This window comes from Apodemus sylvaticus, chromosome 3 (genome assembly GCF_947179515.1).
Source record: "Apodemus sylvaticus chromosome 3, mApoSyl1.1, whole genome shotgun sequence".
NCBI lineage: Eukaryota > Metazoa > Chordata > Mammalia > Rodentia > Muridae > Apodemus > Apodemus sylvaticus.
Genome location: NC_067474.1, coordinates 75,503,760 through 75,647,938, shown reverse-complemented (window position 1 = coordinate 75,647,938; position 144,179 = coordinate 75,503,760). Strand labels below are relative to the sequence as shown.

At 42.2% G+C, this 144,179-nt stretch overlaps 1 protein-coding gene and 1 pseudogene across 1 annotated transcript; both read left to right on the top strand.

Annotated features, from left to right (window-relative positions):
• Nucleotides 1-3,531, top strand: part of LOC127680259 (elongation factor 1-gamma-like) — a 4,766-nt pseudogene extending 1,235 nt beyond the window's left edge.
• A 41,995-nt stretch (nt 3,532-45,526) lies between these two features.
• Tnc (tenascin C) lies at nt 45,527-132,645 on the top strand. Its single transcript, XM_052176641.1, is given in 28 exon segments — nt 45,527-45,829; nt 72,149-72,730; nt 74,662-76,071; nt 77,762-78,025; nt 78,875-78,990; nt 79,690-79,846; nt 83,839-84,108; nt 84,863-85,048; nt 85,315-85,404; nt 86,183-86,446; nt 92,923-93,195; nt 93,705-93,977; nt 94,563-94,829; nt 98,018-98,290; nt 100,513-100,785; nt 108,817-109,089; nt 110,641-110,913; nt 115,873-115,995; nt 117,082-117,225; nt 119,462-119,581; nt 121,495-121,638; nt 122,361-122,491; nt 125,265-125,397; nt 125,928-126,079; nt 126,898-126,994; nt 127,811-127,972; nt 130,484-130,647; nt 131,911-132,645. Coding segments are annotated over 27 exon segments (6,600 nt in total). The 5' UTR covers nt 45,527-45,829; nt 72,149-72,273; the 3' UTR covers nt 132,022-132,645.
• The last annotated feature ends 11,534 nt before the right edge of the window (nt 132,646-144,179 follow it).

Sequence of the window (144,179 nt, the reverse complement as noted above, 5' to 3'; positions counted from 1 at the left end):
CACTACTGCATTCTTAGGATTATCCAGCTATGCTGTCCCCTGTTATGGGTCATAGACATCATAGCTGGGCAAGACAGTTGATTGCTTCCCTCTTTTAGAAGTTTCCATGACTCCTTTTGGTACCATGAAAGCTAGTCCTCAAGGAGGAGCCTTAATAAATCTTCACTAGTGGAGTGAAAGATCCAGCACTATATTATCAAGGAGCTCAGAATTAGCCAAGGCCCAGTGACAGAGCACTGAGCTTAGAAAAGAAGATGCAGGAAATACCACCTGGAAACCAGGGAAAGTCTTCTAGGGGACTTCAAGGGCTATACAACCAAGGATTGATAAACCATACTCAGTGCATAGCTACTTTCTTCAATCTCCCAGAATCTCCAACAAGCACAATCAGTCATAATCAGTATTCTTGGAGAACATTTTAACCAGGAATTTCTGATCCTCCAAGTACCCATGCAGTACAAAATTCTCCCAACTCTTTTACATTCTAAAGTAAACAATTGCAGCCAAGAACTAACAAGTCCATTTTTATGGCACTGTATACATGCTTAGGTACAACTGTCTAGGTACAACTGTCTAGGTAGTTAAAGATTAGAATTGATCAGTTCCAGTTAGCTAGTCAGTGACAGGGGGAAGCAATGTCTCATCTATTCAATATCTTTCAATATCAAAGACAGTCAGTCAGTAGCCCTCAGTATCAAAAAGGAGGAAAAACAAAAGCTATATCTCTTTGGTTTTTCACATTCAATATTGGAATGGTATATCCTCAGTCTGCAATGATACCCAAATTTGAAAATTAATACAGTAAATTGTCAATGCATGCTTGCTTCTACTAGCAACAGTAGCAGGAGTAGGTGGATCTCTTACTATGTGTTAGCCAATGGGCTAAAGAACTGTATGTGAATCATCTTTTGTAATCCATACATCCATTGGCTCTTTGCACTTGAATCAACCATCATTCCAATTTACTAGAAGAGAATGCAGGATCTTAGAAAACTCAGGTAATGTACACAATGTACATATCAGTCTGCATTAGAACTATACCCTCATCTCACCTCCCCTAGACATCAGAGCCTAAGCTCTAACATAGCCCCAAATTCTTACATGTGGTCTCCAGATTTCCCCAAAGTGAGAGAAGTCAGGACCATGAAAAGTTATTGGTGTTATGCAACATCACTAGTCACCACATCAGGCTGAGACACTTATTCTGGAAACAAAGCCTTCCCATCACAGTTAAGCAACAAGACCCTCAAATCCTCTGCTGTTTTCTAACTGGAAATGATGTGTAATGAGAATATATGAAAACATTCACAATGTCTGATACCATTATATTTCTTTGCCAATGACTTAACTTTTCCATTCACATGTGGCAAAAAGAACAACAACATCCTAGCATGTCATACCACCCACCTTGGACTATCCTCCTTCAGGGAGGGTAACAAATATCAGAAAACACACTTGAACTCTGAAGAAAGCATGTGACTGAAGTGTTGTGTGGTCTGTCACCAGTCCTTACCATGTTCTATAAATATACAGTTTGCATATCATGACCATGGGTGTCTGTCTAGATGATGTTTCTTGCATCTTCCTAGGGTCTACAATACTCTGGACAAGTGGTTAAGAGTTAGAGAAGCTCAGAATTAAACTGAAGTTTAACTGACCAAACTAATGAGGAGGAAGATAGACAATATATTATTGTCACTAAAATTTAGAGAAGTTTTACTGTGTTTGGAGATCTTACTTGTCCCACAGGAAAAAAAAAACATCAATTTTATATATGAAAGTCATGGTCTTTAATACTTTTAATGATAATATAAAAAACTTTTCTTTATGCAATGAGCCTAAATCTATCACTTCTTTTTGGTATAATATCCACACAGTGTATAAAATCTCCCTTCCTCTTCTTTAGAATATTACCCTGATGGGATGGGTATAAAAGAATGGAGATTTGGGAAACTTCATTCTTTGCCAATAAATGTATTGGCAATAACTAATTTCACTTCTTTTCAAGCATCCTCACAAGACCAGACATCGCCATCATCACCATCTCCTTCAGCAGATAAGAACTATGAAGTACATTGAAGGTAGGCAGCCCACACAACAAACACATCCTGGATATGTGAATGCTCAGGATTTTGAATTCAATGATCCTGAATTTTCCAACGGATATAATATGAGGTTGGAAAACACCAAATAATAAGCTAGGTCAAGAGTTTGGATGTTTCACAATTTGAATGATATATCTTATAAAAATATGGCAGCCTATTGTCAATACAGTAGAGGTTTTTATAAGGTATTGATAAGACTTTTGAGGTGAAGCTTCTCTAAAATCAAATGGCTACTGAAGCAAGACCTGAACAGAGACAACAAAAATAAACATGCTAATATATAAGGAGGAAATTTCCTGCCGGCAAGGTTCCAGCATTTGAGGGTGATGATGGATTCTGTGTGTTTGAGAGCAATGCTATGTCCTATCATGTAAGCAACCAGGAGCTGCAGGGAAGTACACCAGAGGCAGCAGCTCAGGTGGAGCAGTGGGTGGGCTTTGCCAACAGTGGCATAGGTCCTCCAGCTAGCACCTGGATGTTCCCACCTTGGGCATTATGCACCACAACAAACATGCCACTAAAAATGCAGAAGAGGAGGTGAAGTGAATCCTGGGGTGGGTGGACACTCACGTGAAGACACAGACTTTTCTGGTGGGTGAGCGAATGACACTGGCTGATATCACAGTTGTCTGCTTCCTGTAGCAGCTCTATAAACAGGTCTTAGAGCCTTCTTTTCTCCGGGCCTTCCCCAATGCCAACGGATGTTTCCTTACCTGCCTTAACCAGCCCCAGTTCAGGGCCATCTTAGGGGAGGTGAAGTTGTGTGAGAAGATGGCTCAGTCAGATACTAATAAGTTTGCAGAGAGCCAGCCTAAAAGGGATACTCCAAGGAAAGAAAGGGGTTCACAGAAGCCCCGGGCTGAGTGGAAAGAAAAAAAAGGCAGCTGCCCCAGCTCCTGAGGAAGAAATGGATGAGTGCAAGCAGGCATAGGCTGCAGAGCCCAAGGCCAAGGACCCTTTCTCTCACCTACCCAAGGGTACCTTGGTGTTGGATGAGTTTAAGTGTAAGTACTCCCATGAGGACACCCTCTGTGGCGCTGTCATATTTTTGGGAACACTTTGATAAAGACAGCTGATCCCTGAGATCGCTGAGCACCGCTTCCCTGAAGACCTTCATGAGTTGCAACCTCATCACTGGAATGTCTCAATGATTAGACAAACAGAGAAAGAATGCCTTTGCTAGTGTTATCCTTTTTGGAACCAACAACAGCAGCTCTATTTCTGGCGTTTGGGTTTTCCGGGGGCAAGAGCTTGCCTTTCCACCGAGTCCAGATTGGCAGATGGACTATGAGATGTATACATGGCAGAAGCTGGATCCTGGTAGGGAGGAGACCCAGACCCTGGCTCGAGAGTACTTTCCTGGGAGGGGGTCTTCCAGCAGGTGGGCAAAGCCTTCAATCAAGGCAAGATCTTTCCAGTCGCCTAGCTGCCTGCATCTACCCTTCAAGGGAAATGGGGGGCATTAAAGGAAACTGAACATTGAAAAACAAAAGAAAAACAATGAATAGTAGCAATAATACAAAAGAGCAGCTGCTATATTTGGTACAGGTTTAAAATATCAGCAACTTGGAAAAGGGACAATTTAATTTCATGATCCAAAAATCATTAAGAACCGTTAAAATCATGATCCAGAAATCATTAAGAACAGTTCAAAGTTGTAAACATAAATATTGATAGCAAAAATTACTGTGACCCCCATCCATAATACATTTTGGACTCAGTTTTAGCTTTCACAAACATAATATGCATAATAATAATAAGTCATTCACTGACTTAAAGCTCATAAATCATGTGCTCCCAATTTAACAAAAATGTCCTATCTGGCGGGTATTTAATAAAAGAAAACTCTCTTGTGATTTTCTACCAAATCCTTAACATCTATGAGAGAGCATTGTATTTTATAACAGACAGAATGGGGGTTAATGTTCAAATGAGTTGAGTATCTGAGGATCTAAGAAAACATGGGGACCAGAAATGAAGCTAAATGTCATTTGCTCTTAGTCAGGCAATCTTTTTCTACCTGCCTCGACTGAAAACCAGGGAGCAATTCTTAGTGTCTACAGACAAAAATTTAACTGTGTATTTTAAAAAGAGTATATCTCAAAGTAGAATGTTAAAGTGAATGTTAAAGGAACATTTGAATATGAGTGCACAGACATATCTCCCAGGCAGCAGAAAGAGTGGGCTTGAAGTATCTGAAGAATTAAAGATGAATTTTATGACAGCTTTTTACTCAATGCTCCAAATATCCAAGTCACACTGATTCTTTGTGTGCTAAATGCACATCTGTGCTTGTTTATTACCATTGACAAGTGAGGTCTCTTGTTATTGTCCCTGTCTTTAGTCCATCCTGCCACTGGCCCATGAATAAATGATGTCCTACATCTGTCAAGAACCTCACAGCTGGCATGTGCTGAGCCAATGTTGAATGACAGCAAGACTTTCATAGAAGCCTGGCCACCCACTTCCATATCTGGTATAACTCTTCTCCAAAAAAGACTTAGGAAAGATACAAATGGTGAAATCTATCTTTTTACCTCCTGAGAAGCCACATCCTGCCAAGATGTTCTTGGCTATGAATCCAAGCCCTTCCCTCAGTCTCCTCTCCTGGACCAGGTGGAGATGAAGTCAGACTCTGGCTCCCGCAATGCATCCCTTACAACTCAGCCCAGCCACAGTTCTCCCACATCAAGAGATGTGGGAGTCTGGTCACTGGAAGAAGGGGGGAGGAAGAATAGACTAGAAAGAGCAGAAAGGAGCTAGCACAGCCAGTCAAACCCTCCCTAGCTCTTTGTAAATGACTGTACTGTATGCCCATCTCTGGACTCGCACATGGAGGAGTGCACTCGGGAAGATCCATCAATTCACTTGGAAAGAGACATGTGACCTATTCTGACCAAGGATGGAGCAGAAGTGATATGTATCACTGAGACAAAGTCGCCTCTAGCATTCAATGTGTGATTGCCTGTTCTCTGGTGCATCTGCCCAGGATCCAGTCTGAGACTTTTCACTCACTCTGGGTCCCAGGCTGAGACAGTCACAACCTAACCACAGAGCTAAATTGCACAGTGGAGAAATAAACCTGTGGTCAGCCATTGACAGTGAAGTGACATTTGTCTCCCAAGTTTAAGTTTAAATTGTCCCAATTACCTCCCTGAGATAGATTCGCCCCTCCACCCCTCTCTTGTGTGTATACCTGTGTTTCCTTCCCTGTTTTCATCTCTCTCTGGATTTCTTCTGTTTTTTGTTTTTTGTTTTTGTTTTTGTTTTTAAGAAAAACATCTATATCTATATGTAACATGCACCATAGCATATTGGACACATATCTACTGACTGTCAGACCTCAGGCTTGATCTCTGCCTCCACTTTCTCCACCAGGGAGGCCATGCTTAACAGATAAATGCCTGCTGAGGTGAAACTGGATTTGTTTATTCTTTCAGTGGATGTTTTATGTTATTCCTCCCTGAACATGACATGACAAACTTGGAAAGAATAAAGAAAGAAAGCAAATACCAATCCTGACTTCATGCTTCTCCCAGAGCATAATTCTTTCACTCATATGGAAGGTGTTCGCTGACAAGGCTAACACTAACACACGTAATTTGTGCCATTCTCCCTTCCATACTCTCTGTGTAGAAGCTCAAGAGGAAACCAAGAAAACTCACATGATTTGATCCAGGGAATAAACAGAAGCACATATATCTTTAGTAGTCCCATAGGGAAATTCCTGGTATTCTGGTAAGATGGACGACAGATACAGCCTAATTCTTCCTTCAGTATCTGACCATGATTGCAAATGAGATGTGCAGAACCACAACTGTTGACATGAGATGATTCTACTTATTAACAAATAAAAAAGAATAGACAATCAATAAACAAAGAAAAAGAAATCAAGATGGCAGCCTTGGCATTGGGGCCAGATTTGGCAAATGAATCTGGTGTCCTTTATATTTCCCACCATTAGTCAGATTTTTCTCACAATGATAACCAAAAAATAAAATAAAATAAAATAAAATAAAGGGATTCGGAACATCAACTCTTACCATCTTCTTTATTATCTAACTCCTTGTCCTTTAAGAGGCAGGCCATTCCCTACATTCATCCTCAAAACTCACTTTGAGCATAGAAGTGAAATTCCTTCAGCCCACATTGATAAAGCAAACCACATTTATTTTCAATAAATGGCTCATTACATTGTGCCTATTCTTCCTAAGTTCTGGCATACACTGTTCAGATCTTTGATTTTCAAAGGTATGTGGTAGCTATTCAATTATATCTGTATTTGTGTACATTTTAATCTTAAAAATGGGCATGAATGTGAACATCTGTCATGTAGAATTTCAGGCCAGTCACAGATCTTCAGGATCTAGAATACATGTCACATTGTTAGATATCTTCAAACACAACACACTCCATAAGAATAATTTGTAGTTGAATAATACTATCAATCTTCTAAAACAATTTTACCAAAAATCACCTGCTGTCTCCCATTCTTCACCTTGGCATTGAATTTGAACTAAATATTTGCCTTGCACAGCTTCTGTGAAGGCCTTCTGCATATCTGAACTGTCCTTATCCCAGTAAGCCCTCTCCTACTCAGGAGCTAGACTTCAGGAAGCCAATGCATATTTCATTGTATAAAATGATCTAATAGAACCAGACTTGGGCTTAAAGCCCTACCATAATAGATAGATACTGAATGAAGAAAGAAGGAGCACATAGTCTCTGAAGAATGGAAACTGAAATAGCACCTACTTGATAGGACAATGAAGATTGGTCAAACCAACACATACAATGCACATAGCACATTAGCTTCCATGTACACAAAGAAAAAGAAACAAAAAAAAAAAAACCAAACATATAAACAAACAAAACAGTGAACTGGCACTATAAAGCTAATCAAGAAAGAAGCAAATTGGTTGATGCCTGCCATCAACGCCAGTACTTCTGTGAAATTTCACAAAGTAAAAACCAGTGGTTCGGAAACCCAGAATAGAAATAAGGGATTATAAAAGGCATACTGTAGATGAAAATTAGGTAAATCAAAATTCAATTCTGAAAGTTAGTTTGTTACCTCATAGGAAATATCTCTGGCAGATAATCAAGTAACTCCGTTTGGAGAAATGACTGTCCCACAGACTGGAACCAAAAGTGACTCACTCAAAGGAAATAGGGGCGAACTCTACACTGCCGTCAAGGGCACTTCCTGGTCATACAACTAGGTTTTCCCTGGGATGAGCTCACAGAAGGATTAAGAATTTGCTGCCTGCTACAGACATGTTGAACAGCTGCAGTTCATTTTCAATTCCCGTCAAGGAAGTTGGATGAAAAAACGGGCAGGAATTCAGGATGTGACATTGAGAGATGCCATGTTCACTAGGGGCCATGGAAACCAGGGCAGTACAGATTCATTATTGATTCCCAGGATGAAATACGAGGTAGGAATTTGCTATCAGATATATCAGCAATATTTGCTATTGCTGTGAGGATAGAGATAAACCAATCCAAATAAGCATTCCCTCTCTTTCAATTTGGAGCTGGTGACGAGACACCTTGGCTGTGTCCAAGACCATGACTGGGAGCTTACTATTTCCATCTAACTTTCTGGATAAGTTTTAGTGTCTTTGCCTTCCCTGGGCTTTAGTTGACACCAATTCTAACAAGAATAAGTTGGGCCACTCTCAGGCTCACAATGGGACTTAAATGCATGGTTTATTTTTCATAAAGAAAAATAAGTAACTACTTGTCTTAGTCAGGGTTTCTATTCCTGCACAAACAACATAACCGAAAAGCACAGTGAGGAAGAAAGGGTTTATTCGGCTTACACTTCCACATTGCTGTTCATCATCAAAGGAAGTCAGGGCTGGAACTTAAGCTGGTCAGGAAATAGGAGCTGATGCAGAAGCCATGGGGGATGTTACTTAACTGGCTTGCTTCCCCTGGCTTGCTCAGACTGCTCTCTTATAGAACCCAGGACTACCAGCCCAGACATGGTACCACCCACAAGGGGCTAGGCCCTCCCCCCTTGATCACTAATTGAGAAAATTCCCCACAGCTGGATCTCATGGGAGCACTTCCCCAACTGAAGCTCCTTTCTCTGTGATAATAACTTCAGCCTGTGTCAAGTTAACACAAATCCAACCAGTACACTACTAGTATGGCTTTAAGGGATCCAATGAATGATACTCCTTTCTCCTTCTACCCTCAAAATTAGAATATACTACAAAAATTGAAATTAGAGTTAAATTTAAACAAAAGTAAAGTGTCAATTTCACTAGAAAAAAAATTTTTTTGTAAAATCATGACTTTATAGTACTGCACCTGAAATCAGTATATAAAAACACCTTGCAACAGAGTATCCTTCCCTACCTATATCTCTATTTCAATCACATGGAAGGAAGCAGATCAGAACCTAGCTTTTCCTATAAGCTGAATCAAAGAAGGTAGGTGGGCCAGCTAGCCAGGCTTCTACAGCTTAAGTAACATCAGAACCAGCTTGTTAATGCTCAGATGGCTGGGCCTGTCCAGAGTGTCCTATTCAGTAAGCCTGGGTTGGGTCTGAAAGTCTGCATTTCTAACACATAACCTGAGTATAGCAACTCTAATGACCCTGGAAACTTGAAAAACTTCTTCACAGCTAAGTCACTCCTTCCATGTTGTGGGCTAGGGTGGGGATAGGAGCACAGGAAAAGATCAAAAAGATCCAGAACCTGGAGGGACTCAGAATGGACATCTAGCCCACATTTCTTCAAGAAGAGTGAGAGATGGGTGTGCACACCCACCATCAACAGCTATTACATTTTTCATGGGACTTGGTTGGTCATAAAGTACTTACTAATTTATTGGAGAAAATATTTTTCAAAAGTATTATAACTGTGCTTTGCTGTCTAACTGTAGCAATACAAGCAATGGTTTCCAAAATAGGAATTTAGTTCTTCCAATTAAAACAACGCTTGCTCATTTTCAATATTTCTGCCCATGATAAAAAGAATAAGGGAACCATGGGGATCAGTCTTAGCTTTATGATATGAGCAATGTTGAAACAGATATTACCATGGGACTTATTCATGTGATCCTGTGATGTGTTGAGTGAATCTCTGCAGTTACTGAAGAATACCAATGGGATTATGGATTCAGCTCAGTTAGTAGAGTGTGTTCCTAAGCTCCGGTTCAGTCCACAGTACTTCATAAAACAAACCACTCCCAGTATGGTGGCTCAATCCTTTAATGCTAGCACTCTGAAGGTAGAGACAAGAAGTTCAGCGTTCATTATCCTCATCAGTATAGTAGGTAATGAGAATAGCCTGTGCTACAAGAGACCCTGTATCAAAAAATAAGGAAATAGGGGAAGGAAGGAAGGAAGGAAGGAAGGAAGGAAGGAAGGAAGGAAGGAAGGAAGGAAGGAAGGAAGGAGGGAGGGAGGGAGGGAGGGAGGGAGGGAGGGAGGGAGGGAGGGAGGGAAGGAAGGAAGGAGGGAAGAAGGAAAGGAAGGAGGGAAGGAGGGAGGGAGGAAGGGAAGAAGGGATGGAGAAAGGGAAGAAGGGAGGGAGAAAGGGAAGAAGGGAGGGAAGGAGGGAGGGAGGAAGAGAAGGAGGGAAGAAAGGAGGGAGGGAAGATATTCTTACTTTCTGGTACCTTTACTGTTTCTTCTTAGTAATGAGCACAATAGATGCTACATTTTAGGATTATAATCCATCTGTTTTTGTTTTTCTTTTTCTTAAGTAGCCTTAGGCATGCCACATTGTCTCTCTGAATCTCTTACTTCACCTCTAACTCACAGATGATATAATATCCGTAAACAGTTTAAAGGCCTGTGTCCTTTCATCTTTCTCTGAACAGCCTTGCACACTTCCTATTTCTGCAGGCCCCTGAATGTTCTTGGAGCCTTTTGATTGAGAGCCCTTAGAATCAAGCAATGTGTCTTCCTTATCTGGTAGAAGGAAGAGGGAAATTGTGGATGCCTAGAGACAGAACACTAGTGAAATGATGAGAGTCCACTTGGTCTTCTTTCAAGCTTCTACTGATTTGATTAAAGGAGAAGTTAAGAATCCCTCTCACCCTCAGGACTGGAGTTGAAATCTTAATGCTATGCAGGCAGATGGGAAGAATTTAACATTTTCTCCAGCTGAGGAATTCTCTCAAGGTTGAAAAAAACTAGTCAAACTGTGTCACCAACAAATATTAAAAAAAAAAAGTAACTCCCATAATATAACTAGTAAGAGAGCACTGTTTCACGGCCTTCTTAAGGAAATATCTAAAAGGAGGAATGAGGTCAAGAGAAAACAACAGACATAACTGGAATGGAAAGAAGATATATCAGGGATCATTTTAAAACTCATTATTCAGCCAGGAGTGGGAGTTCATGGAGACTTTACATTTGATATCCATAGGCAGGAGCTAGGTATTGAATCTACTCAGAACAACAAATATCAGCAGTTATGAAAACTCAGGTCCAAGTGTGGATGAGAATACAGTGGTGATCTCGAGACAAGTGTAAATATGCAGATTGCAAAACATTACCTATGTAAGGAACAGAGAATGAAGGCCCAGAGTGGTTCAAGCAGGAAGATGGTTCAAACAGATGCAGAGTTTCTGTCAGGACTAATGAACATAGCCCATTTCGGTGAGGATAACTGGTAAAGGAAGAACCAGAAGCATGGGCTCTAGCTTAACCTCAGAGAGCATAAGCAAAGAGAGGGGTGGGGTAGGAAGAAACCTGATGATAAAGAAGTGACAAGTGAACGAGGGGAGATGAGATGGTAATTATAGACTTTGGGGTAAGTTTAACAGAGCCTGGAGCTGGATATGTGATCAGAAACAGCGAAATGAAAAAGAAAAATTCAGAGAAACTAGAGAAACATAGATACAGGGGTGAGAAGAAATTGTCATGCAGGGTGTAGCGGAGCGTAGAGAAGCCCAGGTTTCTGGGTGGGGGTCTTTTAGGTGAACAAATAGTTATGTCTCATTCCAGGATGCATATGCATGAATTCAGACACAAGCCTGAAGGCAACAGCTCACAGGAAGGTCTCCTTTCCTTCCAGACATAGTCTTTGTATCTTTGGCACATTTTCTATTCAGTCTAAATATTTATGGAGACAGCTTTGCTTGGAGTTGGATGTGCCCCCGCCTTGACAGGATATTAGCAACAATGATGAAGGATTGGAGAGATGATGATAACTGTGGGATATGTGGTAGAGAGGGGAGGAATGCTGAGGCCAGGGGTGAAGGGGACTCCATGGTCTGCAGAGGTGACAATGGAGTGGAATTGGACAGATCTTGTTTGAGACAAGGAATAGACACATTGTAACTCATCATAGCATCTCCAGCTGTGTAATGAGATTAGTTTTAAACCAGCTTGGTTTTCCTCTGGGCTTTGGTATCACCGGATTGCTGATGATGATGACCAAGAAGAAAATAGGACAGCCTTCCTCCATTTCACAGCAAATGCTCAGAAACAGTGTGTAATCTAGTCTCTTTTACATGTCTTTCTTCATTGGTTTACCTTAGAAGCCCTTGATTACTCTATCCAGATATACTTCAATAAATTTGTAGTTGTCTCTGTAGGTGTTTTTCCTCTGTTTGTCTATACACCATGTGCTTTATATGGACATAGAAGCCAGAAGAGGGCACTAAATACTCTAGAACTAGAGTTACAGATGGTTGTGAGCCACTAAATCGGTGCTACGAATCAAACATGGCTCTTCTAGAAGAGCATCAAGTGCTCCTAACAGTTGAGCCATGTCCCCAGCCTCGATGCTGCAATCATTTATATTATACACACTGGTTCCCGATTTAAGACATTGGTTCATTCTTTCTCTCCACCAAGGGAACGGTATCAGAAAAGTTCTTTGCCATGTTCTCGAGTTTTCTGATCAGAAGCTTTTCCCTAAAGTAGGCTTCCTTGGACAATCTGTAAATAAATCCTCAGGCAAATATGGCGCATATCTGAAATCCTAGCATTTAGGAGGCTGAGGTAGGATTGTGTGTTCCAGGCAGAACAAAATAAATATAGCAAGAACTTCTACCCCTCCTTCTCCCTTTTCTTCTCCCTCTTCTTCTATCTCTCCTTCTTCTACCCCATCTCTGTCACACACCCATACACAACAAAATAAATCCCCAGTTTCATACCACGTTCTTGAAATCTTCCTCAGTACCCACTTTGTCATTATTACTACTTTCAATAGATTCTGTTTAGTTATGAATATTCATAACTTAAATACAATGAGAAATGCATTTGATTTCCAAATGCTACATATCTTAATACCTAAAAAAGTATCTGACAAAAGGAAGGTTCTACTAATTGGCTAGATTAATTATTTTCCCCAGATGTATATATCAGTCCTCTGGCTTTAATAGATACCTTAGTCTCTGCTTCTATAAATCCTGAAAGTCTGTGACATGTGACTTTATACTAAACTAAAATAAATCAAGTTCCATGTCTCACTCTCTAGCTTGTAGATGAGTTCCTAACGTCCACTACCTGGGACTGAGTTGTTCTTGCAGCCCTCATACCCCATATGTTCTATGAACTAGCTGTAGAGGTCAAATTCTGATAGATACAAGTCGGGAAATCAAGAGTGGACTGAAAGTGGATTCCTAGGAAATAGGAATGATTCTTCTAGAGAACAAGAGAGAAAGTATTATAATATACAACCTTTTTTAAAAACAATTTCATTTGTTTTGAAAATTTATATATCAGAACTGTGCTTGAATCATTTTCTTCCTGGCACACCCCAACTTCTCTTATGTCATCCCTACTTCTCAAATTCATAATTTCTTCTATGTTAAATATGCCCACAGGCACATACATTATTGAGTCCATGTAGTGTTACTCAGATTCACATGTATTTAGTGCTGACTACTTAGTCTTGGCTAACCCATCTAGGAGCTTGTTCCTACAGAAAACCCATTCCTCCTCTCTCAGTGGCTATTGGTTGCCTGTAGCTCTTCAAGTAGAGGCACAGCTTTGCTTTTGATCAACCAATAAAATGGACTTGGTATCCAGGCAGAGTGACAGATCTAATTAGAAATACTGTAAACTCATTTCAGCCAAGTTCTATTCTAGGATTAGCCTTGTATGTGCTTTCTCTTGGTCCATTCTAAATAGTACAGACAAAAGTTCTGACTACACTGGGATGCTTAAAGTTTCTTCCAAGCTTCATGTGCTAGGATTCTACACATCTAGATATAGATAATGTAATGGAGTAGGAAAGGTCATACACAGAAAATTCCTGTTCTTCAAAGAGGCAACTGTGTGTGGGTTGGGGTCACATACAGTTTAATTTCCACCCAGGCTATAACTTAAATTTAAATAGCTTGGAAAAATCTCACCATATATGAAAGACCCCATAAAATATTAATAATAAGTCCTGGCCATATACTTAGAATTCTTTGCTTATGTATCTTATGGCTGGTCATTTCAGTGAAGCCAACTCAAGCTTCAGAAAATTATCTTACAAACACCATCATAGCAATTTGGTCATCTCAAATGCTGCTGCTGCTTCAGCTGCCATCAACACAGGAGTGGACAGCCTCTCTCTCTGGGCTGAAGTTTTCCAGGACTCTGCTTTGGTGCCTCTGAGCAAGGATGTGTGTCATCCAGGAAGTCTCTCAAGCCTTTTCTTTTGCTAGAATTCCACAGTAAACATTCTTAGAGATGACTTACTGCCTGTCACAACTTTCTTTTGCTGCCTTTCCAGAAAGAATTCCTACAGAATGAGGTCAGTCACTTACTAACCATGACTTCCATTTTTTTTCACCCCATTTGGTCTTTCTGATCAGATGCTAAACAACTGTTGCCAACTGCATCAACGGGTCACTTCCAACAGCTGTGAGAGCAACATCTTCCAGCAGTCTGAGACAAAACTCAGAAGAGCACAGGATGAAGCATGAACTCCAAATCTAGTCAGAAGGCCAATGGGGAAATTTCAGGCTGTTACATCCTGTAACCGTGTGGTATAGTAATTGAAATTTTAGATGTGATTCTAAAAGATTTTCAAGTAGATAGTATGCAAAGGTCAACGAACTCCCACTGTCTTGGGGTTTTACTGCCAACAGACATAATGACCAAGGCAACCCTTATAAGGAAAAAATTTAATTGGAGCTGACTTACAGGTTCAGAGGTTTAGTCCATTATCATCCAGGTAGGAGCATGGCAGCATCCAGGCAGGCATGGTATAGGAGATTCTGAGAGTTTTACATCTTGTTCCAAAAGCAAACAGAAGATTGCCTCCTGTGTGATTAGAGGGGAGTGTCTTAAAGCCCACACCCACAGTGACATACTTCCTCCAACAAAGTCACACCTACTCCAACAAGGCTACACCCCCGCATAGGGCCACTTCCTGGACCAAGCATAATCAAACTACCAAACCCACCAACTTCTCCATTAATCCATGGTCTGGCAATGCTAGGATGCTACTGCTTCTCATTATGCATTCAAAATATTGGAGACCCCTAAGAGAATTGAGATAAACTTACTGTTGAGTGCATGGACCTCCTGATAGAGTGGTGATAATTCCCTCTCCCTGTCCATAATGGAGTATACGCTGAGAGTCCACGTAAATAGCCTCATTCTTACAACTAGGCAGGTCTAAAAGGACTTTGCAGTGAGCACTCGGGCATTTGCTCACCTCCATGGCAGCCTCAAATTACTGATCTATAAAACATTCACTAAACTATTTTATCTTTACTCTTTCATAGCTAAAACTGGGTACTTTCATAGCTAATAATGGTTAAGAAAGTAAGGGTTTCTAAATAGATAGAACTAGACTCTTGAATAACTCTGATTTATATTACCACACTTATTTCCATCTTCAGTATTCACCTCCCTATGATTTTCTACCAAAATGACATTTCAAAAAGAATGACATTTTATTCAGTCAACCAATCTTCTATTTATTTGTTTCATACAAGGGCCCTAAGAGAAATATAAAACTTCTTGAGTTACAGCATCAGAATTTCAGTCTCAGTCATTTAAGCAGGTCACATAGGCTCTCTAATGCTTATGTTGCCTAAAACATAAAATGGCAAAAATAATAGAATATAATATATAGAATATATATTAGTGGAAAAGGTGATTAAGGGTCTACATTCATAAAGTTTTATCTGGAATCAAAATCTCAATGGGTGTTAGATATTATCTCTGGTAGCAGGTAGTATAAATGAAAAATGTTCAAGTAATAACAGAACTAATGGAGTAATTGTAGAGATATAATACTAGTAATACTGTGGTAATGAACTCCAAATCTAGTCAGAGGGCAAATGGGTCATACAACCTTACTAATAGTACAGTCTTTCAGTTGTAATAGTGGAAAGAAAATAAAAGCACAATAGTAGCAATTATGCAGTGTTTACTGTGGTGAGGATAACAGAAGCTGAGTATCTGTGCTAGTACAAGTATCATGCTAGTATGGATACAAAATGCATAGTAGAGAATTAGAATTCTTTAGAGTTCTATAGAATTCTAATTAGAGAGATAGAATTAGAGTAATATTCAAATAAAACTAGAATAATCAGAACAGATGCTGTAGCATGATAATCATGGTAGGAATTGCCAGGCACCAGGCACAAGCTGCTCTTGAACTCACAACACTCCTAGACCCACACTTCAGATTTCTTGACTATCCCAGGTAGAAGGAGGCTTCAGAGTTCAGAGAATATGTGATTTATCTCATACAGGTGACTAATATTAAGAAAAGTGACCAACATTACCCACAGACCTATCCTGATATTCTCTCTTTCAATCACGTAAGATAGTAAAATTTCCCCAAACCTGCTATGTCCTCTTAACCTGACTACTTTTGCTTATTTATTCTTTCTACTCTTATCTTGACTTTACTCATTTTTCAAGACTGGTCTTCTTTTTAAATATCTTTTAAGAATTTGGAGAGGTGACACACTGGTTAATAATGTGGTAAGGTTTTTGCAGAGAACCCATTTGATTCCTAGTACCCATGTTCAAAAAATTCGCAAGCACCCATAACTCTATCTCCAGATAATCCAATACTTCAATCACCCAAGGGCACCTGCAGTCATATGTCCCCAACACACACACACACACACACTTTATTCTGCATCTCAAATTTATAGACTCTTTCCTTTTCACTGTTAATTGTTTGTAATGGAGTTTATCCTAATATAATAGTATACTATATTTTAAGACACAGATATTATTCTAAATACTTAACACATATTTAGAACTTGGAACTGGATATAATATTATAGGCCAATAAACAGCACTGGGGAAGTGGAGGCAGGAGAATTGGTAGTTAAATGGCATGGTCAGCAAGTTCAATGCCACCCTAAGCTATGTAAGAAATTGTTGCAAAAATACATAGGATGAAGAGTCCCTGAGATATTAAATTCATTTTACTTGTCTGTTGGACAGACCATTTTTATGTTCCAAGAATAGCTAATAAACAGCCAACATTATCCATACATTCAGTACATATCTGTAAACATGAATATTTCACCCTTGTCCTTCAGAAGCTGACAGAAGAAAAATTAGATAAAGATACAGTTGGTTACAGCAGTACATGATAAATGTCATGAAACAAAGAGTCATCCATGAACACATAAGGGTACTAACCTTGTGTGGGAGGGAGATGTCCTGGAGATTGGATGTCCTGTTTGGACTGGGAGCATGGGTAAGTTGGATAGAAAAAGTTGGAAGTTGTATAAGGTGGAAGTATAAAGAAGACCGTAGTTAAGCCTGGGAGAAGAGCGCAGGCAGGAGCATAGGAGATCACAGAATAAGGTGAACACTGGTAACTCGGAGGAAGAACAGCAATGATGGAGCCCAAGTGAGAAGCACAGTCAGCTGACAGAGAAGTTTGCAAGACACATGCCTCAGCCAACCAGTGCAGTGACCCATGAGATCTTTGAGTCTGGGGTTTCATGTGACCTGCCAGTACCTTCTTCACATCCATCTGCATATCTACCACAGAGAAAATATTTAGCAATCATCTGCCAAATGAGGGCATGCGTAATGTTCATCCAATAAAGAGCAACTCTTTTGGCGAAACCCTTTCCCCTTACTTTCTCACTTTTTCATTTTTGAAGAGTCAGGTTGGAGGGAGTAGCTGCAGTTACTGAGGGATACGTTCATCCCCAAATACCACAAATACCACCTCTTTGGGGCTTCTTATGCCCAAATGGCAGTCTTTAGGGGATCTTTCTAGAACAAATTGTTCCAAATTTTTAGTTTTCTGATTTCCGATTCAAGACATGTGTTTGGTGATAGGGGAACAACCCAGATTCCAGAAAGGCACCAAGCTGAGTCCAAGTGATAAGAGAAATGCCTAGGGATGGAATAGCAATGAAACAGTTTAAAGTTCGCAAAGTATATAAATCATCCTGTAACCATACTGTCCTGATTAAAAACCCAAAATAGAAAAAGAAAGCTCTTCTGTGTTAATATTTCAGCAGCAGCAGCAGCAGCAGCAGCTCAATGCCCAGGGGAGCCCATGTTTGCAAATCTTTGAGTTGGGACCTGGAAGGACTGACTCAGAACATTATGATGCAGCCAGTTCTCAGGCAAAAAAAAAAAAAAAAAAAAAAAAAAAAAAAAAAAAAATTCTCAGCACAGAGTGTGGGCTTCAAGAATCCTTGTGGTAACTTCTCATTTCAATTGAATTGCAAAGAAGAAACAAGCCTTCCTGGGGGGTTGGCCAACAATAGAAAGAAACAACCAAAGGATAGACTCATACCAGGCATGATGCCAAACCCCAGGCAATTCTTGAGGTCACTGCCAAAGGTCTAGGCTGTCGGGGAGACTGTCTCTCAGCTATGGTGCAGCACACTCTATGTCTGTGATGGCATGAGATCACTGAAACCACAGTCCTGACCGACATATGTGCTAGGGTAGGAAAAAGAGAAGTTCTTCAGCATTATTGCCATAGATTCAAACATAGGTCCAATCTACCAGGTGGATTAACCAAGGTGAGCTTGAACATTCCTACTTTAAATTAAAAAGGGCAAGAAAAAAACTGCTGTCATAAGAACTGCTGTCATGTAAAATAATCTGTAGACACAACGTAACCATATTAAATTTCAGTATCCAGTCCAACTTTCTGTTGATGTAAAATTAAAATTCTTTTAGATTTTTCCTCATTATTCTGTTCAAAGAGCTACAAATGTGGACAAATGTATAAATCTTAGCTATAATGACTCTAACCAGATAGATAAAAAATTATACATACTAGTCATTTGGAGGCCTGTTTATTTGTACCAGGGACAGAATGTATACATCTGTTTTTTGTATCATAGACATGTCAATAATCAGTCTTCATGCATGAAAAATGTTCCAATGTTTTAGATTTGGAGTAATCAAAAATCCTAGGAGGTGAGTTTGAAATCCACCAGGCCAAAATGAAAATCCCAGATCAACCCATTATCAGATGAATGGGTCTAGATGTATGTATTGCTTGCTCTGTGACTCTCAATGTCATTAGCCATAAATGAACATAATGTTTGCTTATTTCAGATTATGCATCACGTACACATCCTTGAAATTGTCTAACACAGGATTTGCTCATTAACTTCATTCTACAATGCACAGCAACCTCATCCAAGGTACGAGGAAATATTCTTTTTTTCTATATTCTTTGTTTAGAAATTGGGACCTCTTAAATGGGACCTCATAAAATTACAAGTTTCTGTAAGGCAAAGGACATTGTCAAAAGGACAAAACGGCAACCAAAAAATTGGGAAAAGTTCTTCACCAACCCTACATCTGACAGAGTTCTAATATCCAATATATATATATATATATATATATATATATATCCAAATGATTTTCCTTTTCCCCGGTTCCCCCCTCCCCCTAAGTCCCATAATTCATCTCCCCTCCACCAGTTCCACAATCAACCCCCCCCCCACTTCTCTGTCCTGGCAATCCCCTACAATGCTGCATCAAGCCTTTCCAGGACCCAGGCCCTCTCCTTCTTTCTTCTTAGGAGTGATTTGATATGTGGGTTGTGTTTTGAGTATTCTGAGCTTCTGGGCTAATATCCACTTATCAGTGACTGCATTTCATGTGTGTTCTTTTGTAAATGAGCTACCTCACTTAGGATGATATTTCCCAGTTCCAACCATTTGCCTATGAATTTAATGAATTCATTGTTTTTAATTGCTGAGCAGTATTCCATTATGTAAATGTACCACATTTTCTGTATCCATTCCTCCATTGAGGGACATCTGGGTTCTTTCCAGCTTCTGGCTATTATAAATAAGCCTGCTATGAACATAGTGGAGCACGTGTCCTTATTGCATGCTGGGGAATCCTCTGGGTATATGCCCAGGAGTGGTATTGCAGGGTCCTCCGGAAGTGTGGTACCCAGTTTTCTGAGGAACTGCCAGACTGATTTCCAGAGTGGTTGTACCATCTTGCAATCCCATCAGCAGTGGAGGAGTGTCGCTCTTTCTCCATATCCTCGCCAACACCTGCTGTCTCCTGAGTTTTTAATCTTAGCCATTCTGACTGGTGTGAGGTGAAATCTCAGGGTTGTTTTGATTTGCATTTCCCTATTGACTAATGATGTTGAACATTTCTTAAGGTGCTTCACAGCCATCCAAAAGAGCCTTGAGTTCATGGGCACAGGGGGAAAGTTCCTGAACAGAACACCAATAGCTTATGCCCTAAGATCAAGAATTGACAAATGGGACCTCATAAAATTACAAGTTTCTGTAAGGCAAAGGAGACTGTCAAAAGGACAAAATGGCAACCAACAAATTGGGAAAAGATCTTCACCAACCCTACATCTGACAGAGGTCTAATATCCAATATATATAAAGAAGTCAAGAAGTTAGACCCCAGAAAACCAAACCTAATAACTATTAAAAATGGGGTACAGAGCTAAACCAGGAGATATTCTAAAGACAAATGATACATCATGAATCAAATAATATCACAATATTGTGGAGCCTTTGTCTTTTAGAAGATACAAGCAACTGATCAATAAGCAAACATAACTGTCTCTTTGGTGAAACAAGTGTTGTAAAGAAAATGAATTGAGCAATGAGATAAACAGTAATTATACACATGATAGACAGTTGCACAAGCGTCTTTCCTGTTTTACACATTTTACCTGGCATTGGAGCACCAGATCTCCTACCCCCTGAGCATAGGCCTCCAGTACAGATGAATAAGGAGTTATGCTCTGTTCAACTGAGTCATCTGACAAACTTTAAATGACATTGTGGATAGCCTAACAACAGTACATGTTTATCAAATGGGATGGACAAAAAAATGGGTGTTGCTTTGGAGACCCTTGGAAAAGAATAGCTAGAATGTCTCCAAGCTTGTCACAGTTGATACTACAGAGGAGATTCTTGGGGAATAAGATGTCTTCCCCAGAGAGGGCAATCCTCAACAATGCAATCTTTGTCGCAGAAGTTCATTGCTGACCTTGTTCTGAGCTTGGTCCAAGCTGAGGAAGAGAGAAGAATGGCCAGCTGTGAAAAGATCAATTTGCTTCCAATCTACTATTCTTGTAGTCAGAGAGGCTGGCTCCCTACAGTGGCTGTGTCTATCAGGGATATATGCCAAGTAGGGCACAGACTGAAGTTCCCTGTTCCCACCGTACTGAGAGCATTCAGCCTTGAGTGGAGTCTGTTCCCCAGATATAATGCTTTGTGGAGACTCATATTGAGATAGCCAAGATGGAGACTTCAAGTCTAAGTCTAATTCAAAGCTATAACTCTCCAAACTCTTCATTCATTCATATCTGAAAGTACCCAGTGTTGACCAGATGTGGGAAAGCAGGCATTCCCATATATCACAGTTGGGAGTGTAAATTGGTCTGACCTCTTCAAAGACCCAGTTGGCAGAATCTGTGGAAACTGAATGTGCATAGTTCTTTTGTTGTAACTAGCCCTCTTCTAGGAATTTATCCACCAGAAAAGTTCTCAGAAATGCACAAAGATGAAAGTTCAGGGAATATGTTTACTACAGTGTCATTTATGATAGTGTAGGTCTAGAATGGCTGAATAGTATATGTTGTAAACTAAATTATGAAGTACATGCAGATGTATATAAAAAGACAAAAGAAAAGGGAGATAAATAGTATTATTTCCTATGCATGGGGAAAATCCACTTATATAGAAAAAGTTTGTCATTCTATTTGTATACATGGCCTACTGGCCTCCGCTTATACCTGTGTGTTCTCATGCCAATCTCAAGGTTTGCTGATACTGAAATGGCAAGAGTATAACCTAGGACCTCAGGGATATGCAAGATTCTAGGACTGAATGGACACCACAGATTTATATGAAAGGATGGGGCCCACAAGCTCCTGTCTGTTCTTCTCTCTAAATCTTCCTAAACTAAAGTGAGGTAGAAGCAATAGATAGGTGTATGTAGGCAAAGTTGCTTATATGTCTTGTGGCCTTTTTCTAGCCTTTATCTGATGGGTAGTTAAGACCGTGTTTAGCATTAACCATTTTACACTAGTTTCATAAAATAGATGACCCATTTCCTCCGCTCATCAAAATAGCACAGAGAGCAAATGCAAAGAAAGTTGATAGTCCCCAAAAGAAATAACAGTTCATATTTTCACAAAAAAATAAATTAAAAAATATTTTGCTCCTTCTTAACTCTAAAACATCCCCAAGTTTTCCATTTTCAAATATTACCAGCAAGTTCAAAATGAATACCAAATGTTGAAGGACAAAAGAAAAGTAATTCTATCCATGCTGCCATTAGTTAGCTATAGAATTGTGGTCAAGCATTCAGCTCACACTGGGAATGTTTTCCCAGCAGTCCAGATGATAAGGACTACATGTCTTTCAGCCAGTTTAGGAATAACAAATGCAGATCACTGAGACACATTCCTTTCAGCTTCCCATTATAGGCATAACTAATTGATGCCCTATTTCCAAACAGTCTAAGATGAGTCCTCTGAATCCTTCTTGACATAGAACTCTAAGCAGCCGCTAACAACTCAAGTTGACATAAGAAAAGAAAAAAAGCCTTAATTTCATTCCCCAGATTAGGTGAGATCTGAAGTTCATTTCTTGGTATTCCAAGAATTCAACTCAATTGAATTGTAGCTTTTTTATGACTATCTAGATTATTAAAATACAAAGTGTAGTATCCTTCTGTGAAGTTAAGACACTGGTCTATGTAAGTCCATTTGAGCATAGCTTCTAGCTACTCACAGATATATCTGCATATTGTCTATCTGGGAGAAGTAATTTTTTTCTTTTATTGAATATTTTCTTTATTTACATTGCAAATACTAGCCCTTCTCCAGGTCTCCCCTCCAGAAACCCCCGATTCCATCCTCCCTATCCTGCCTCTATGATGGTGCTCCCCTCCCCTACTCCTGCCTTCCTCTATACTGGGGAATTGATATCCTCTGGGAGAAGTAATTTAATCATAGAAAATTTCAAAGTATGGTTCTATACTGAATGTACTCTCAAATATGGGCCCAGTTGAAAGAATTTTATAAAAATTTTTTTCATTTACATTTACATTTACATTTTCCTAAGAACACATTTTCATAAATGCTTTTCTCTTCTGACAAAATAAAGCCAACTCTCTCATTTATCTTAAGTTGCCTTGGGGTGAAAGAAAAAACAAAGATAGAAGTTAAACTTCTGATAAAATTTTGAGAAAGAGAATGAATGATATATGACCTGAAACAGATTATTTTGCAAGTCAGATGACTGCCAAGCTCTTGTTACTATGAAAATGATCTGAAAACTAATTAAAATATCAGTAGAGAAATCATTAGGATGTCTTTTGAAATATATAACAATTGTCGTAGAGTATAACAAGCTTGCTGTACTTCCTATGTGACTGCAGTTGGGTAGCCATTAAGTCCCTGAAGGTTCACAATACAGAGAAATGATAACTATTTGAAATAGAATACCAGGTAACCATAATTCAATTATCACAAACTTACTTGTACCAAGTTATAGTCCCAGACCACATCAATGTGCTTAAATATGTGTGAATTTAAAACATTTAAATGGAAATTGACATAAAACATTTCTTGAAAATTAATTCACAAAATATAACATCCCACTTAATTTTTGAAATGAGCAGAAGATGGTTTTTATAATAATCTATCCATTATGATTTTCAGCACATGACAAACAATTTATAACCTTGTTTTAACAAAGACTCTTCTTTCCCATGACTTATTTTTGTGGATAGATTTTGTTTTTTCAGTGCTTCCAAACAAAAACCAAAAAGCAATACTAGAATTCAATTATCATAAAAAACAATAACAGTCACTATATTCAACTCTAGTATGTTGTCTACACTTAAAAGCCCAAACATTTCATTCAGAGAAGCACTACCAAAATAAATTTATGTTTCATTGCTAATTTACCAAAAAATTAATAAATTCACAGTAGATTAGCCAATTGGGTACAACTAGCAATTCTTGTAGATTCAATCTAGAAGAATGTATTTTCTATTTGAATGTAATACTTACAGACCATTACAGATGCATTGATATTGAGTTATAAATATGTTTTGTTTCAGAGAAATGCAATAAAGTGAGCAGTGAAAGAACATCAAATATGACCGTGTGCTGTATTATCACAAGCCACTACGGGCATAATGGGATGGAAACACGCTTAAGGAGAAAAGATAAACTAAATGTTTTTAATTGTTAAGAATGATATATTCATGTATTTCTTTTTATTTATTTATTTTTCAAATAAATCATGCAAGCAAAAAGGATTGACATTGATCCCCATCATCGAAAGTGATAAGGGACAGCAGTGTGTGCCTAGAGGTAGAGATGGTAGAGAGGGTAATCCCTGGGAAGCCAGTTGACCATCTCGGTGAGTAAGAATCCAGTGAGAGATCCTATTTCTAAAATTTGTCTTTAAATGGTGGAAGGTGCTCTTGAGGTGATTGGTACTTGAGGTTGTACTCTGGCTTCCACCATACACACATGTGCTTGCATGTGAGTATACACACACAAAGGATCCCACCCATACACCAACACATACAGAAACACACACACACACACACACACACACACAATATGTTGAAATCTATGGCAGTTCTTTTTTTTTTTTTTTTTTTTTTTTTGAGACTACAACAGAGAGTTCCCCAGTTCCAAAAGAGATCCTTTTCTTCTTTGATCATTTCCTGTACGTTCCTTATCTTGGGGCATGTGCTGAGAACAAGAACCTGGTATATTTGAATCTCTGACTTCTAGGATACACCATTGCTAAATTTTTCTAGTACATTTTTCTATTATAAAATAAAACTTGGATGGATATTGTACTACTTGAGCCAGAAAAAAAAGGAAGCAAAAGATTTCAGTGAAAGTTACCCTATTCCTACTGTAACAGGGAAGCTGGTAGAACCTAAGACAAGACAAAGACTTTTTTAGTTCTCCAAGTGCTTAAAATCTACAATCTGCCATTGACTCATTTTTAATATGGGGCCATTAACATCTGTTCATAGTCTGTGAAATCCAACATATAAAACAATTATCTCAGTACCTGACACATAAAAGCTTGTAATAAATGTTTTTCTCCTCATTTTTATAATCACATGAGAGGATGCATATGGAAGCTATTATATAGGATCCAGGCAAATGGGGGTAATCAAGGAGTATAACTACAAATAAAGCATTTGGAGTTGAAGATTGAGGAATGATTTAAAGAGCAGGTGATGCTTGGGTTGCGTAGTGGAAGATGAGGTTGCATTTTAGACAGCATGAGAAGGCGTTCTTCCCAGAATTGTAAGCTACTAAGTGCATCACTGGAGTGTGGAAAGAAACACTTCCTGGCTCTACTCACTGTTACTGTGTCATTTGTTAACATTATCAAATCTCTTCCATGTGGCCCTGCTTCCTAACCAAAAATAGATTACAAAGGAGCCACTGCCGTTCTAGTCCCCGCTGGGTCCTTCCCTGTTCTCAATGCTCTTCCACGGAAACTAATGACTAGGGGTAGCGAGCCTTCAAAGAATGTCAATGCCAAGATCCAAACTTCTCTGCGAATTAGAGACAGCCATCAGTCTCCTAGGGATAGAAGAAGAAGGAAAGACATAATTGTATGCATCGAAGAGCTCTTAGCACATGAGAGAATGGCTGAGAAGTTTTCAGTGCCCATTTGGCATTCATCATAGCTGCTACAGATTAGAATTGGTAGCAGAAATCGTAAGCAGAGTACAGTTTTGCGAAGCAGATGCTAGTGGAATTCCTTCACATACTGGCAAAAGATGTCACTGATGACGCCAAAATTACAACAAAGGAGCAACAATTTCCCATCAGGCCTGACTATAGGCAGTTACACAAAGCAATGCTCTCTGAAAATGTCCCAAAATGACATTGTCATTTGGAGAAGGTTCAAAGTGCCACATGAATGCAAGTTACTCTCTATGAAATCTCATAAGCCCCTGTGCCACCTGAGTTCTAAACACAGCTCCTGATGTTCTCCCATACCTGCCTGTCTTTGGACACTCTAGAATACTCCAGAGTATCCTTCCCAAACTGCTTTGCTTTGAGCATTTCTGCAACTCCTACAGAGGTAAACCAGATAATCCTTGTCACAGCTGAGGATCAGTTTGGATGACCCTTACCTCCTATCTCCCTTGGCTCTAGGATTCCTTCTAGATTATTAGAGACCTACCCTATTTTACATGCTTAACCAAGATTCTGAAGAGTAGTTACAACTAGTGTAGGTCTCTGGTACCTAGCTTTATAACCAGAAACAGAAAGTGACAGCCGCGGGTATGTAATCAGGCAGGCATGTACAGATAGATGCTTAGGTTCCATGGAAGACCTTTGGGACCAGCTTGTATTTGCTAAAAGTTAGATGCCAAGAGGACTCACTGAGTGATAGAGCTCCCTGCAGCTGGGAGCTCCTGAATTACTCATGCTTTCTACAGATCAGTTCTTTCCTCAGTAGAAAAGAAGGAACCCACCTCGTAAGAGGCATCTTATTGAGCATTAAAAACTAGATCTGGAAGGGAGTGAGACTCCAACTGAAAAGCTAGCTCTTCCTCCCTAGTTAAGCCTACTTCACTGGCCCTCCATGATATCAACTCTGAAATTACAGCAATCTACAGCTGCTGCTTGTGGGTTACAGAACAGATGCAATACTAGATGTATAAGAGCTGCTCAAAATTTTAAGATCCAGTGTTAGTCTGTACAAGCCATAGTAAAGTAAATTTCTGCTGTCTCCTTTTAAATTTATAGCTGAAAACATCGTCTCCAGCTTGCTATCAGAATGTGGGGCATGTGAGTGGTGATTAGGTCATGAGGGCAGGTCTCTTATATATGGGATTAGGACCCTTGTCTATTGAAGCTTCAAGGATCATACCGGCTCCTTTGGCCACTGTGAAAGCAAGTGAAGAGGTGACTGTGTGTGAACCAGGAAGCGGAGGTGGGGGGGTAGGGGGTAGAGGGGTGGTCCTCATCAGAGCCTCTGTCAGTGTTTAGATCTTGAACTCAATAACCTCCAAAAGGTTTTTTTTTTTCCTTAAAAAAATTCTCTATTCCAAAAGCTACCAAGTTCCTGGTATTCTCTTGTAGCAAATAGCATTAGGACACACTTGCCATATGACTCCATGGAGATTTCTATCATTTGTATATTTTGTTTAGAAAGTTGCTGAATACTTATTACCTCTAGGGATAAGAACAAAGAAGCACAAATCCGGGCACTCTTTTTGCTTCGTGTATTTCTCCTCTTTAGGATAGAAAACTACACACAAGCCTTGCCCAGCTGCCAGTCCACATCCTGGAAGGTAGAGAGCCAACTCAGATCACACCAGTCAACTTTAGCTCAGCACCAGAGCCCTTGGCCATGTAAACCGATCTGGCTGCAGGGAGCGTGACTAAGTGAAACTCCATCTGCTTCGAGATTTCCCTGGGCTCCCAGGAGGGACCTGAGCAGGATATGAGGAGGCGGTGGTGGTGAGGTGAGGGGTCTGCACGGAAATGGCCAGATCTTTGGACAGAGAATGTCTCGCCGCAGCAGGCGTGGGTCTCCCCGGCATGACATCATCCTGGCACTCAGTCATGCTCTAAGCTCTGTACGGTGCTCCTTTCAGGGAAGCAGAGAACTAGAAGTGTGCCTGTGTGCATGCGAATATGTGGGTCATTCACGCGGGTGTGCATGTAGGTTGTACATGCAAGTGCACATGCATGTCGGGACTGAAAGTATAGGCCAGGATTGCGGAATCTTGGCATTATGGCCATTTTTTTCAGCTGGGAAAGTGAGACTGTTCTATCAATTGTGCATAGACATCAGCAACTCTGACCAATAGGTTCCAATTGGTAGTGGCAGCTCTGTTCACTCCTACCTGTTACAGCTTAAAACATTTCCAATTAACTCTGAATTCTCCTTGTGAGGGCAATAAAAGTCATAGCCAGTTAAGAATCCCTAGAGTGGAACAAATTGAAACACCTTCCTAGTATAGACCAGGTGAAAACTTGAGGACACAGTAGAATACAGTGAGTCTACAATTCCTTATACTGTTTTAGACATGAACTAGAACGGGAGCAGGGGTGGGGCAGACAAGGTAGTTCCTGGAATCTCAGACCTGGGGAAACGGAGGCAAGAAGAGTAGTAAAATGTTTGAGGTCAGCCTGCTTTACATAGCAAGTTCCTGGCTAATCTATAATGCACACAGTAAGACCCTTTCTCAATAAACCTTGCTGAGTGACTTGATTTGAGGGTCAAATGGTGTTTGATAACGAAGAGCAAATCCAGAAGGAATCAGGACAGAGCTCCTCAGTACATCCTGTCCTAAGCCCACAGAAGGAGGGACTGCACACTTTTCTCTACTTCACACATAGCACTGGGGCCCAGCAGATGGACAATTTTGCCCAGGGCATGCAATAATAAGTCCCTGAGCTTTGACTTGGATCCAAATCTTGGACCTATGGAGACAGATTTTCAGGTAAGACAGTTTGCTCTGCATGTATAGCTAGAAGCACCTGCAACTCCAGTGTTGGTGACAGCAATGGTCTTGCTGGCCACTAACATAGCTCCATGTCCAATGAGAACCTTATTCAAGAGAATAAGGTAGAGAGTTGATAGAGCAGGCTATCTAGTATCCTCCGCTGAGCTCTGTGTGCATGCAAGTGTGTACAAGCGCGCGCGCGCACACACACACACACACACACACAAAATAAACAAGATAAATACAGTACAAATAAACGTGTAACCTGATCTTCATGATTTAAGTGGCAGAATTCTGAGCCTCTGGGTTCTCTTAGTCTTTTACTTGGGTGCCTATAACCAATGCTATAAAAATAGCAAAGCTTATTCAAGTAAGTATTTTATCAAGAACATTTGCATTTAACATCATCTTCAACTGAAGTGGAGGGGCTTGAGGATGCAAGTCAGGCTTTTGAAGCAAGCGTTCATCTTGACAGGATTAACCCACACTTATGAATCAACACGAGAGAGCACAAAATTAACCTCTGAGTGAGTGAAGCATATCGGATGGATTCAAGAGCATGTTTTAAAACACGTGTTTGTGTTTCTAGTTATTTAAGCTTCCCCTGCATGGGATTTGGAGGAGATATGTGCACCATGAAATTCAGCACACAGATTTATTGAGCTTGACAGTATAGACTTGGCTTTGGGCAACTCTAGGTTCTAATCCCCAGTCTACCACTCTCCCTGTTGTGTAACACTGAAAAGGCAATTTATAGTGGGGAGCTTCAGTTAACTCCTCAGCGAGCTGTAGATAAAAAGCCCTACTGGTTAGGGTTAATTGGAATAACTAAAACCAGATCCTGAGAATTAACATGGAGTATTCCACACTGTCTTACCTTTTTCTCTTAGAAACTTTCTTCATGGCTGTGACCTAATGCCTAACTAACAGCAACCTCAAAAAGGGGTTTATTGTGACTCATAGTTCTATAGATTCAGCCCATCATGGCAGGGAAGACATGTCAGCAGGAGAAAGGTGTTACTAACCACATTGTATCTGCAGTCAGGAAGCAGAGAGCACACAGAAAGTAGAGCCAGGCAAAAGACTCCAGGGTCCATCGCCAGTAATCCACCTTCTTCAACTGGACCCTACCTCAAGGGCCAGCATCAACTGGGAACCAAGAAAGTGTTCAAACAAATGAGCCCATGCAGGATATTATACATTCAAATAGCAACACTTCTCTCACTTCTCTAATTACATCATTCTGCAATCACATGTGTGCTTATGTATCTATGTGTATGTGCTTCTGTGTGAGCATGCGCTAAAGTATGCCCAGTGAATATAAAGAATGTGTTTGTACATACTCTCTACCTTCATTCTCACCTAATATAGTGAGCTTCCAGATAGTAAAGCATTTAGGCAAAGAAAAAAATATATACTCTCTATTGCTCTATGCTCCTCTCAGCATCTAAGGACTATTTTCACTATTGAGCCTATCACATTGTTTTGTGATCACTATTTCTATGGTAAAAAACTTCTTCATAGCTATATGGCTCACCTGTCATTCCCTATAATATGATTTTATTACATGTACTCAGGATATGATAAATATCTTACTCCAATAAGTATTTGTAGAATTAAAAACATTGATGCCTTAAGGAGCATCTGTCCACTAATTTAGATCTCAGACAAAATTACCCTTATCATATCACACGACTCATAAATTCTAGCTGCTACCAACTCTGCCTGTACCACTTCTGACAAACAGGAACCAAGGAAGTAGATGGAATTATTTTTATTATCCCTGAAAAAACCCACAAGTAATAATTCTCTATTAAATTAAATTGGATCCTTTTTAAAAGAACTATGACTCGTATTTCCATATCCAGCTAGCACCTGAAGACTTATAACTCTCCATCACTCACACCCACTCGATCACATCATGAGACGTTCAAGATTCCACTTAAAGCTTCCTGGGTCATTGAAGACTTAAAGAATGAAACTGTGAAGACAGTTCGGTGATTAAGAGCAGTAGCTAATCTTCAAGAGGACCCAGGTTCAATTCCCAGCACCCACACCATGGCTCACAAACATCTGTAAATCAAGCCCTACAGTATCCAATGCCCTTTACTCACTGATGCTCTAGGCGTGCATGTGATACATACATATATATATATATATATATATATATATATATATATACACACAAGGAGGCAAAGCATCCATATACATTAAATAAATTCTTAACGAATTATTTTTAAAAGGGTAATATAAGAGAAATATTCTTATTTACCCGAATGAAATTCCAACTGTTTGTATTGGCTTACTTCGGGTAGGTAGTAGTAGTAAAGCCTTCAAGGTCTCCATAACAAATTCCTTTTCCACTGGTCTCAGCACCACTGGGGAGAGGAAACTCTGATACGCAAAGGATATGATCAGTAAATGAAGTCCGGGATAGAATGCTTAGGGGTTGGAAAGTTTGGTACACCTGTGAACATCATCTCCCCACCAACAGGAGCATCTCCAAAAACAGGAAGAGCTACTATTCCATCTGTCAGGAAAGAAGAGGGAAGCTAGCTATTGTTACTGCCAGGCTAGCTATAATTAGGAATGTTCTGCATATATCCCTGTTGTGGGATCATTCCAACACTAAGGACAAGATGGATCTAGTTTCTTTGCTCCCCTCGCTGTGCCATTTTTCTGAGTTTCCTCCTAAGTGATGCACAGTAAATTTACTTTCACTCATATTGTGAGTTGTGCCTCTTGCCTAATGGTATATTTGAAAATCCAAGAATCTTAGATGGTCCAAGATATTTGGGACCCATTTGCTGCCTTCTTCTTCCTTTGCCATGTCAAGAATCCTGGCATGTAGGATTCACAAAACCTACAATTTCTCATACTACAATGTCTCATGGAAAATCTGTGGCTAAATTTTGCACATGGTCCTGTATGTTACAATATGATATTAACTTCAGCTCATTCCAATATGAGCTATCTGATAATTGTCACAATCTTCATGTCTTTTATCTGTTTGCTAGATCAGCATTATTCAAATTTGGAACTAGTCACATTTTGCACCAGATAGTTCATTTTCATAAGATATCATCCTGTACATTACAATCTTTTAGCAAAGTCCCTGGCTTTTGTCCACTTGAAGCTAAAAGCAACTCAAAATTGTAGCAGCTAAAATATCCATAGGCATCACTAAACATCACTGAGGATCAAACTCACCCCTTGATGAGAAATGTCCTGGAAGATAACCATCACAGGAAAAGAGATTGAGTCTGTCCTGCCTGCAGCTGTGTTCTCGACATTTACTAGGGCCTGTGTCTTCCATCCATGCGTACAGACTAAACAAACAAGTATGTGAAAGAATGAATCAGAGAAAGTATTATTATGTCCTTTCCTGGTGACCCTCCCCATGTGTGTGTGTGTGTGTGTGTGTGTGTGTGTGTGTGTGTGTGTTATAACTAATAAAATGAAAACATACATAATGCTTAAGAAGCAATACGAAATAGAAACTGACACAAAACTGATAAGAGTCTTAGGTCCTAATCATAACTCTGACATCAGCTATGTCTATTATTTTTGCTCAAGTAACTTCTCTTCCTCAAGCATCCATTTAAAATTATAATAATGTTTATTTGTAAATTTGCTATGAAGATTAAATTAATTTTGTATAAATAAAGTTCTAAAGATAAAACCAACATATAAAAATAACTAAAAACAGAGTATTAGAAATGATAAAGAAAAACCTACTTTTCCCTGTAAAAGTCCCTTTCTAAAGCCACTATCTCTACACATTTCCTTTGCTGGGTCCAAAGATACCACTCCTCCTTCCTCTTGCTCCACACTCATCATCCTGACTTCCTATAGTCTATGTCTATCCTTTAATACTCTATATCACATTTTAGAATATCCTTGATTCCTGTAGTACTAGCAGCATTATAATAAGACATGCTTGAGACAGACTATAGATGAAACAAGAAAAGGTTTATCTTGCTTTATATTTCTACAAGTTGGAGTCTACGATTAGACAATCTTATTGGTTTGGACATTTACCCAAGCTGGATAAGATGAAAGAAATGTATGACAGAGACAATGTTCATATCATAGGCAGGAAGGATAGATAGAAGCCAGACTGTTCCAATTCCTTTTGAGGGCATACACCCCAGTAACCTAACAAAATCATACAAGCCTCCATGCCTTAAAGATCTATAGCACCTACTAACACTGCCACACTGAGAACCAAGCCTTTACTTACAGGCCATGGAAACCCTTACGTGAACCAGATCAGCCACCATTTTCTTCTTTCTGTTTTCTACAGCTGGGGCATCAGCGAATGCAGTCAATTAGCCAAGGTGGTCAAAACAGTATGAGCTGGGGCACCTCACTACCCTTCATGACTTCCACAACGACACAGGCAGTGGGAAAAGTCTTAAAACTTAGTCAAAGTCCAAGTGTGGACTTTATCTTTGTCACAGATTTGTAAATATAGATCAGAATGTCCCATGTTCAACTATGTTCGTTTGGCTCAAATATACTGTTAGATTGATATCAATAAGATCACAGCTTGCAAACGAACCAAAGTACTTCCCATTGCATCAAAGTCATTGACTACTGACTCCAGCACTTTACACCAGGCTCTCAGCAGGTCTTGCCTGGCCATGCTTTTCTACTTAGTTGAGCTCCTGATGGAATCCACTTCAAAGCAAGCCCCCTTCAGTTGCACTTACCAGGCAGCTGTCTCCCTGATTCATCCTGGCCCCCATCCCTGCCTTTCCACAGGGATTATCAAGGCTTTGCTGTCATTTCCTTATAAAGCATTTCCACGAGGGGAAGCTTCTGTCATCTCTCTCAAACAATGAGTCATCTTTCTATCCCCACTTCAGAGCACTTGCATGTTCAACCGTAAGTCAAGTCCGATCCTGGCCTAGACAGGTGTTCCCGAGGATCTGGAAAGTCTTTAAACTCCTTGTATGGAGGGTGCTCTACACGATGGTTTCTGAAAAGCTTACTGGGTGTCTCCCTAAGCAGATGTCCATTCCCCAGATACCACAGCCACATCTGCCAAGCCTGCTGATCTCAGTGGAAACCAGAGAGAAACTGAAGAGAAAGATCAGACCTGTGGGCTGTGTTCAGAAGTACTAAGGGAACAAGGACGCTGGCATCCTTCCATTCACTCCTCTCAAATCCCTTTTGATGTTTACTCTGTCTACGTAGAAGCGACCAGATGTGCGAGAGGAGTTTAGAAGCAATATATGAGCAGAGTATGTGTCGTTCTTAGGAAAATCTAAACTACATCCTTTCCCCACGTGGGATGCTGAGTCAGAAGAAGCAGACATGGATGCAGGCCTAGGCTGTCCCGCAGTGGGTGGGACACGCAGACAAAGCTCTGTGTCTCACCTTCTTATCTCCGGCTTGAGCACAGTCGTCTCTTAGCTTTTCAGTTTGACGAAGTGTACTGTGGACAAATCCTTCGAGTTATTGATGAGCAGTCATCCAGATAACGTCTGACACTTTCTGGAGTCAGGCTGCCCCCGGGATGATAAGGGAGAAATGTGTCGGTCCAGATTTCATCTTCCTCTCTGGCCTAAATCACTCAACACTGCAAAGCTCCCACATCAACAGACCACAGCAAAAACTGTCAGGCTGAGGGTGAAGCTTACAAATCCCAGGCCACATTTCTGTTCTTCTCTGTCCTCTAACCCATCCCGTGAAATTAGCTTAAAGGAGCTGCAATAAAGGAATGAATAGTAGAAATGTCATTCCAAATTTCAAAGGAGACTAATACCATCTCGCACAAATAATCTCATTTAATCATAAAACTGAAAAAAAAATAAAGCTCTGATGTGCAGGAAAAAGAAATAATACCTCAGAGATACTGTTGTTAGATTCATTTCTATTCATGTTTTATCAAATTATTCCCAAAGTTAGTGACTGAGCATTAACAAAATGTATTCTCTTGCCACTATGAATCACCAAGCATGAAGTGACTTTAAGTAATGAACTTTAAAATGTCAAAAGAACTGAAGTCTTTCTAGAGACTCCATGGAGAATCTCTCTTGCCTCTTCTGGCGATCAGGCATGATCTAGCCTGTCGCCACGGTGCTTTATATTTATGCACCTTTGCCATATTGCAGTCTTCTCCCATGTAGTCAATATGCACTATGACTTCCTCTGATGGGACACGTGCAATTACATCCAGAACAATTCGCAATTCTTAAGATCCCTCACTCTTCTACAACCACCAAATCTCCTTTGCCATGAAAGGTCATGCTCACAGGTCTCATGAGTTAGTATGTAGATATCCTCCATCTTCCACTCAGGCTATTAGTCCATTTAATGATGGCACGTACATTCAGGGCAAGACTTTTGTCTATCATCTCTGGAAGCATCCTCCACAGCCTTACAGAAGTGTACTGGGAAAAACCGTTAGCTCTTCTCCTGTGAGCATGCTGTTAACTCTGTGAAATAAATATCTTCACTCTATTCTTACAGAGACAATGTGAGGAGGTTTGAAAGGGGCTACCAAATACTGAGAGGCATAGATGAGAGTGACCTAAGTCTGACTCATTTCAGTGAATGCATTACCAATTAGAAATAGTGAACCAAAGGAGTAGATGTATATATTATAACACCAGAATTTTTTTTGATCGGCTTACACAAAAAATAGGTTTTTCCCCAGTGGCCACAGGAGAAGCAGAAAATCTAGAGGCTGGTCAGACCAAAGGCTGGATGCCTCAGCAATCTTATTCTGATGCTGAAAGCCTGGGAGTTCCACAGAGAGTTGATGGTGCTGTGCGCCATATTGACAGGACAAAGAAGTTGGGACTCCAATAGTCTAACATCAGAGAACAATAATCACAGCCATACATACACTTGTTCTGAAAAACAATGCTGTACATGCACACACACACACACACACACACACAGAGAGAGAGAGAGAGAGAGAGAGAGAGAGAGAGAGAGAGAGAGAGAAAGCTTTTTTTTTCTTCCTACTTTTTTCCCATCCAGCCCCACCAACCACACACATTTAGAACTGGTCTTTATCTACCAGTCACTGCCTCAACTGTTAACCCTTTCTAAAGACACTCCCCACAGACACATAGAAAACCCTTCACCAGTCCTCTCAAAATGACAATCCAGGCAAACCATTAAAGAATACTTTTAATATATATTGAACTCACAAAATTATTTAAAAAAATACATTCCTTACAGATAGATTCTTCAATAGAAATCAAAAAACTCAGTAAATCTCATGTGGCAATCTCCCAGTCAAGCCACAGGCTGGGCAACTTTAACCAAATAGGTTGGCTTAGTCCCACTTTAGGGAAGAAGTCACTTATAACACAGAGGACTCCCCATGTGAAAGCTGAGATCATGGCAACGTTATGTTGAAGGGGAATTGTTTGCCACAAATCCTCTAGCGCTAGGCTGGGTGGTGGCATCTTAGCCTGTTTTCATTGCTGTAACAAATATGAGACTGGATAACTAAAAAAAGGCACTTACTTTGACTTGTGCTTCCACAGGCTGCAAAGTTTAAGAACCAGGAATTGGCATATTTATTTTGCTTCTTGTGAGGGCTTTGTGATTGTGATACTTCCAACAAGGTGAAAGGCAGGAGACTGAGCAGCCCTGGGAAAGGAGACAGGATGAACTCTCCCAATGGCTCACCTATCCCCATGTATAAAATAGCCTGAATCAATTCATGAAGTCTTTACCCCCATGTCCCAAACAGCTGCCAACAGTGACACAGTACAATCAGATTTCAACGTGAGTTGGAAGACAGGAGTGAAGAAAGCATATTCAGACCATTGCAGGTGGGGAATAGGTACAGGTGAGGATATTTTGTCAGAACAGAGGGCCAGCCTCGGGGCTCCCCACAGGGAAGAGGAGTGATTTGTTTAGATATGTGAGGCTAGTCCACTAACCCCCAGGTCCTACTAAAGGAGATTCTATTTCTGAGTTAGCTGAAATCTGCTGACTCTGAATGGAAGAATCATCCTACTTAGTACAACCACTCTGGAAATCAGTCTGGCAGTCCCTCAGAAAACTGGGCATGTCACTTCCGAAAGATCCTGCTATACCTCTCCTGGGCATATACCCAGAGGATTCCCCAACATGTAATAAGGATACATGTTCCACCATGTTCATAGCAACCCTATTTATAATAGCCAGAAGCTGGAAAGAACACAGGTATCCCTCAACAGAAGAATGGATGCAAAAAACGTGGTATATCTACACAATGGAGTACTATTCAGCCATTAGAAACAATGAATTCATGAAATTCTTAGGCAAATGGATGGAGCTGGAGAACATCATACTAAGTGAGGTAACCCAGTCTCAAAAGATCAATCATGGTATGCACTCACTAATAAGTGGATATTAGCTTGGAAAACTGGAATATGCAAAACATAATCCACACTTCAAATGAAGTGCAAGAAGAACTGAGGAGTGGCCCCTAGTTCTGGAAAGACCCAGAACTTATAGCAGTATAAGACAAAACCAGAACAGGGAAGTGGGAAGGGATGGATGGAAGAACAGAGGGAGGGAAGGGGGCTTATGTGACTTTCGGGGAGTGGGGAACCAGAAAAGGGGAAATCATTTCAAATGTAAATAAAAAATATATCGAATAAAATTTTAAAAAAATTTGCATTACTTGTGAAAAACATCACGTGAAAGAGGAACTTACTATAAATATTAAAATTGGGAATAAATGAATGGCTGAGAAAAAAAAAAGAACCCATTATAGGGCATCAGTTTGAAGAGGATTTACTCTCTCACACCTTTATGTGATCTTCATACCAACCCTGAGAGGTACTAACAGTGTAGGTTTTTATTTGATTTAGAAAGAGGGGGGGTGTGGGGAAGGAAGAAGGGAGGGAGGGAGAGAGAGGGGGGGGAAGGAAAGGAAGCAAGAAAGGAAGGAAAGGAAGGAAAGGAAGGAAAGAAAAGAAGGAAGGGAGGGAGGGAAGGAACAAAAGAAGAAAGAAAGAAAGAAAGAAAGAAAGAAAGAAAGAAAGAAAGAAAGAAAGAAAGAAAGAAAGAAAGAAAGAAAGAAAGAAAGAAGGAAGGAAGGAAGGAAGGAAAGAAAGAAAGAAAGAAAGAAAGAAAGAAAGAAAGAAAGAAAGAAAGAAAGAAAGAAAGAAAGAAAGAAAGAAAGAAAGAAAGATGCTTGAGTAACAGAACATATAATTTACCTTATAACTATTCAAGCTGAGTGGAACCTAAGACTGACTGTGCTAACTTATGTCTTTACCATGTTTGTTATCATGAAGCCAGTCAATGGGTGTGCCAGTCATTTTTGTGGAAACATGAATGGACTTCCTGTGGTTTGGGCATGTACATTAGGAAAATGCTGCCTGCCTTCAAGGGGCTGTCACAGAATGGCTGAGAAAATGAACAAGGAAATCAGTGATAACATTCAGCATTGTAAGCATCAAGAAAATAATTTAAACAATGGTTTTGTTGTTTACATCCAAAATACTTGATATGTGCTATGCTAAACATGAATGATATGCAAAATTATTAACAAATTATTAATAAATATCAGGACAATGGCCATACACAGATGCTAGCTATAAACAGCTCTGCCAATAAATAGACATCAAGATACAGTGCCTGTCATAGCTATCTGCAGATTAGTAGAGCAAGGAGCCAAAGAAGAGATTATACGTGTAATGTGCTAACAACAACAACAACAACAACAAAAAGTGGTAGTGTAAATGAGTATAGAGTCCTCCTATCTGGGTGCAAGAACTCTAGAAATATTCTCAGAAGAAACACTACAAAATGAAACTTAGAAATATAATTTATCGTAAAGGTAAAACATGGTTCCTTCTAGTGAATTGGATGAACAAAGGTGCTCAGGCTTCTAAATTATTTCTTTAAATTTTAATTTAAAATATTTGAGCTTCTAATATCCTTAGCAATTGCCCATTTGATACCAAGACATAGAGAGCTGATTGGTACAAAAGACATTCCCACAGTCACACAGTCAATAAACCACCCGTGGAACTAGAACTCAGTACCAAACCAAGTTTGTGTTATGCTGTTCCAACCACACAGCCGCCTTCTTGGTTACTTGTGTACCTGATCTATCCTTTTCTTTCAGCCAGGCACCCATCTGTCTTGCTTCTCATTCAGGAACATCTTTGAGGGATTGGGAGTTTTTATTTTTCCATAATTCGTTGGTGGTTTCCTTTGTTGAGTGGGAGAGTGAGAAGATGTGAAATAGAGAAACCAGTGAAGATGATGTGTAGACAAGATGGGAAAGCTGATACTAAGCAATGATTTTAATTAAATAACTGACAGTCTGCATTGGATCTATGCTCTTTCCAGTTGTTTGAGGAAGACTTCTGGCCACTGTAGAGTTACATGAGACATTGAGATGAGTTTTAGCATGCTAAATCACCATACTCAGACTCCATAACTATTCATCATAATCCACTTGAGTCTAGAATGTGGGCAGGGCAAGGAACAGCAGAGAACATTGCCAGAGCTGGAGGCCAGAGATCCTTACAGGAGGTGATCACTTGATTTCCTCAGATAAACTAGTCCTGGCCAATATTCTACCGTTCAGTCCATCTGGGAAAAACATATAATAGACCATTAAGAAAATGAGAGTGATCTCACCTGAGGCAACCCTCCATACTCCCTTTGGACTCCAACCACAGCCTCCACCAGAAGCTCATGAATGAGAAGAACAAGCAACAACAAAGTCAGCCCTTGGCAGGGATCGCTGTGCAGAGGTGGTGTTTACAAGACTTCTTTCTACCCTCTCACATGGAAAAAAATTTGTCACAGTACTGAAAAGGATATACCCATGCAAGATCAGGTGCCAAAAGGTATCCTTGCCAAATGAGAAGATTAGTGGCTATTAATTTCCATAAGCATCCTCTGTCTTAATGCCTGGTAGATTTTGGAGGCTCAGTTCTGACTAAAATGACCATGGGCAGCAGTTATAGTAGCCTATGGCTAGCCATTTCTCCTTGCTGAGTCCCCTTTCTTCCTGTGTGCAATGAGTGTGTTTGGCATTATAATCCAGTTCCCCCTTATGTTCTGTGGCTAGAACTAGAAAAAGACTAATTATAAAACACAGTATGTCAAATATTCATGTGTCCCTCCATCACATCATATATTCAACAACCACTTTCTGAGCTTCTGTAATGTCCAAGTCTCTTCACTAGAGGCAGGGAGAAACAGCCCTGATAACAGACCCACAGGGAGCCTAGGGTCTAGGAGGGAATGTTAGGCATACACATGAAGAACTGCATGGTATGAAAGCAATGCCTGTGCTGGCAGAGCCAAGCTATGTGTGTGGAAGCATTTTTGTTGCTGTTTATATTTTGTCTGTTTTCAGAGTAGTCAGTCAACATTTTTGTCATCTTGACATAAACCTATACATATCTAGGAGGAAAGAATCTTTTTTTTATTTGATATATTCTTTATTTACATTTCAAATGATTTCTCCTTTTCTGGCTCCCCACTCCCCGAAAGTCACATAAGCCCTCTTCCCTCCCCCTGTTCCCCCATCTACTCCTTCCCATTTCCCTGTTCTGGTATTCCCCTACACTGCTGCACTGAGCCTTTCCCGAACCAGGGGCCACTCTTCCTTTCTTCTTGTACCTCATTTGATGTGTGGATTATGTCTTGGGTATTCCAAGTTTCTAGGCTAATATCCACTTATCAGTGAGTGCATACCATGATTGATCTTTTGAGACTGGGTTACCTCACTTAGTATGATGTTCTCCAGCTCCATTCATTTGTCTAAGAATTTCATGAATTCGTTGCTTCTAATGGCTGAATAGTACTCCATTGTGTGAATATACCACATTTTTTGTATCCATTCCTCCATTGAGGGACACCTGGGTTCTTTCCAGCTTCTGGCTACTACAAATAGGGCTGCTATGAACATAATGGAGCATGTGTCCTTATTGCATGTCAGGGAATCCTCTGGGTATATGCCCAGGAGTGGTATAGCAGGGTCCTCCAGAGGACTGGGCTGCCCTGTCTAATATACCAGTGTGTATTGTGTATACACTGGTATATGTGTAAATATACCAGTCTGGCGGTTCCTCGGAAATCTCGAGGGAAGAATCTTAACTGAGAAAATGCCTCTATGAGGTTGATCTATAGACAAATATTTGAGATATTCTCTTAACAATTGATGTGGGAGGGCCCATACCATTGGAGGCAGTGCCTAGAAAAAATCAGGCTGCTGCCTGTGGATTCCAAGCCCTTAGCTGTGCTGCCCTGTCTAGCCTCAGTGGGAGAGAATGCACCTAGTCCTGCAGGGATTTGATGTGCCAGGGTGGGTTGATATAGGAGGGAGAAGGGACTCTCCCTTCTCCTAGAAGAAAGAGAGAGGGATGGAGGAAAGGGCTGTGTGAATGGTACATTGGGAGGAGAGGGGCTACAATAGGGAGGTAAAATGGATAAAGAAAGAAATTAAGAGTAAAAAAGAAAGTAGGCTCCTAGGCACTGAGCAGACTAAGAGCCTTGCCTGGTTATAGAAGATACCCGGTCCACACTTTTTATCCCCATTACTAGGAGACTTACTAAGATCACTCTCACAGATTCCAGGGAATTTCCACTGCACTAGGTTTCAACATCGCCACCCAAATGCTCCCAAATTCTAATCGTTTCTCCCAATACTCTCTCCCTCCATCACTCCTATCCACACCACCCTGAGCCTGATACTTCCTGTTCCCATCCCAACACATTCCCAGTCCACCTGCAAAATATATTCTATTTCTTCTTCCCAGGGAGATCCAAGTGTCTCCTCCTGAGCTATTCTTGTTACTTAGCCTGCTTGGGTCTGGGGATTGTGGCATGATTATTCTTTATTTAAGAGCTAATGTCCACGTATAAGTGAATATATGCCATATTTTTCTTTTGTTTGGGTTACCCCACTCAGGATAATATTTTCTAGTTCCATCCATGTGCCTGCAAATTTCATGACCTCAACAATGTGCCACATTTTCTTTATCCAATCTTGGGTTGAAGGACATATCAGAAGGGTATCATTCAGCAACTAATGGAAGCAGATGCAGAGACCCACAGCCAAACACTAGGCAGAGCCAGAAGAACCCAGCAAAAGACAGAGAGGAAGGACTGTAGGAACCATAGGGGTAAAGGATACCATGAGAACAGAATCAACTAAGCAGGATTTACAGGGGCTCACAAGAACCGAAGCAACAAGCACAGGCCCTGTACGCATCTGAACTGGGTTCCCTGAATATGCCTTATGGTTGAGTAGCTTGGTGTTCCTGTGGGACTCCCAACTGTGGGAGTTGACTTGTTTGCCTACGCTTGGGACCCTTTTCCTCCTTCTAGGTTGCCTAGTCAAGCCTTGACATGTGGGTCTGTGCTAGGCTTACTATAATTTATTAGGCCATGTTTGGTGGATATCCCTAGGAGGCCGGCTCTTTCATATGAAGGGAAACAGAGGAGTGGATCTAGGAGAGATAGAAGGTGGGGGAGAGACAGGAAGGAGGAGGAGGAGGGGAAACTGTGGTTGGTGAATAATAAATGAGGGAAGAAAAAGAAAGCAAAAGCAGGCTGAGCAAGCCACAGAAAGTAAACCAGTAAGCTGCAATCATCCATGGCCTCTGCTCCAAGTCTCCCTCCAGGTTCCTACCTTGAATTCTTACCTTGACTTTCCTCAGTGAAAAGAGCATGACCTGAGAGTTGTAAAATGAAATCAACCCTTTATTCCTTTTAGCCATGTATTAAATCAACTGCGAATTAACTAAGATAGATAATGTCTTACTACAGAGCCCAAACTGGCCTAGAACTTGCTATGTAGGTGAGTTTCTAACTAGAGGTAGGTCTGCAGGCTTCTGCCTCCTGAGTGCTGTATCAAAGGCATGAGATACCACACCTGGCTCAGAAGCATTTTTAATTAAATAAATCTCTACAGGAAACTTCCAAGTGAGGTTGGATCAGAACCAGATGGCAAGTGGTTGTGAGAGGTGGAAATTAGGAGATTAAGTAGATTTCACCACAAGTAAAGGCTTATGTCTTGAAGAGCACATGGTCTACACAGACCCATTTGCACAGAATGGAAGCTCCCAAAGGAATTTGCTGGCCATTAGATGACCAACTCCTGCATAGCAGAGAGAAGTGTTAGTTACCCAAGGAAATAAACAAACCTGCTGGCAAGGGAGAAAATCCTCACTTAACTGTTCATCCTAGAGGAATTAACATCTACAATGTATAAAAAATCTTTAAAAACAATCCAAAAGAATAAATTCAATCAGCATATGGGCGAAAGAGCTAAACAGACAGCTTCCAAAAGAATAAATAACTAGCAATAAATACATGGCAACTTCTTAGATTGCTTCTCCATCAGGGAAACAAATATCCAAACTGCTCAAAGGATCTATTTGACCCCAGTCAGAATGGCTGTCTTCAAGAAAACAAAACCCAACAGTTATTGGCAAGGGTGTCTTTTGCTGCTAACGGGAATGTGAATTCAATTTTCATAACTATGAAAATCTGTGTGGGGGAAGTTCAAAAGATTGAAACTAGCACTGACCTATGGCATTTAGCCTAAAATATCAGAGTCAGCTTACCGTGGAGATTCTGGAATAGCCACGTTGATCATGGAACTGTCTACAATCCATCTCCGCATCATCAACAGATGAGAGGAGGAAGAGGCAGTAGTTACACCAGAGGAGTTATATTCAGCCAGAAAGAAAAATATAGCTATGCCATTTGCAGAAAAATGGATGGAACTGGAGATCACCCTGCTGAATGAAATAAGCTAAACTCACAAACACTGAAGGTTTCTCTTGCATATGCAAATTAGGAGAGAGAAACAAGTAACTGGAGGACAGTCAGGGATAGGAGGGCAAGGGTAGGAAATTACTATATGCAAAAATATAAATAGTCCAGGGGGACAGATCAAGGTCTAGCCTGAGCAGTCTTCCTCACTGTAAAGCCAAGGTAGAGCTAGAATTATGTTTCGCAGTACTTTTGGAGAAAACTTGTTTTGTTGGTAGTGAAAGGGTCCCTTGTTCTTGTTTGTTCTTGGGGGGTATGGTTGGTTGGTTCTGTTTGTCTTTGAAAAAAGGTTTCAGTCTACAGCCCAGGCTAGCCTCAGACTTGCAGTGATCCTCTCAAATGTCAGGATTACAAAGGAATAAGCCTCCATAATCTGCTGAACATTCATTTTACACCTAGATTGCAGTAAAGCAGAGGCTGGATCACCAGCCAAGGAGATAGCATGGGCTAGATTGAGGCCCCTCACACATATGTAGCAGATGCACAGCTTGGCCTTCATGTGTCCCTCTCCCCACAAGTGGAGCAGAGGCTGTCTCTGAATCTGTTTCTTGTCTGTGGATCCCATTTCTCTAGCTGGGCCACCTGTCTGGCCTCAGTGGGAGAAAATTCGCCTGCAGAGACTTGATGTGCCAGGGTCGGGTGACACCCAGGGCCCACCCCCCTTCCCAGGGGAAAAGGATGGGGTATGGGGGGAGGAGCTGTAGGGGGGGCACTGGGAGGATGGGGGTGGATATTGGGATCATTCCACAGTGAATAAATAAATTAATGGGGAAAAGATCTGTCTCGGGTGTCATGTGACACTTCTGTGACAGCTGATGGCTATTGCTATGTGTCACCATCACTGGCTGCTTCTGTCCTCAGAGCCTCCCATTTGGCTTTGCTTTCCACTAAGAGGTTAAGCAGTTTTGTAGTAGCTGTGAATTCATGGTTGACTATAGAACACTAAGAATTGTTGGGGACCAGGGATCTCAAGTCTGGAACGTTCTTAGAAGCACCATTAATCACACGGGCTTTTGGCAGACTCACTCAACCAACTTGTTCAGATAGAAGTAATTCATTACCAAAAAAATTGATTATATATTGTGTATATACGCAGCTCATAGGACACACGGAGTAAATACAGGTCCAACACTTCATTTGCTCACTGAGAAGAGGTAGCCTGGGTCTGCTTAGGAAAGCCTAGAGGCGTGGAAGCATTCACTGCTAGTGGAGAGATGGGTTTGTGCCACTGAACTGTTTTGGCTAACATACAGAATGAAAAAATTCTCAAAGCAACCAACATCTGAATCAGCCCAAAATGGTTTAAAAGTTCAAATGAGTCGTTTTACCACATGACTACTTATGGGTGTTCTTGATGTCTGAGGGGTGTGGGGGAATCACTTAAGCAGAGTCTTAGAGTCCTGGAATCAGTGCTACCATAGAAATAGCCTAAGTTTGCCCTGCTTTATTCTACTGGAGAAATTGAGGCTAAATGTTATAAAGGCTGAAGGATGGTATCAACCAGTAAGTGGATAGTTGAAATTTCTGACTAGTTGTTAATTAAAACATCAGAAGTCTCTTCTAAATTACAGAACAGAGAGATGTATTTTCCACAGTCCAACACAGCAGCTGTGTCTGTACTAATGTGTGACAGTTTCCTACTTAAGTATCACTCACTGTTTCTGGTCACTAATGTGTCATGGAGCCATGAGTTCTAAATGCTTCCCAGGCACAGTCCCCAGATGGCATTTAACTGCTTTTCTAAATTGCAGGGAACAAACACTGTCCCAAACAAGCCCAAAGTACCAGGTGCCCTGGGGATACTTTAACATACTAATGGACTTCAAAGTATGAAGTTGTTACTTTTTGAAATGTATTAGTGCATCTCTTGAAAGAAAGAAAGAAAGAAAGAAAGAAAGAAAGAAAGAAAGAAAGAAAGAAAGAAAGAAAGAAAGAAAGAAAGAAAGACAGAAAGAAAGAAAGACAGAAAGAAAGAAAGAAAGACAGACAGACAGAAAGAAAGAAAGAAAGAAAGAAAGAAAGAAAGAAAGAAAGAAAGAAAGAAAGAAAGAAAGAAAGAAAGAAAGAAAAACAAAAAGAAAAACAAAAAGAAAAACAAAAAGAAAAACAAAAGAAAAAGGAAAGTCTTCATTCAACACCTAGGTACACTGGGAGCTCAGGAGCCACCGTGACCCTACTACTTAGTAGACCCTACTAAGTGGAAGGCACTCAGTATGTGGCATAAACGTTGTCAGAAAGTGACTCCTGCAGGGATGTTGGGATCTGGATAATGATTCCTCCAGGCAGCTGGGTCCCGCTTCAGAAAAGCTCCCAGTATGGTTCCCACCTGCTGAGAACTAATCTTGGGTTATCTCTGAGCTGGCCAAGAGAAATCTGAACTGCCCCGGGCTTGCTCAGCCCTCCAGGATCTCCTCTTTCCAGGAACTGGGTTCAGCCCTCGGGCTTTCTCTGAGGTGCCACCCCGCAGCTGCTGCCCAGAGCCCAAGGGAGCCCAGGTCGTGTTTCCAGCTTGCTCTAGTCCAGGAGCAGAGCCAGATCCAGTTCCCTCTTCTCCCGGCTCCCAAGGCTTCTGTTTCACAATTAGAATACTCGTTTGTGGAGCAATGCAAAAATCACACTTCGCAACAACTACTCTGCGGGGGCGGAGGGAGCTGGAATTCCTACTTTTTTTTCTTCACTATAAATTGTATGCAAATGGTCCGTTAGCTGGCTGAGCGCCTGGAGTGAGTGCGTCTTTCATGAGCTAACCCTGTTCCGCTGGGAGGGCTGTGCCTTTAACTCACCAACTGAAAAAAAAAAAGTGGGAAAGGATGTCTGGAGGCGAGGCGTCCCATTACAGAGGAAGGAGCTCCCTATATAAGCCTGCCAAAGCTGGCTGCTCTGGCCACAGCCTGCCTACCGTCACGCGTCTCTCCCGCGCGCAGACACACACCCTAGCCTCTGGTGGGCACAGACAGTGGCTGGGGAGACGCTAGGGACTGCGCGCTTAGGAACTCGCTGTGGCTTAACCCAGGTACTTCTTCACCAAGCCGGTGCACCCAGAGACTTTGATTCCCCCGACCTGGAAAAGGTGAGTCTGTTGATCCCATCACCCAGGGTCTTTCTGGTGTGCTCCTGGCATTACCGGTACCCTGTAAGGTGTGGGTTTGTAACTATGAAACTTCTGTTTTATTTCCAAGCCCAGTAAAGTGTAAAAGAGTGTTTCGCTGGATGTGATCAGATGCGCCCTGATTATCCCGGGCTTGCCCTCCTGCAGTCTTGTATTTGGTATGGATCTGTCAGTAGTAACCACTCAGGAACTTTCAGTAAAGTTTTTGTTTCTGTCTTTCTTTGGGGGAAAAGTCTTACTTTTCCTCTTAACCTTTTTCCTAGTTGATTCTCACCTGTGGATTTCCCCATTTTTCGAGCGTTAGAGAAGGACCCTTTTAAAGCGGTATTCGCTCACAGCGGTGGGGTGGAATGAGTATCTTCCTAGGGAGACCACAACCGCGCATGGCATGTACAGTCTCAGCACTTGACAGTTTCCGTTCCCTTCTTGCCCCATTTGATCCTCAGTGTCCACTCTGGGGAAAGGTAAGAGCTGGGTACCAGAGCGAGGAGGTGAGTTCTGGGTATGGATGAACAACGCACAGACTGTAAGGGGAGACTGGTGGGCACCCTGCAGGATGCCAACCTCCTGATTCACAGACCTCAGGTGGGGCATGCTTAGATCTGGAGGCATTTGAATCCCATATTACTCCCAAATCAGGTTTCTTCCTGACACTTTATCCCAGAACCCCAGTAACATCTTCCCTAGATATGGGAAATCACATTCCCTGGTGAACTTCCGGAAAGAGCACAGAGATTCCTCTGTGCCATCTGTTACAGGGGGATTAAGAGATTGGGATTTGACCTTAGACTTGGACATTCCCACTAGTGCCACCACACCACGACATAAATGTGTCAGGGAAATGTGTCACCTCTGTGGACCTTAGTTTCCACTTCTCTGAAGTGGGAACAACAGCTCCCCTTATAATGAGGAGTGAATGAGAAACAAAAAGATCAAACTAGCAACTGGGCAATCTCTGTCAAGGCCCAAAGCTGCCCTCACCCTAGAACTGAAAAGCAGGGACACTTAACCCAGTTTTGCAGTGTCTGCTTACCCTCCACCCCCAGCCAAAAGCCTCTGTCTTTTTATCTTGATCTGAGAGAGCCTGCAAGCCAGGCACATATTTTTACAAGCAAGGGGTTGTGTTGGCACCATTAGGAGAAAAGGTGGCAGCCTTGGGCTTGATGTGGAGTTCTGACTCCAGAATATCCTCAGGCATTTACAGGCTCCAGTGCTTGGCTGTGGAGTGCTGTGTGACTGGGGGTTCCTCCGAATCAGATTCTTTGCCTCAGAGAGTAAGCTGGACGCTGGACTCGCTTTATGATTGAATTCGCCCCTTTTCATGGTTTTTGGACCTTCTTTTCTTTGTTTTATAGAACTTTCTCTATATGCACCTTAGAAATGAAAGCTGTCCCAGCCCTCCCCCGCCACCCCCCCCCCCCGCCACCCCGCCACCCCCCCACGCCCCCCCCCTGCCCCATTGCCTTATCCTGAGCTATAACAAAGCTCACCTGGGCTGGTGAGAGGTGTGTGCCATCTAAATAAGCTGAAGGGAAGTGAAGGGAAGCGCTCCTGTCCTAGGAACCAAGCCTCTCACAGGGCATGGGCAGCACTGTGCCTTGGCCTCGTACATTCCAAGAATGTGACCACATCTGGGCAAAGAAGCGGGTGCAGTGTGTGAATAGTCTCTGAGTTTGTCAAGTGGTGTGAACAGGAGAGAAAGATGAAAAGAGTGAAGCCAAACTCCCTCCTTTGCTCAAAACACCTAGCTTCCTGTTCTTGGCCTTTCTTTACCCTGTCTCAAGAGGTGACAAGGCTTCCTTCCATCCATCAGTTTTGTCACCCATACCGAGAGAGTGAGGAGTGTCCTGTCCTGGGGGGAGGGGGATCTGTGGGACCTCATATAGATATAGCTGGCTCTCGATGCACCATGAGTTCAGTAGACAGGGGCGTTTCTGTTTACCTTGTTACTAGATCACAGATACTTTAAAGATTGATATTCTAAACAAATGTTTGCCAAGTTAAACAATAGAAGTATTTATTAATAAATTATGAACAATAAAAAAAGAGTTTCTGACAGATAAGCATGAGACTGTGTAGGCTAACATGGGGTTAAAGGGTCCAAACCCATTATTCATCCCCTGAAACATTTTCACCAGATTGCAAGCAACAGGACACACAGCTCCAGGTCTCACAGCTAGAGAGTGCCTACTCACGGCAGAGTTCTGAACTCCAGCAGCTATGGGAGTAAGGACAGTTCCCCAAATGAAACAGGAGACAGGAAGTTTAGAGGCTTAAGATTGGTTATTTCAATCAATGTCAGTAACCACCACAGCCAGCATAGAGTTAACCAGTGTAAAAGCTATAGGCTCTTGCTGCTTCCTTGGGCATCAAGGTACCAAATGGCCACAGCCTGTCTCTGAAGCATGGGTGTATTTATGAGACAAAGAGACTCACAGAGCAGAGGGATTAGATCTTAGAAGTCAAGTGATGGGACCAGAATCTAAGCCCATGTCTCTGACTGGAGGCTGTGCTTCTTTTCAGTGTACCAGCTTCTTGTACAGCCCTCGGAAGGAAAGCACTTCCTTTCTGACAAACTGTGCCCCTCCGGTCAGACTGTGGCCACCCATAAATACAGCAATAGCCTGATCACATAACCAGAAGAGAATTTGGAAAGGGAACTCAGGCTGACAGAATGAAAAACATACCCCCTGAATCCTACCAGTTCTCATGTTCACGGTGAACTAAGAACTCCTCTCATCTCGCTTCCCGCATTTCCATGAACTTACAAACAAGCTTGCACAAAGCACAGAGGCTCCTGCATACTGACTCTATTTGGGTTTGAAAAGTGGAGCTTGAGGAACAGATACTTAGTTGGTTCTCTTGTACAGTTCCTCTATGGCAGTCAAACACTGACATAAAGTAGCTAAGAGTCAGGGCTGACAACGTGACACAGTGACAGGGAAAACTGTCTACTTCATTTTCTCGAACTGCAAATTATGAATTAGCAGCTCCACTTAATAGAAGGAGAAACTGAGGCTCAAGGAAGCTGAGTAGCTCAGCCCAGGTCTTCCCACAAGAGTCAGAACTGACTGCAGACCCAGACTTTCTAAGCAAAACCCCACCGTTTTGTCTCTTGTGCCACGCTGCCTCCTGACGTCAGGCTTGGCTCACCAAGTGCAGAGGCCTGCACGGTGTCCTTTGGGGAATGGCCAGAAGAGTACAGAAGACTCCAGCTGGCATCGGGGCCTCTCGATTTCACAGAGGAGGCCTACGGCTGTCATTCCTCATGGTGCACAGGAAGGGTTAGCTGGTGGTCGTGCTACCCATTGCTTAGAAACGAAAACATTCCAGTGTCAACTAAGAGACAGGATGGGGGAGATAGAAAGGAGAGACAGACAGACAGACAAACAGGCACAGAGAGACAGAGAAAGAAAGGCAGAGACACACAGAGAAAGACAGCAAGAGAGAGACAGAGAGGAAGACAGAGAGCAGAAAGAGAGAAATCACACACACACACACACACACACACACACACACACAGGGGTGGGTAACAAGGCTGCAGTCGTGTCCTTCCTAGTGATTTTCATGACATCAGAACACACTTCCCCTGCTGTATGTAGGAGCTACAAAAGGGAGAACAAAGCCATATCTGCATCTTCTAAGGTATAGGAGAACTAAATGTATGGTTTTAAGGGGGTTGCTGGGTAGATAAAAATGGGGCTATCCCCAGTCTCTGAAGGTTGTCAGGAAACAGTCACAGGCTCTAAGTTACAGAATCTGCCAAAGCCTCAAAGAGGAAGATTATGATTCAAACACCTCTCACTGCAAGAAGATAGCTGGGAATCCCCTTGAATCCCATCCCAGACCAGTCTAAACACCTTCAACATGTGGGAAACATTACAAGAAGGCCCCTTTCCAAGAAGGAAAACCCCCTTAATGCATAGTGAGTCTAGCTTCCTAAAAATTCCAATCCTTTCCAATACAAAACACGCTGGTGACTTTGCCTTCTATGAAATCTGCGCACATCCTGTGACTTCTGGTGGAGGAGAGACCACTGCATAGTTACCTGATTTCAACCCTGGTGCTCAGACTGCTGCTCAATTATACCCGTAAATCTAATCCTCTTTGTTCGTTTTCCTTCTCTGCCATATATTCTTCCTAGAGCAGTAGTTCTCAGTCATCCTAATGCTATGATCCTTTAACATAGTTCCTCATGTTGTGGTGATTCCCCCCCCCCAGATAAAATTACTTTTGTTGTTACTTTATAACTGTAATTCTCTACAGTTATGAATGGCAATATAAATATCTGTTTCCAGTTGGTCTCAGGAAACTCCTGTGAAAGAGTCCTTCAACCCCCAAAGAGGTCACAGCACACATGTTAAGAGTCGCTCCTAGACGCTAAGAGCCACCTGGAGTTCAGTGCCCTCACTACCATTCTTGATTCTCCTCCATGGAACAAAAGCGAAATGCCCACACTCAAAGTAGGCTGTGAATGGAAAATCCTCTCCATGTGGACTTTCACTTTATTTGTGAGTGGAAATTTTTTAAAAGATTGTTTCATTCCAAGTCTTCTCAGATGTTTGAAATTTCCTGAAGTTCACGGGTCCTGAAATGTGGGCCCTTTAACTCAAATAGCCTTGGCCGGTCCTTTCTTCTCTCTTAAACAGACTGCCAAAAGACAAAGGTGTTTCATAAGCCCTGAAAGCAGATAGCTTGCTGCAGAATCAGCCAAAGGTCACCTCTTACCTTAAGAGAGGGAAGGTGGCGTCTGCTAACATCTCTAAGGATGTGTCCAAACTAGTCTTGATGCAGGCAGATAAAGGATAACTGTGAAGGTAACTGCATTTTGTTACTTTGTCATTGTCACAGAGACAAAAGGGAAGCACCTTAGGAGGGGAGACTTTCATTTGGATTACAATTCGCAGGGACATGGTTTGTCCTGGTAGAGAAGCCATGGGGGCAGGAGCTGGGGGTGGCCTGTCCTACTGCATTCATGTTCAGGAAGCAGAGTGACAGTGACGGAGAGCTGGTACTCAGTCAACTTTCTCCTTTGTGTGGAGTCCAGAACTCCCAGTGGATGGAATGATGCCACCCACCCTTAGGGTGAGGCTTCTCATGTCAATTAATGCAATCTAGAAAATGACTCATAGACATGCCCAGAGGTTCGTTTCTAGACCTGTTTTCAAATCCTATCAAACCAACGATCAACATTAACCAGCACATTAAATGTTGTCACCTACTCTATCAGTACTGTGTCATTTTACCATTGCTTATTATTTCCAGTATCATTGACGTTCTAATGGTGGGGGCCTGGGGTGAGTTAATGTGATGTAATTAGTGTATCTTATTGAATACCATGCAGATAGATGATAGGGGAAACCTTAACACAATCCTAGGCCCAAGTCCCTAGAAGGTGGTAATGACCATTAGGTTACTCAAGCCATGCTGGGCACCATACTTCTGCTCATCCTGTCTTGGGAAGTTCATTATCTCCAGAGTCTGCATGCCTTCTGCAGGTGTCAGACCCTCAGAATATAACATCTGTGAAGTTCTCTGCTGTTCCCAATACAACAGGGTTTGAAATGTATAGGTGTACTAAGCAGCTCTTTCATGTTTCATGACTTACCAAGTTTCCCATGTGCAGGACACATCCTCCCAGCACGGTATACTCATGACTCAGTACATTTATGAAATACTTCTATCCACGTCACCTTGATGTACTCCCAGAATGTATATGCAAAGGCTTTGCAGGAAGGTAAGCTGAGGCCTTTGTTACTTGCATAAAGTAGAAAGGAAAGGCATTCGGAGCTCCTTCACAGGATCAGCACTACAAAGTTTGTTTCCTTCACTATGCCACAGGGTTCTAAAGAATTGACTCAAGTTTCTATTCTATACAACACAACAGCTTAGAGATGACAGGCTATTTGCTAGATAAATATTTATATTTTAAAGATTTGTTTTTATTGTTTTTAATTATGTGTATGGATGTGTGTCTCTGTTGGAGTAGTTGCACAGAAGGACAGTTTCTCTGGGAGGTCAGAGGAGACTGTCCGATCTCTGGAGCTGGAGTTACAGGCGGTTGTGTGCAGTCCTACTTAGATACTGGGAAATGAACTCATCCCCTCTGAAAGGGCATTATAACCAATCTCCACAGTGTCATATTTACAGTTTGAAGGGTAGTTAGGTAAAATAAGCAATGCTTAGATGAAGAGTGAATTGTTGACGAATGGCTTTAGACAAGTCTGTAGATTCTGTGCTTTGGAAGAGTCAAATTTTATTGCCCAGTAGGTGTAGAAGATAGTTAAGATCACACTTGCTGAGATAAAAAGTGGAAGAGACTCAAGACTGTTGGGAAAAGCATTAGTTTTATTCAAAATGTTAAAGCTATGGATACAAGGTCTGGTAATATTCGATAAAAAATACAGTGTGAAGGGAGCCCGAGCAGCCATACAACAGGACACCAGTGCATCACACCTGAAGGAGCAACAGACTGTCACCAGAAGAAGACAGCCCAGAGCTCTACTAGACCATCTGCCAGGCAGAAACCCTTGCAAACACTGAGTGTAAGCACCAGTATATGAAATGGTAATAGCTTAAAAATTAAATACATACATCTAATAATAAAGCCACCTATGGATGGGGAAGTCTGCTGGAGGTGACCATAGAGGAGGTTTGGCACTGCAGAGGGAGTCTGCTTGCTGGGGAAACCAGGAAACCAGACAGCTCCAGTGGTGGGTAGCGACATCACGAATAGCCTGTGTCACTGGAAATCATATGGCAATAGCAGGAAGCATGGATGTTATAGGAGAGCATTCTTGCAGGCAAGTTGCTTTCACTATAACTTAGAATGTCAAAGCTGAAGAGGTCGATTAATGGGAACCCTCAAAGTCAGGAACTTACTACAGGTCAGGTTCAAGGAGATCCAAAGGTAATTCAGGAGATGCCATGGAGAGAAGGGGGGGGGGCAAAAGTCACATTCAATTTCATTTCAACTAAATCCCCTCTCCATTTACGTTTTGTGCATGGAACTTCTACATGAGACAAAATTTGCTGAAAGGCTTCTCTGGCACAAAAGAACAAGAAAGGAAAAGGAGGAGGAGGATGGAAATGTTTGTATGAATCACTGGCCAACTTTAACATCTTCATTTTAAAGATGGTGAAACTGAGACATGGGGAAGAGAAATATTTCCCTAAGATCTTATACCAGCTGGCAGTGTGTCAGGGCAGAATCTTGGGTATCCTGACTCTGCTCTCAGAATCCAGAGGCAGCATAAAAGTCTGCAGTTAATATATCCTCTTAAAATGAAAAATGAACTGTCTTATTCTCTAAATAGCATAGCACATGTGGATTGAGCTAACAATTGTATTAGTTATTTACCCACCACAAAACATAGTCATTGATATCATCACAGGTGGTGTATATGGCTTCTATAGGTCTAGAATCAAAGCATAACTGAGATAAGGTAAGCTGAAATCCCTAGGACAGTTGTCATTGACCTGGGTTGGATCATATCTGAAGGCTTGACTGGGAATCAACCCTCTTACAGGCCATGTCTGTTGATTGGACTCGATATCTCAGGAGTATCTAGATGGAGGCTTTCAGTTCCATGCTGCCTTAATAGCTTCCTACATGGGGTATTTCAACAAAGCCATTTACCTCATCCAAGCCAATCTCACAGACAGACAGACAGACAGACGACCATTCTATAAATAGAGTTTGCTTGACAATAATCGCCCAAAGTCAATTCTTCTAACTTTATAATTTTTTTTTCATTTCTGCAGCATTGGCCATTATGCATGGCCACCAAGCACTCTCCCAGTTTAGCTACACCTTCTGTATTCAGAGATCAGGCCCTAGGTAATTGATATTGGTCTTGAACTTTCTCTGTAGCTAAGAATGACCTTGAGTTTTCTCCATCCTCCTGCTTCCTAGTGCTGGGATGAATTGCATAGACCACCGCACCTGGTTTCAAAAAGTAATCCATTGACCCAATTTGATCATGATGAAATCTTGAGACTATTGAGAGCTAGTATCAATACAGTCAATTTTGAGTCAGCTTGCTACAGCTATCCAATGTCACCATTCCATGGCATCGTATTATAGATGACAAATTCACTCATCCCACCTGCACTCCGATCAATGGGTAACAAGTAATTGTGGCAACCACTAAGGTGATTTATGTTTTAACTCTTCCACACATTTGTATGGTAGTTATCATAGATCATTTGAGTGGACCCTGATTTCAAATATCACCCCAAGATAGTACTTTACAAGACAGTAATTCTAAATGTATTAGCCAAGGTTCCCAAAGAGCAACAGAACTGATTAAATGTCAGAAAGAGATTTACTATATAGGCTCACAGGATGTGGTCTGAGTAGTCAAACAATCGCTGTCTCTCACTGGAGAGGCTGAGAATCCAGGAAGCATTGAGTTTATACGTGAATATCTCAGCAGTCTCCATTGGGTACTGACAGCCTGGAGGATTCCTGGAAAACTCCTGGCATAGTGGCTGTGTTGGGATTGGGATCCCTTTAAGAAATTGCTTCTATTATTGGTAAAGGGATGTCTCAGCAGCAGAGTAGATGAACATACCAGGAAGAGTAAAAATACCTGTGGTATGCATTTGGGATCTAGCTGTGGTTCCCATGCTGCACGCCAGGCTACAGCATGGAGCAGAGTTCAGAATGGCCAGGGCTCTGCAGGATCCCAGGCTGGCTCCCAGTGTGTGTGTGTGTGTGTGTGTGTGTTCGCACTGGGGGTGAGGAGCAGTCTTAAATGTTATAGCTCTTTTAGACAAAGGCCTTCTCCAATGGTCTTCAATGAAATAGCTCTCTGAGAGGACTTTAATTTATGCACATACATTTATTTGGGCTGGATTTGTATCCATATACTTTATTCAGGGTGAACCAGGGCTATATATGGACCTTGGAAAGTAGGAAGGGGTTGTCAGGGTTAATAAAATCATTGGCTGGAGTTTAAAGTTCTGTGAATGCCTCATTTGTGTGGAGAGGCATTCCAGGAATCCCAGGTACTTATAAGGAGGGTTCTTATTGGGGGTGGGGAGAGGAAGTTGAACTTGTAGGTCTGCCAAGGTCTACTCACCTTTCCCAAGGTAGAAGGTATAAGAGGTTGGGCTCCCCAAGGTCAGAGAAAGGGAAACCCATCTCTTATAGTGGGAGTCCTCTATTTTCTACTGCGCTCCTAAGATTTAACCTGTCATGGTAGATGTTTATCTTAAATTATCAGGATTTCCCCTCAGACAATCAGGCAAAGAAACAAGTTTACTTGTTTCATATTTCAAGTGAGCTGCCACCAGAAGGTGCTATCCAGATTTAAAGTGGATCATTCTCCTTCAAATAATCTGATCAAGAAAATCCCTCACAAGAGTGGCCAGTAGCTTAGATTGCAGATTCAGTCAAATTGACAAATAAGATTAGCTATCACACCAAATATATTTTACTAAAAGGTAAAGTAGTCAAGGTGACAGTATCTGCTTTTCTTATCACCAACCTAGGCTTCCCAGCATATAAATTAAGACTAAACTTCAGAATTTCATTTTCTTTCTTTCTTCTATACCATATACAGTATGGTGTGTCCTCTTCTGCTATTATGGTGTCTTAAGATATCCATTGCTATGAAGAGACACCATGTCCAAAGCACCTCTTATAAAGGACAACATTTAATTGAGTCTGGCTTAGAGGTTCAGAGATTTAGTCCATTATCATCAAGGCAGGAGCATGGCAATTTCTAGGCAGCCATAGCACTGGAGAAGGAGCTGAGAGTTCTACATCTTGTTCCAAAGGGAATGAAGGAAAGACTGGTCAATCCCATCCTTTAGAGTGACACACTTCCTCCAACAAGGCCACACCTACTCTAACAAGGTTACACCTCCTAGTATAGTGCCACTCCCTGGGCCAAGCATATTCAAATCACCACATTTGGTGTGAATATAAAATGTAGCCCAAAATTTATTCTCTCATTGCTTAATTCTCAGCTAGAGATGTTGGTCAGGAGACTAAAGATTCTATAGTCTAATAAAGAATTTTCAAGAGGAGGATCTGAGTGGCAGAAGTGATATGCCTTTGAAAATTATATCCAGCCCTACTCCCTGTCTTTATCTCTGGCTTTGTGCTTCCTGGCTTGCAATATGTGAGTGGTTTCTGTCATATGGTTCAGTCACCACACCTTCTATATTAGTCAGAGCTCACTGAGAAACAGAACTGATAGGATGAATATATACTAAAGGAAATTTATTAGGTTGGCTTATAGGATATGGTCTGAAGTATAACACTGTCTGTGGTCATAATGGAGAACAAGAGAACTGGTGGCTACTCAGTCATTAAGGCTGGATGCCCCAGAAGATTCAATATGGTTCTTAAGGTCTGGAAGAATCCTGAAGAGTCCCTAATCATCAGTCTATATCAGGAAGCTAAAGAATCTGGGTACTTGAGTCAGTGAAAGATGGCACCAGCAGAGGTAATAGTGGCAACAGGCTAGGTATACTCACCAATGGGAGGATAATGCAAACAGACAGAAAGGAAATACCTTTTCCCTCGGATCTTCTCATATACTGTCATCACAGGAAGTTTCCACACACTCTGAGGGAGATTCCTTTCCTTTGGTTAATTTTCCTAGTAATTAGCCTTACAGAGCTGCCTTGATGTATGCCTCTGAGCTGATTTCATATCCAGTCAAGTTGACAACCAAAAGTAATCATCATAACTCCACCCCTTGTTAATCTGACAACAAACCACATCTCCTTATTTTATGCTTAGATTCTAAAAAGGTGTTGCCAAGCATGCTATCTGGAACTGTGCTATACCACCCACCCACCACTGCCCAGAATAGGGCACAAAATCTCTTGAGAAATCTTGCTCCTTTACTGTCTCACAGCTTTAAAATATTCTCTGTTATGATGGACTGTAACTCTCTGAAACAGTGAGCCAAAAATAAACTTTTCCTCCCTTAAGTTGTTTCCGTTTGGGATTTTGATCTAATCAATGACAAAGTAAGTAACACAAGTAACACACTTCGCTGTCTCCCCATTCCCTCCATTAGCAACCTCCATGCTTAATTTTCAGCATCTTTTAAATGGGCCAACACAATAGATTCCTACCAGAGCCCCATCATACCAGCTTTCTTCTTTGATCTGTGTCACAATTTGGAATTATAGAGGCCAGGATTTCTATGCCCAAATATTTCCAAGTAGTTATTTTCTGTGAAGAAAATTGGCATCACCTAACTGGCATTCAAGGTTTCCTATAACAGACTGGCCTCTAAGCAGACTCTGCACCTCAGCTAGCACTGTGCTTTCCACACATAGCTTTTATACTTATTTTTTTTTCTTGCAAATGTCATTCTCTCTTACATAAAATGGCATTCTGTATGTTTTACATCTAAATGATCTTTCTCCAGTGGTCATTCCAGTGCCATCTTCTCCAGATACAATAAATGCTCCCTACTCTGTCCTTTTGCACCATCCTTTATGTCAAACTGTGATTATTATACAATAGACCAACCCTTCCAACAAAGCAGTTCTCAAGAGGATATTTTTACCTGATTCATCTAAAAATCATCAGGACTCAAAATTAATCTTAAATAACTGAGAAAAGTCCTTATTTCCAAGACTCAAAAATCCATTTCCTATGAGTTTTGCTTGGAAAACTGGAGTTAGAAGTTATTTCCGTGTTTCATCCTCTGGTCTCACAACTATACAGGGTGATATCATACCTTATGAAAGCAGGAAGCCATGCCAGTACTGGGACAGGAACCCATTTCAGGACACAAACTTCAAGGATTATCTTTGGGGAAAAAAAAGCCAGTCCTAAAAATAACTGCCATCATTACTTGGGATTTGGGAAATACCAGTACCAAGGACAGAGAACATCTGTCAGGGGATTTGAGAATGAGTCAGAGATGGCTGTTGTAACAAGATTGATCAATCACCAACTAGTGGGAGGAATGGTCTCTCAGGGAAGAGATGAAGACAAGGATCTCTTTGTCTTTGGATATGGGGAAAATCACAACCCATAGAAAGAAATGAATCATGATTAAGAGTGTGGATGTGGTATCTGAAGGCTCTGGGTCCAAAATATTTTTGTTTGCTCTGCAAGCTTGACTAAATAACTGCTCTAAATATAGCAAAATCTATCCTAGAAGATCATGGTGGTTATTAAATAGTATTGTGTATTACATTGCTTCCCCAAAACTGGCATGTGACACAGATGGTTATGGTCATTCATGCTGACGCTGCTTTTGAGACAGTTCTTGGTGATAAGATCCCACTTGGTAAGCAGTTCTCAAATTGTGTCCTATGAACAGATCCTTACAGAGAGTCACTTAAAGAGGGCTATGGCTGGAAAGTCTGGAAACACTTGACAACATCTTGGAAATTCAGGGTTCATATATGGTCTTTTCAGCTACAGTTAAAAAGGCTGACAACACAGTAGTAGAAATAATAAGGTAATATCCTATAATTCATTATAGAGCTGTTTTTATTCTATGTAGGTTTCTATGGCAAAATTTTGTGTGCTGGGTAGTTTGGAAAGAACAGAAATCCACTTGCCTGGAGACTTTGATCTTAATAAAGCAGCAGTAGATTCCATGTCTTGGGAGTGCCCACATAGATTAAGATTTAAAGCTGTGCCTACACAGGTTGGAAGAAACAAGGAGGTTCCATGGGGCATCATTTTTGAAGGACATTGATCCCATTAAAGAGAACCCTATCTTCATGACCAGTTTCTTCCCACCAAATAATAGTATCATATTGTTAGATTTCAATAAATGAGTGTTTCAAGTATCACCAAATATCCAGATCATGCCACGAGGGAAGAGAGGTGACAAAAAGGAGCCAGATAAACTCCTAAAACCTTCAAAGGAAACATAAGAATGGAATATAGAGCTGAGTTTTTAAGCAATGGCTAGTAATCTGAATATCCCTGTATGATTAGAAACTAATGGAATGTTTGATGAAATCAAATTCAGAATCTGAGAAATTCTGTCCAACTCTGGTGAATCCATATCCCTAATCTGATGAGACCACCCTTATCCATATGAAATTTGCCTTAAAATATGTTTGACTACGATCTGAGAAACTATACCAGAGCACCAGGCTCCACAGATGCTCAAGGGAACTGTAAATTTGCCCTCACACATTTAAGTTGACAGTGAAAAGGTCAAACATCCCACTTGAGCCAAAACAGGCATGCCCAGGTCAGGAAACCTAGCTGAAGAGGCAGAGACATGCAGAGTGCCATCCCAATTAACAACCCTCTCTGGCTAGGGAACCCAGTGAGCACAGCCAGACCCCGGCAGATTCTGGAAACCTGTCTAAGCCAAAGAGAACTTGCCAACATGTACCCAGGAGCTAATAACCACTTGCAAACAGTGCACTTGGCTTCAGTGCTCTCCAGAGAAAGAGTGCACAAAGTAGGAGAGACAGCCAGAGCTTCCTCAAGAGGAAGGCAGAGGTCAAATACTTCTGGACTTAGGTGTGGAGACCACTTAGACAGCTGCTAGAGGGTCTGTGAAGCAGAAGATGAAGGAACCTTTTCTGCACTCCTTATATTTTCCCTTACTGAGCAGTTTAAATTTTAAGTTTGTACTTTTTTTTTCAGAACTGAAGAAAGTTGTTGGAGGAGGCATCCCAATGTGGCACAATGTGGTTGAAATGTCACACACGAGGGCCACAAGGCAGGCTTCAAAGGCTGCATCTGTCTTATGACCTAAGTTCTTAAGCTTCCCTGAGTCTTAGTTTAACTTCTAAACAGGCACAGTAATACTCACCTCACTAGCTTCTTATATCAGTAATAAAATCAATGAAAAACCTGAAGCATATCGTTTGGCCCAAGACAAGCTTGTTTTAAAGTGTGTGTGTGTGTGTGTGTGTGTGTGTGTGTGTGTGTGTGTGTGTGTGTGTGTGTCTGTGCATGAGCATACACACATGCACCATGTACAATGTACACAGGCAGGCACACATGTTTGTGGAAGACAGAGGACAACTTAGGGGAGTCAATTCTCTCTTTCATGTTGCTCCCAGGGATTGAACTCAGATCATAAGGATTGGCAACAGGTGTCTTTATCCACTTTACTATTCCACAGGCTCACAAAGCAGATATACAGACGGTAAATAACAAAATGTTGGTTTTACTATCAATCTAGCTTTATTTGGGCCTCTAACAGCAACTGTAATAATCACTATATTCCGCCAGGGGTCAGCAAACTGTGATGTAGTAGCCCCTTTGTGTAAATTCCTTTGTATTAGAACCCAGCCATGTTTGTTTGCATGTTTTGTATAACAGTGTTCCCTACAATAGTAAAGTTGGATACTTATGGAGTCTATTGTGTCTATGTAACCATAATACCTGACAGAAGAAACATAGAGGAAGAAGGGATTATTTGGGCTCAGAGTCTCAGAGTTTTCTTCCAGGGTAGCAGGGGAAGGCAGCTCAGGACTCGGCCTGAGGTGTCAGAAGCATGCACCCCTGACTTGCTTACCTGGATGACATGGAACATAGGAAATTAGACTGAAAAGAGATTGGCTCTAAACTCACAGGGCCCACCACCCACCTTTCTGGCCTCTTCTACCCACCAGGCCAGCATTCCCAAAGGCTCCACAGCCTTCAAATTAGTCCCATAGCTGAGGAATCAAGTGTTTAAACTGGAAACCAAAGCAGACAATTCAGATTCAAACCCTAGGAGAAAGAGGTGATCTGACGGCACATTCGTTCTCAGGTCATTTAAGGAAATGTTGACTGACCTTTCCAATCAGTGTGCCAGATTTTCATGCATTTTCCAGTCACTGTGACCTTGGCAAGCCGTATATTATTATATACATAATAAGACTGAAACAGTGCCAAGCTCTACACAAGAAGGAAGTTTAGAAGACTGATGGACACTACTGTGGCCCATCCTCCCTTTGTCCATTTTGCACTCTCTCACTCACTTACTCTTTTCTCCTTCCCTCCTCCCCCCTCCCTCATCAGCTCCTTTCTCTCTCCCCCTCCTTCTTCTTCTCCCTTTTCTTCTGTGCTCTTTCCTAAACCTATTCCCTCAGGTTAAATATTCTGATTTCCCCATTATATGCCGAAATAAATAACTCTTCTGAGAAGGAACTTAATTCCCTTTCCTTACTTGTACACTTGCTTGTTCAGACATAAAATTCTGCCTATTTTTGTTTGCTGCCACAGTGATAAAATACCCTGAAAAAAACAAGAGAGAAAGAGTTTATTTTGTTCACAATTTGGGATCTATCACTTTGGGACAGTTACAGCACATGGACTTGAAGCATTCAATGTCAAAAGAATTGCGTGTTGAATTAAGGTATGCATTTCTGTGTTCAGATCAATTTATCTGCTATTTCATAATCTAGGATACCCTGCCTAGGGGATGGTGCCACCCATGAGGAGCAGGTCTTTCTGTCTCGATTAATGTAATCAAAACAAACAAACCCACAAACCACCTCATCTAAACAATTCATCATTGAGATTTTCTTCCCAGGTGACTTGAAGTTAACAAACCCATTGTAAAATTGCAGAAGAAAGTTTTAAATTTCAGGGTCTCTGAAATTTTCTCATATACTGACTGATTACTTGGCTATACATAGTGTGAGGCCCAATTTTCTAGGACCCATTGATTCTTTTTAAACTCCCCTGTGTGCTTCTTCTTGCTTTATCACCCTCTCATTTATTAACAATATCTCTGAGCAAAGCTGAAGGACAGCAGGCTGTTCTCTACCAGCTCTAGAGATCTACAGGAGATTTAGAATTGTAGTTCACTTGGCTTTATGCCCCCTCCTCAAGTCCAAAATGGCAAATAGAATCACCATGCACACCCCAGTCTTCCAACGTCATTCTCTGTTTATGACTACAACAACTGCATTCACATTAATGAAACGGAGTGTTCCCCTGGCATTTAACTATTACATAAATGTTAACTTCTGAAACCAAGCAATAAATCTTGTTTCAAAAAAATCACTCAATAGAACAAAAAGAACCTAAACTTCCACAGAATGAAACAGAGACAGTACCCTTCATTTAGATTCAAGTTGTACCGACTAGATAATTTGCTGAACTATCTCAAGCCTGTGCTTTTGATAGTAGGAAAATATGAACAGTGCTCTCTGATTGCCTACGCTTGGATTATAATAAAAAGGCATTTGTAATGGGCCAAGAACCAAATAAATAATACCGAGTCATCTCACTTTAGGTTCTAGTTACTTGAGCGCTTCTATCCTGGAGCTTCACCCTTTTATGACAGACAGGTCCTGGCCAGACATAGCATCAGTTCTAATGTATAAGGACTGAAAAGAGAGCGGGGATCAAGTGTTTGCCCTGTCCTAGTACTTGCCGCTCCATGTGTGCCATCAATCCCAACCTATGACGTACTTCAAACACAAAAGAATCAAGTAAGTTTAGGAAACACACTATAAACGATCTTCTTCTTGGAGGTTTCCACAAACACATAAAAGACCCTGGAAAATCCTGAAGTAAAGTAAGATGCGTAATTTGTTTGGCTTAAAATAACATTGGCTTTAAAAATAGCCTTCTCCAAACATGATTAGCTTGGAAATACTTTTTGCTCAGCATTAATACCTCTCAACATGCCACAGATTACATGTTAGGAAATAGCTTCCTGCATTTGTATGGCTAAATTAAGCCTAATTCTGAGCTTAAGCTTATCTCTATTTTTTTCTGACTCTCCTGTAACTTCATAAAGTCATTTTATACTGTTAATAGTTCTTTAGGCGGCACAAATTCTGGGTTCTTTTGAAGCTAATCCTTTGAACTCAGTCGTGCAAACCAGCCTTTGGCATCACTAAATTGCTGGAGGAAAACTGAGGCTTAAGAATACAGCCTCCAACTGGTGAATCAGACCACCAGAATTAAACTCTCCTCTCCTCTTCTACCTATGTGTCCTCAGTTTCCCCATCCTCAGGGAAGGGGAAAATACAGGAAGAAATGTCAGGGATCTTAGAGAAGAAGCAATGAACTAATCCACATAAGGCACAGACAGTACAGATGTTTTCAATCAGGACTATTATTACTGTAGCTTTTAGGTGATCCTGTTTTGAGAAAGGAAAAGTAGACACTACGTGTCTGCATGCCTTTTTAGGCACACTAATTAATTACTGGAGTGGACTTAGTTTTCCATAGTGTCTGGTTTCTTGCTACCAATTTTAGAGACCCATTTTTGTTTCAGGGGTCAGCTCCTATCAAAGTGTATCAAGGCTGGCTGAACTTGATGCCTCCTGGGTTTGGTAATTTTCAGTGTCTCTATCTGGCTGCATCTAAGAGCAAACCTAAGGCCAGCAGAATTCCACTCATTCAAATACCAAGACTGTTATTTCAGAAAAGGTTCCCGTACACTCTTGTCCTCAAATGCCAAATATTTAGCACATGTATTCACAGTGTCCTGCTCCTGTGCTGTTCTCTATCCATAACCTGTCTCCCCTGAATAAATATCTCTAATTCTTTAACCTTGGCTCAATCATTTGAGACCTATGAAAGAGCCAACTGCATTTCTTAAAATTCTGGTGGAAATACAAAATAGAGGATGCTATTGTTCCAGGAGAAATGAATTCAAATTCTTTTTTGAAATGATTTTCCAGAATTTTATAGGAATCTATAGCGTTGCCATTTGGTCAAACCCACTTCTTAGTTTTCTTTTATGTCTAGGCAAGGAGCAGAAGAGAGAAAACTACTGCTCTGCAGAAATTTTGTTTCAAAAATTGAAACCAGACCATCACGAGGTAGCTTGTGGTGTGCATGTATCAATGGACCTAGTCATTTTTCATCAAAGCTGCTGTTAGGTATACTAAACCACAAATATGAATCTCATTATTGTGTCTAGATGGAAATATTTTATGGATTAAAATTTGGGGATTTAATTTGGTTAGTAATGAAACTTCTGTTCAAGGAGAGGGAGGAAGGGAGCCACAAAATACCACCAGTGATTCATCCAAATACCTGAAGGGAAAAAAATCAATATACTGGCTGGATCCTTTTGTATTTAATATTGGCCATTTTCCTTGAGTTTAAGTGGATGGCTAAATTTTGTTTGACAGAACTATTGCCAAATTAGCAACAAGTCACAGATCACTACAACCAAGAACATTCTAAAACTAGGGTTCGTTGTAACCTAGGTACAGTCTTTGGTGCTGTGTATACAAAGCTGGGTGGTTCATGTAACTTGCCTTGATGAAACCCAAATCCCTATATACTCTAACTATATATACAATGCATAACTGAATCAGCCTAGCATAAGTATAAAGTAGAATTGAAACATTTCCAGACATCGAAATTGTCCTTAAGTAATGCTCAATTCAGACGATAGAAACGAAGATAACTATCTTCCAACACTGGATGTTATTTTAGTTTCACTTGAAAGACAGATTAAGTCCATTCAAGTGGGGCAAGTGGGCTTTTAAGACACCAAGAACTCTCTCCGATAATAAGTTAGATTCTACCATATCTTGGATGTGCCCAACAGCTTACTTCACTCCACACCAACACCATCAGGTTCTGATCACATGAAACTAATAGACTCTTCCTCAGCCTGCTATCTGAAGGTCGTATAGACAGAGCAGCAACTGCTCTCAAATACTAACTCCTTTCATTGACTTCCAGTGCAAAAGGCAGTGAATGGTGATGGACTCAGAGGGACTTGAATTCATATCCTTACTCCTTAGTGACATCCTGATTTGCATATATGGCATAATTGTATACCTCAGTTTCTTTATCTTCAGAATGAAGATAAAAACTTCATCTTGCAACTTGGAAAGAATTTGAAATCATGTATTTAAAATGCTTAGTGCAAGCTCTGGAAAAATACTAGCAATAATTAAAACTCAGTATCTTCTGTACTTCTATTATCATTGTTGGCATCCTTCTTGAACTCTCAAGAACTCTTGAACCAGTATTTGGTTTACCTGGGTCTTTTCTCCTTCAGTAATCCTGCCATGAGCTCCTTAGCCAAGAGCACCACCTCCTTCCTTATCTTTTTCACTGAGCTGGCACTGCTACTACTCTTGTGCATGCATAGCCTCCAAATGCATTTGCACAATGACCTCTGGGAAAAGGACGCAGCTCTTTATTCAGCCACTCCTCTCCAGTGTCCTTCACACTGGGAAGCGCACAGTGAGTAAGAAACAATTATTTCTGGAAAGAATTTCAGCATGCCTCCCCTTTCTGTTGGACTAGGGCCATGCAACAAGTTCCCTAGTTTGTAGTGGCACTTGAGAGTAGGTTGAAAAACAGTTGCATTTGAGACTGTTCAGGAGGTAGTTTTAAGCTTTCTTATTATAGAGATCACATTTGTTTTGGCTACTGTTGTATCATTAACACTTAACTAGAGGCTTGATACATGGTAAATATTTAATAAGGATGAATGGATGGATGGATGGATGGATTGATGGGTGGGTAGATGGATGGATGGGTGGATGGATGGATGGGTGGATGGATGGATGGGTGGATGGATGGATGGGTGGATGGATGGATGGGTGGATGGGTGGATGGATGGATGGATGGATGGATGGATGGATGGGTGGATGGATGGATGGGTGGGTGGATGGATGGATGGATGGATGGATGGATGGATGGATGGATGGATGGGTTGATGGATGGATGGATAGATGGATGGATGGGTGGATAGATGGGTGGATAGATGGGTGGATGGATGGATGGGCGGATGGATGGATGGGTGGATGGAATAAAGACATACAGAATCAAGAATTCTAGAAATCTCTTAGCATAGGAGCCCTCTCAGTTACTTTCCCTTATATTTCTCTCTGGAGAGCATTACAATGGACTCAAGCTAAGCATTAATAGAAACTTTTCATATGTACTTCCTTTTGTATTATTTTTATTCTATTTTTTGAAATTATAATATAATTTTGACATTTCTTCCTCCCCCTTCTTTTCTCCAAACCTTCCCACATACCCCTCCCTGCTATCTTTTAAATCCATGGCCTCTTTTTTCACTCATTGCTATTACAGGCATACATATATATGAACATGCATATGTATTCCTAAATATAACCTGTCCAGTCCTTATCATTATAAACTTATATGTATGTTTCAGGGCTGACATTTTAGCACCAAGCAACCATTTCTCTGAAGAGGACCACCTCTTCCATTGCCAATGCATTGCTCAGTTACCTAGAGTTCTTTGTGTAGGGTTTAGGCCTCATGGGCTTTCCATATTCACTTTCTCATGTCCATTGGTGACACCCTTATTCAGCTCAGATTTGGTTAGCCATGTTGGCGAGGCTTTGTGAGTATAGCTTCTGATATTACTAGGAGACACAGATTCACACCAGATCCCTCAATTCTCTGGTTCTTACACTCTTTTTAACCCCATCTTCTAGAATATCCCCTGAAACTTATGTGTGGGAGTATTTTGCAGATATATCTACTAGGTTTGAGCTCCATAACTCTGTATTTTGATTGGTTGCAGTTTTCTGTAGCAGTCTCCATCTGTTGAAAAGAGACATTTCCTTGGCCTTATTTTTATTCTTTTCTAGCTTTACTGCAGTAGAATTGAAAAGCATTAGTGTATAATGTGATTCTTAATAGACAGATAAAAATGGTTACCAGTTTCAAGGTAATAACCAACACAACTACCACCATACATAGTTACTTTGTTTGTATAGCATGAGGATAACAAATATCTCTATCTATATAGATATAACAAATATCTATAAACTTAGTAAATTCCAAATATACAATGTAATATTGTAGATCCATTTTACCATAATGGTTCCTATAAATAAATATATGCTATGGTGATTTTATATGGCTGTTCAGGGTCACCTATGCAGCATAAGCCTACAGTAGGACTTTCTCATAACTGTGTTATTATTTTCCTGTATGTGCAGTGTGTGGGTACCTCTGATTTACCACCTCTGAACTCAGTGATCCTCTACTGTTGGTTGTAATCTCTGCTCAGTTGTGATTTTGATTTTATAATCTGATTTCTGACTGCATACGGAAAGCACTTCGAGGCTGGGCCAAGTGTTTTCCATTAAGAGAACAGTTTTGAAAGGCTAAACCACAGACGGTCTGTTCTGAAGAAATCGCTGGCTGTGGATCATGGACAACCATCCCAGTAGCAGCTCTCGGCCTCAGAGAAGCCTTGGCCAAAGTTCTGACCTCCCAGAAAAGAGCTCCACCCTACTCATTCACTCCCTTGTTCCTGCTACTGAATTAGACCAAGGCTGAGGGAATCCTGGGTCTAGAGCCACAGCCTTTTCATGCTACTAAGGATTTCAGAATGTCCCTGATATCAGACTAGCTGAAACTCTGCAGAATGTAGGCTTTCGCAGAGAAAGCCACAGTGAGTGGGAACTAGAAAGATGGTTTAGTAAGTAAAGGTGCTTACAAGGTAAGCCTGATGACCTGAGTTCAGATCTCTAGGATCCACGTAAGGAGCCAGATGGAATCACAACAGTGTGTATTCCCAACATTCTTACAGCAGAAAGAGAAGCAGGGACAGGATCACTTAGAATTTCGTGGACCCGCTAGTAAACAATGCTCAGTGCCGCAGAGAAGCAGAAGAGACCTTGCCTCCAACAAAGCGGAAGATGACTAATTGGTCCCCGGAAGTTGGCCTCTGCCCACTCCCTGTGCTCACATGCATGTACACAGACACACATGCACAGGAAAATAAAACTTAAGAGGAAAAAAGGAAGGATGGTGAAGAGAAAGAGGAGGAAAGAGAAAGAAACAATGAGCTTAAGGAAAAAAGGAACAGGTTTGGGGAAAAGGAAGGGCTTCTCAACAGTACCTTAAGAATTAATTTTTGGTCACAAAGTAGCCTTCTGCTAACCACCCTCTCTAAACAAGACAAAGCAATCATGCTCGCTAGACTAGACAGAAGATCTAATTTCTTTTAAGTGTTAGCTAAGAAAGTGTTTTGCATAAATTATCTCATTTCTTCTCACATGCAGCTGGTATTGATGTTGTCATTTTACAGATGTTAACATAGAGGCCCAGACAGGCAATATTTTATATCCACTGTCATTTCAACAAGGTGGAATTTTGTGGAATTCCTGCCACCCATCATTTTTTTTTTATCTAAAGACAATTTGCAACTCATTGTAGTTCATACTAATAGGAAGAACAGAGTCAAGCTGTAATGGTAGTTGGCTGCCTCTAGAACAGATGGTCCCAAACATCACATAGTCTCTTCTAGGACATTTATTCACTTTAGCATTTATGATTCCTCCCAGCAAAGATCTATTTCTGTGGCTGCTTCCTTGACTGACCTGTGACCTCATTAGTACAAACACAGAGTTGTCCTTTGCTGGTCTCTGAAACACTTTACTAGCCTAAGTCTATCCCAAGACCTAGAATTACATCATCCAATTTATCTCTAATAGAAAAATAAAAGAACAAAACATTTTTTAAGTGACAAGTCTCTGGGACAATGGCAATCCCACTGATATGTTATAGACACCAATTAAGGAGCCATGATCCTATCTCAAAGAGATAATGACTTGCCTGTGCTGAAATTCAGGTCCTCGTGGCTCAGAACGGTCTTTGGCTTGTCAGTTTAAGTTTTCTCTGTATTTTTTTTTCACCCAGAGTGTCCTGGATTCACTCAACTGAGGGGATCACATGTCCTTGGAAAACAAATCTACACTTAAGGCTGTTTCCTGGCTCCTGGCTCTTCCTGACACATTCCAAGAAGGAATTTATGGATGTTGGGAGGGACGACAAGTGAGGAATTTGTAGACCATTTTAGAAGCCTGTGTTTGCAGCCCTATGCTTGACTGACCAAGGACAATAAAATTTTCTTCCCCGTAAGCCAGAAGAAAATTTTGCAGTGATATCCTAAAGTTGCCAAAATGATGTGGAAACAAGTTCATCTGCATTTAAAAAAATAATAGAATCATTATTGTCTATCCAAGTCCAGGATATTCCACGTATGTACCCAAGTCAAAAAGATAAACACATTCCATGAGCTACTAATCACTATGTCACTAGTCTCCACACCACATGAGGCTATCCAGATAAAGTTGATATATGTCTAAAACTGAAATCATGTATTGCTTATTCTCCAGCTATGGCCAGGGAAAATATTCAAAGAATAACTCCTTTATCTCATAATAACCTCCAGCCTGTGGAGAGATGACTAAAGATAACCTTTAGCATAACCCATGATTCTTATAGATGCTGAGATGTCTAAAACTTGTCACCAATCCAGTCATCTATAAGGAACATATACAACAGGGCTTGCTCTCTTGGGCACATGACTACAACCCCACATCTCCTTCCCTGGGATTGATATATGGTAATACTGATACACTCCATATTGGCTTCTTCAGCTATGAATGAAGGATCACAAGTCATCAGCTTCCTATGACACATTCTCCATACCCTTTATTTCTAGTTACTTCCCATAAATATAAGAGTCCAGGGCACTGGAGAGATGAATCTGAGGTTAAGAGCATTTGCTGAACTTCCAGAGTACCCAGGTGTGATTGCCAACACCTACATGGCATCTCACAACCATCTATAACTTGAGTTCTAGGGGATGTCATTCACTCCTCTGGCCTTCACAGGCAGCAGGAGTGCATGTGGTACACATATAGACACACACATAAGCAGCAACCATGCATGTGATATACACACATAGATGGCAGGCATACATGTGATATCCATACAGATATACATGTAGGCAAAAACACTCACACATAAAGTAAGTTTTTCAATGATAATCATTTATCTGTACTTTTTATGGTCTTTGTAGATTAAATTGTTCATCCTAAAATTATAAAAGCACAAGCGATCTGAACTTGAGTCTTGGGTACATGACTACAACCCCACATCTCCTTCCCTGGGATTGATATATGGTAATACTGATACACCCCATATTGGCTTCCTCAGCTATGAATGAAGGAGCACATGTCTAACCTCAATCTCTCAACTAATCTCAACTAATTTCCCCAAAGTCTTCCCTCAGAAAAGACATAAACCAGCCAGTTATCTGCATACAGCAGAATATTTTGCATTGCTAATGTCATTATTTCTCTCCATTTCTACCCTCTCTAGAGCACACATTTATATTTCTAGCAAATTGGTCTTCACAAGGTTTAGTTTCTCATACAACAGTGATTTCTACAGCTTCTCTCATCCAGGTCCAAGTTGCCACTGAATTTGGGACTGGATTCAATTAAGGTCAAGTTCTGGCTTAAACAAAAAGTGATATTGGCATAGACTCTTGCTAGATTGTGATCCGGAGAGAGCAACACAATGTCATGTCCTGTTGATTGACTACCTATAAAGTATCAAAGTTCTGAAGCTCCAGTACAGATCTCTAACCTAAAATTCCTCTGGGGCGTGTGTGTGTGTGGGGGGGGGGTGTTTGTGTGTGGGGGGGGTGGTCGTGGTGGTGGTGGTAATGGTGGTGGTGGTGGTGGTGGTGGTGGTGGTGGTGGTAGTGGTGTTTCAGAAGCCAGAAGTCAACTTTGAGTATATTTCCTCAATTTCCTCCAGAGCCATCAACCTTGTTTTTGGGTTTTGGGTTTTTTGGGGGTGGGGGGGAAGGTAGGTAAGACTTAACCTATCACCCTAGATTCTGTAATCTGGAGCTTGCAGATTACACAGAAGCCTCAGAGAGCTACAAGCATGGACTCCTGTGGCTTTTTACATAGATTCAAGGAACCAAACTCAAGCCTCCATGCTTTCATGACAAGCACTTTACTGACTGAGCCATCTTTGAAATTGTTTCTGACCCTTATTTTATAAACAAGGCTAGGGTCATGGATTAAATGACAAGTACCTTTTGCCCAAGTTACAGAACCAGAAAGGGCTTAGATGTTCCATAACACAGAGGTGTGGATAATCTTTCCCAAAGCACCATCCCCAATCCTCAGACACCATGAGCTGATGTAAAAGATAACCCTCAAAGATATACTCCCCTATATAGATATACTCATATAGTTTCCCTCTTCCCACATTATTCTGAAGTCTTCCTTTGGGGTCTCAACCAACAGCTTAGGTAAATGTCTTAATGGGAGAGGACCATAGGCAACTTTCTGTCTAGTGTCTATTTCTCTCATATGTATGTAATCCATATGTAAGTCTTAAAATGAGTCAGAGTTCTTATGTCACTTATGTTTTCATTCAGTAATTTCTCAAGCATCTTTGAAGTTCCTCTTCCCAACCTGAATGTTCAGCAGTCAAAAGAACTTCAGGGTACATTTTCCTCCTCATCTAAGGTCTCATCTAATCTTCCTCACTATTTACATTACATCCTCAATTGTTTCCTTCCAAATACGCCATACTCTGCTATTCTTTGGACAGTTCCTGGATTTTCAAAGCCGTAAGAGGTCGATTCTATACTCAGAAAACAAAACATCTACATTCTTGTTTTTCTTTGTTCCCTAAATACTGAAATAATTGTTCTATTTTCTCCTTAGTTCTGTTGTTAAGACCCAACAGAGTCCATGGCTGATCTTATATTTATTTCTACCACCCACAGAACTTTGGTTGCTATAGAACATTCAGTATAAATTCTGTCTGTACTGTTCAATCTGAGAAGACACTAGAAACTCAAAGACAACTCTTAATTTGGGTACCTGGTTGGGAAGTGCTCTGTTTAGTTCTTCTAAAGCTTAGACTGTAGAATGTTCTGGATAGATGAATCAAGGAGGAGGGAATCTGAGGTACGAAGAGTCGATGCCATGTAAGAGTCTCGTGACTAGAAAGGAGCAGTGTAGGACCTAAAACCTCATTTCCCCGAGTTCTTTGCGATCCCCTTGACAGAGAAATGGCATTGCTTATTTCAGCTTGAAGAATCAGTAATTACAGTCAGGAGTCACTGAACATCTCCTGGGGCTATACTTCACAGCACCATAAAAATTCCCTCAGAAGGCATGGCTCATAAATACTGAAGGACAAAGAATGATCACATCATATCAGCCTTTTAACCCTGCCATTGGACAGAATTTTTCACTGTAAAACGTGAAATAAGGGGGGGGGGGGAAGTAACTTACCCAACTGCCCAGATCGGAAGCGGCAGTGCAAACCCCTGCCCACCTCTTTCTAATGTTTTGCCATGTCTTTCTCTTCTCTACTGACTCTTTACATTTCCAAAAGTTGAATAATGAGTAATGTCATCTCTTCAAAATTGCAAGATTCTTCTAGAGGCCATTTTATGTCCTCACTCCCATATATAGTAAAGGGAGATCAAGAAAGCTTCAGACACGGGGACAAGAAGACAACAATTGTAGCCACTCCACAGTGTGCATTAGTGACAAAGCCTAATAACTATTATTTCCCTTTATTTATAGATCCTTCTTCCAAGAAGATTGGGGACATCCAACTGTATTCTTTCAAGTACATCTAAATACCAAATTCTACTGGGAGTTCAGATACCCTACAGAACGAGAGGCCCCTAGTCAATCCAACCTCCACCATGGGGGCCATGACCTGGCTACTGCTGGGCATCTTTTTAGCTTTGTCTGCCCTCACTCCCGAAGGTGGGGTCCTCAAGAAAGTCATCAGGCACAAGCGAGAGAGTGGGCTGAACTTGACCCTGCCAGAGGAGAATCAGCCAGTGGTGTTCAACCACGTTTACAATATCAAATTGCCCATGGGTTCTCAGTGCTCGGTGGATCTGGAGTCTGCGAGTGGGGAGAAAGACCTGACCCCCACGCCAGAGTCCAGCAGAAGCTTCCAGGAACATACAGTGGATGGGGAAAACCAAATTGTGTTCACACACCGCATCAACATCCCCCGCCGGGCCTGCGGCTGTGCTGCAGCTCCAGATGTGAAGGAGCTCCTGAGCAGGCTGGAGGAGCTGGAGCTGTTGGTATCTTCTCTAAGGGAGCAATGCACCATGGGTACAGGCTGCTGCCTCCAACCTGCAGAAGGTAAGCTTCCCAGAAGGCAACAGGGCTCGTTCCTCTGTCTCTGCACAAATGAGAAAATGATGAGCTTAAAGGCATCCATGAGTGATTCTTAAAGCTGGTTTCCTGGGAAACTAGACAGACAAGGTAGTCATTTAAAAAAGAGATGGAGGGGGAGATTTTAAGGTCTAGTAAAGGTAGAGATTGCAGCCATTTCTGTTCTTGGAAGACTCATGCTAATAATAGCTCTCAAGCTAATTTTCTAGCATTTGAAAAATCTGCTTCATAAAGCTCACTTTCACATAATTGTATCTGTTAGATTTATTGGTCTGAAGAGTTAAGTCAGCTCTGCAGTTAAGAGCACTTGCTCTCCCAGGGGATACAGATTCCATCACCTACATGGACACTCACAACATCTGTAATTCCACTCGAATTCCACTGTAATTTGAGGAGGGATAAACACCCTCTTCGAACCTCAGCATACACCAGCACACAAGGGGTACTTGCACATACATGCAGGCAAAAAACTCATACCTACAAAACAATAAAATAAATAAATCTAAATGTTTGAAGGTTTATTTTTTGTGTGTATAAGTTTGTGTATGAGCATGTAGGCATATGTGTGAGTATGCAGTCAAACACTCTTTTAAATGTGCACTCAGGGCAGAAGAAGGCCTGGACAGCCTCTGTCACTACCTGTCAATCCCTTTGAGGCAACATGTAACATGTAAACCTAGGGCTCACATTTTCTCAGCTAAGCTAGAAAGGAGCAAACCCCTGTGATCCCCCTGTCTCTACTCTCATGGGAGATGAAAATACGAGCACACAGTCATAGGAGCTGGGATTTGAACTCTGCTCCTTATGATTACATAGCAAGCATCCTTAGCTGCTGCATCCACATCTCTGTAGTCCCTACTTTAATTCTATCCTGGCCAAACATGTTTAGCTTTGAAATATAATTCTTAGTTACCTTAAAACATCTGAGAATAACACAGTGTCCCTTCTCCCAAAGGCATCTCTCAAAGAGACTGCTGTGTGGCCCTATCAATTCACTGTACACATAGGGAAACAAAGGCCCAGAGGGGAGTGAGGTTCTCCAGGTCCTGCTGAGTTAGGTGCTAACACAGTCTTCCACGATCCTGTGATCTTACAAAGGCACATTTCTGCCTGGGTGGTACTGGGTCTGTGGGATCAGGAAGAGAGTATTCAAACACGATAGAACACAGTGTGATAATGGGAAGGTGGTCGGGTCAGGGCTGTCCATACAGCCACATGTATGTATCAAACATAGTAACACTTGTATGATCCTACCAACTACCCTTTAAGGTAAAGTTTATCATCTCTCTGTAAATCTAAAAACTGAGATTTTAAAAGTGAACCAAATGTCACAGTATGATTCAATGATAAAGAAGGACATACATAGACTTTGGATGTGCCCGGGTACTTGACTCTCTCTGGAGGGCACCCTGGACCTTTGCACATCTAGTCCAGGAATCCTGCTGCTTGGGAATTCATTATCTCTACCCCACTGAGATCCATAGAACTACAGAAGCCTTTATTTCAAATCAGAAATGAGTATCTGCTTCTACCACTTAGAAAACACTACCAGAAAGAGTATAATGATGTCACGGGTGGACCTGACCACGGTAAGAAGGGAGTCCTGTGGGACTTTAGGCTTCTAAGGCAATTTGTAAAAGCTTATCTTTATTAATAAATCAATTCATTTTCTCTCTGTCAACTCCCTTGAGGAAACATGTGGATGAGAAGACATGGTGGATTTAATGTCAGAGTGGTTTGAGTGTGACTGAACCCCATCTGATTTTCTCCACTAAGCCCCTGCTCTCCACCCATTTGAAACCTAGGGATGCAACTGAATTTGGATCAGGGCTTTTTCATATGAGTACCAAAAGCCTGCTCTAATGAATTCAGCTAAATACCTGTTATCTTCACTGCAGGCCGTCTGGACACCAGGCCCTTCTGCAGCGGCCGGGGCAACTTCAGCACGGAAGGCTGTGGCTGTGTCTGCGAACCAGGCTGGAAAGGCCCTAACTGCTCTGAGCCTGAATGCCCTGGGAACTGTAATCTCAGAGGCCAGTGCCTTGATGGACAGTGTATCTGTGATGAAGGTTTCACTGGGGAAGACTGCAGCCAGCTGGCCTGTCCCAATGACTGCAATGACCAGGGCAGGTGTGTGAACGGGGTCTGTGTGTGCTTCGAAGGCTATGCTGGCCTTGACTGTGGCCTGGAAGTCTGCCCAGTGCCCTGCAGTGAGGAACACGGGATGTGTGTGGATGGCAGGTGTGTGTGCAAAGATGGCTTTGCCGGTGAGGACTGCAACGAGCCCCTTTGCTTAAACAACTGCTACAACCGTGGAAGATGTGTGGAGAACGAGTGTGTCTGCGATGAGGGTTTCACTGGCGAGGACTGCAGTGAGCTCATTTGTCCCAATGACTGCTTCGACCGCGGGCGCTGCGTCAATGGCACCTGCTACTGTGAAGAAGGCTTCACAGGCGAAGACTGTGGCGAGCTTACCTGCCCCAACAACTGTCAGGGCCATGGCCGGTGTGAGGAGGGACAGTGTGTTTGTGATGAGGGCTTTGCAGGGGCAGACTGCAGTGAAAAACGGTGTCCCGCCGATTGTCACCACCGTGGCCGCTGCCTCAACGGGCAGTGTGAATGTGATGATGGATTCACTGGGGCTGACTGTGGGGATCTCCAGTGTCCCAATGGCTGCAGTGGGCATGGCCGCTGTGTCAATGGGCAGTGCGTGTGTGATGAAGGCTACACCGGAGAAGACTGCAGCCAGCGGCGATGTCCCAATGACTGCCACAGCCGGGGTCTCTGCGTACAGGGAAAGTGTGTATGTGAGCAAGGCTTCAAGGGTTTTGACTGTAGTGAGATGAGCTGTCCCAATGACTGCCACCAACATGGCCGCTGCGTGAATGGCATGTGCATCTGTGATGACGACTACACCGGGGAAGACTGCAGAGACAGGCGCTGTCCCCGGGACTGCAGCCAGCGGGGGCGCTGTGTGGATGGACAGTGCATCTGTGAGGATGGCTTCACTGGCCCTGACTGTGCTGAACTTTCCTGCCCCAGTGACTGCCACGGCCATGGCCGCTGTGTGAATGGCCAATGCATCTGCCATGAGGGCTTCACCGGCAAGGACTGCAAAGAACAAAGGTGCCCCAGTGACTGCCATGGCCAAGGCCGCTGTGAGGACGGTCAGTGTATCTGCCATGAGGGCTTCACGGGTCTGGATTGTGGGCAGCGCTCCTGTCCTAATGACTGCAGCAACCAGGGACAATGCGTGTCGGGCCGCTGCATCTGCAATGAAGGCTACACAGGAGTAGACTGCTTTGAGGGTGAGTATCAGCAAACTGGCATGCAAGTGGTCCTGATGGTGTAGACACACGATGCCTATGAGAGAATGACATTTGGATTTATCAACATACCAATTCTTTTAATGTGTCCTGATAGTATTTCCCTGTTAAAAACACATTCTTTTTCTACGAGAGGGTTATAGAAACCTATGAGGTTTTTCTTGCTCAGTCTCTTGGCCTTGGGCAAAGTTGACTCTGGTGTCCAGATTCAAAGGCTCAAAAGAAGTGATCCTGTTGTCCAAAAGACTCAGAGTTGATACGGTATTATCTGCCTCAACTCTACTGAATCAGCTGCCCATGGTCCCTTACTGAGAATCAGTTTCCTTCTCTTCTCTGCTCTGGCTTTGAGACAACAGCAAACAAAGTTCTTCCATTTGAATGGAAATGATAATTTCCCTGGGCTCAACAGACATTTCTATTAAATAAGATTACCTTATTAATGCAGTCAACTAAAGAATAGTTTCTGATTACCCGGGAACTAGACCTGACACTTTTGGTGCTAGCTTTATCCAAGGAATGTGAGCATCTCCCAGAACTCTGTTTCCAGGAGTTATTATAAACAGAGGCATATAGTGTGTGTTCAAGAAACAGTGACTCAATGCAAACACAGCAAAGAGCAAAAACACTCCTGTTCAATGACTGTCTTCTCTTTAGTTTTCTCACCCTCATATCATGATACAGAACATCTTCCAAAGGTAGGCAGAAACAAATAAGTAGTCCCAGTGTTTAGTGTGTCTGAATTGTGCAAGCTTAGCAAACAGATGTGGGCAACCACAGGCAAACCTCTTGCCCTCAGTCACATCTAAGGAACAAGAGTCTGGTGAGACAAACTCTATAGGACTAAGTCACAGGGAGCCAAGCTGAGATGACACTTTTCTGTACCTTGGTATAACTCTGAGCTAGGACCCAGAAAGTGAGAACGTGTCACACACGGTGTCGAAAGCAGCACTATCCACCAGGGACTTCAACATGAAGGCAATGGACTAAAGGATTCCAAAGCCACTTCTGGTGGTCAAGGTCTGTAAAGCCAGCTCCTGCAGAGCCTGAGGCGGGAAGATCAAGTTCCATGCCTGCCTGGGCCACAGGAACATTCAAGATCAGCCTAGGACAGATGATCAAAACAGACTGCATGGCATTCTCAGAGAATGAGTGAAAATCTTTGTAAATTAAAAAGAAATAGAGAACAGGAATTTTGTTATAGGAAAAGTGACATACCTCTTTTAAATATATTTTAGATTTATTTATTTTGTTTTATGTGTATTAGAGTTTACCTTGAATGTACATATATGAACCACCTGTAAGCCTCTACGTGCAGATGTTAAAAGCGGGCTTTGAAGTTACGGGTGGTTGTAAGTCACCATTTGGATACTGGGAACTAAACCCTGGTCCTCTGCAAGAGCAAAAGCACTCTTAACCACTGAATAATCTCTCAAGCCCCTTGACTGACAGAATTTGTACCTACTGCACACAGGACTCTAGGTTCAAACATCACAAAAAAAGAAAAGATGAACCACAGTAGGGCTCTGGCTGAGTCCAGGAACAATGTGTTTTAAGAACAGACAACTTCAGATCTCTTAATGCAAATAGCAGGAGAGACTTGTCAAGGGAGTTAAGCCTATAGGGTACAACAGATATACTCTTGACCTCCAATATATTTTCTTATTCCTCTCAGTGTCCCCTCCCAAAGACCTCATTGTGACAGAAGTAACAGAGGAGACTGTAAACCTGGCATGGGACAATGAGATGCGAGTCACTGAGTACCTCATCATGTACACGCCCACCCATGCTGATGGCCTGGAGATGCAGTTCCGTGTGCCTGGGGACCAGACGTCCACCACCATCCGGGAGCTGGAGCCAGGGGTGGAGTACTTCATTCGTGTGTTCGCCATCTTGGAGAACAAGAAGAGCATCCCCGTCAGTGCCAGGGTTGCTACCTGTAAGTAGGCAGAGGACTCTGTGTAGACTCACCTAACCTTGGCCCGGCTCTGCAGCACTCTGCACACTTTAAGTGCCTAATATATACTAACACACTTCACCCAATGAGACAGAAGCAATTGTTAACCCCATGTATTGATGAGGAAACTGAGACCAGATAGTTCATCATCTCTTCTCAATCCCCGCAGCTAACAAAGATGGAGTTGGGCTGTGACCCAGGAAGTCTTAGATTAGATCTTAACCTTCTTACCATCATTGTATGGAGTTCTAGTCTATTGAATTCACTGTCTTTTTCAGGTTGTTCCTAAGAGACAATGTAATTACCTTCATGCCTGAAAAGCAAGCTGTGGCTAGAAACTGGCCCTTACATGTTTAGTAATAACAACATTGGCCTCTCCTTACTGAGTATGCACTGCATGCCAAGAACTAGGCCAGCAGACTTCACGGAATGTATCACTAAGTCCTTGGTGCACTCCCCAGGGCAGACATAGTTACCACCTTCTCCCAGAAAAAGAAATGATCTCAGGGCTTTGTGCAAACCTTGTCCAAAGTCGCAGTGTTATCGGTGGTGGGTTAGATGCTGATCCAGGTCCTTCTGATTCCAAATCCTATGTATGCTTTGCTAGTTTAACCATATGAAATTATAAGTAAGCAGTCATATGATTGGTCAAAATAGGGGCACTCACATTTTCTCACAGTAGACTGCATGCCAGAAGAGCTTTTAAATAGACCCCAGATTCTGCTACTAGCCTCAAAGACAGCTGTCCATCACAGGTTTAGTGTTTCCCTAGCTGTGTGACTACCCAGGATCTTCCCCTTCCTTACATCCTATTTGTGCTATTACTTACAGACTTGCCTGCACCTGAAGGTCTAAAATTCAAGTCTATCAAGGAGACATCTGTGGAAGTAGAATGGGATCCTCTAGACATTGCTTTTGAAACGTGGGAGATCATTTTCCGAAATATGGTAAGGGGCTGCCTGGAGGAAGCCTTTGAAATAGGAGATTCACAAGGTGGTCAAAAGTCCCTGCTGCGTCTTATGTTACTTGGTTTTCTTAGCTTTGGGTGGAAGACTGGGCACTATCACTTTGTGTGATTTAAGTGATGTTGATTTCTTCCCTGCTGTAAATAAATAGAAAAGTATAGCATTTAGAGATTGAGAGTCCAGACAAATACAAGTTAAATTATCTATAGGTACCAACTTGCAAATCTCTATTTGGTATAACAGAAACAGAACCAGTCTATCCTATACAGGATTTCCTGGCACATCACAAATATGAGTAAATCTTCCTAAGGAAAAAAATATTAGGTAAATCAGTTTTCTGGTTATAACCTAGACCCTGTTCTCAGTTATCTGGGAGAGCATGGGACAATTCACCAACTTCTTTGATGTCAGCTGCTGACTTACAGAAGGAAGGGTTGAGTTGTGGCTCTTACATGATACCATTTAATGGGGACAGGGTAAGTGCAGGTGTCTACAGGAGGAATAATGAACTCAAGAAGCAGCTTTCTCATCACTGTTGTCTCAGCCTCTAACCTCCCAATCTGCTGTGCTACATAGGAGGTACCTAATGAATAAATTAAACAAGAAGCAGAAACAAATGAAGCAGGAAGATTCATGGTTGTCCCTGCCTCTGAATCTTAACCCTGTGTTTCCATTATGCAGAACAAGGAAGATGAGGGAGAGATCACAAAGAGCCTGAGGAGGCCAGAGACTTCCTACCGGCAAACTGGCCTTGCTCCTGGCCAAGAATATGAAATATCTCTGCACATTGTGAAAAACAACACCCGAGGCCCTGGCTTGAAGAAAGTGACCACAACCCGTGAGTACCAGCCAAGACCTGTGATAGAGCTGATTGTGTCTCTTTGTACCTTCTGGCTTGTAGCATGCCCTCTGACACAGCATTTGTATCAGTGAGAATTTGCCAATACAGAGTCCATATGGAGCACCTTAAGTGATAAGTCTGCCGGTTTGTGATTTGGACTGGGGCCCATTTGTGTGATGCTTGTCCTTTGACTGGGATCACATGTGCATCTTTGTGAATTGAGACTGCTTGGCCTAGAATGGCCCCAGTCAAGACAGTCACCTGTAATCTTTGCACTCTGGAAGCTGAGAGCAGGGTATTAGCATGAGTCAAGGCCATCCTGGACTACATGGTGAGTTCTGGGATAACATAAACTATGGAAGGAGACACTGTCTCAATAAAACAAAAGCAAAGCATACTGAGGTGGCAATTATTTTATCTGTGGAGCCTCCATTGGGTTAGTCTGGGCCTGGTAGCATGGCTGTTGAGTAGACTCAAAATTGACATTTCCATCACTGCTTTTGAGCAAATTCTCAGGCCAGGATACATGGGAGAGAGAGAAACAGATGCATCCCCTCTCTGAAGGTCCTCAAAGGTATAGTCTCAGAACTGTAGATGCAGACAAAGTAATCATGGAGACTATCACAAGCCATCAACTATGTCAGCTCATTTAATACTAACATCAAGTCTCCCATGACAGAGGCGAGGTGTGTATGCATGGTATTGTATATGCCTTGGCTTAGTGAATAAGCCTTGGGGAAGTTGAGTCACTTTGATATGATGTAGGCCAGATAGTCATGACTCTAAGCACAGCTGAGAAATGGAGAAAAATGGGTCCACAAGGTTTTCTAGCCAAGTCAAGGCTAACCAGAAACCCTGGCACAAGGAGTAAGTTGGACAGTCCAAGGAATAATGTCTAAGGTTGACCTTTAGCCTACAGATACACTCACACATATACATACTCACATACAATCTTTCACACACACACACATACATATATCAAACACATACTCTCATACATGTACACATAAACATGTATACTCACATATAAATACATGCTCAAATATACACACATGCTGTCATAGTCACACACATACTCACAAACACAACTTTAAAAAATACACATTCAAACACAGTCTTGCAGATACTTTGAAACACACACACACATTACATACCCATACATACACACACACACACATTACATACTCATACATCTTTCACTTGACACTAATGTCCATAGAAATTCTTGGGTTGGTATAGGATTTAATAAACTAGAGACTTCTGTGGGATATAACTGAATTTAGAATTGTTCTAACAGAAAACAGTTTTTAAAAAACAAGATACAACAGAAATGGAGAAAGAGATCCTACATTGGCATTTAGTAGGAAAATGTCTCATTTTCTTCAAGAGAACAGATGTGCCAGTTCTTTAATTGCTGGGAAAGTTAAATCTGTTGACACATGACAAGAAGAAACACCTAGCACTTAGATGCTTGCATATTCTGCATAGCTCAGGGCCAGTACCTGTACATAGGCCTGTTTCCTTCATAAGCAAATGTTTTCCATCATCCTGACAACAGCTCTCTGTGGTAGGTATGAGGCAGGTACTGACAGGAAAAAAAATCATTAGATCACCAGTAAGGCAAGGAAAAGATCAAGAAATGCTTATCCACTGTAGGGGAAGTACACTGAAGAGACAAATGACATTTCTTTTACCTGCCCTTTGCTCTTTAATCCAAATTATTTGAGGCTTGGCTGTTTTATATTCTGCTTATTAAGGGACAAACACCCAGCCTTTGTGGTTCCAGACTGTGTAAATACCAACAATGATGGGCAGGAACTTTGCTGTTCCTTTTGTGACTATTTCTGAGAATTTTTGCAGAATTAAATGACCTTAACTTTTTGGTGCAAAACATGTTTGATTCCGTCTCTCTGGCACCTCCCTGAGGTTTATTGTGACCATTTTAGATGCATGAATTCTGACAAGATCTCTCATCCTATGATGATGAAAGTATGTGGTGGTCCTGAGTTTAAATCCCTTCTTTACCATTCTCTGTCACTTTGGAACACCCTACTTCTTTAAGCCTTGGATCCAACATTTGGAAAACTGGGTTCATAACATCTTTCTCATCAAGTTGTCTTAAGGACAAGGCACAGATTGCACAACATGATGGGATGTGGTCAGCAGAGAGTAATGTCAGTCTTCACTGTTCAAGGAACACAAAGTTGGGGTGATCAGTGTCCCTAGCCACACCCCAATCTCCTTAACAGTCTAAGTGGCTTTGTGGCTGACAGCTCTGAGAATGTAAGGCAGTGTCACTGTCTAGGTAATAGCATCATTTTCATGATGTATTTTGTGAATTTATTAAACACTAGCTGATACATAATCACTTAGACTTTAAAAATGGACCACACAGCATCCTCACAATCTATCAAAAAAATTGGTCCTTTCCCTGTACTCTGCATGAATCCCAGCTACTTCCATTTAAAAACACTTACTGGATGGATGCTAAAAGCATAGACTAAACTGCTTTTAAAGATTAAAAAAAAAAAAAATCACACATTAAATGCCCAGGACAGCTTGAGGATCTTGAAGGCCAAACATCCATTTTCTGAATGAATGAATGAATGAATGACCCAATCTAAATGTAACCTGAAAGGGTCCATGATTTGCTGAAGACTGATACCCCAGACTCAAATAGTATGTAAAGCTAGAGTGTTTTATTCTGCAGAAGTCCAGCATGCTTGGGTCTCCCATTACCAAAATAGAGAGATAACCAAGTGAGCTTGCAGGCTCAGTTTAAAGTACACTGGAATTCCAGGGTAGATGAGCCTTATCTCACTCTGTCTTTAGGCATTCTGGAACCATTATGGGGAGTGAAGACTGGACATTCCTTCTTCCTCTTAGTAATTGACTTGCTTGGGCTAGCCTGGTCTTGCCCAGTTCTTAGGCCTAGTCAGATTCACTGCTAGTTTAAGTCTGTCACGGAATCAGCCTAGCCTTCTCAACCAAACTGTAAAAACATCTGTGACGAGAGTGAGCAGCAGCAGCAACAGGGAAGAGAATGTGTGTGTGTGTGTGTGTGTGTGTGTGTGTGTGTGTGTGTGTGTGTGTGTGTGTGTGATGAAAGGCTAAGAGGGGAGGGGAAATCTCAATAGGTGAAGCAAAGGAATAGCCTTGTCGAGCAAGACCAGGAGGAGAGGATGCAGGAGCCCAGGCAGATGGGGCAGGAAGTAAGTTTACCAGGATGACACAAGAGCCCCAGAACGAGGACAAAACAGGCTGTGCTTTAAACAGAAATGACTCTTGCCCTAGTTCTTTGGGTCAAAAACAACCTTTGAGGCTGGCAGGGTGGCTCAGGGTGAGGGAGCTTGTCAAGCCTGAGAATCTGAATCCAGTCATCAGGTCCCTCGTGGGAGAGAACCAACCAAGAAGAAGTTTTTCTCTAAATTTTACACATGAGTTATGCATAGACATGCAACACACACACACACACACACAAAGAGAGAGAGAGAGATGCACATACACACACATGCACACACACAGAGACATACACAGACAGACACAGAAATACACACACAAAGAGAGACATGTATACATACACATATGTACAGACACATAGACACATTGACATACACACACAGATACGCATACACACACAGACACAGAAATCAACACACAAAGAGAGACATGGACATACACACACACGCACACACACCAGCAAAGGAAAGATTTTCCTCATGCATCTGCTGTGTGCTAGGCTCCATTCCAGGTGCTTTACAAGCTTTCTCTGTTTTGCTATTGGACGAATGAGGACAAAAGCCCTCCAGGTAGACACCACAGTCCCTCCTTTTAGCTTGCCAGACAGAAAGTGAGGCTTCTTCCAAGGGCAAAAGCAAGCAAGGGATCATTATGAATCAAATGTCTACTGTGGTCTGCTGCAAAGCCCCGACTACTCTCAGCCCCTTCTGCTGGCATTGAGCCTTTGCTGTTCCCTTTGTTGGTCACAGGCCTGGATGCTCCCAGCCATATTGAGGCGAGAGATGTCACAGACACCACAGCACTGATCACCTGGTCCAAGCCCTTGGCTGAAATCGATAGCATTGAGCTCTCCTATGGCATCAAGGATGTGCCTGGAGACCGTACCACCATCGACCTCACGCACGAAGACAACCAGTACTCCATCGGGAACCTAAGACCTGACACGGAGTATGAGGTGTCCCTCATCTCCCGCAGAGTGGACATGACAAGCAACCCTGCCAAGGAGACCTTCATCACAGGTGAGGCGTGCCCCAGAGTCAGGTCGGAAAAAGACAGAGGACCAATTCTGCCTCACTCTGTCCTCGGGTCCTCCATGTAACACTAAAGGTGGTCAAGGGGCTTCCCATATCTGTACATTCATTTTAGGTAGTAATTAGTGGCTTTTTCAAAGAAAAGGGTCTAAATAACCTTCCAAAACATACCTAGGCACACACATGTGTGAGCATATATGTGTATATATGAGAGAGAGAAATGGGGGAAAGAAGGGGAGAAAAGAAAAGAGAAAAAGGAAAGGCTGGTCTGATATTCTTAGACAAAATTTCTGCTTAAAATTTAATAGCTCAATGGGTAAAGGCCTGACATCTTAGCAAATGGCATTACCTCAAAGGCATCTAGATGTCAATTATGTATCCTGTACATACTTTACAGGAGTTTGATAAGCACCTGGTGATTGGCAATAAGTTATTAAAATTACATTGATTCAACAGAACAGTTTTCATATCCACAGTCTTATTTTGGGGGCTTTGTACTGTTCTTTAGACACAGAAAATGAAATAAATGTAGCCAGTTGAAATGCCACCCTCAATCGTCAAGAAAGGAGCTGGGCCCATGCCCTTTAACTTTGTGTATTAGTTACCAAGACAGGGGCTTCGGGGGAATTCTGACATTTCTGTCCATTGGCAGGTGCCTTTCGAATCTCTGATTGAAATGTCAAGTTCTCCTATGATCATCAAACCTGGCATAAATGCCAATCTTCCCTTTTCCCCTCAACAGGTCTGGATGCTCCCAGGAATCTCCGCCGTGTCTCCCAGACAGACGACAGCATCACCTTGGAGTGGAGAAATGTCAAGGCAGACATCGACAGTTACAGAATTAAGTATGCACCTATCTCTGGAGGTGACCACGCCGAGATAGATGTTCCAAAGAGCCAGCAAGCCACGACCAAAACCACACTCACAGGTGAGCCGTGACCCAGCAGTGCTGTGCCGCAGGGACCCTGGAAAGGACAGGAGCCTGCTACCACATGTCCCTATTTTGCAACCCTATAGGAAGAATGAAATAAGCCTGCTTCCTTCCATTCCTCTCACTGTGAGGGCATCAAGCTAGTAACAGGCGATGGGCAAACACAATTCACGGTGGCCAGAAGCCAGTCGGAGGTCACTTTTAAAGTCTTCTGGGAGCCTGCCTTCTACTAGGCTGACCCCAACCTGCACATTCTCTTTCAGGTCTAAGGCCAGGAACAGAATATGGGGTTGGTGTTTCTGCTGTTAAGGGAGACAAGGAGAGCGACCCAGCGACCATCAATGCAGCCACAGGTGAGGCGTGTGAGAATCCCACCATTGCCAAAGTAGACGGAACAGGAAAGACAGGACTGGGGAGAAAAGTTTACCTACAAATTAAAAGTATGAGATCAGAGGAGAAACGGGCCTCCAGTACCATGGGGCCCAGATGTCTACATTTAAAAGATCAAAAAAGCAAGAAGCATAAGCTGACTCCTAAGGGAACTACCCTAGCACAAGTCTCTGCAGATGAAGAGAATAAAGGAAAATTGGAAGCAGATTTTATAGTATGCCTGTTTTTATTTGTCAACCTATTCTCTTAAAATAAGTCTGTCTAATTGGTACAGATATGAAGGCTTCCCATTAGTGTTTGAAAAAATACTTCCCTAGGGAAGATAGTTAAGTAACCACATAGACACTGCAGACCCATGGTTCCCATAGCATCTTGTAGTGCCAGCCTTGAGTGAAGATTACCTGGGGCTAAAGGATTAGAGACTGTTGCTTCCTACCTAAAGTGTTTTTCTGAAAAGTCTACTACCGTATACATCACAGCTTTAGATTTCAGTACTGTTGCACATAGTGTGTGTGTATGTGTGTGTGTGTGTTTCTGTGTCTGTGTGTGTGTGTGTGTGTGTGTGTGTGTGTAAACCACTGCACATTAATTTTAAATTTTCCCCAAATCCCAAAAGGTAGTATGTAACATCACCTGTCTATAAAAGGTGAGGTCAGTCAGGTACAGGACTCCTCAGGGTACACTCAGCTCCAAGAACCCTGTGCCTGGCAGCCTAAAGATGCCTCAATATTCTCTCTCCAGAAATTGATGCACCTAAGGACCTACAGGTGTCTGAAACCACTCAAGATAGTCTGACTTTATTCTGGAAGACACCTCTGGCCAAGTTTGATCGTTACCGCCTCAACTACAGCCTCCCCACAGGCCAGTCGATGGAGGTCCAGCTGCCAAAGGACACCACCTCCCATGTCCTGACAGACCTGGAGCCAGGGCAAGAATACACTGTCCTCCTCACTGCCGAGAAGGGCAGACATAAGAGCAAGCCTGCGCGTGTGAAGGCATCCACAGGTAAGTCACCCTGAGCTCCCGCAAGCCCTCTGCTGATGCTGGGTGGCAGCTTTGAGTCTGCCAGGCTTGTCAGGAACGGGATGCTCAGAGGAGAAGCTCCTTTCCCTCCTCATGGAGCGCTCTCTGCCACACTGAAATGGCAGCTTCCTTGTCTCTCACAAAGATTGACATTTTCTCCTGTCAGTCAACTAATTGAGCCAAGGTCCCGCATGGAGAATGTAACTCGGGAGCTGTGTTTGTCTCTTGTCTCTTGTTGCTCGTTAATTTGTGCTCCGTGGTATTCTATCAATTTCTGATTTCTCTCCTTTAATCTAATAACAGTTTTACTTTTCACTGTTTTAAAGATGCCCAGGATGTTGGACGTCATTATTTGAACATCTTCCTTGAAGTGTTTTTATTGTAGCTCTCTTGCCCTCCTCAGCGTAGCCCAGGAGAACTGCACTTGGTCCCAGCCTGCCTCCATGCCTTCTCACTTTCCCTTTATTTCTAGTCATGAAGAGTTTCCTGGTTCTCCTTGGTTGATCCCAGGTTCCTTCCAGTCTTATAAGCCTGTTCACCCACCGATTTTCTTTCCTGCCACTTTAATTCAGGGACTGAATTGAAAGGATCTGGGGATAAAAATGGTTCTTCCGATATGAAAAATGACACATTCAATTTTAGCCATTAAGTTTTTAAGATCGCTTGAGTTTTCGAAAATCATAGTCTTAGCTTCCCATTTCATTAGCATGCACGTATGCAACTGCTTCCTTCATTACACTGTGCTGGTGTTCGGAAGAAAAGTGTGTCACATGACCATCATAGCCTGATTGACTCCCACACTCCTTCTCAAGAGTCTTTGGAGAAAACTAGAAGCTGGGAATATGAGAGATCAGGATGCTCAGGGGTCACTAGCGCTGGCCACACAACACAGATGTCACCCAGCTGACCCTCAGTAATCTGAAAGAGAGTGACAATGAGACAACTTAGAAATGTCTTGCTGGGCCCGAGTTATCTATTGATATCTTCAACTAAGCACAGCAGAATTTTCAAATGTCAGTCTCCTCCATTAAGTTAATCTGCCACCCGGCAGCACAAGAGAAAGCATAAGTGTTTCAAGCCATCAAGAATCTAGGCTGCTTCACTCTTTCTGTTCCACCATTTTTTAGGCTTTAGCTCCTGTTCTCAAAACGGGGTCAATGTCACGTCCGCTGCAATCCACCATCACATCCATGGTCTAGACAGGAGAGTGGAGGTAGAGTCAAAGCGCCAAACCATGGATCTTTCTAGAGATTTTATCACTCTCTACATCTCATTAGCTGATGTTAAATAACAGGAGAAGGCTAATCTATCAGAATATGCCATTGTAAAATCACAGGCATTTTTACAGGAAAACAGAGAAATTTGTGAGACAAAAGGACAGTCTCTAAGTAAATAAGCAAGTAGTTTACTTGCTTACTTACTTAGTCAATTCTGGCAGTGGTTAATTCTGGGAACAGTGCAGACTGCTCCCCACTGAGATGTGGGATGCTGAGGCTGTCAGGGATGCTTGGAAGGAAAAGCTAAAGATAGAGAAATAGAATCAAAGGGAGTTAGCTCTTATAGGCCAACTTCAATAATCCACCCTGACATGAGGAACTAAAAATGTAAGAAGGAAAAGAATGTTCCTCTTGTTCCTCCTCTCCCTCTTTTTTCTTCTCTTTCCTCTTTCACAAAGTCGTTAGTTCAAGCCCCAGAAGGAGGGAACTCCCCCTGCATCTCTAGAATCACAGCAGATGTCATAAGATTAATATTTCTTATCTGTGGACTTTATGGGAAAGTAGAGAACTGCTGGTCCTTGTGTGTTTTCTCCAGGGAATCCCTATGCTCCAGTCACAGTAGTTCCCCAAGTCCAGACCTCCTCTGTGAAGTGGCACCATATTGAAAGTATAGTTAATCTTCCTGCCCTTCATACCTTAGCCTGTGTGCCACAAAAAAAAAAAAAAAAAAAAAAAATCAAATTTGTACCTAGCAGCACCTTTCATGGGCTGGATGGCCTTCAGAGTCTGGCTTCTCTGGCCTAGTTTCCACTACTCATATCCTTGGCCAGTGCATGGCTGTCCCCTTGTATGTTTGCTGAGCCTGCCTCCACCACCAGGTCTGTGCTCCTTTTGTTATATTCCTATTCTGCTCCCCATCTTCCACTTACCATTCTCTCTAGTGTCATCCATTTCAAGTGCTATTCAAACCAAGGGCATCCTCTGAGCAAGCTATGAAAGGTACTCCCCCCCACCCACCCACCCCTGATGCTGCTGCCAGCTTCTGTGGCCACTTACTGACTTGAGAATGGGCAGTAACGACCTCATTGTCCTTGGCCTCCTCCCACCAGTGAGCAGACTGTAGGGACAATCTTCTTTGTCTGCTGCTGCCTGCAGTATCTGGAACATAGCCAAAGCCAGGAGCATCACAAACATCTGCAGAGATCCAGCTGCCTGGGGCCAGCATTACCATATATTGTTTTCTCCTTTTGTCCTTCTCTGCTTTAGCAGCTGTTTGGTAACCTTCAGGAGTAAGGGGCAGGGTAGTCATACCCTGGGAATTCTCTAAGTTAATGTAATATGGATGACAAAGAGAGAGAATATGAAGGGGGGAAGAGAGGGAGAGAGAGAGGGAGAGAGAGACATAAAAGGAAGGGTAGGGTAGAGACAAGGACATGCTCCCTTCCGGCACAGAAGAAAGCCAGTATGATTCAGTCTTATTCTCCTCTCCTGTTCCCTCCACCCAACTCTTGCATACTCTCCTCTCCTCTTTCAGTTTTTTTCTCTTTTCTTTCTGCTTTTACATTCCCATTAACTAAACTCTGCCTAAAGCCAAGGCTACATATTCACTGCAAGCAATATGAGAGGGAGGACATTAGGGAGGACAACAGGCAGGAGCCAAGGACCAGGAGACATTATTTTCATAGCAACCTAAGAACCCAGTAGTGTCTTGCATGAATTTGGGAGGCAGAAAAAATAAATTTTGTTTCTAACCACAGCTTCCGGAATTAGAGAATATTTTGCTCCAATTTACCATTTTGATTTTCTATCGAGCAAACTGAAATGTATTCAAATACATATCCTTTTAATGTATATTTATTTAATATGCTGTGTTTACATACTATGAGTCAGTCAGAATGGGGAGATATGGAAGACAAAGAGAAACTAGAAATAGTGCACTGCAGTGGGAAAGATGGAACCAGCATGCAAAGGATGCAATTCTGCTGTTACAGAGGCATGAGGAGGCATGAGAGGGTAGAGGCTCATGATAGAGGCTGACAAAGAGGACAAAGAGCTCAGAGGAGTCTCAGAAGAGGAGAGACCTACATGAGTCCTTGAAAAGCAAAAGGAGAAGTTTGGGCAGAGTACAGTGTCCCTTCCAGCAAGGGGAATAACATCTGGGAAGCTTAGAGTCCAGGGATGTTCTGCAGTCACCAAACAAGCGTAGCCCTGCTGAGTGTCCAAGTAGAAGAACAGTATTTCTCAGGCTTTGGCCCTTCTGGACAGCTGCAAAGCTTGGATGTTCAGGGGCTTTCCTTCATTCTTGGTAGCTACTAAGAGCACCAGAAAGCTTCAAGGCAGCCAAGACTTAATATTTCAAGTATTTTATTTCTAGAAAATGAGGTTGGCACCATTGAAGCATCTTTGTAGTCTTTGGGCGTGTACTGAATCTTCCCCTTGCTGTGGGAGAATCACTCTTTCACATACAAAGCATCCACAAAGAGCTTTGGGCTCTGCATCCTGCCAGCCAATGGTAACCACCATCCATACAATGGTGGGAATCTGAAGGGCTGACGACATGGCCAGAAATTCCTTCCCGCAGCTGCTCAGCCCACCATGAGCACAGATGACAGGAGATGTGGAAATTCTGATTTCCTAGGCCCACTGACATTACTCAGAGGGTAGATTCCAAAGCACAGCTGGGAGAGATTGACAATAGCCTTTTCATTATGGTCTGTAGGAAGGCTAGGGTGCAAGCAGACAATGGGAACCCTTAGCTGCCAATGCAGAGAGCCCACAAGTACGTCATTCACTCTGAAAATGAGGAGTCAGCATTTACGCACAGCTTCCCAGTCCCCACTTCAACAATTGCCTGCTCCGTCTTTATTCAGAGCACCCCTCCACCCTGCTAAGTTTGTTGGTGGAAGTTTCATCTTTCAGGAACATGAACACATGTTTGGGGTCAACTTAGCATGGTGTGCCAACAGCATCCATTGTTGTAGATATGAGTACATACCACTTACATGAAGCAAAGCCCTATCTGTATCTGTCTTGATCTGCCTATGAAAAGGAAGAGGGAAAGGTGGAGGAATAGATCCCCAAATAGGATGGAAGCTGAGCACCGATGGAAATAGCATTGTGGGATAGTTCTCTCAACTGTGGGAAGAGTTGTGGGGGTCATGAAGTAGGAGCACCAGGGACACAGACAAAAACTGCAGTGCAGAGATGAAATGAGTCTCAGAAGAGCCTCACTCCAATGTGCTGTCCCTCCTCTTTGTATCTGTGAGCCCTTTAACAGCTTTTCCTGTGGTGATCTATAATCTCCTCCTCCTTCCTCCACATTAGGCAATTCTCCCTACACTTTATGCAGCCTGGCATCTAAAGTCCTTTTCATGGGAAAGAGTATGATTAATGTCATGATTAGAGATAAGGCTTAATATAAGCTCCTGGGGAGGAAAGAGAGTTACTTCGACATCACCATGGTATAAATTCTCAATGCCAGCGAAGTTTCTGATTAGTGGGTTTAGACAGCAGGAGAAGGAAAAAATAAATGTGTTGGTTATTGTTTTGTTTTGATTTCTTGTTTTTGTTTGTTTCCTTGCTTGCTTAGATACCAACTTGCCTTACATCTCTTTACACATAAGGACTTTTAGAATACTTGAGAAAGGGGGGCAGGCTGAGGGCTGAGCTTTCCTAAATGCCAACATCAATGATTTAGTCATGTTTGGAGGCCCTGTTTCTGGCCTCACAAGGGCACACAGTGTTAAGAATAACTTACCTCTTCATTTCTCTGAAATTCACACACATCACCTTGAGTTTGAAGCCTCCCTCCTCATAGAGAGCATGCATGGAGGGTTAAGGACTTAGATATGTACCTCCATAAACATTTATTTTGGCTGAAAGAGAAACCAATGGCTGGCGTTCAGGAGCAAGTGCTACCAATAACTGTTTTCTACACAAGGCCAGATGATAAAGACTTTGGAGGCCAGGCCCATCCTCTGTGACAGTTACTTAGCCACACTACCTCAATGCAAAAGTAGCCATCAACCATGTAGAACAGAGAACTGTGGCTCTGTTCCACTAAAACTCCATTTGTAACACATGCACACACACACACACACACACAAATGAATTTCATTTGATTTCCATGAATTATGAAAAATCATTCTTCGGATTTTTTTTTTAATCATCGATTTCCAAATGTCAAAATTGTATTGGCCTTCTGACTCTCAGATATGGCCCACTAATTTGTCCTAGTTTATCTACCCGTGTTCTAGGTCAAAATATATTTTACAAAGTTGAAACATTGTAACTTTGTGGATGTGGTATAATCCAGAAAACCTGAATGAAACATTAATGCTAGGACAATTGGAAAGCTAGCATTTTCAAGTGAAAAGAATATTTTCATGGTCATATAAGGATCGTTTGAATCGCCAGCCACGTAAACAGAAAAATAACTGGGTTTTGTCAAAGGAGCAAAGGCAGTTCGTGTCCTCCCACTTTCAGTTTTCAGAAAGGTCCTTTGTCTGTAGGTCATGCAGAGTCCACTTAAACTCAGCCCAGGCAAATGACCCCCTTAAGGCAGATTCTGACAAGGGAGACTGTATGGTGTTTCTATGTTCTGGAGGCAAAAAATTATGAATTCAATCATAATAGAGTCTAGTAAATTGCTTCTCCCAGGTTCCAATTAGCTTCTTCCCATTCCCAAGGAATGGCATTTCGAAAGCTTGTCACCTGTCTCAATTCAGCCTGGCCGGTACTTTCCACTTATCCCTGCTCTACTGAAGTGGTTTGTTAAAAACTGACTTGAAACTCAGGAGCTGAAAAGTCCAAATTAAGCTATAATGACCTTCTAGGAGAGGCCGAGGCAGCATAAAGAGAAAAGAAATCTAAGCAGATGTTGGGGGTGCAAAATTCAGAGTGCTGGAAAAAGACCCAAGACCAGCTTGAGGCTAATTCCTTGTAATGAAAACCACTCTACCAACTGGAAACTGAGGCATGGAGCCTCAGAAACAGATGAGTACAGTTTTCTCTAGGACACTTGTAAACAAGAAAACAGATTTCCAAAAGAAAATTCAACTGCACAAAGGCAAGATCAATGCTATACTAACCTATTTATTGCATTTTGTGGGGACAGCACCGCTGAGCATACAGTGACAACATCTTGTTACAGACTCTATGTGCTTTGGCCAATGGATTTGCCGATTAAAAAGCAACCCTTTGATAAATCGTATAACTGACCTTGCCTCTGTCATTATTCAGAAGAAGTACCTTCCCTGGAAAATCTCACGGTGACTGAGGCCGGCTGGGATGGCCTCAGACTCAACTGGACTGCAGATGACCTGGCCTATGAGTACTTTGTCATTCAGGTACAGGAAGCCAACAAGGTGGAGACTGCTCACAACTTCACAGTCCCTGGTAACCTCCGGGCGGCGGACATCCCAGGCCTCAAGGTGGCCACTCCTTATATAGTCTCCATCTATGGGGTAGCCCGGGGCCATAGAACACCAGTGCTCTCCGCTGAGACCTCCACAGGTACTTTCTTCCTTCATATCTAAAGCTTTTGTCTCCCAACAGGAAACCAACTGGGGATAATCATACTTCACTGATTTTTACAATGGCCTTGTTCAGCCACAGCTGTAGTGCCCTGGGGTCTGATGCTGGATAGCCAGGCCATCGCGTGACATAGTTCCAAGGCCATGTTAACATTTCACATAAACAACACACTGCTGCTGTATGGAATCCATCATCTGGGATGGTCCAAATAAACCAGGGATGGTGACCCCACACTAAGGGCTGATGATGTGCTAGAGTCAAAAGGAAATTAACCACAGAATGAATTCCTAAGCTCTCTGAAATTGATAAACCAAGAAAGCAAATATTTCCCTACATGCCTCTTCTGCTCTTTCCAAGGTTTAAAATATTGCATGAAGCATGTTTATCTAACAAATGTCCTGTTTTCAGGGGATGTGAAGCCTGTCCTTGTGTTCAGGATTTCGTCTATCTTACAATGACTTTTAAATGCATTCTTTGTCCTTCTCTAGGGAAAACTCCCAATTTGGGAGAGGTCACTGTGGCCGAGGTGACCTGGGATACCCTCAAGCTCAACTGGACTGCTCCAGAAGGAGCCTATAAGAATTTTTTCATTCAGGTGCTAGAGGCTGACACGACCCAGACTGTCCAAAACCTCACAGTCCCAGGAGGACTGAGGTCTGTGGACCTGCCTGGTCTCAAAGCAGCCACCCGCTATTACGTCACCCTTCAAGGGGTCACCCAGGACTTCAGCACGGCCCCTCGCTCTGTTGAGGTCTTGACAGGTATTTTAGACCCGTTCACTCCTTTTCTCCAATCTCTGTCTCTGCTTAAGGGGAATCCCATCTCTAAATGGGACTTAGACCCTTCCATGTTGGGGAAATACTGGTGAATCACTTCTACTTCTTTTCAAATATCTTATCCATTATTTGGCCAGGTCCTGCTCTTAGTCTAGTAGACTCCATACAAAATTCCACCTACTCTTCATTTTCAAAAGTGAGAGGTGACTTCTCTCAAAAAAAATGTTTTAATTATAATATCTAAGAAGCTTGAAAGCAAAATTTGTAAGTGAAAAATGAAATCACTCTGAGCTCATTTTAAAAATACTTGAAAGTCTCCCATAAACCTAGTGGTATATCAAGAATGGAAGTTTTGAGCTATTCTAAAAACTACCTTCTATTCCCAATGACGGAAAGTAAACCTTGGCTTTAATTCTAACAATTGGACTGTGCTCAATACTGCAGTAAATCACATATCCGTAGTCAACACAAACCAAAGAGCTCATCCAACTTCAGCCAAACTCCATCTCACCTGAAGCCCAGAGTGCAGTTCCCTTTATAGTAACTTCATCCCTGTGTATTCTCATGCAGAGAAGGTTCCAGGTCTGGGAAACTTCACAGTAACTAGGCTTAGATGGGATGTTCTCAAACTGGACTGAACCACGCCAGACAGGACTTATGACCAGTTTATCATTTGAATCCAGAAGACTAGCCAGGCAGAATGGGCCTATTCCATTCCTGGTCACCTGTGCTCCATGGAAATCCTAGGCCTCAGGGTTGGTACTCCCTACACAGTCACCTTGCATGGCAAAGTCAGGGGCCGCAACACTAAACTACTTGTTGTAGAGGTCATCACAGGTACATGACCATTCTGGACTAGAGATGTAATATATGCCAGTCTGGCTGTTCCTAGAATAGCAAAAGATCCCTCATAGGTAGGTCTTACCTGAATATGGTTTGCTGGTAACATGAAACTGTGACTTAGCAGGTCTGGACTAGAATTCTGTATTACGAGCTGGATGTTTTGCTTTGCATCCTTTTTTTCCCTTGCCATTGAATTTAAAATAATATCCTTGCTTTAGATCCCTTCAATGAGCAATAGATAGACTAAGAAATGAAAGCATTTGACAAAATGCCCATCATCTAGCTAGTGTTGAAGAGCTAAGTGAGTAGGTGTGTTATTCAGGGTTCTCTAGAGAAACAGAAATTATAGAATGAACGCACATGAGATTTATTATGGAATACATATGGGATTTATTATGAGAATAAATATGGAATTTATTAAAAACCACTTAGAGGCTATAGTCTAGCTAATCCAAAAATGGCTGTGTACCAACAGAAAGCCCAAGAATCCAGTCCACGAGACTGGGTGTCTCACCTGGTCCTTCGTATGCACTGAAATCCTGAAAGCAGGCCCTAGTGTCAGAAAAAGAATGGACTTGCCAGCAAGAGTGAGAAGAGGCAGACAGAGAGGGTGTCTCATTCTTCCATGTGTTTTGTAAAGGCTGCCAGTTTCATAAAGGCTACCAGCAGAAGGTGTGGTCCAGCTAAAATGTGGTTCTTCCAACCTAAAAAGGGCTGGATTAAAGGTGTATCTTCCCCAGTCTCAAAAGATCTGGATTACAAGTGGATCTTCCCACTTCAAATGATTTAATTAGGAAAAAAAATCCCCGAAGGTGTGCCCAGCTGCTTGGGAGTTAGTTAATTTCAAATGTAATCAAGTTGACAACCAAGAATAGACTTCACAGTCATAAACCCAACCACGGTAAGACAAAGAAAGACAGACAAAGGAGAACAGACTTTTCTAGAGAAATCTTTTCAATACTGCCCTCAGAGACATTAAGTAATACCCAATTCCTAGTCCTACTCAGATCTGAAAACTGATTTAGACATCTTGTGCCAAAGTCATCCTAAACCCATTTCTGAAGTGCACTCAGAGTAAGAATCTTTCCAAGAAAGGACAGTACATTGAAGTTTCATGTTTCCCATTTAAGCTGAAGAGAAAAAGAAATTCATCTTAGTCCTTGAAATGCCCCTTGAAATATGCTGTCCCATCTATCACAGAAAACTTTATGCTATTCATAAGGGCTCCAAAATAGCTTCCAAGGAGAATGAAATGAATGGTAAAATTTGTGGCGATAAAGTTTGGATGTCATGCCCCTCTTCATGTGCCTTCTACTTTGATAAGGCCATCAAATTACCTAAATCAAGCCATCAGTTTTCCTGCTTACATATGCCAAGTAAACTTGCCGATTGCTGTGAAGTACACACATATCAGATATAGGGAAGATAATTATGGTCACTTACCCAAGTCGGCCAGGTTATTATTTTGCCTCATTCCTGGACTGGGTTAAGATAAAACAGAGGTTGTCTGGGATGTGTGGTCTAGGTCAGGGATGCCGATGAGCTACATTTAGAGTCTGCAAGCCTTGCTGCAGCTGCCTAACTCCTTCAGTAAATGGAATTTTCCAGTGAAGTCTTTCTTGCAGCAGATAAACAGTTCTCAGCAAGTGCACCTGTGTCCCCAGACCTTCCAGAAAACCCTGGGTCAGTGTTGGAACATCTTCCTTAATGGATCCTGGTACACTTAGGAACAAAATTATACACCTTACAAAAGGCTAAAAGCTCTACAACTTCTAATCCATGGCCACTTCTGCCTTAGGAAGATGGATAAGGGTTCACTTCAGTTTGTCAGGGCCTTGCTTCTCATCCTTGAGGACCAGAGTCCAATCCTCAGATCCTCATAAGGGTACAAAGGTATAAATACTTATAATCTCAACTAAGGAAATGGGGACAAGAGGATTATTGATGATTTCTGGAGAGTCAATCTAGCTGAACTGGTGTGTTGCACATTCAGTGTGAGACTCTGTCTGAAGCAAAGGTTTGGAGTGAATGAGGAAGACATTTGATGCCAACCTCTGGACTCATGCACACAACAGCAAACATATAATCTCTGTCTCTCTCTCTCTCTCTCTCTCTCTCTCTCTCTCTCTCTCTCTCTCTCTCTCTCACACACACACACACACACACACACACACACACATTAAAGCCAAGACTGTACCGATCCCAAACAGTGAATTTTTTCCATATCCCAAAGTCTCAGACTTTCTTATTCAGCAATAATGGAAGTGACTTCTTCTTAAACAATTAAAAAGAAAAACTAATAGTGGGCCCTGTTTTTCTCATTTACTAAGCAGCAGAGAATCACTCTTAATTAAAAGTAAGCATGCTGATTTTACACAGTCTTGCTTTGTGATACAGATGTGTCATGCCAAGGGTTAAGCCTGTGGGAGAGTGCAAGCCAAGCCAGGAATCTATTGTGTAACATCATGGCCTTGAAAGTTGAGAAAAGCTCAGAGACAAACCAGACTACCTGTCAGAACTTGGGAACATGAATTCTTCAGAAGCCCAAATACAGAGCAGGTAGCCAGCCACAAGATGATCCTTGACCTCAAGTAATAAAATGAGGCATGACTTCCCCCATGACTAGAATATTCCAAAACCTATCAACAAGTTCTAATGTTGCCATTTATCAGACAGTTTCTGTGCCTTGTGCATGATATGAAGGTGTTAATAAATATCAAGTAATAGCAGAACCTAATGATGGTACTGAAACTACTACTTAAGACTGAGGCTCAGAGAGAAAGCAAGATGCCCAAGATGATACAGTTTGCCAATATCAATTCTAACCCAGGTCTGTGGGCCTCCAAATCCTGTGCTTTTGACTATTCCTACTTCCTTATCCCCTCTGCAATCCCACATTTTCCTGGTTGCCTTTAGCCCCTGGCTGTGCCTTCCCAGAGACTTTCATGCTTCTGCCTTTCAAGGAGGAATGATGCACATTTTCCTTTTCTGATTGTTTCAACTCTTCTCCAAATCATAAGCAGAGTAGCAAGAATCTGAGTACAAAAATACCCAGAGATCAGGAGCTACCAAAACAAAACAGCCTTTCTCTCCCCTTTTGCTTTTCTGGAGTAGGGTTGTGGGATATTTGGCTGTCTTGCTTGGTTTGCAGCACTAACGGAAAAATTCTCTGCCTTCTTCAGAGGATCTCCCTCAGCTGGGAGGCTTGTCTGTGACTGAGGTCAGCTGGGACGGCCTTACACTCAACTGGACTACTGATGATCTGGCCTATCAGCACTTTGTCATTCAGGTGCAGGAGGCCAACAATGTGGAGGCCGCTCAGAACCTCACGGTACCCGGCAGCCTCAGAGCTGTGGACATCCCAGGCCTCAAGGCTGACACCCCTTATAGAGTTTCCATCTATGGGGTCATCCAGGGCTATAGAACACCGGTGCTCTCTACTGACATCTCGACAGGTATCATCTCTACTACCCATGCTTGGTCCTCATGGTTTCTCTCTCTCTCTCTCTCTCTCTCTCTCTCTCTCTCTCTCTCTCTCTCTCTCCTTCCCTCCCACCCCCCAACACCCCCAATATGGCAAGGGAATTAGCTTTTCTTCGTGAATGATTCCTTTGTATGCATGACGCATGCTCAGAAGCTTCTCTGTGAGCCGTTCCATCATTCCAATGCCTTCGGCACAGCAGTGATGAGCCATGTAAGACACCGACACGTCTGGCCTCCAACATCCACTCTCTTGATTCACCTAGTCAATCCTGCAATGGCATCTTTGCATGGTGGCCTCTGTTTGGAGAACCATCCTGTTGGTTTTAACTTCCATCTATAAGCCTGGCAAAGAATCAAAAGCCCATCTTCCCCACATGTGAGTTTTGATGGAGCACACAGACCATTTATTTTAGAGACTCTTTTGCTGTTTGAAAATGATGCTGCAAGATTTCACATTTTCTTGTGGAGATGTGTCCTACAGTGCTGACATTTAACCAGTGATTTTTGGAAATGAAGTGAGCACAACAGGAGAACTGAATTACCCTACTCTCTCGGATGCAGAATCATTGCTAGGCCATCAAACTATCAAATTGTCCGTCAAAGAGAAGAGACATCATACAATTCTGAATGGATAAATATACCAAAGACAGTGTTGTTCTTTAACAGGACACTCAGGAGCCCTCAGATCAAGAAATATCTCAGGCTATAAATATAACAGAATTGATGCCCTCTTTTTGCTCTGTGAATCAAGAGTTATTCTCTGAAGCAAACTCCCAGTCCCAACACTAGGGATGCATTCTGGTTTACTCATTACAATATTACAGTTATAAAGCATCCATTGGGAGTCTGCCCAAGAGAACAGCCTTCCCTAACCCTGTTTGATGTGGCTCGTCCTTACGGATGCACTGATGAGTTGTTTCTCATGAGACTTCCTCCCTTTTTTATGGGAGACTAAACTCTCATAGCAAACCGTTACATCTTTGTTGATTCAAAAGAACAACTCTGATTTTACATCACTTGTTAAGGGAACTGTCACTGATACACACATAAAACATAAGCAACCACAGAGTGAACAGTGACCTCAGGATGCCGAGAGATTACAGTCGAGGATCTCCTGAGATTTCCCCAGGATTCTTGTCTGTTATCCACAAACTATTCCATCCCAGAAGGCAGAGCAATCAATCACCCACCACTTCTGATCTTTCCTGCAGATCTCGTGGTTTGGATGCCATTTGTATTCTTTTTTTATGGTAGTGACATTCTGGTCTCTGACAAGTTGGCCCATGGAGAGGAAGGGCTATAATTCTTCTGCGAATCTGGGATTAGGGGGTCTTTCTCCTTGCTACATAGATTGTACTAGCTTCACAAATGCCTCCCATGTGTACACACTGCATGCTATACCACTACTTCTCAGAAAAGCAAAAGCCCTGGCAGGACATCTCTCCAGCAAAATACTATTTCTTAGCTAAAAAGGGTTGTCTGAACTGTTTGACTCAGCTGTCTTGGCTGCCAATGTAGGACTAGCCTTCTTGACCTACATAGACATAAGTAAAAGAGAACATACCATTTTAACAGAGGATGAGACCAGCTGGCTGTTCCTTATCTAAAGTATGGAAAAAAGAATCAAGAGTTACCCTGAGAGATGGGAGGATCTTTTCAAGTGACAAAATCAGAAGCCTCAAGGTCCCACCCAGGGAGGCCCATGCTGTCAGAATTATTTAGCACTCATTTTGATAGATAGGCATTCTCTCAAAGCTAATGCAGGAATCCACATAATTGGCCCCTGAGTATAGCTCAAGAGCCTGAAACCTGTCAGCCCTCATATCTGTTGACCGATTGCCAATGGCCCTGAGGCAGGGCTCTTGGAGACAGATCCAGCTAAGATGAAGCCAATTCCACAGAGACTAGCCAGCCTCTGTCCTGAGGTATCTTGCCAGGCCTGATCATCAGTGGCAAATGCAGGGCAGAAATATCTAACAGCCATACCGCCCTTTGTTCATGTTTCTCTTAACAAAACCATTTTCTCTTTCCTTGGTACTAATTAGTAGTGGCAGCATCGCTTTGTCTCACTGTATCCCTGAACTATAAGGTCTTGCTCCCCATGCCTGGTTCCATTAACTACCTCCACCTTGAAACACAGCCAAATAACTAAATCATTTGATTTTTTTTTCTCTCCTGCCCTCTCCTTTTTCAGCCAAAGAACCTGAAATTGGAAACTTAAACGTTTCTGATGTAACTCCTGAGAGCTTCAATCTCTCCTGGACAGCTACCGACGGGATCTTCGACATGTTTACTATCGAAATTATTGATTCTAATAGGTTGCTGCTGACAGCAGAACATAATATATCTGGTGCTGAACGAACTACCCACATCTCAGGGCTTCCGCCCAGTACTGACTTCATTGTCTACCTCTCTGGAATTGCTCCCAGCATCCGTACCAAAACCATCAGTACCACAGCCACCACAGGTACATGAGTGTTCTCTAGTTTCTGATATTCTCTCCACAGTCTCTCTCAGCAGGATACAGCCTCTTGATTTCATTGGCCAATGAGGTATAAGCCATTGAATATCATCTTCCCTAGGTTGCTGGGCTGCGGCATTGTCTAACAAAATTTTCTTCTGACAGCCACCTAAATGGTCCATTTGCGTGAATCCATATCTCTGATGATCATAAGCAGACCATTCTCAACATCACACAAAATTTTGCCCAGGTTGCCATAAATAATTTGGAGAAAGGAACTCCCTCCTGCGATAACTTCAAAGTTGTTATTAGGCTTGTAAAGATGTCTCTTCCAATCAAATTTACTTTTTTTGGCTATCCTAATATCTGTCTCTCTGTAAAGTCTTGGACATCCTCATATCCAAATATCCTAGTGATTTAAGAAAATTGTCAACAGTGCCCTGTTTTGCATTTTTTACTCCATCTGGGAAGGTGAAAAGAAAGAGCAATGATAGTTCACTCATCAGATAAGCAAGAGGTATCCATATCATCCACATTACCTCAACCTCAACACCAGCTGTAGAGGAAAAGATGTCCCCTGTCTAGAATGCTGAGAGACACATAGCAAAAAGGGGAGACTAGTCCTTCTCAGATAAGAGACGTAAGTCCTTTCCAAAGGGAGCAGACTGGTCTTGCTCTGCATATGCAGTCCTGTGTCATGTGTATTGTGCCAGATGATTTCTGTTGTGCCTTGAGAAGGACTCTAGGGAGGAAAGCATTGACCATTCAAGCAACATTCTTAGCACATTTGAGACAATAACTTCACTTTACAGATAAATTAGCATGATCCAGACTTAAAACGAATATGTAAGGAATGCAGTTTTTCATCATAGTTCACAAAAAAAAAAAAAAAAAAAAAAAAAAAAAGGTCCATGTTCTGGGGAACACAAGAAAAGGATTGGTATTAAGCATCAAAATTACCTTCTGCTTAGATGGCCAATTTATATCCTGTTTTAGACTATTATCAAGGTAATCACTAGGAAAAAGGAGCCAGGGATGCTTCATTCGTAGTCCATCCAAATATAACACAAAGGGGACAAAAATAAGTTGACCACGTGTACCTGGTTTAAATTGGTTTTCAACAAAGAATAATTTCTTGCCTGAAAGGCAGAGTCATAAGCCTTATGGACTTGGTCTTCTGTGGTTTAGTTTTGACTCTAATGGTGAATTTAATGAATATACTTCCATATGTAATCTTATTGCTAACATAGACAGCTCTCTTCTTAGTTACATATCTGCCTCAAATATGACCCCAGGAGCTTGCCCTAAGTAGCTTTTTTTTTTTTTTTTTTTTTTTTTTTTTTTTTTTGATTTTCACCAGTCATCCTGAAACCCTGCTATCTCCATCCTCAAGCAAGGTGTCTTCTAACCACAGCACTTAGCTGCCCAGGTTGGTAGGCAGGGAGCATGCTCAGATCCTGATGGTCCATGCAGCTGCAAACACTTCCCATTAGGTGTTCTTCAGTCCCCACTGAGCCCCCTTTGAACATTTTAAAAATCAGCTACTGCCCATTTTTCATCATCTTACTCCTACCAGATCCTTCTCAGTTTGATGTAGCCTTCTAATGATAGCTTTAAAGTACACTTCATCCCAAATAGAGGACCTTCATGGTCTAACTGCTCTTGCCTTATGCTCATTTCCATCTGGAGCTGCTCTGTGTTGAGTTAATATGACTTGCTTTTTGTTCAAATCCCTAAACCATCCTTTCCTCCACTCTGAACAATCTTCTCTCATAACACCCATTCTCACCTGTCTGCGGTTCTTCTAATCAAAGCTTGCCTGTGTCCCATTCAAAGGGATGTCTGCCTGCTGCTTTAAGTCAAACATGATCTATAGTCTCTTTTCATTTGCCTAGATTTTATATACTTATTGCTGCCCCGAGAATGCACCCTAAATTGCAACCAAAAATAATCTCATGAGAAGACCATCTTGGTCTTGAGATTTTCATTTGTCTGCATTCCTGACTGATAGGCTGCTCTCTTTTGACATCTAGTCTGTCGAGCATGCACTGTCACCTGCTGTTGTCTGTTCCAAAGCACCAGAACTTTCTTCCCATCCATCATCTTGTCAAAATTGCAATGCATGTGGTGAATACTCAGAGCATTAAATCTTTAAACATGTCTATCTTTCTTGGAAGCACACAGCATGTCAGGGAAGTGCTCATAAGAGAAGTGGTGGGAGAAAAATGTCCCTTGCCTGCATGGAACAGTAACCAAACCCTAGCTAGAATTCCCTTTCTGGGATTTGTCTTATATCTTACAATTTACCATGGTTGTATCCTCTGAGAGTTCACTGAAGGTAATGCGAACCTCAGGAACCAAGGCCTCCCTCCCTCCATCTGCATGATGAATGTGTTGGCACTGCCAGTCTTCTTATTAAAGCATGAGAAGAATTATAGACTGGATCTTTAATTCAAGAGATGGCTTCTTCTACAGCAGAAGACAATGAAATGCTGAATTCCATCTGGAGGACTTTATCCCTTGTGTGGTTATAAAAACACTGCCAAAGTGGTAGCAAAAACTACAGTCTTATCAGCAATGCAAAATGACAAGAAAGAAAAGGCATGCCAGTGCTAGGACTATAAGCTGTTTCTGAGCCAGATTGCTTGGATCTTTAGAGACTTTAGAGCAGTTAAATTTTACCCAAATGAACCTATTCTTATCTCTAAATATTGGAGCTGAAACAAAACAACTCCCAGGTTGAAAAAATGGTTTGCCTCTTTACAACCCTAAATCCTATCAATAGCTCAGTCTGCTAGGGCTACTGATTCTCTTTAAAATCCACCTGCTTTAACTTACTTCACATTTTTATTATTTACTAAATGACTAGGAGTCTGGCCCTACATATAACACTAGCCTATGAAAGCTTACATATGAAAGCCTAGTATGTTAAGTGAGTGTCTCACATTACTATTTAAGAAACAAGAAAAAATTTACAACAAAATTTTCTCTTTACAAAGGCTCCATTAAGCAAACTCCCTATTCAAAGAATTTGATATTTAACTTCAAGTTGTCCTATAGCTTATGCATCTACTAGGCGTTTATTAATGTAATCCATTTTCTCTTGTATAGCATTTGGGGTGGATTTTCCTATTATGTACGCATTTAAGTTTCCAATGTCCTTGAAGAAACTCCACATAGATGTGGATGTTATCCTTTAATTTGTGCATCCATATAGGTCAAATGAAAACTAAGAAAACCCTCAAGAAACACCTTCTAAAGAATACTCGATGGGATACCATCTCACTGAGGCATTTAGAGGCATTCCTAAGATATGGGATTTGTATCCTATCAATGCTGGGGTGAACAAGATTGCACAGATTTACCTACAGAACAAGTTTTTCAAAGCCGTTGAAGGGAGGTGTGTTCTGTCAATCTTATTGGTAAAAGAAGACTGTTACTGTTTATGATGGCTGTGTCGACATGAAGCTGTCTTTCCCTGGGGCATCTGGCCTCAGAGATTTTGGCAAATGTAGCCACAATATCTTTTATTAGTCCTATCTGTACTTCAAATGGCTCCAAATACGTTTATACTTTAAAAGAATACAAATAAATGACTGCAGAAAGATCAGTAACTTCTTTGTCATATAAATATAGGCACAGATACTGCCTGACATTCAATTTTTTTCTGCAAGTATTTGGTTAAATACAGACATTCAAATTCTATGGAAAAGAAACCTGACAAAATCTACTGCTTCCTCCAATAACACCTCTCTCTCTCTCTCTCTCTCTCTCTCTCTCTCTCTCTCTCTCTCTCTCTCTCTCTCTCTCTGTTCCTCTCTCTGTTTCTGCCCACATTCCTTCCCTTCAGAGCCAGAACCACAGTTGGGCATGCTAATCTTTAGCAACATTACTCCCGACAGCTTCAGTGTGTCATGGACCACACAAGCTGGGCGTTTTGCAAAGATTGTTATCAATGTGAGCGATGCTCATTCACTGCACGAGTCTCAGCAGCTCACAGTGCCCAGAGATGCACAGCAAGCTCACATCAGTGGCTTGGTAAAGAACACTGCCTATGATGTCAGTGTGGCAGGGACCACCTGGGCTGGTGACCCCAGAGGACCCCTCACTTCCTTTGTCATTACAGGTATTCAAAGGTTCTCTCTGTCAGTTTAGGATTCTGAAAAAAAAAAAAGGAGACAGGCATTCTAAAGAAAAATCCAATTCCAAATATAGTCTTGATTCCAAATGTAAAGGTCTTTATTTTTAACCTACAGAAAATTCACATATATACTAATGAATACATGTATTCATATCATATATACATATATAATCATTAGGATATATATGATACAAAGTAATGATTTAACATATGTATTTATTGAAGAATCACCAAATCAAATCAATTACTATATCAATCATGTTATCTACCTTTTGCGATAATATTTAAAATTGAATCTTTCAGCAGTTTGGAACACCTGTTATTATTATTATTATTAGCTTATTCTGTGCTCCAGTGAAGCTTATTCCCACTGGCCAGCTGAACTTTGTGCCTTTTGACCAATGGCAAGTGGCCAGCTCCACCTCTGGTGACCAGTATTCCCCTTTCTACTCCTATCAGTTCAATTTCTCAACATTCTCCATAAAAGGGAGATTGTGAAGTAGTTTCTCTTCCTATTTTTGGCTTATTTAACTTAATGTTCTCCAGGCTTACCTGTGACATCAAGAATGATAGAATTCCCTTCTTTTATGGCTATATAATATTCTCCTATGTGTACTTACCAAATGTTCCTACTAATGTAGCCACTGACAGAAACGGATTGCTATGCAATGTTATTCACAATAGCAGAGACACCAAATGTAAATTTCTAACCACTAAAAGCAGTGGGACTCCTGAGAAGAGGGGGATCTTCACAGCCCCTCTTGGCAGCTCTTCACACTTGTAGAGAGCTTTGGGAAACTTTTGGCCCATTTTATAGAATGCTTGGTCCGTGCTGCAGAGAGTCTGGAGAGAAAGAGTGAAATCTAAATTAGCAAAGATCTAGAGCAGGACTTATGTCAGTAAATTGTGGTATGTAGGATATAAAGTACCTAGTGTCCTAGAGGGTCCATAAGTCCTATAATTTGCCACTTAAAAACCAACCTGAAGCCAAACCAAAAATAAAACAAAACCAAAAATTTACTCTTAAAACAGTCAAGCACAGAAATTGACAAGTTTAGCCTAGGATGACAGATAAATGCTAAATTTTATACAGTTATTAAATGTGAAGTGTGGCATTACTATGGATCATATAAAGAGATGCTGCCTATTTTCTGTCTTGATCTTACCTTAAGTCGATGGTAAAGGCTGTACATGGTTTCAGAAAAGTAAATCTCTAGCTTGACAAACGTCTTTAAAAAACGCTTAGAAATTCTTTTCTACTAAACTCAGTAGCTAGACGTAGCCGTCTGACCATTAAACTAAGCCAGTTCCTGCCAGAGTCTAAATTACTATAAATGAGCTCTGTTAATAAGTACAGCTCACTAATTATTATAGTAGCGGATATCAAGTCTGGTTGGTTTCTAAACCTCTCCCATCATCTTACCACACACTGCCCTGGGAAGTTGCAAATTTGTTTGGACCCTGATTTCCTTATGTTAGAAAAGGGGGTGCCCACTGGAGCTGCTGGCCATCTATCTACATTAGGAATCTAGCAGACACAGTGAAAAGTAACTGCCTAGCCACCACTGGATCCTCTACCAGAGTCTCCCCAACAGTATGAGGAGAGTGGGCTTCTTCAAAGTAAACAGCAAGGCTGGGGTGTAGATCAAAGTTAAATTCACTTGTCCAGCATGAGTCAGGCCTTAGATTTGCTCCTCATCCCTGTCCGTACAAAGCTAAATGAACCAACAAGCCCAGCTAAAACAGTAGAAACATGCCTTACATACATTCCTCTTATTAGGACGTTATGTATGTTTTATCATAAGATTTTAAATATATTTTTTCTTTTCAATTATCAAATGTGAATGTAAGCTGTTTCTTAAGTACAGCAGAAAGAATAGGGTGAGAGGAAGACTCTTCCCACCGCAAGCAAGCACTCAAGAGTCCATCAGGTCCTTACATGTCTCCTTCTGAAGGACCTCCCACAGAACAGAGAGAAGCCACGGAAGCTGAAAGAGCAGCCCTCAGGAAGGAAACAGATCCAGTTACAGCATTGTTTCTGTTAATCCATAATGTGAAAAGATTCTATATTTTGAAAGAGGTAAACCAAAAAAGAAGTGCAAATGAATAGGAAAGACTGTGGGAGGAAAAAACAAGCGCTAGATTGACTAATTAGTCTGAAAGTACCTGTTTTCACTGGAATTCACTGCTTTCATGGCATGGAGTTACAGAGGCCAGCTATCAAAGAAGGATACCACTTATCTAAACAAAACCAACATTTGAGATTCTTGTTTTACAAACCAAGACTGTTTGCATGTAAAAAGAATTTCATATTTGCTTTGATAGAGTTACAGCTCTTGGGAAATCTTATGAGAAAAAAAAATCTCTCAAAATAAACATCAACTGTTACAAAATCAGCACAGGAAGTCCAAGCCACAGCAAAGTTAGATCTCTGCTTATGGATGAAGGCATGCATTCACTTATTCATTCAGATGTCAATTCCTTCCTTTTAAACATTGTCTTAATGTCCTAGGGATTGACCATCAGCATCGGTGCAAGGTCATTTATCACTTTGAAACTTCTCAGTGAGCTGCAACAACATGAGAGGGGGGGGGGTTCTAAATTACATGCTGCTAAAGCAGACTTGGGCATGGAATTTCTACCCATTTCCCCTTTGATATAAAGTAAATAATTCATTCAGCATTGCTAAGTGCAGGATAGGGGTGCACTAGTCCTCTCTCATCTTATTAGAGCTGTGTCCCCACTAATGTGTCAGAGCACTTGATAGAGTTTACTAATTTAAGCATTAGCTTGGGATGTGCAAAGCATGCGGAGCTTGAAGCAAGAAGGCTTTGGAAAAGTCAGAGACTTTCTGTTCCTATTGATGTCCTGGAGGCCAGCAGACAGATAGCAACACCTATCTTACAGCATCGTTGTGTTAGACTGGACCAAAGATCTGTAGCCTCTTCAATTGGGATTTGTTTTCAGAAGCTTGGCTACCATAAGGTTACTCTTTAGAAAGCTAAAGTGTGTGAAAAGACACCCCCACCCCGCTCCAGCAACTAGGGAATAAATGTGTCTGTGACATAGATGTTTGATGAATGAATAGACAAAGCATGCCGAGATAACAAAATATGTTCTTGCTTTCTAACTTAACCCAGAAAAAGCAAACAATATAAGAATTGCCAAGCGTTAGAATCCCTTCCTGGTTTATGAACATAAATAGCCAATTTGGATAAATAACAGCACAACAAACCTTATTGCTCCCGTGATCCCAGTTTATGAAACTGTATCACTCAGTAGTTGGCCCAAATGATTTTTTTCAAAATATGGGACAGATTAAGATATGAAATATACCAAAAAAAGTATGATTGCAACAATTTTTTTTTAAAAAATCTGATTTTCTTCAAAACAAGAAACTGCAAGAAGTAGATAAAGGTTCCAAAGTAATACAAGGTTTCATACTTGCATAGTGAAACATGGATGGCCCAAGTTAGGCTTAGCTGAAGGCCTTACTCTATCACACAATGCTAAGGTGAGACTTGGGCCAAATCAGTCAACTATTTAGAAACTTTTCCTTTGACCTATGATCGGGAATGATAGTTACTGCACAGTATTGTTGAAAAAGTTAGTTTACATAACAGTATCAGGCACCTAAGACATTATTATTAAATGTTTCTTTTCTGAGCAGTTAACTGATGGGATGCTTGACTAGGAATCTATCAGTGTTCTTCGAGTCAAGAGCATTTAATTCATGGGGTGATTGACAGGGCATCCATCTGTGTTCTTGGAATCATGACCATTTAACTCACAGGATGGTTGACTAAGAATCTATCTTGTGTTCTAGGGGCTGCACGCTGGCCCTAGCCAAATCAGTGCTGCTAACCTGAGTCATTGTCACTCCTCCCTTCTTTCAGAGGCCTTGCCCCTTCTGGAAAATTTAACCATTTCCGACACTAATCCCTACGGGTTCACAGTTTCCTGGATGGCATCGGAGAATGCCTTTGACAGCTTTCTAGTAACGGTGGTGGATTCTGGGAAGCTGCTGGACCCCCAGGAATTCACACTTTCAGGAAACCAGAGGAAGCTGGAGCTTAGAGGCCTCATAACTGGCATTGGCTATGAGGTCCTGGTCTCCGGCTTCACCCAAGGGCACCAAACAAAGCCCTTGAGGGCTGAGACCATCACAGGTATTTCAATTCAAGAGAGCCATCCACTCCTCTCCTGGTCCCTTTCTGTGTAGTCTGTCTAAAGATCCCTGTGATTTTAACATTGTCCGTATTCTCCACTTAATCCACAGACATAGCTTGCTCTCTCATGTGCTCCATGTTTTCCCTTTTTTCAGAATCCATTGAGTGCTCACAACCCTGCCCCCATCCCCCACATCCTAGAAAGGAGAAGGTCGAAATGTTCCTCTTCAATGTTCTAAATCCTTTGGTCCATGTCTTGCCTGAAGCTCTCCCATGCTTACTTCAATTACCTTCATTTGTGTTCATCCTGGCTGGTTTCCAGCTGCATTTCAGCCTTCTCAAAAGAAATATACCAATGAGTATATTTCGAAAAAGTGTTTCAAATTTTTACAATTTCAAATTCTTAACCTGTGATCTTAACCAACTTACCCAGTGGTCTTATCATTGGGAACTAAATGAAATTTATTACACTGGCCTTTTAAAAAAAACTAATATCAGAGAGATTCTTCAACACAGACTAAATCCATAATGTTCTCAAGACTAATACTTCCTACACAAATATCACATTAATAATTTTAACAGCCAAAAAACTGTGTTTCCCAAAGTATTTTTTTTAGAGAAAACAAGCTTTAATGGGTATTTAAAGATCTCATTTAATAACATTTCATGTCCGGTTAAGTTTGGAAACAGGACCTTTGACCATACAGTCTTTTCAGAACCTCTTATTGTGTATCTCGCAGAGGACAGTGTTTCCCAAACTTGTTTGACAAGGAGTGCTTTGCAAAGGATGAAGGTAAAACAGAAATAGTTTGCTGTGCGCACACTTTGGGAAACTCAGCTTCAGATTTATTTTGACATCGAGTTTTGTCTAGTTACCAAAATGAAACTGGTAATAAAGTATATATACTGGATACAAAGTATATATAATTGTATCTCAAGAGGTTCTAAACCTCATTCTACCATCTAAATGGTAAACTAGCAAGGAAATAAAACTGAGCAGGAAATAATAAGAGCCTTCTTCTGGATAGCAGCTCCCGAGAACGAAGCCAAGAGACCATAACGTTTTAAGTCATTTTGCTCAGGCTGCAGGGAAATATAATCATCACAATCGTCATGGACAGCTCCACAGATCATTAAAGTTGGTTTATTTGTCTTTTCAAAAGGAAAAGAAATGGAGCTCACAGAGGATGGGCACTCAGTCACTGGAAGACAAAGAGCAAATGTAAACAAGTTATGGCTTTGAACTTGTTTACTAATACATGGGAGGGGCCAATGTTGAGTCCAGATGTGGACTGCTACAGTTACTTTTAGACAAAACTCACAGATGCAAGAGTATGCTCGGCTTGTATCGAATGTGTCAACTCCATGTTTTCCTTCTCCTCCCCCTACTAGAATTTTTAATGTGGAATGATTTTCTTTCCTGGTATCTCAGGGCACTCTGTCTCTGAAAACTGAGGCAGCACTGCAATCTGATACTCCACCAGAAGGAAGACTGCATGGATGGCTAATTAATGCTCTCTCTCCTCCTTCCACCATCTTCTCTCCCTCTAGAAGCTGAGCCGGAAGTTGACAACCTTCTAGTTTCAGATGCCACTCCAGACGGTTTCCGTCTGTCCTGGACTGCTGATGAAGGGATATTCGACAGTTTTGTTATCAGGATCAGAGATACCAAAAAGCAATCTGAACCACAAGAAATAACCCTCCCTTCCCCCGATCGTACCAGGGACATAACAGGTCTCAGAGAGGCCACTGAGTACGAAATTGAACTCTATGGAATAAGCCGAGGAAGGCGATCCCAGCCAGTCAGTGCCATAGCAACAACAGGTACTGTAAACAAACAGGTGCCATAGCAACAGTGGTATCTATAAACAAATAGGAGAGGAAAGAGGGAATTCAAGGCTGGGATACTTCTTCTTGTAGGGCTGCAGCCTCACAAGAGCTCTGCGGTGCAAACAGGCTTGTGTTCAGATCCTGGTTCCTTTAAGCATAGATTATGTTCTCCGAGATTGTGTGAACAAACCTCTGTTCCAAAAAAGTGTATAATTCCAGTTACTCAGCAGGATGATGAGGATCTGATGAGTTAATTCATGTAAAACCCACATGGGACCTGGGATGTAGCAGGGCATCATAGTGCCTCTCCTATATCATTATCTTGACAGCTACTAGACATTTTAAATTTCAAACATTTCTTTCTAGCACATAGGATGTATCTAAGAATGCAATCCCTTGTTCCTTGGTCAGATGTTCCGGTTGCACTAGATGAGTAAGGGGCGAAGAGGCATGGAACCGAGACCTGCAAGGATGAAAACATGAGCCCTTTGTAGTTAGCAAACTGAGGGATGGTCTTCCTGGGCTCACAAACATGAGATGCTGCGTGAAGAGCCCTCCACAGGGGAAATAAGACCCTTTATCCTATCAGCTATGCAAAGGAGAAAGGAAACGATACCCAGACACATAACTACTATGGTCATAAACCTTATGAGATTTTTAAGAGGGAGAAACAAAGACTTGAAAATGTACTTTTAAAAAAATTAAGGGAATAGACAATATGGCATTGCGTAGAGACAGCCCCTCAAAGGGATCTGAGGAGGGAGTCAGACCATCCCAAGGAAAGGATAAGCACCGAGAGATAATGCACTACACACAAAGGATCTCAGCCTCGTCTACTGATGCATCAGGAATCTGAGGCCCAGAAAGCTGACGTATTGTGTCTAAGATCAGGCTGCTATGATGATCTGATTGTGCCAGTGTGACTGTAATTATCTTAATAAGTAAACCAGTTGACAGGTAACTAGTGAAGATATACACTGGCTATGTCTGATAGACACAGAGAATATTAGTCCCAACTCCCTATGTTAAAATATGTTTTGTTGTATGGGTATGCAGGAGATGATATGTGTGTGTGTGTGTGTGTGTGTGTGTGTGCCTGTATGTCTGTATGTCTGTGTATCTGTTTGTGTGTATGTTCACTTGCATGTAGAAGTCAGAAGTCAAGTCAACCTTAGATATTATTCTCGGAAGCCATCTACCTCTCTCTCTCTCTCTCTCTCTCTCTCTCTCTCTCTGTGTGTGTGTGTGTGTGTGTGTGTGTGTCTGTGTGTGTGACAGAGACAAAGAGACAGAGCAAGACATATTGTGTGTGTAATATATATACACATATATATGTATGTGCAAAAGTCTGAGTATAAAGGTGCTCATGTCTCCATGTACCCAGAGGCCAGGGAAGGAAGCAGGGTTTCCTGCTCTATCACTACCTACTTTATCTATCTTGAGACAAGGTATCTCACTGACCCTAGAGGTAGGCCTTTGGCCAACAAATTCTAGGGATTTCCCCACACATACATGCACATAACACTTATGCACACATGGCCATTGTGTCTGGCTTCTTATACAGGCGCAAGAGACTTCCACTCAGCACCTCACACTTCCCACCGAGCCATCTCTTCAGCCCACCTTATTTTTTCATACTGTACCTCTGGCTGAGACCCAGGACTTACCAATCCAGCTAGACCGACAGGCCAGCAAGTCCCAGGGATCCTGTCACTGTGTCCCCCAGTGATTAAATTACAAGTGTGACACTGTGTCCAGTACTTTGCATGGCTGTTGGGGTTGTGGTCAGATCAACATGCTTATGCAGTAAGTGTGCTGCATACTGAACTATTGTCTCAGTGGCATGACAAGATATGGTACTGTGACAAGAGACAGGATGCAACAACCAGCAAGAAACTACCCTTAGAAACTATAGCTAGTGGTTGTAGACATGGTGACAGTGCATTAATGTAGCATGAGAAAAGGTACTTCTCTTTCTGCTTACAGTACCCCCAGTTCAGATACTGGTTGCACAGTGCTTAGCATAGCTGTGCTCCAGATTATCCCACCCCAACATTGATCCCCATCCCCCAGTGGCTGCCAAAGAATGGCTCCAGATCACAGGCAGAGGCTGATCTTGGTTTATAAACATTGCTCTTCAAAGTTCTGATCACTGATTTTGTTTTGCTGATTTTTTTCTTCTATAATCCCTGTAGTTCTAACGCAAAAACCAAAAGAATAATTATGAGTTGATTTGCTTTTTTAAGAACAAAAGAAAAAGCCAGAACCCGCTTTGTTAGGAAGATCCCGTCCCCCTCTTGGACTCCTCTCTGTGGGGTCTTACATTCACAGCTAAAGAGAAAAAAAGCATATGTGTATGTGTACCATGTGTAAGCAATGTGTCCATGTGTGCCTGCACACCCATGCTCCAGGACCAGGAGAGGCCAGAAGACATGATTTAAACAGAGCAAGGACATGCCTTACCTCATCTTCAGTGCCCAGCTTCAAGTGTCCCTTTTATCTATTCACCCCCTCCTCTTCTCTCTCTTCCCTCGAACTACCATGAGCCCTCCTCAGTGGTGACCTGTCCCTCTTACCTCCTGATAATGGTCTGCTGGGATTCCTCCTTGTAACATACTTCTGTCTGGCTACCAGCTGCCCATCCTTGAGTATCTAGAGCAGCAAGGAAGGCAGTGCAAAGTAGTGGTTAGCCAGTGGTCTCTGGGCAACCTAGACCTAGTCATGTTTTTCCCAGTTAGCAGCTGTGTGACCTTGACCTTTATGTGTGTTCACACCTGTGGTACCATAGATGTCTGAAAGATGCAGGCGCATGTGTGTCTGTGCTTATGGAGTCTGGGATTGTATGTCTTCCTCTATCATACTCCATCTTACATATTGAGGCAGGATCTCACACTAAAACCCAGAGCTTGCCAATTCAGTGGGTCTAACTATCTGAAGTTCATAGAAGGGGAAGAGATCTCTTTCCTCTGCTTCCTGAGACCTGGGGTTGCAGACAGGTCATTGTGTCTAACCAGCTTGTATGTGGATACTGGACATCTAAACTCAGACACTCATATTTGTGCAGTTAGACTCTTAGTGTTATGCCATATCCCCAGCCCCTCCCCAACATTTTAATAGGTATGACTCTGGTGTTTTGTGCTTAGCTGTCTGTTGTAGGGCTTGGGACTTGAGGACCCCATAATGGAAAATTACACACTGAAGTAACAAACACCTAGGAAGCTCTTTAGTATAAAAATATCATGCCCACTGCTCCTGAAATTCCACCACTATTATGACATTGCTACAGACGATGCCTGATGGCTTTCCTACTACCTCTTACCAAACACATGCCCCTGAGTAAGCAATAGATGAGGTCACTGATTCCTACAGCATATAAGGCAGTGTAGATACTATTGCCATTGTCTAGATGAGAAAACTGGGATCTAAAGAAGAAAGCTTCATTTATAAAATACAGATTCTAAAATGTAGCATAACCTACATCAGCCAGCAAGGTTTCCAGTTCAAACAAGTCAGTGAATTGAGTAAGCAGAGGAAAATACTCCAAGGAAGAGTTTATCAGTAGGATCCACTCTCAGCTAGACTCATCTAGACCTTTCCTGGGGGTTTATCTTAAGGTTCTGGGTAGCCTGTGTTGGAAAAAGTCACATGAGGAAGAAAACAGAGAGGACAATTGCATCTAGTGAATTCTCTGCATGCCAGAGTCTATACTAAGGGTTTTACATTCATTATCTCCACTAATCCTCAAAACATTCCTGTGGGTACCACTTTCACCATTGGAGAGATGTAGCAACTGAAGCTCATTGAAGGGAAGAGACTTGTCCCAGGCTGCCCAGCCTTTCAGTGGTATTTGAACAATTAAGATCTTGTAGGTACCTCAGACACTGTGGCTTGAAAAAGAAAAGATTTGCCATGGACAGGAAAAATTAAAAAAAAAAAAAAAAGGAGTGGTAGCCACAGTGAATGGGGTAGTTTCTAGGTCACAGGAAAAAAAAAAGCTGTAAGAGCAGACGTCTTAGATGAGAGAAAAAGACAGAAATGGGTATGGAAAACATTCTCTCCTAAAAACTCTACATGTTTCCAAGCTTAATGACCAACATGGGCTAAAGAAGGGAAGTAACACGGAAGCAGGCTCTCTAGAGACTGGAAATTGTTTCCTGAGTTAGCATGGTCAGCTGAAGCAGGCAGAATCCTAAGCCAAAAAACACAGAGAGAAGCCAAAGGAAACAAGAAGAAATGAAGGCAGCAAAACTGCCCTCTGGTCATGGGCTTCTTCTCACCAGTGGACCCAGTGTCCACTGGTGTAAATTTAGTTATGACTTGACCTTGATTCTTGGCTTTGGATCTCCTTGAAGATACATGACTGGGCTGTCAAAATTAGTTTCCAAATGAGCTTAATTTCCGGATGCCAGGCTGGCCCAGTGCAGTGATCCAGAAAGGTCCCATCAGAACAATCTTAGTTAGGGAATGGAGACTTACTTTGATCCTTTGAATAATAGCTATAACTTAGTTTTCATCTCACGGGTGTCTATATGAGGAATAAGCTTTATAATCTGGAAGGAATCATACACTTTTATAGCTTACCATTCCAAAGAAATAGAAAACAAAGATCTGGAAAAATGCCAAAAATGAAATCAAAGTAAGTTTTTCAGATCTGTGAAGCCATCCTCTTTGCCTCTCCTCTGTGGAAACTGGCCTACATGCTAACATCTATCTCAGGTGAAGCCAAATGACCATGCAGCCCACAGTCCCCTGGCCTACATAGTCACTGGATCTGCTGTGAGTTTTCTTTCATATCACAGTGGAACCATGTTTCATGCAGTCTCTATTCCTATGGCTTGGTTCAGTCATCAACTATAGATACTAAAGGCTCCCAGGCAAGAAATCCAGGAAAAACCTACTGATAGGCAACATAGGTGATGTTTCAGGGTTTCTGTTTTGTTTTCTCCTTGACAGCCATGGGTTCTCCAAAGGAAATCATGTTCTCAGACATCACTGAAAATGCAGCCACAGTCAGCTGGAGTGCACCTACTTCCCAAGTGGAGAGTTTCCGGATTACTTATGTGCCTATGACAGGAGGTAGGGGACCTGGAGATGAAAGAGAGTGGGGAGAACATGCAAAATTGGGGTTAAATGACAAATAAGACCCTGGGTGCTCTTATCACACCTCCTCCAAACATCATGGCTAATGAAAACCACTTCCCTCTTTCTGAGATATAAAGATGCCCTTTGTAAAGACATTTTGGAAGAAACTATTTTTGGAAAAGTCAGCTTATTAACACTCTTTGTGGCCTTGAAATTATAAAAAAAAATTTTTGAGAAAATGATTCCCTACGATCAAGTGGATTTATATAAACAATCTTTTTTTTTTCCTTTGATCACAGTCATCTAGAAAGCTAGACTGAGATATGTATGAGGTTTTGCCCTTAGGGGCCATATCCTATCTCACTACAAGATAGAGAACTGAGTCTTAGCAATGTGAGAACTTGGAACACACAGACTTTAATGAAGACCTCAGGGAAGTATAGTCAAAAAACAGCCTAACAGGTAGAGAGCTGTCTCTTGTTGAAGGTTTGAAAAGACAGCCTAGTTGGTAACAGCAACACTGTAGCATCTCCACTGGGCATTTGGCCAGCTGGATTGCAAACTCTTCACCAGTTTTCTGAAATTCTAAGAAATATAAATTCCAGATTTAATTTAATTTTAATTAAATTTAAGAGCACACATTTAACTGGGACCATCTTTTTTATCATGACTGACATTGCTCCAAGTAACAGGGTCTGTAGCATCTTAAGTGAACCCAATGAGTTAAGTAGCTTGGATCTATACTACATTGTGAGCTTCCCATATAGTGCATGGAGTGACAAGAATAAAGAAAATAAAATTTGTGCAACATGCCAACTCCTTCCCGAAAGGAAACTTGCCATTTTTAGTACACTGTGACTTCATGATTTTTTCCTTTCCTGACTGGGTTTTTTGGCATCTGCACCAATGGAAAAAACATTATACAAAAAGTAAGGTCTTTTCCTTCATGCCAGAGGGTGGGATGAAAGGAGAGGAACTCAAGAGAATGAAATTGAATAAAGATATAATTTCATTTCCAAGTTGGGTATGCCCAGTTTGGAAGGCATGACAAGGAAGTGTGGATCTTTTGCTAATCTCCAGGTGCCCCATCCATGGTGACTGTGGATGGAACAGACACTGAGACCCGGCTGGTGAAGCTTATCCCTGGGGTGGAGTACCACGTCAGTGTGATTGCCATGAAGGGATTTGAAGAAAGCGATCCGGTCTCAGGGTCTCTAATCACAGGTGGGTGCCCCTGATCAGTGTCTCTCATCCTTGACTCACAACTGAGACTTGCAAAAAAGCTTGCTCCTGGAGTCCCAGTGGAAAGGGAGCTGGGATTAGAGCATCCAGAAGCGCTCTCTCTCTCTCTCTCTCTCTCTCTCTCTCTCTCTCTCTCTCTCTCTCTCTCTCTCTCTCTCTCTCTCTTTCTCATCCTTAGCCTCTAATAAACTGGGTCACCCCAGAGATACCCTGAATGTCCTCTGGCCTCCACTTCCTCTGCTACTGTAGAAAGGACTGAAAGATAAGAACCATAGTGAGCTGAAACCTTAAATCTTCCATGTGTTCACCACATGAGCTGTCAGTTAATTTCTCTGAGGTCTGATGAACTTCTCTGCCAAATGGGTACGATTCTGCTTCCTGCATCAGTGTTGCAAGGGGTCAGTAAGCATAAAGACAACTTTACCTGTCACCTCAGTCCTTGACCCTGTTGCCTGGAAGCATTGTGAACATCCCACACCCCAGAATACTTGTTTCTGCACGTGTGGGATGGTGAGAACTTTGTCCGCGCTGTCCCCTGTTTGGCAGCCGCTGCAATTAAGGCACTGTTGATAGACCTGAGACAGTGTGTCCTCACTGCTGTAATAATTCCCAGTTTGTAGAAGAGGCACCTGAGACATGAGGAGATTATAAAGCAACAGACTGGAAATGTGGGAGAAAACAAGGGTCACTCAGACCAACCCTATCAACTGTTTAAAATAAAGGTTGTTTTCCTGTTAAAATCTAATTTAAGAATAATGGATGCTATTGTGGGTGAGTGAAGTGGAAAATTTCTCTTCAGAAAACTCTGTCTCTAAACAATTTATCCTTTGAGATATGACAAATTGTCCAACCCAGTCCATTTGGTGATCCAAAGAATAGGCCTCCCAGGAAGTTTCAAAAATATACTACTTCCATGCAAGAGTTGGTAATGAACAATTAAAGCATCTATCTGGATGCAAAGTCCCGTCTACTCTCCTTTTGCGCTTCTGCTTTCCCTGAGAAATCTTGCATTGATAATTCTCCACAGCCTCAGACACAAAAGCTGGGTGTGTCTCCTCCCAGGGCCTAAGTTACTACCAGTTAAAGAAGGGTCTGTACACACACAAGAGAAACAGGAAGACACTGTCAGGGGAATATTGACTCCCTGACACTGGTTTGTCACTTCCCGACTCTGCAGCCAATTCCCTGAGGCTTAGGTACCAGTCTGTGAGCTGAGCTGAGCTGCTGCCCTGTCTCCTAGGCTGTTGAGGGAGTAATTAAATGTTAGAAAAAGTAAGGGAGATATCCCACCTTCAACTTTCAAGTTGAAGTCAACTTCAAGTCAACTTTCACAGAAGAAACTCTGAACAAGGAATATGCTCCCCTAAAAAAAAGCCAGAGATTAAGACCCCTGGAATAGGATACTCTGACAATACAAGTCATTTGAAAATAACCCCCAAGGGCCAGAGCAGTGGCTTATCTTTTAAGAGCATACTCTGCCCTTATTTGATTCCTTGAATTTAATTCCTTATTTAACCAAAGCCTTGAACAGCTGCATTTACATGTACATACCCCATACAGATAAATGTATATCTGTCATTTTTATACACATTTGTCATTATTGTCTGAGACACTATGTGGCTCTGGATGACTCATGATCTTCCTACCTCCTCACTCCAAGGATTGAAATATGAAGCTAAAAACTTTTACAAAGTATATCGTTAATAGCAAATGCTGAGAGTTTCCCTTACCACATTTTACAGTGACTTCCGTCATTCTTCAGTGACGTGGCCTTTCCAAAGACACGGAGGCACAGGAAAATAAGCCACAATAGAATATGACCCTAGAGACCTCTAGACTATTAACTATTAGATCCCCTAAGTATCAACCAAAGCCCAGAAAAGCCTCAGGCAGTAGTGACCATACAAGTCTCCTCTATGTATGCTTGTTTATGTTCCTCTCCTGGACAAAAGGAACATGAATCCTGATGATAACCCTTGTCACACATTAAACACTGCCTACCGGTCACATCACGTATAAGTTGAAAAGAAAAAGCAGCCAGTATTATCATACCCATTATACATATGAGGATACAGAGACCAAAACTAACAATAAGGAAAAGCGTCATGGTATAATCCAGGTTAGCCTGTTCCACGAGCCTGATTCTGAGCCCGTAGGAGCATGTGTCCTCTGTGTTATCCTCTAACGTGATGAACCCTTCCCCTGTATTTCTTTCCAGCTCTGGATGGTCCATCTGGCCTTCTGACAGCCAACATCACAGACTCAGAAGCCTTGGCCATGTGGCAGCCAGCCATTGCTGCTGTGGACAGTTACGTCATCTCCTACACAGGGGAGAGAGGTAAGGTCCTGTCCCACATTCTCTACACGCTGATGAGGGTTGTCTTGGACACGCAGACATGTCCCCCTTCAATGTACAATGGGATAACAAAACTCAGTGGTACACTGTAAGAGCCAGCAATGTCTCTGCCTATCTCCACTGTGTCCTCAAGAGACTTGGGCAAGCCATTCAAGTGAAAAGAAAAAGAAAAAGAAGATGCATTTGGAGCTTTGCACATTTTGCTGACCCATCCCACCTTGCTAGACTCCTGAGTTACTTTTCTCATTGGTATGACCAAATACCTGACAACCAATTTAAGGGGTAGCAGGTTTACTCTGGATTATAATTCAAGAAGGTAACTCCTGCATGTTAAGAAAGTGCTGACAGCAGTAACAGGAAACTGCTGGGCACAAGGTATCCACAGTCAGGAAGCAGGAAATGGGGCCTTGGATAAAACCTTAAAGCCTTCCTCAGGTGGTTCACTTCTTTAAGTAGGCTCTGCCTCCTCACTAAACCAAAACCTCCAACAAGGCTACCAAACTAGAAACTAAGTTTTCAAACACTTGAGTCTGTGGGGACGTTTCATATTCAAAGCACATCAGGGCGGGACAAGCTCTCAAGGAAGCAGCTCTTATTCTTTACAAAGAAGGGTTCCAGAATCTCAGGTCTTAACCAAATGGCATCAGGAGGTCCTGGGGTGCCTAGCCTTCTCAGAGGCCACAGGAGGGCCTGACTGAAGCAAACTTGATTGAAAGAAATTTGCTTTTCCCATCTGCCACCATCTGTACCATCTTACCGAGCAGGCAAATTAAACTCTTGCTGAGACCATCAACCAAAAGCAACCACCAGGAAGTAAATCAAATGCAATCAAATGCAAATCAAATGAGGAAAAGGAGCCCCTTTCTCTAATCCCATTCATACATTTATGATGATTCTTTTATTTTCCGAGTTTCATATTTTATGGCTCAAGACTGCTTGGCGTTCACTGACAATATTACACGACACCATATCCTATGGCAGTGGGGGACAGGGGTGGGAGTGGGGCTCTTAAAATCTTTGTTTAGCTCTGGCAAAAGCCTGAGTTTCCCGGGAAAAGGGAAAAGGGAAAAGGTGAGTCAGGAGGAGAAAATTTAGTTTATCCACTCTCCTCTTTGTTATTCATTGTGAGGAAATTCTTCTGAGAGAGGGAGAAGGAGTCCTCCCCCCCTGAACATCAGCTTATGGTTGGAGGGAATGGTGGAAATTTTAGATCAGGACTAATCAAGACCTGGCCAAAGAGGGGTGGGGCTTGTTGAGAACGAGGCAAAGTGACCCAACTTGTACAGCTGTCCAGGGATTTCTCTCCCCCTCCCCTGTTGTTAGGTGTGAAGTTCTCTGCCTGTGAAACACCAATCTTAACAAAGCAGAATGGGCGTCTCCTATGATTATGAGATGGATATTTTTTGCCAAAGCAATGGACCCAGTAGACGTAAAGCCATTGTTGGGCTCTATTGTCCATCACTGTCACCCCTCAGCCGCCATGATTTGCTAATCCTTGGTTGGGCAGCATTTTGCTACTTCGTAAGAGGAATGATGTACAGAGAAAAAGAAGGGGTGTGGCTAGAAGTGGCACAAAGTGAATTTGAGCCTGAGTACCCAAGGTTTGGAGAGCTACCTGCAGCTCTCCTGGAGCTCATTCAGGTGCCTCAAGAACAACTTTCCCAGCAAGTTTGCCATACTACATGGGAAAACATCTTTCCAATCTATTCCCTGAAAAAAAAATCTCTGTATGATCCACCTTTTATCATGTGAGTGGTCAAGAGAGAAAGGCCTGTGAGTCACTTCAGTACTTTGACCTTCTTTGCTGTGGCGTCACTGAAAAGCTGTGTGCTAGAAGGAGGTATATGTGCTGTTTGCCAAGGGGTAACTGCCACACATGTATGTTTCATACTTAGTACCCGAAGTTACACGCACCGTGTCTGGGAATACAGTGGAGTACGAGCTACATGACCTGGAGCCTGCCACGGAGTACACACTGAGTGTCTTTGCAGAGAAAGGACAGCAGAGGAGTTCGATCATCGCTACCAAGTTTACCACAGGTACCAAGAGGCCCAGAGTGGAAGTTCTCCTTTCTCAATTGCCCACCCACAGCCTGCATCTTAAACCTCATCCCGGCCCCTGCTCTTCCTCCCTAAGTCAGGCCCTCACAGTGTAATGACATCAGTAGGAGTTAAATTCACCACTGCCCACTCAATCAAGACGCAAAGAAGCATGCCATTTCCCTTTGAACTGAAATGACCCAATGGATGAGACAAGGATATTTAAAGGAAGCTTTTGTAAGTGGAAAAACACTCCCTTCTGGCTCTAAACCCAGCATTTAATGATCCATGCTCCAGGCTGGGAAATAGTTTTTAAGGATTTTTCAGGGTAGTTTTCTTAGACGTTCATTGGGAGTTTTATGTATTGAGATCTTTTACAAAGTTCAACATTTGGGGAAGTAAATGATTGTCCCTTCTGTTGGGATGAGGGCCAATATTAGCTCTCCTTAGCCCTCTTGGTGAGAAATAATGGGTCAGTAATGATCTTCACAGCTTTGTCTTTCTCCTCAAATCCAACTCAAACCACCCAGGAATATGTTGGGCTTTCAGACCCTTGAGGTGATAGGATAAACTTTTACTTTGGTTCAAGTTCCTCATCTGTAGTCAGGAGGGATTCTTGTCTAAGGCCACGGTTAATGTTATTGAACAAACTTGAGGCCAGTTTTCTTCTTGCTGTCTGTTCTATACCTGCTAGCTTACTTGCTACATACTCTCTTCTCCAGACCTCGATTCTCCAAGAGAATTGACTGCTACTGAGGTTCAGTCAGAAACTGCCCTCCTCACCTGGAGACCTCCCCGAGCATCAGTCACTGGATACCTCCTGGTCTATGAATCTGTGGATGGTACAGTTAAGGTATCCATAAATCACACATTGCTATGTAAAACATCTGCATAATCATCGAAGTATAAAAGGATTAGCTGATACTGTTTCTTCACTCTGATATACCTAAACACCTAAAAAAAAAAAAAAAAAAAAAAACCTAGTGGGCCACACACCACATGCTTGCCTTTCTCCCTTTAGCCAGGCCCAAGCTATCTGAGAGACAGCCAAGATCAACAGCAGTGTTTTAGAAGACTTGACATTTTAGGAGTTGGGCTCATGGTCCTCTAATGTTTCCTTGAGAAAGTACCAACAGCCTCATCTGCATCTTTGCCATGTACAGTGTCACCACAAGACCTACTGTGATGTATCTCACCACATCCTTGTAATGTCACTTGTTAAGACCAGCTATATCTATTGCTAATATTACCTGTGTTCTCCCCTCCATGAACTTTTCTGTATTTTTAAGCTAGCTTACTTAATTCTCCTCATACTTAGCTTTTTGCAGCATCTCCCCTATATTTTATATAGCTGCTTCACTTTAGCTGAGAAATACATGTCACTGCTATTGTAGACTACAGCTCGGATTATTTTTCTTCTGGATTTTATTAGTTTTGTTGCTGTGGTTTGGACTGGTCTCCATTGTTCACACTAGAAACTTCTTCCCAGTGTCTTTTGGTCCTAGCTTATCCTTTCATACTTAAGTCAAGGACAAAGAATCTGATTAGACGTTCAGCTCCACATAAGGGGGTTCAATGTAGAGATCAGCTGCTGTGTACTTGAAATTTGTGGGGGCACCCCATAGTACTTAGGCTCCTACTGTAAGCAAGTTTTTTATGTTCTTACACTTCCAGAGTGGTACCTTGATCAGCTGATCCTGGTGGATGTGAATCCAGAGCCTCCACTATAACTCAGTTGCTCTAGAGAGTAAACCTCGCCCCTGCATCTGTTCCTTGAGGGGACAAGGATAATGGGGAATCAAAGTTTCTAAACTAACTGAACCTTTCTTGAGTCACACACTACATTGCCTGCAAAGGCAGCTATGCTGTTACACACATGCATCAGAAACTTTCTGGGTACTTCCCTGGATGTCAGCCGGCCTGGGCTGGTTCTGCCCACTCCTAGCTCCTAGCACTCTCTGCTCTGGCACTGCAGGAGCTGCTTCCTCTGTTATCCATCCTATGTACACAGCAAGGCACATAGGATCTACCTGTTTGCATCTCTTCCTCCCTCCCTTTCACTTTTGCAGTTTCATTCCTTATATTTGACTCCTATTTTATAAGGTATGAAAAACACATAAAGGAATATTGATATTTCTGATCTGCCATGTTTAACCACAAGTACACACATTTCTAGCCTATCTGGAGTTGAGATATAATGAATGAATTCACAGTATGAACTGAAGCTGGTCCTTTATCTTCAAGGTGTCAGTGACCATACCTTTAAGAAAAGTGTGTTGCACTTCTAGGTCCCAAAAAGTCTTCTGCAGGTTTGGGGTTCTAGGATTGTGCTTCCCTGGATCACTAACCTCATTTCAGACTATTCAGACTATTCAGGCTTTGGCAAATGAACACAGAAGCATAGAGTTGAACAGGAGTCTATGCTCAGGCAATTCAATAAACCTTGCTTTGTTCCCTGAGAGTTGATCCTTCCCTAGCAACCAGAGCTATCACCACATAAAGGTCACTAGGCATTGAGTGAACACACATAAATCATGGATAAGGTGGTGGGAGACAAGGAGGATGTGACACCATCCTCTGCCATCAACAAATTATGGATTGGGAGCAAGTATCTCAGCTTCTGGGAAATTCAATTCCAACACTGTAAAAACATATATAACATACCCCCACTCCAGGAAGTCCCGAGGAAGTGAAATAACCTTCCAGTGGCCTCCACACTGACCTATTATTGACTAAACCCAATCAACTTGATGAGTTACAGAGATCAGAATTGTGTTTGTACTGCCATGATGGTGGAGGAATTCCAGTCTCAAATATCAAAGTTATCTACTAATAAGAACTGGAATCTAGTAAGGATCTGCGACAAAGTGGATCTTCTAGAAACTAAGTCCAAACACCAGTCTAGAACCAAGAGCCCAGCTATAAGCATAGTGGGGGTCACACATCTGTTCCTCCAGGGTCATCTCAAGCCTTTATCCTGCCCCACCTACTAGGCTATTAACATCATCTTGTTAATAAGAGCTCTTCAACCTGAGGCCTAGTTTCTCTTAGAGCTAAGTCTGCCTTCCCACCGTGTGATAACTCAGTCTACACTGAGGCCCAGGTTATCAGGCTGTTCTAATGTTATGACAATAACTAAGCCTTCTTTCAGAACTGCTGACACGAATGGTCTCAATGTCTCTTGCCCCTTGTGCAATTCACCTTACCATCCGCTTAAGCTGCTTAAGTCTTAACAGCTTAAGCCTGTTCAAAACCTCTCAGACCTCCCAACTCCTTGTTGTTCAGAAATGCCAAGCCAAACTCTATAACATTCCATTAAAGGTGTTTTGTAATCCCTCTTTGCCCATCTCCATTATCCACCCCCACCCAACATTAAGTAGAACTGATGCAAAGCAGCGCTTCTGTGCTATTTAAACTTCCTCTGCCTTTCTCATCCCAGAACGTTTACTTACATAGCAGCACTCTTGCTATCTCAGACATTCCAGAGGTACACTTGGAATCTAGCCTGCGGTACATTCTGGGTGTGTTTTTTCTTAAGTGAATAAATGATTTCATGAGCCAGTGAACGGGAGCAACTCCACTTGGAGACTATCTGGGACCGCACTGATTCTTTTTCCTGCCCACAGGAAGTCATTGTGGGACCTGATACCACCTCCTACAGCCTGGCAGACCTGAGCCCATCCACCCACTACACTGCAAGGATCCAGGCATTGAGTGGGTCCCTGAGGAGCAAGCTGATCCAGACCATCTTCACCACAAGTAAGGGGCTCAGGGAGGAACACAGTCTTAAGATCCCACCCTGTGACAGCGAGTCAACCTTCCACTTCCCCTTCAAACTCTAGCTTACATTTTTCAAACAAAAATCTCTAAAGCATCTCAGTTCCCTATTAGTGCTTGGAAGCCTGGGGACTGTGATGTGGGCATCCCAGTGAAAGGAACAGAGGGCTAATGAAAGCTCATCTAGATCCAATCCCCTCCCCCATATTCTACTGGATACAGCTTAGAAGTCATCAACACTCTGTGAGCCTTAGTTTCTTCATCTTTACAAAGAGATAAAAAAAGACACCCCTACTTCACAAGTGTCTCATGTGAGAAGTTGAGGTGTCATATTTGAATTCCTACCTTGTACTGTTAAGTTTAATATAAGCTCTGTCATGAGGAGCACAGACTTAGAAAAGCAAGGGCTATCTGCTTGTAGGAACCTAACCACTGCATAGATGAACTGAAATATGTTATGGCAGTAGCCACCTCCTCCCTCCACTCTCACACTCTTTCTCTTTACCCCACAGTTGGACTCCTATACCCATTCCCCAGGGACTGCTCTCAAGCAATGTTAAATGGCGATACCAGCTCTGGCCTCTACACCATCTATATAAATGGTGACAAGACCCAAGCACTGGAAGTCTACTGTGATATGACCTCTGATGGAGGTGGATGGATCGTGAGTACCACAGTGGATTTTAGAGCTCTGGGACAGGGGCTTGGATGTGGGGAAGTGTGTACTCTCAAATACATGTGCATAAGACTTTGCAAGGTAGTCCTTGTCACATGGAAGTCCTTCACAATTGTCTATTTAAATAGAAAGTAGAAGTCTAGAACTGGAGATGTAGTTCAGTTAGTAAAGCACTTGCTTAGAATGTACAAGGTTTTGAGTTCAATCCCCAGCACTGCAGAAGACAAAGAATAAAGTTAGTAAATTTCTACTTGTACTCAGAAGGTTGAGGCAGAAGGATCAGGAGTTCAATAGAGATCATCCTAAAATATCAGTTTTGAGCCATTCTGGGATAACAGAACAGAACGAGGTGGGGAGAGGAATGTCAGTGGCAGGCAAACCTGCTAGCTATAGTAATCAGTGCTGGCTGAATAGCTTTGCTTTACCAGACATATGTTTAAAATTTCAAGACTTATTTCAATCCCATGACCATATTGGCTGTACAGAATATATTTTTTATCAATAAAATTTGTTTGTAGGTCACTCCCCCAATCTCTCCTCCACTGTCAGGTTCAGTGTCATGCATCATGAAGACTGATGAGAGACCAAGATGCATTGATGTTACCAGAACTAAGAAACATTGTCCATTTCTCCCTAGACATGGGGAGGTGAGGGCATGATGTGCTCAAAGTCACAAGGCGAATTAATAAGCAATGGAGAAAGCTAGAGATAGATGGGTGTTCTTTCCTCCCTCTGGTCTTCCTCCTTCCAAAAAGATATCTTCTCTTCTCTTCCCTTCTATTACTTAAGTATCCATGTCGTTGTAGGTTTTCCTGAGACGCAAAAATGGACGTGAGGACTTCTATCGTAACTGGAAGGCCTATGCTGCTGGGTTTGGAGACCGCAAAGAAGAATTCTGGCTTGGTAATGAAGCTCTGAAAGTTTGTGAAAGATATACCTGTTTCTGTCCTCCTGGCCATTTGCCCTCCTGTAGTGAGCAATGGGGACAGGAAAGGATTAGAAGGAAAGAAGTTTGGTAGGAGCCACAGAGTGTTGAAATAATTAAATGTTCCAGGTCACAAAAATAAAGCATTATCAAGCCAGGCCTGTGGAAAACCCTTGCCTTAAGTCAGATGCTAAACCAATTATGGAACCAACCTCAATGCTGTCATGGACTGCTTCCCTCTTGAGCTCCAAACACTGAGATGTGTCTCATGGTCATAATCTTTCACCCAGAACATCCCTGCAAAGAGCAGAATTCCCATCTTAGTCATGAGAAAATAGTCTCTCATGGATATTGTATGGTTTATCTATGGCAATCTGGCCAATGGACAAATACACTGTCATTCAAATTTGCCCAAGTTAGTATTATAGGGCCACCATTCATCATGGATACTTTGCAGCAAGCCACATGAACAGAGTATTGTTCTCTGTACCACTGTCTAAGCCTAAGACATTCCATCCCAAAGCCATCCATTGTTTCATGTTGGTTATGAATTTTAGAGTGTTCAGGTCATATCCCTAGGCTTATCACGTCTAATCTTCACAATACAAAAGGAAATTGATAAGCAAACGTGTTGAACTGTTTTTTGAGGCTCAGAAACATGAGATTTGTTTTGTCTGCCATCATACCATCAAAGAATGTTTCAAGCCCAAGTTTGCATATGTCCCACTGTTGAGTGTTACCCTACTGCCTTAGTCACCTGTGATCGCTTACCAGACATTGCCTGTCATCCACAGGACTGGATAACCTGAGCAAAATCACAGCCCAAGGGCAGTACGAACTCCGAGTGGACCTACAAGACCACGGGGAGTCAGCCTATGCTGTGTATGACAGGTTCAGTGTCGGAGATGCCAAGAGTCGCTACAAGCTGAAGGTAGAAGGATACAGTGGAACAGCAGGTATGGGGTAGCTCCACTGTGAGTCTGGAGCCCTGAACTTCCTATGGATTTGCTCATTTACCACTCCTGTTTCTGAATCAACAGATACTTGAATGTCTTCTGGATGCTAATCTAGAAGAGCTATCATTAGAAACATCTAGGCCAACATCTGCAACATCTTGTCTCTGAAATGTAGAGTAGATCAATAATCATGTTAACTATGGTCGTATTATAATGACTCTCATTTTTAAAAAATGTGTTTCTTGTTCTTTTGTAGTTAATAGTTGTAGAGTGGTGATAGGAAAATGGTCTTTCAAAGCCCTCCGTCTTCACCAGATGATTCCTTATATTGGGCATATGATGTCTCTGACAATCTGCTAATGTGTGTATTCTGAAATATTGGGATGTCACGGAGAGAGGTTAAAATGTGTTTCTTCTATGTTCTCTGGTGATGCCCACATTCCTAGTATTGTTAGTCTTCTGACTGTCAAGCGACCTTTTGTTCTTTACCTCAATTATAACCCTAATATGCTAGCTTATTTTTATGTGATACCCAGGCTATCTGACAATATTTAGTTGCCTGAGGTCTTATTTATGACTGTAGACAGATACCTTTGTATTTGAGGGACATGCCCATTTATACTATTTGGGAGGGGATAGAGGTTTTTGTCTTTGACTTAAAATGGCCTTTGTACAGCTTTCGGACTCCACATTCAAGGAGAAACTAATCACAAGGCCATTCTTAACAAGGTGGCATCCTTCTCGGTAGGTATTTTCTGCTACTGAACCCTCACAAACGTCGTTTAGAAAAATGATATAAAGATCAGAAAAATTACTTGGAAAAATTCAAAAAATTTCAGCTCACAGAAGGAGTGTGTGTGTGTGTGTATGTGTGTGTGTGTGTGTGTGTGTGTGTGTGTGTGTGTGTGTGTGTGTGTGAGAGAGAGAGAGAGAGAGAGAGAGAGAGAGAGAGAGCATGCCCAGGCGTGCATGCCTAGAGATCAGTGGAAACAAGGAGGGTCTGGGTCAAGAATGCAGACCATCTCCTATAAACCATGGCCTCTTTGGGTGGCCTTATTTTACGATTATTTAAACAGGAGACAGATTTGTAACTCCTCTGGGAGCCCCACCAGAAAGGAAAAAGTCTTCACCTTTGACTAATAGGTACCAAAGCCAGGTTGCAGCGAAAAGGACACAAAGCTCCTTTGAGAAGCAATTTGGAATGATGGAAGAGAGGGAGCCAGGGGTGGAAATTATTTTAACACTTACATGCCTCAAAAAAAAAATCTGACACTTTATCACCTGACAGTAAATACCTCTTTAGCTGAGATCATGTCAAGAAGGAAAGATCTTGTTACTTGGCAAGAAAATCCAACAACCAGCAAGAATGTGGCTTATGTTCTCTTTATATCTCTCTCTGGTGGAGGAGAACACTGTGGTCTTTCCCTTCACTCTAAGGAACCCTTTCAGGTTGTAGCTTCCTGCGTGCTTTGGTAATAGTGTCTCACAGGAAAGTTTCTTCAATATCTGCCTGCTCTCCTGTATGTTAATGAGTATCATCGTTAGTTAAAAAGACTCCAAAAGACCTTTGACAGCTTACTCCAAGATCTCAGCATCAAATACCTGGATGTCTTAGAATGTTTGCATACAGCCCTGTGGCTTGGGAGTAAAAAGGACCCAGACAATATTCTCAAGTAGCTCTGTATGAAAATGAGGTTCTTAGGTAAGAATCAGACAACACCAGCCTAGTAAGCACTTTTTTTTAAAATGATTACAAAACACCTAGGCTATCTGACAACATTTACTGATTGAAGGTCTTAATTGTGACTGTAACGAGGTACCTTTGTATTTGAGGGACATGCCGACTGTTACTATTTTTGTTTTGTTTTGTTTGGAAGTTTACAGGATCTCATTATGAAGCCCCTGTTGGCCTCAAACATGCACACTTCCTGCCTTAGCCCATCCTACCACATGCTGGGATTACAGATGTTCACCATGATTACCATGTTCACTCACACATCATTAGTAAAGGCAAATTTCTCACCTTATCCTCATAGATCTTTTAGGCAAAGCAAATATAGACAAATCATAAACAACTGCTCTTTGACTCTTTGTATGCCTCTTCTCCCTGTCCAGAAAAGAAATCATATCTGGTATTATAAGAGTGCTGTGAGGTGGACAGAAGCCACTGGATGTCTGCATTTTTTTTAGATGAGAAAATGAAAGTTTAGAGGAAGCTCAGCCTGTGCCAGGTCACAATTAGAAAGGCAAAGAGATGGACATGAATGGAATTTTCCAGAACCACCTGCGCCTTCTTTCTTAACATATAACAGTGCTTCTGTCAGAGATAAGTCTCAGAGGTGGCATTCATGTCCCATGCTTTGATCCTCAGTCCAATCTGAGGTTCAGTGCCAGCATACCCAAGGATCTTTCAGTTCTCGCCTTTGATTCTGCCCTTGACAACCTTAGGAGACTTTGATTTGAGGGGAGTCTTTATTCTCTCATCTCTTTCTCTCTTTTATTCTTAATCAGGTGACTCCATGAACTATCACAATGGTAGATCCTTCTCCACCTATGACAAGGACACAGACTCAGCCATAACCAACTGTGCCTTGTCCTACAAAGGAGCTTTCTGGTATAAGAACTGTCATCGTGTCAACCTGATGGGTAGATATGGGGACAATAACCACAGTCAGGTGAGTAGTCTGACAAGGCTGGGGAAGCAAGATGTGGGTGAGGAAAGGACACTTCAATTAGAAAGTGTGTTATCTTCCAACACAGTGAGAAATCTCAATGACATGGCAGTACATATTACCTCTTAGAGAGCCCAAGGGGAACCACTGTCCAAAGAGGTCACAAATTTAGAATTTTCCACACAGATAAAATTATTGTTGGAACTCTGTAAAGCTAATTAAAGTGGATGCTATTCAAGGGAGACAGGGATGATAGAAACCCTGGCAGAGCACAGGCCCACACGCATCTTTATAGTCCCAAGAAGGACATGGGCAGAAGGCATGAACTTCGAATCCCCTTTACTCATACCCTGTGAGAGCTGACCTTCCTGAGGTCCAAGAATAATTTTGGAAGCATGCCCAAACCTTCATACGCCTAGCACCCACCCTCTGTTTTTTTTCCCACAAACCCCATCCAAGTCTAGTGCAACTCCTGCCACAGCAGATTTCTGAGCTCAAGAAAATATAAATGATATGGCATGAAACTGAGGTCCACAGGACTTACAGCTGTTCAAGACAAAACCCTTTATCTCTCACACAAGTGTGTATGTGTGGGGATGGGGTCAGAGGGGTGTACATGGTATATGTATGGAGGACACACACATATAGACTATAGAGAGCTATGAAGTCTGCTTCCTCCCCTCACATTTATGTGGGCTCTCAGGGCTCCTAGCTTGAAAGGTGAACTCCTTTCCTTGTTGAGACATCTCCTCAGCCCTCACATGGAAGGCTGAAACACAATCCTAACTCTGCATATCAGGTTGCCAAGCTTGAATTCCACCTGCATTCATTTTTGTTGTTCTATGCAAAACCCTTAGTAAAATTCACCCCATGGGAATCTTGTGAATTAATACAACACAACACACACACACACACACACACACACACACACACACACACACACACACACACTGTACCCAGCTGTTCATTATGCCCTTTTTCTTAGAAACAGAAGTTAATGTCAGCCATCATTTTATTTCAAGATGGCTGTTCAGAGCTCTGTGAAAACCGTGTTGACTCCTAATAATGGGTAAAGAGTTAGCTTAGATTCAGCTGGCCTGGTTGAAAGTTTTCACAACACAGGCCAGCAGAGACAGAGTCAAGACACAAAATGCCAAGTGGTTATAAGTTGAAACAAACCCCTCTGTGTTTTGATGACTAAATGGTGATGGTCCAACATTGTGTCCAAATGGAACTAACCCATGAGGCTCTGGTTTTTTTCTGCAGGGGGTTAACTGGTTTCATTGGAAGGGCCACGAGTACTCAATCCAGTTTGCTGAGATGAAACTGAGACCCAGCAACTTCCGAAATCTGGAAGGCAGGCGTAAGCGGGCATAAATTCCAGGGACAATTTGGTGAGAGAGGAATGGGGCCCAGAGAAAAGAAAGGATTTTTACCAAAGCATCAACACAACCAGTCCAACGGTGAAGCTATCCTTGGGCATTTGGTGGGCATCCAAGCAGACCATGGATCACTGAGGCACTGATATAGGCCCCTCTGCAATGACTTCCTTTGCACCAAAGACAACAGTCTGCAACCAGTTTCTGCTTTCTTGTTTGAGCAAAGTCTCCTAGCAACCGCAACACCATGATTTTTACTTCTCTTGGGTGGTTCTGGCAATGGGAGAGGGGCAAGCTGGCTATCTAGTGGACATGATCATTTTCAGAGCCAGCTGTATTTTACACAAAGCTGTACAATTGTTATTGGTTGCAGTCACAAAGATAAAACGTGTGTCATTGGAAGTTACCCCTTGCCCCACACCCCACTGATGTTTTGTACATTTCCTACAACTGAAGCCAGAAAAGTGATATTGTTTAAATTTTGAGGACATTAATATTATTAATATAATAATGGTGATGGTGATGATGGTGAAAACTGAGGACTTTTAAAGAGATGTTCCCTTCCCAAACTCGTCTGGACAGTACCTGATTGTATTTTTGTTTTGTTTTGTTTTTTAATAAAAGCACAGTACTTTTCAGTTTGTCTGACATTTTGATTTTCATTGTCAAGTCTGAATTTCGCCAAAACCAGTGTATCTGAACAAAAGGAAGAGTGCTGGGAAAGGAAAGGGATGGGGTCACAGGGCTCGGGTCACAGGGTTTGGGTCACAGGGCTCAATTCCAGGGAAGGAGAGAGAGGAGACAGGAGGCAGAGAGGGAAATCAACTAGAAGTTTTACAGGTTGAAAGAACTTAACACCCTAAGATCGAGCTTCGTGTTTGTCATTTTAATGATTTGTATTTTTTCTTTCTTTATGATTTATGTTTTGAAGATGCTTTGGTGTCTGCTTTCTAGTGCAGCCTGGAAATTCTATCATGAGAGAAGGATTGGTAACATGGGCAGACTTCCCATACTCTACCATTCCCAAATCACCTGACTTCTATGAGTCACAATTCTCTATTCTGTAAAGGAAATGCCCACTTCTTATTTTAGAAGTCTAAACTATGCATCCAGGAGCGGACTCTAGCACTGTGCTTGACATGAAGGCAATGACTATGAGCTATCTCTACTATCAGTTCCTATGGAATGATTCTTGGGCTTGGCTATGGCTACTTACCCAGTTAGTAAACAGAACTGCTTAAACCTGTGCCTTTGTCTCTGTTCCATCTCTAGCCAGCCCCTGATGAAAATCTGCCCCTTTTGGGTTTTGATGTACTACTGTGGCAGAGTTCTAGTTGCAAATTATAGTTGGGGAAATTCAACTGTCTGGTGTGTGGGGCACTCTTGAATCATTAAATCTAGAAAATATGCTAGAATTGTCTCCTTCTCTCCCTACATCAAAGAACCTAAACAGAAGAGAGCTCCAAACTCAGCCTAGACACTTGATGGTACCATGTACTCCCTACCAGCCCAGCAGGTCTGAGCCTGTTTAGCAACGCAGTGAATCAGAGTCATGGACTGCTGCAGCATTTCCCTTCAAACCAAGTCCAAGACAATCCCTAGCTCATAGTCTTAAAGATTCTCAGCAAATTGACTTATTTAATGAACGTGTTTGGGCCTCTGGGACCTCGTTCAAATGGAATGTAGTGGTTAAAAAGCCAGGATGAGAGGAATTCATGGCTCCAGCCAGATCCCCTACTGCTGAGTTTATCTTGCTTTAATAAATGCTGTCACGTTATATACACAATTTGCTATTCCAGATCATAAGACCCATAACCTGCGACATAGCCATAGCAACATTTTCCTGGCTGCACAAACCCAAACAAATGGCTCCCTGTAACAACTAGGCCTCAAGGGCAAGACTTAACTCTCCACTGGTCACTGACTTGGAAGGGCCTAAGCCCAAACAAATTCCTTCTCTCTTCAAAGCTATAGATTGGCCTAGCTGCTAAGATATCTCCTAGAACCAACCCATACAAAAATCAAATCCTCATCAGAAAAAGGGACTAAATCAGGTAAGAGTCCTTAATTAGAGCCTTTAGAAGAGTTTAGATGCCCTTAAAGCAGTGGTTCTTAACCTATGAGCCATGACCCCTTTGGGGGTCACAGCTATTTACATTATGGTTCACCACATTAGCAAATTTACAGCTATGAAATAATTTTATGTTCAGGAGGTACCACAACATGACAAAATGTATTAAAAGGTTGCAGCATTAGGACAGTTGAGAAGCAGTACCTTAAATGGAGGCTGGGGAATGGAGGGGTCTGAGACTACAATGTTCAAAGCTCAACACACTCCTCAGTCTCTGACCCTGAGGTTTTTTTTCAAGCAGTTGCCTCCAACTGAGAAGTCTCTTCAGTTTATACTCTACACACAAGTTTTCCAACAGACATGAACCAAACAAAGTCACCCCTTGACAATAATATCCAAGGTGTTCAGTGGCCCCTAAGATTCTTTTGTCATCCACTCTCCTCCTTCCTCCCTGTTTTGTGGTCCATTCCAAGGTTATTCATGCAAATTATACCAATGTCTCCCAGAATCTGGTAGTGTGATAAATGGGAGGCACCAGCAGTACACAGAATGGAGATTGGGGGGGGGGGGATGAGCCAAAGGACCTATCTTTCAACTCCATCTCTGAGCCACAACTGTAGAATTGGGATAACATACTAAGGTAGGTCTTAAAGATGATGTCCTAAGGTTCGACAGTAGCCAGTGGACAGTACATATCTCTTTCCTCCCCGAGGTTCAGATAGCTGAAGTTCACATTTACCCCTGCAGACCTACAGAGTCACTGTCCCACAGATACAGACTTGGGGGAGCTGTACCAGCCCTGTGGTTCTGCTCCACTGCCAGGAACCTATGGAAAGAGTTTCTTGCTCAGACCACTCTTTGGACTGCCTGCTTGGTGCCATTGCTAAACATATGTTTCTCCTATACATTCACGTTCATGTCTCTTTTCTCTTATTGTAGTGACCATAGTCATTTAATGAATTCTAAGCATCCAAATTCCAATGTAGAAGACTTAGGACTAATTTGTTATTTGTCCACCAGTGGATAATGACCCTATAGTCCCATGAAGACCAGGAGAAAAACATGTCTTTCTCCTCCTGATTGTCAATTGCAGACTCATGAAGGGAGCTTTATTACTCGCCAAAGAATATTTAATAAATCAAGGGCCCCTGAGATTCTCTTCTCCATAGTGTTTAGCAACAAGGTCACTTGAGTGTGTCTGTGACCACCATCCATGGCTAGCTATTCCACTAGAAGGGTCACAAAAGCCCATTCCAGCTTGCTGACTTGCAGCTGAGGCCCAACAGCATCTTATGTATGGAGGGTAGATGCCATCACCATTAGAGGCAGACATGGCTCTGTGTGACTTTGTACTCTCTGAAGCAGTACTTTGGAAGACCTGAAGGAGAAAACTTCCATGATCTTCTCTATACTCAGCCCTGACAAGCATGACTGGGTTGACAAAGCCTAGAAAATAAGGCATAAGACAATTGTTTTTCAACACATTTTACAGAAGACTAGATACTAAAGGTTCTAACTCATTGTTAATTCTATCCATTGATGTATTCAGACTTTATTTTTTTTAATTATATGTAAATACACTGTAGCTATCTTCAGACACTCCAGAAGAGTCAGATCTCATTATGGATGGTTGTGAGCCACCATGTGGTTGCTGGGATTTGAACTCAGGACCTTTGAAAGAGCAGTCAGTGCTCTTAACCGCTGAGCCATTTCTCCTGCCCCCGTATTCTGACTTTGAATAGACTATTAGGAAGCAGCACAACAGAAGAAGGTAAGATATGGCTAGAAAAGCTCAGCTGCCAGGGGTGCCTTTGAGGGATCTGTCTTAGCCCTGACCCCTTCATCATTATGTCTACCATGATGTTCTTCCTTAACACAGAAGTAAAATGAATTGTTTGTAATATAAATACAAATAACGAATTAGTCCAGCAGCTGTATTTCTTCACCTTTGTAGTGGGTTACCCCACTAACCACTCAGAGAAACCAAAATGTATTTCAGGCTACTCCTCCACAGCTGAGCAGTTAAATGATCTTCCTTAAGGTCTAAACTCATCCGGCTCCTCCCAGCCATGAACCCATGATTCTGGTATATTATTATTGGTCTGGTTCTTTGGGCTTCAGATGTTTTTTCTCATGGTGTCTTCTCAGACCCTCTCCTCGTGGTGATCTTTCTGGAAAAAAAAAAAAAAAACTTCCCTTGTCCCCTCTCTTCTCCACCTCCTGGCTGATGGAAGCATCTGCCCTAGTCTCTCTTCTGCACAGCCATTGGGTGTTTATTGACAAGGCAGAGAATAAATGGTAAGAATTATTTACACAAACTTGAGACAGGAGATCCTTGCTATAAGTATTACAACGCCATGTCTGGGCAGAGAAGTCAGCATTTGAATAACACAAGGATAACCTTTATACAGTTCACAAAAACATTATCCGTACACATAGATCCCGAAACAATGGGTTCGGCTGACCATGGATGGTGTTTGAATATGAAATGTTCTCCACAGGCTTGTGAGTTTGAACACTTGGTCCCCAGTTAGTTGCACTTTTAAAGAAGCCTAGGAAACCCTAGGGAGTAAAATCTCACTGGAGGCAGCCATGTACTGGAGGGGAGGCTTTGTGGTTTCACAAGGCCTCCCCCTTTTGCTTAGCGACTCTCTGGTTAACTACTAAGGCAATGTGGCCAGATGTCCTTCTTCTCTTGTCACCAAGTCTTTCCTGTCATGATGGAATATGTTCCCTGAAACTGTAAGCAAGAATATAAACCTTTTTTTTTTCTGAAATTGCTTCTTTTCAGGCATGTTGATGCAACAATAAAAAAAGGGGGGGAACTATTACAAATGGAGACCTCTAAAGCAGTGAGCCTAAATGCATCTTTCCACCCATGACGTGTTTCTTTCAGGTTTTGATACAGTGGTGAATGCACCTAAGGAAGAAACGCATGATCCGAGTTATAAATTAGTAGAAGTTCACTAGCTGAAAAGTGCAGAAGGAAGAGCAGAGCAGGCCTGCAGACCCACGGCTGCCCCGCTGCTCAGAGAGATTGTCAGAGGCACCCGGGCAAGGTGAGGCACAATGTTAGCTACTTTTGCATAGCTTTGACAAAATACCCAATAAAGGCTTCAGGAAGGGGAGGGTTATTCAGGTTCACAGATTGAAATTGTGCTCTTCCCTTCCACAGTGGCAGGGAAGTTATGGTACTAAGAGCCACCGTAGCTAGAAATCAGCAGATCACAGCACATCCACAAGAGAGCAAAGAGACATGAAGGTTGACGCTCAGTTTGCTTTCTTCTTGTTTTAACTTGATCCAGTCCAGGATCCCAGCCCGTGGGGTGGAGCTGTGTACTGTCAGGGTACCTTTCACTCCTTCTGTTGATCCTCTCTGGAAACACCGGTACAGACACATCTAAGGGTGTGCCTCATTAATCCCTGATGAATTTCCTATCCCAGCCAAGCTGCAATGGAAATGAGCAATCATAGACATGGAGCAGATGAGGCTGCAAGGAGCAAGAAGACCCACCACACAGCCCTCACTGGTCCGGAAAACAGAATTTTAGAATCTAGTTTTCTGACTTCAATGTAGAATTAATGGAAGAGGAGTATTATCTTCAAACCATGTTGTGGTGGCTTCTGGGAAGTGAGCTGGAGATGGGACGGAGAAGAGCACACAGGATGCTTTGGGGGTCCAGGAGAAGGAAGAGAAGCTCTGGCTGAGTGTGTAGATTCCACATGGGGTCTACATAGAGGTTTACAGGTGACAGTTATAGGTTTGGGACCACAGAGAGTTTCTCCAGACCTTACCCCCGTTCCAGTCTGCTTATAATAATTATTTGGGATTTATTTTTCTGAACTCAGCTGTTAGTTTCTATTGGGGCAGCCCAATGAGGGATGTGAGAAGCTGGGTAGAGGCTTCATTCACTTGGGAACAGGGTGACAGGAGGGTCCTGAAGTGCCGGATTCTTCGCTTCTAGTGTAGGTAAGAGACCCTCTCTTGGTGACTATGCTTAGCGAGAGGCCTAGTAATGAGATCAAGGTGAGGCCTGTGCTGAATGACAGAGGGGAAGATGGTAAGGGACAGAGGTGAAGAGGGACAGACTGAAGACACTGAGCCCAGGCCTGGCACACTTAGCCTTGCTCTCTAAGAAGTGCAGTTATTCACTAGAAAGGTGTGTGCTCCGATCCATTCATAGCCTTCCGGCTCAGGAGCATTGGGAATACCAGTGTGTGCCAGGGGACTGCCAGGGTTTGTGTTGGTGTCTGGTACCAGCATCCAGCAGATGGCTCACTTTCCTGGTCCTCCCACTGCCCCAAGAAGGACACAGATGAAACCAGCCTCTAGAAAGGAAGCCGAGTGAGGCTCATTTGGGATTTGCCCCCATTCCTACCAGGTCCAGTAAGGAAAGCTTAATAGTTCACAGCAAAAACTCACAGGGTTAGGGTGAGAGACTCCAAACTAAGTAGCTCCCATAGGCACATGCCACATGTGCAACCACAGGTTGGAAGGATGAGTTTCTCAACAGTGAAATGACTACCTCCAAGTTCACCTAGGCCCTAAGTGCCAGAGTCCATGAATCCTTACAGTCCCTTTTGACCTACGCACCTTGAAGAACGCCTGTACATCTTTATTCCTTTACCCACTGGTATGGACATACTGGTGTGCATCCCAGGCTCTCCTAATGCCAAGTCATTTTAGAATCCCCACCTAGTATTTCTGAATATCTTATAAAATGAGAATTAATGGCAGGGGTGAGGGTGGTGAACAGAAAACTCTCCACACAGGTTTCTCGCCTTCAAATTGAAAGACAAGGCAAATGTCTTGGGTAAGTATTTAAAATAACCAGCAGGTGGCAGCCTCCTCCCATCTTAGGAGGGCAGTGACCCTGGGTGTTCCTAATAGAGATGATTGATGTTATTAGGGTTCATGGCAAGGGGACAAGGCTGGCGATTTGCTGACACCTCTGGGCAAACAATTTCTCCCCTTTGCATTAACCTTCTCCACGGGAGTCTCCAATACTTCCTAGTAACTTATAAGAAGCCTGACTGACCATCATTTCTTTCCTAATTCCTTACCTGCTTTTTACCAATAGATGCATCCTAGGGTGGGGACAGGAGCATTGCAAGCAAGGAGCTATTTGTGTCCCAGTGACCAGTTACCACTCTGACTTGACATGGACCCTGGCAATAATCAGCACCCTTTACAAGTTGCTAAGCAACTGACTCCTTCATACCCTACGCCCATTTCTGGTTCCCTTCTGTTTACTAATCCCCTCTTGTTGGTTATAAAGACTGCCTGTACTATCACCCATTGTCCTGGTCTATCTCTAACCTCTTACCAGTGATACTTCTAGCTCTCTTTACTCTCTTTGATTTCCAGCATGGAGACAGGTGGGGAAGTGCCCATGGCTCTCCCTTTGCCTATTGCTGTTGGCTTTCTCTCTGTCTATAAAGCCCTGTTTAGATATTGGTTCTTGCACATCATCTTGAGTAACATGAGCAGCAATTGGCATAAAGTCAAGAGTCCCAGGTCCTTCGCACCTGTTTCCTGGAGCCAATCTCCACCTGAAAGCACTGTAAAGTATTCTCTTCAGTCATAGTGTGCTGCTCTGTGGCTCAAATCCTCTGACACTTGTCTTCTGGTTCAAAGAAAAACTCGCCATAAGAGTGGCCTTGAAGACATCTACTTTTCTTTCCTATGATGCTCTGGGATACTGGCCTCCCACTAAGATACTCAGGAGGCATGGCCACTGGAAGCCCTTGATCAAGAATGATTTTCCCAGACAGACAGTGGCACCATAGACCTTTAATCCCAGCAGTTGAAAGACAGAGGCAGGCAGATCTCCATGACTTTGAGACTAGCCTGGTCTACAGAGCAAGTTCTAGAACAGACAGAGCTACATAGAGAAACCCTATCTCGAGCCCCACCCCATGATCAAAAGCAAACAAGCAAACAAAACGTTTTTCCCTTGGCACAGGTATGGCTTATTTCATCTCTGACTTATATTCCAGCATCATTATCTCCATGAGATGAGATATTTTCTCCCATAATCCCACCACCTCTTTCTCCATCTCTGTCTCTGTCTGTTTCTCTGTCTGTCTCTCTCTCTCTCTCTCTCTCTCTCTCTCTCTCTCTCTCTCTCTCTCTCTCACACACACACACACACACACACAAACACACACACACACCATCCCCAATGCTCCTTTTCTTCCATAGCATGCATTTCCACCCTTTGGCTTATTTGTATGTATTGTCTCTGGAAAGCAATTTCCTTTACCTTGTCTCTGGCACCAAGAACAAAGCTGTTCTTCCTAGCATTTCCCAGCCATTACTTATTTGTTCCCTGAGCAGACCAAGGAGGAGGGCTCAGCAGACCCATTAGCTCCACTTGCTAATGGAATTCGTGCTCCACTTGCACAAACCCCAAAAGCATCAATCATCACTACTAGGAACACTCAGGGTTTCTAAGTGAGTGCTGACTGTATCCCACATCTTCTGTTCATCATCGTCGTATACCTGAAATAAGCAGAAAGGGATCTCAATGCCACCTATATCAGCATGGATCTGGATTCAGACCATGCTTGCCCTTGCCATGAGTGTGATGAGAGAGAATGGAAGAATTGCTCTATGAGAGCATGTAAAAATAGCCTTTCCCGAAGAGAACTAGATTGTCCTCCAGGGAACTTGGCAGAAAATTGGGAGTGACTTGCAGGGAGGGGGAAAATACAATGGATTTCAGTGTTTTTAAAGACAGAGTACATTGCATGCCTAACCAAAGTAAAGGTACTTCTCCCAGGACTCTCCATCCACATGGTCCCTCCGGAGCACACTCCCAGTTTCAGAGCATGGAAGGACCATTTCTCAAGAATCAGAGGGAGAGAAGGCACATTCACTGACCTCTTAAAGCATCACTGATGCTGAAGGTCCTTAAGATCTTGAGGGGAAGAAGAGGGGAATTTCCCAGGCATGGTGGGGGCAGCGCCAGCATGGCTTGCCTCTGTTGTGTGCTCAGGAGTTGCTCAAAAGGAAAGAAGGCCTTGGTTGTCTCCAGAGGCATTCATCTTTGCTCTGTAGATTTCCTTCTCACTAAGGTCTTTATAAGTAGCTAGCAGAGAAGAGGAAGGAAGGACCCTCAGTGTATGAAAAGAGCCTCAGAGTCAGAAAGAGCAAGTAGAGCCAACTTCAAAGAGGCTGAGGACCGTGCTCCACTGGTGCCTTTCCAATGAGCAGGAGATCCTGGTATGGACAGATGTGTCAATCCAAAAGCCCAAGTGAAGTGTCTTAGGCGCCTACCACTCAGTGTGACTGATGAGACCCCAGAGCAGACTGCAGATTCTTAAGTATGTCGATTGCTGTGCTTTGATGGAGACAAGCACCGCATCACTGTCACATCTACAGAACCGCCACTTCTCCATGTTCAGGTCTCAAATATCCATACCCACAATTGTAGCACCCCACTCGGGTACTGAATTCTCAATGCTGCAACTATAGCAGATGCTGCAGATGTACCAGGTATCCCATAACAAACTCCTCATTAATACATCAATTTATAACAACTACCAGGAGGATACTTAGAAGAATTCAGAGATCACATCAAGCCTTGTGTAAAAAGGTTTTCACTCAGTTGACAGATGAGTTATTATATCTGCCATCCTTAGAATAAAATATATGTAGACCTCCAGGAGAGTGGGGAGACTAGAAACTACCTCTTGAGAAATAGACCATTGATAAAGGACAGAGATGTGATGTTTGTTTTAAAACAACCTCTGTCAAAAACTTATTTGATGAGTGATAGGGAGAAACAGAATCTGACAATGGATTCCACAAGAAAACAAATTATGCTAAGTGAGGAAAACTTGGAAAGATCAAAGTCATCCCAAGGAAGTGATTCTCATAGCAGCAGCATGCCCTTGACCTGGCACTGCAAGGGCCTTAGGTACTGATGGTGACTCAGAGAGCAGAGCTGGTGAACTGCAATCCGCCCTCACTCCCAGCCCTACAGTATACCCCTTCTAGGCTTCTGACTTGGTTTTTTCTTGCATACAAGGTGTTGAAGAAGTTTCCTCTCCAGGTTTTCAGTCTCCAGCCTGTTTCCCAAGTGCAATGGACTGAGAGACAAACATGAAGATTTGAGACACTGGGAAATTCAAGCACTCTTCTTTGGAGAACAAAGGAAGTCCAAAAAAGCACTTCCCCAGAGACCACATCCACAGGAGCCACCCTTATATAAAGTGATAAACCGTAACACCTCTGAATTTAATCCATATTCCCACAAATGTGCTTCTTACTGAAAGTAAGAAAAACAGTCAGCCCCAGACATGACAAATGTCTCTGTATCCTGGGTTGGAATCTCTTCCACAAGAAATTATTCTTGGGCAAATTTCTCTGTTACGTGAGCCTTTCCAAACCTCATCTTGGAAGCTGCAAGAAACTGGGAATCCAGTCAGAGGCTTGTGCCTATGACGATCTTTACCATAAAGAGATATTATCCCTCTCTTCCCTGCCTCAGTCACCACATAATCCTTTTTTCTTCCCCCAAGTAATCCACGGAGTATTCAAGTGGAACTTAAGTCATTTGTTGTGCATCTTATAACAAATGCTTTCAACGCTAAGAGAGAGTCTGGGTAAAGTAGGACCCTGGACCATGGAGTCAGGAAACTGCCTCACCTGCCAGACAGTGAGTGTGTTGGAAGCAGGAATTAGAGTCTTTGTGGCAGCCATCACTGCTGGGAAAAGTGGCAGTGTTCATAATGAACGGACCAACTGTCTGGTTCAAATCCTGGTTCCTCAAGGGAAGTAGTCGTATATATTTGGTCATGCCCCATAACTTTTGAGGGCCTCAAATGTTTTCTTTTATAAAAAAAAAACAGAAGTGATAATTGTTTCATAGGACTAAAATAGATGCAGCGCCATACCTACAATATCCCAGGTGCTCTTTTCCATAGAGTTGCACTGTAGTCATTGACAAACCTTATCTTGGCTCTACTCCCCACAACCATCCTTCACACAGACTAAGTGATCAATACCCATTTGACTGGCTGGTCAATAGGTGGAGCTAATGTGAGTGCTTTCAGTTGATTTAAGTGAAAGCCTGAACAGGCCAGGTCAAGTGCTTCATGCCTTTTACTTGCTTTACAGAAGAGCATGAGGCAGGCAAAGAAAAACAAATATTAACTCTAGATATACCCGGTGGAGTGTGAAAAGCGGCCAAAATTATACTTCACTTCCATTATGACTTCTGACTCGGTATTAGAGTCTCTTGAAGCAAAGGCCCGGATCCCCCACAGAATCACATAAGATATCTATCTGCCTCTTATGGCTGGTCTTTATTAATGCCTCTAATAAAGCTGATTATGAAAAACTATACTCAAAGCCATATGTCCAAGTCACAAGAGATCTTCCTACAGCATCTGGTTCCCACATCTGCCCCTCCACAAATAGACCTGCAGATAAAAATGTGCTTAGTGCTGCCCAGGATGTCAGCTGTCTTATCAGTCGACAGTTCCCAGATTCCTTTGCTACAAGGAAGCAAAGACAGAGTGATTGGCTGGCGCCTTTCGGTCACCATGGCTCAGGTCTATGCCGTGGTCTGTCTGTTCTAGTTCCTTCGGCCAGCCTCTCTTCTTCTTTTCACTCCAGTGATGTCATTTGCTCTCTGCTTTATCCGTAAGCCACCAAACATTCTTCTACAAAGACAAAAGAATACTTAAGATGTGAAATTGTGCAGATTCTCATTGGGGAAAAGCTTCTTGGCGGTCTTGTTTAGGTTCTTCTTCCTGGCACGAAAGATGGAGTTAAAAATTAAACAAGCCCTGATGGACAGCAGTTCCTGTTACACCTGCTGTCCATATCAAAGCTCATTTAACCTTCATCACCACCATATAGTCTCTGCTCTACAGAACTGGAAACTGAGGCAGGCATGGCCAGCATCCCTGAGGCGGTGGTCTTAGAAACACGCTGACTTAGAACCTTACTCCCCAAGTAGTGGCAACGGCCGTGAACATGATTAACAGCCTTAGCCTGCGCATCTGAGACGATAAGAGAGCCAGACCTCTATCCTGTGACCACTCCTCCACCAGGAAGGGGTACAGACTCT